This window comes from Sparus aurata, chromosome 7 (genome assembly GCF_900880675.1).
Source record: "Sparus aurata chromosome 7, fSpaAur1.1, whole genome shotgun sequence".
Lineage (NCBI taxonomy): Eukaryota > Metazoa > Chordata > Actinopteri > Spariformes > Sparidae > Sparus > Sparus aurata.
The window spans coordinates 18,812,479-18,934,374 of record NC_044193.1 but is presented as its reverse complement, the minus strand read 5'-3'; the positions used below and the strand labels follow the sequence as shown (position 1 = coordinate 18,934,374).

The 121,896-nt window shown below is 41.6% G+C and overlaps 9 protein-coding genes and 2 long non-coding RNA genes across 28 annotated transcripts; 5 read left to right on the top strand and 6 right to left on the bottom strand.

Moving 5' to 3' along the window:
- Positions 1 to 746: 746 nt before the first annotated feature.
- Positions 747 to 13,495, top strand: alx3 (ALX homeobox 3). 9 transcript variants are annotated; one of them, XM_030421824.1, is made up of 8 exons: positions 747 to 859; positions 2,376 to 2,721; positions 3,261 to 3,402; positions 4,536 to 4,690; positions 6,685 to 7,003; positions 11,076 to 11,347; positions 12,460 to 12,582; positions 12,759 to 13,495. In XM_030421824.1, the coding sequence occupies exons 3-8, from the start codon at positions 3,396 to 3,398 to the stop codon at positions 13,104 to 13,106; spliced, it is 1,224 nt and encodes a 407-aa protein (XP_030277684.1). In that variant the 5' UTR covers positions 747 to 859; positions 2,376 to 2,721; positions 3,261 to 3,395; the 3' UTR covers positions 13,107 to 13,495. The 9 variants fall into 9 exon arrangements, with proteins under 9 accessions (XP_030277684.1, XP_030277682.1, XP_030277683.1 ...); XM_030421822.1 differs by lacking the exon at positions 747 to 859 and adding an exon at positions 1,368 to 1,527; XM_030421823.1 differs by lacking the exon at positions 747 to 859 and adding an exon at positions 1,368 to 1,574.
- A 3,463-nt stretch (positions 13,496 to 16,958) lies between these two features.
- On the top strand, positions 16,959 to 25,096 carry rbm15 (RNA binding motif protein 15). Its single transcript, XM_030421818.1, has one exon. It carries the CDS (start codon positions 17,117 to 17,119, stop codon positions 19,664 to 19,666), a length of 2,550 nt encoding a protein of 849 aa, XP_030277678.1. The 5' UTR covers positions 16,959 to 17,116; the 3' UTR covers positions 19,667 to 25,096.
- A 59-nt stretch (positions 25,097 to 25,155) lies between these two features.
- Positions 25,156 to 53,161, bottom strand: slc16a4 (solute carrier family 16 member 4). Of its 2 annotated transcripts, XM_030421819.1 has the most exons (12): positions 53,039 to 53,161; positions 50,294 to 50,613; positions 49,858 to 49,939; positions 48,010 to 48,150; positions 42,769 to 42,901; positions 42,365 to 42,497; positions 41,827 to 41,970; positions 41,467 to 41,628; positions 39,052 to 39,705; positions 34,396 to 34,607; positions 31,621 to 31,714; positions 25,156 to 29,000 (listed from the first exon to the last, which is right to left on the bottom strand). In XM_030421819.1, the coding sequence occupies exons 5-12, from the start codon at positions 42,883 to 42,885 to the stop codon at positions 28,792 to 28,794; spliced, it is 1,725 nt and encodes a 574-aa protein (XP_030277679.1). In that variant the 5' UTR covers positions 42,886 to 42,901; positions 48,010 to 48,150; positions 49,858 to 49,939; positions 50,294 to 50,613; positions 53,039 to 53,161; the 3' UTR covers positions 25,156 to 28,791. The 2 variants fall into 2 exon arrangements, with proteins under 2 accessions (XP_030277679.1, XP_030277680.1); XM_030421820.1 differs by lacking the exon at positions 53,039 to 53,161 and having other exon boundaries at positions 49,858 to 49,936; positions 50,294 to 50,756.
- Positions 50,679 to 51,478, top strand: LOC115584421 (uncharacterized). Its single transcript, XR_003984537.1, has 2 exons — positions 50,679 to 50,965; positions 51,165 to 51,478. It is a non-coding gene; the product is annotated as an uncharacterized LOC115584421 (long non-coding RNA).
- A 1,304-nt stretch (positions 53,162 to 54,465) lies between the features above and the next one.
- lamtor5 (late endosomal/lysosomal adaptor, MAPK and MTOR activator 5) lies at positions 54,466 to 58,926 on the bottom strand. Its single transcript, XM_030421833.1, has 4 exons — positions 58,769 to 58,926; positions 58,615 to 58,676; positions 56,074 to 56,191; positions 54,466 to 54,848 (listed from the first exon to the last, which is right to left on the bottom strand). Exons 1-4 carry the CDS (start codon positions 58,801 to 58,803, stop codon positions 54,788 to 54,790), a joined length of 276 nt encoding a protein of 91 aa, XP_030277693.1. The 5' UTR covers positions 58,804 to 58,926; the 3' UTR covers positions 54,466 to 54,787.
- On the top strand, positions 58,395 to 63,977 carry prok1 (prokineticin 1). Of its 2 annotated transcripts, XM_030421832.1 has the most exons (4): positions 58,395 to 58,517; positions 59,715 to 59,777; positions 62,767 to 62,892; positions 63,237 to 63,977. In XM_030421832.1, the coding sequence occupies exons 2-4, from the start codon at positions 59,751 to 59,753 to the stop codon at positions 63,354 to 63,356; spliced, it is 273 nt and encodes a 90-aa protein (XP_030277692.1). In that variant the 5' UTR covers positions 58,395 to 58,517; positions 59,715 to 59,750; the 3' UTR covers positions 63,357 to 63,977. The 2 variants fall into 2 exon arrangements, with proteins under 2 accessions (XP_030277692.1, XP_030277690.1); XM_030421830.1 differs by lacking the exons at positions 58,395 to 58,517; positions 59,715 to 59,777 and adding an exon at positions 61,601 to 61,798.
- Positions 63,978 to 66,327: 2,350 nt separating this feature from the next.
- LOC115584588 (pepsin A) lies at positions 66,328 to 69,556 on the top strand. The gene is made up of 9 exons (XM_030422120.1): positions 66,328 to 66,419; positions 66,569 to 66,710; positions 66,886 to 67,003; positions 67,999 to 68,117; positions 68,223 to 68,419; positions 68,510 to 68,626; positions 68,721 to 68,865; positions 69,064 to 69,162; positions 69,254 to 69,556. The coding sequence occupies exons 1-9, from the start codon at positions 66,361 to 66,363 to the stop codon at positions 69,389 to 69,391; spliced, it is 1,134 nt and encodes a 377-aa protein (XP_030277980.1). The 5' UTR covers positions 66,328 to 66,360; the 3' UTR covers positions 69,392 to 69,556.
- A 1,262-nt stretch (positions 69,557 to 70,818) lies between these two features.
- LOC115584589 (uncharacterized) lies at positions 70,819 to 71,291 on the bottom strand. The gene is made up of 3 exons (XR_003984565.1): positions 71,185 to 71,291; positions 71,033 to 71,079; positions 70,819 to 70,918 (listed from the first exon to the last, which is right to left on the bottom strand). It is a non-coding gene; the product is annotated as an uncharacterized LOC115584589 (long non-coding RNA).
- Positions 71,292 to 73,492: 2,201 nt separating this feature from the next.
- LOC115585502 (zinc finger protein 335) lies at positions 73,493 to 85,398 on the bottom strand. Of its 7 annotated transcripts, XM_030423916.1 has the most exons (29): positions 84,099 to 84,273; positions 83,635 to 83,691; positions 83,057 to 83,250; positions 82,647 to 82,923; positions 82,446 to 82,523; positions 81,111 to 82,241; positions 80,830 to 81,012; positions 80,546 to 80,710; positions 80,196 to 80,454; positions 79,917 to 80,094; positions 79,720 to 79,832; positions 79,579 to 79,597; positions 79,371 to 79,487; positions 78,921 to 78,994; positions 78,591 to 78,751; positions 78,256 to 78,476; positions 78,060 to 78,159; positions 77,885 to 77,973; positions 77,544 to 77,800; positions 77,319 to 77,433; positions 77,029 to 77,226; positions 76,721 to 76,863; positions 76,449 to 76,588; positions 76,197 to 76,294; positions 75,988 to 76,074; positions 75,481 to 75,564; positions 75,325 to 75,384; positions 75,121 to 75,226; positions 73,493 to 74,226 (listed from the first exon to the last, which is right to left on the bottom strand). In XM_030423916.1, exons 2-29 carry the CDS (start codon positions 83,660 to 83,662, stop codon positions 74,105 to 74,107), a joined length of 4,797 nt encoding a protein of 1,598 aa, XP_030279776.1. In that variant the 5' UTR covers positions 83,663 to 83,691; positions 84,099 to 84,273; the 3' UTR covers positions 73,493 to 74,104. The 7 variants fall into 7 exon arrangements, with proteins under 7 accessions (XP_030279776.1, XP_030279779.1, XP_030279780.1 ...); XM_030423919.1 differs by lacking the exons at positions 83,635 to 83,691; positions 84,099 to 84,273 and adding an exon at positions 85,105 to 85,398; XM_030423920.1 differs by lacking the exons at positions 83,635 to 83,691; positions 84,099 to 84,273 and adding an exon at positions 84,281 to 84,966.
- A 688-nt stretch (positions 85,399 to 86,086) lies between these two features.
- Positions 86,087 to 91,043, bottom strand: mmp9 (matrix metallopeptidase 9). The gene is made up of 13 exons (XM_030424484.1): positions 90,693 to 91,043; positions 90,238 to 90,476; positions 89,573 to 89,721; positions 89,352 to 89,480; positions 89,065 to 89,238; positions 88,483 to 88,656; positions 88,219 to 88,392; positions 87,963 to 88,118; positions 87,657 to 87,873; positions 87,407 to 87,546; positions 87,165 to 87,315; positions 86,923 to 87,026; positions 86,087 to 86,806 (listed from the first exon to the last, which is right to left on the bottom strand). Exons 1-13 carry the CDS (start codon positions 90,828 to 90,830, stop codon positions 86,682 to 86,684), a joined length of 2,070 nt encoding a protein of 689 aa, XP_030280344.1. The 5' UTR covers positions 90,831 to 91,043; the 3' UTR covers positions 86,087 to 86,681.
- Positions 91,044 to 103,029: 11,986 nt separating this feature from the next.
- adora1b (adenosine A1 receptor b) lies at positions 103,030 to 117,962 on the bottom strand. 2 transcript variants are annotated; one of them, XM_030424082.1, is made up of 3 exons: positions 117,874 to 117,962; positions 117,611 to 117,763; positions 103,030 to 105,897 (listed from the first exon to the last, which is right to left on the bottom strand). In XM_030424082.1, the coding sequence occupies exons 2-3, from the start codon at positions 117,721 to 117,723 to the stop codon at positions 105,084 to 105,086; spliced, it is 927 nt and encodes a 308-aa protein (XP_030279942.1). In that variant the 5' UTR covers positions 117,724 to 117,763; positions 117,874 to 117,962; the 3' UTR covers positions 103,030 to 105,083. The 2 variants fall into 2 exon arrangements, with proteins under 2 accessions (XP_030279942.1, XP_030279941.1); XM_030424081.1 differs by lacking the exons at positions 117,611 to 117,763; positions 117,874 to 117,962 and adding an exon at positions 108,196 to 109,518.
- Between the last annotated feature and the right edge of the window lie 3,934 nt (positions 117,963 to 121,896).

The window sequence follows — 121,896 nt, the reverse complement described above, 5'->3', positions numbered from 1 at the left end:
TGTTCGTTCCCTTGCTGTGATTTATTATGACGCAACGGGAACAGGTATGTGGCAGAAAACTGTGAAATCATATGATAATAATATCCCGACCCTGCAGTCAAAAATTTGAAATGCTCGTTTCATTCAATCACCAGAAAAAAGAAACGTATCTTATTTCAGGAAAATTACGCCAAAGTGAATTTAGAGTGAAGATTTAACAATTTAAGATTTAACACATTAATACCCCTAATATTCTGCTTTTATTTTGAAGAGATAGCAACTATGAGAAGAGAGAAACTAGCCAGTAATGCTTGTTAAGCATTATTTTACACAAACTCATTAAAAAAAAAGAAAAAAAATTATTTGGAGTGTAATGCAAACTTTACACATTGATTTAAAGTAGACTTTAAGCAACATTACAATTAATATATTACAACTATTATTAACTATTATAACTTTTTAGCCTGTGGCATTTTTAGTATAACGTCACACTGAACGGTGAGTGAAGAAAAAAATTATGATTTTAATGATATAGTTTAATTCTATTTGATTAGCAAATACTATGCATTTTTAATGAATAAATAAGGGCGACCAAAACTAATTTAAATTTCCCATCCTTAGACTGTGATTAATTTATTTGTCGTCCGCATTTTTTTTTAAATGATATCTATTTAAAAGTATTTTTAACAGCACTATTGACTGACAGGTGAACACAGGTGCCGCATGTCTTGCAGTGACACGTTCAGGTCGTCTACTCACCGGAAACCCGCCGCGCCTGCGGGACAGGAGGACTTGCGGAGGCCCCTGTCCTCTGCCTCTGGATAATGAAAATCCTGTGATCTCCAGTCCGTGCTCTTCATAATTCAATCCAAGACCCCGGGTGAGGGGCAAAAACCAAAAACAGCATTAACAGCATTATAGCTCAAAGTGATCACTCCGTTTAATCGTTACATTAGTCTACTTTCCCCTGTCGGCGGAAATCCGTCAGAAATAGGCGAATTTCTTACCTCAGCCTTAACACTGCGCAATAATGGTGGAGATAAACAGAGGAGGATATAATGTTCACAACGAAATGTAGGCTGCCTCCACCTAAAGGAAATAGCCTTTATTGACCATTGCTAATCAAATGTTAGCTTATATTAGCATACGTCATTAAAATGGACGATTATAGCTAGTTTATATTTGACTTCAATCTTACTTTACCTAAAACCAGAAGAAATGGGATGATTGATAAAGTGGAATTTTGATGGACCAAAGTTATATAGCAATATATATATTTTACAAAATGGGATATTTAGCAACACATGCTAACAGTTAACTAGAGTTTGTTTTAACGGAAATTGCAGGCTATTTCTTCAGTCGACTCATTTACGCATGCGTCACCGCGCACCAGGGCCTCTTCGTCAACGGCTCTCCGTCCGCTCTAAAATACATTTAAGATTATTTATTTTTAGCTCTGGCTGGCGTGTATCTGTATATCAAGGCCCGGCTAGCTGATACATCCAGATGGTTTTAGCTAAGGTGCATGTTTACGGATTCCTGGAGATTGTGAGTAAGGAGCGAGGCTGCACCGGTCTGTCCTTCATTAAGAGCCAGTAAGAGCAGAGAGGCATTTATCACGACAGACGGAGCTTTCATAACCCGGTGTTCCCGCACACACACAGCATTTCTCTCTCCCTGAGCTACTGTTCCGAGCTAGCCTCCTCATTCAGCTCTCTGTAACTAATATAAAAGAGGTTACGTGCTGATATTAAGCTGCTAAAAAGTCAGAGGGTAAGCTAGGACCTGTACGGTTTCTTCTGCTTGCTAATGTTGCAGAGTTAGCTAGCTGCTCGCTTGCAGTGACAGATGCTTTTTATATTGCTATTTAACGGAACATTGTTATACGTGTGTATTTATGCCTAAAAGGTAAAATTTGCTAAGTAACAATCACAGAGAGCAGTCAATTTTCATGTACTGTAGGTTTTGCTATCTGTCGCAGGCCTTTTCAGCCTTTGCGGTAACTCTGGCTTGGGTTTGAACTAAGTGCTCCCAATTTCTCAAACTACAGAAAGAAAGCAACACACAGCATGTGTTGCAGCCGAAACTCTTTTATTATAAACCAACCATAGGAGAGCGAGGTCCAAATTTAAATTAACAAAGGGTGCAGGACCTGTCATAGTTGGTTTCTCTGCTCTGTCAAGCATCATGGTCCTTTGGTTTGAAGATCATCAGGGGGTTAATTGAGTGGCTGAAGATGTCGTGATCTTTCCAGCAGTGAAATGAATGGAAAAATGTTCTTTGTTTTATGCTCTTGCAAAGAAGTGTGGAAAATAATATTTTCATACGGTCAAATTCAAGGCAAAACAGTACCATCTACCATCCATTATGAGAAACCTTGGTCTTTTTCCTGACAGATACGTACTCCGGCTCATCTCATGTGTGTTGTGGCTATGGATCCTGACTTGCTGCTGACGCTCGCTAGGCTCCACTGTGCTCCATGATGCCTCATATGAGGTCACACAGAGGACAGCAACCCCACTTCCCATTCCCGTTGTAAAACCTCAACCCCCATCGCTGCAGCGGACTGGCTTAAGCTTCCCAGAATGCACCTCTTCAACCAGCTGACCCCGGGGTCGGCAGCTGTCAATCACGTCCTCAGCTGGCTGTGCAGCTTCTGGACATAGACTGGAGGATGTGAGGGAGGCCTCTGAGAGGAGCCCTGGCTCTGCGTATAGGATCATCTCTGTGCATTCATGGCGGGTAATTAAATTAGCTATCCTTCTCCTATTCTAATGCAAACCTCAGGTTGAATTGCCACCCTGTACGTGAGGGGAAAAGCCCCAGGCAGCGATAGCCAGACAAAGACAGCCTGCTTGTATGAAGCACAGAGTTGGACTCCATTCTAACTGGCTGTCTATGTTCATCTGGCAGGTTGATCTTAATAACTTCTCGATAACACAGATTGTCACTGAATAAGGTCAGATCTTTGAAGACTCTCCGCACCCATGACAGACACTTTTCACGATCAGGACATCACTATGACCTTTTAAAAGTCCAGTGTTATATGATAAAGAAGATTGGTGCCTGATTCATCGTTTTCACACAGCAGTATTTGTGTTTACACGTGCTAGCTAAAGGATGTAAGGTGTAACAGGTTGTGCTAAAGCCTTGCAGACTGACAGCCATGCAGGCCGAGAGGATGTAGTGGAGGGAGGGGTGGAAGTGGCTCTCTAGCCTGAGGGCCGCAGGGTGCGTGGTGAAAGTGCAGGGTCACCTTTATCCACGCTGTCTGTGCCCAGAGCCGCGAGGCGGCGGGGGGAGACCTGGGACTCCCAACAGGCTGAACTGATTTCCTGTGCAAGGTCATGCCCAGGACAGGCTCGGGGGACAAGGGATAAGGACCGCGGGGAGCAGCAAGCGGAGCTTGTCATGGTATGGACGGTGAGTTGTTGCTATTTTCTGCAATTTCCCTCCTGTTAACCACCACTTATTTCCCTGCAAATGGGTGAGGATAAAACGATGTGCTTATTTCATGAAGAACCCTGCTCTGTTTTGTTTGATGTGGGAGAGAAGTCAGTGTGTCTATTTTACCCGAAAAGATGGACTTTTCAGTGCATAAATGAACGGACTCCATCTCCTCGAGGAAGCCACAGACATCCACATAGGAGACTTTGATTCCTCAGCAAATACCATCCCCATAATCCTCTACATCTTTTGCTCTCTTGATGCAGTATTCATATAAACAGTGTTACCTGCGGCGGCTCTGAGATCATAGCGCAGACTTTCTTCCTCTTGCCCACATCTCTGGAATGCATTTACTCAGCTGGGTTCGTGAATTCACGAGTGCTCTGCTGCCTTGGGCTACAGAGGACATGCTTGTCACGAGATTCGAGAAAAACATATCCGTGTCCCCCCACCCCACTCCACCCCCTTTTTGTGTGTGCATCTTAAAACTCATACTCCCCTCTAACAGAATTATGAGGTTTTTAATGGTGGTCAGCCAGACAGTTTGACAAATGTTGGCAACTACACCTAGACTGAGGTTTACGGGGATGAATACACATTTAAGAGTGTGTAGGAGGGTAAAAGGTGGCACTGTGGTTGTGATTAACATGACAGCGCGGCGTTTTTTAGCCCCTATGCGCTGCTGACCCAAACATGTTAATCTAAGTCATGTTACTCATAAATGTCATTAGGCCTTACATCTAGGGTCACTAATCATTTTAAACTTAAAGGAGCTCTTCCTTTTCCATGCAAGCAGCCATGTCTTTGCAATTTGCGTCCAGATAAAGACTGGAATTTTCATTTTGTCCAAATGTACGCTTTATTAGGAAAGATAGAAATGTAGTGTAAGAGAATAATCTGAATAAGATTGTCAGTAGAATTATAAATGCTTTCCTGTCCCACACTATTTGTTATCCGCTATTTGTAATTGAAATTCTGATTGAAAGTTGGACTTTGTACAAAAGGCGATCCAAGTAAGAATCCGATCTCCGTTGGAGCCACTATTCACAGCTCCATATTTCTTCGTCCCTGCACTTGGATCTGTAACGCCGACACTTTTGATATCTCAGAGCTCAGAATGGATTCAAATGGGGCTTATGAGGCCTCTCAGCCCAAATGGACCTCATGTTTACACACTTGTCCATCAGCTGAGCAGCGTGCGGCCTCAGGTATCCAGAGAGATGGTGAGATGTCCCCAAGATCAGCGGTACCGTGTCTGAACCTGGTAAGTGCACTGTGTTTAGACGAGGTTCGCCTAGATCGGAGATAACATGTCAGTATCCCAAATCCTTTTATCTCACTGCTGAGTCTGACTCTCCTGGAGGATATTCAGTCAGTTATGAGCTGCATGGTAAAGAAAATTAATAACACATTTTGTGGACAAAGCCTCTTTTTCTGCTTTAACTTTAGTTATCATTTTTATATTGACTCCTATCAAAACAGTTGTCAAGTGAGATCAAGAAAAAAAAAATCCCACAAAGATTTAAGAATTATATTGCAGTAATTAAAAACTATATTTCACTGCAAGCTGGGACATGTTATGACCATCATAACTATTGTTTATCTGTTTCCATCATTTTAAGGGACAGTCAGTGTTATTCAGTACAGCCACAGGAAATCAGCGACAAGCAAACGTCGGGCTGAGTTAGTGTGCGCGTCGGGAGCCCGCATCGATAATGTACAGTAAATGCGTGCTTTGTGTTGAATCTGTGTGATCAAAAAGGTAATGATAATATGTTATGACATTATTGTACCGGGATGTTATTATTCTCAACAGTGCCGGTCGAATAACTAATCCTCCTGTTTTAAATAATGGGCGAACTGACGCGACAGTGTTTCAGTTAAGAGTTTTAAATTAATATTATTCAAATAATAGCCTCCGAAATCGTCATATTGTAAAGCTATCTGTATATTTAGATATAGTTTAATAAGATAAAGATACATTTATTTTTTTTTTAGTTGGTTGCCGACGCATTTTAAACGAAAGTTGGAGTGGGTTTTTTCCCTCTCTCTCTCTCTTTTAAAAAAAAAATAAAAAAAATAAACAACAATCGTCAATCGCAGGGAGTGTACAGTTAAATACATCATTTAAATAAACCTTTTACATTTAGTTTTAATACATTTACATTAAAACACATAAAATGTTTGCATAACATTGTTGTTGACTTTAATTAGTTTTGTTTGACCTCGGCAGTGCTCTTTTAAATTGATTTTCACAAGCTTTGTACTTGTAGTCCTTTTATAGTTTTTTCAAGATGGGCCCTTTTTAATGGTCATATATTTGTGTGACACTACAGTGAATTGTGTAGACCTTTTTTGTATGTGACGTTGATTATCGGTGCCTTCAGCGGAAGGACACATGTATTGGCGTTAGAATAATGCATCGACATCCAACGTGAAAAACAAATACAACAGGACTAGATATTCAGTTTGCTGAGCGCTTTAGTGTGCGCGCAGATTTTTTTAAGATCAAATCCAAAGGAAAAAATCTCTAAGGCTGTATGAACAGAACAGATTTAGGCCCACCCGTTGCGCGCCTCGTATGAAAAAGTACAGTTAGTAGAATAAAAAAGAGTAGCTAGTCGACATAAAAGTTTTGTTACGTATATAAGTCAGACAAAAACGAAAATAACAGACCTTGTCGTGGTGGACTAAAGTAAGAAAAGTGCGTTTTTATTCGGTCAATTTTCTGTGCGTAAACTGCGTGTGTATGTATGTATGTGTGTGTGTGTGTGTGTGTGTGTATAAAGTGTGTGTGTGTGTGTGAGAGAGATCGAGAGAGTGTGTGTGTATATCTGCTTCTCCTGTCCTGCTTCATTTGGTGATTAGAGCCATAACAATATATGAAATAGGAATTAAATGGTTAATTGGAGGGACAGAAACCACACGTGATTGAATTTTTGGCGGATTATATCAGACTGCTGGATGCTGTAACAGACACCACACACACACAAACACACACACACGCCCTCTCTCTCTCTCGCTCGCTCTCTCTATCACTCACACACACATACACACTCAGAGAGTCCAATCCCGGTTTCACGGGTCTTTGTTTCTGATCTGTTAAATCCCACCCACTTGACATGAACACAGAAGAAGAAAAAAAAACCCCTCACTCAGGCGCCCACACTATCAGCGCCCAGTCGCTGCTGTTGTCTCTGCTGCTGCTGCTGGAGCCGTAAGATGGACTCGGACAGTTGTTTGCCTTTCTCTTCGCAGAGCAGCAGGAGGACGCCGGAGAACTCCCCGCGACTGGAGCACGGCGGCTCCGGCTCCTTTCTGCCCTGCGATGAGCTGCAGAAACCCTCGCACCTTCCTCCCCCTCCTCTTCCTCACCGACTCAGCCTGCGCGGGGATCTGTATGCCACCGCCATGGGGAGATTCGGTGATGCGGCGGAAGACTTTACGCACGGCTCTGCCGCGGCCAACCCGCCCGCCTCACCGTCCAAACACAGCAAGTTCTTGGACAGTATAAACCAGGAGCAGAAGGGCACCGCGATAAGCGGCAAGCCGGCGTTTTACGAGAACAACTCGGAAGGTGAGTTGGAGTAAGTTGTGTGTTTCACACGGAAAATAAATGAAAGCATGAGTAAAGATAGGAACGACGAGTAGGGTAATAATAATTATAATTATATAATTATATAATTATAATTATTATTATAATTATTATTATTATTAAAAAGATGACACTTTTGCTTGGTATTACATTTGTCTAATGTATACTTGTATGATGGTCAATTTTTTTTTACAGTGAACTTTTTTTATTTTCATAAGACATTCATATGTAAAAGTAATTGATGCCAACATTCTTTTTTAGTTTTGAAGCCAATCCTTGCATGAGAATATTTGTTCCAATTTTGCCATTTAAAAAATCGCCTTCCTGGACAGGAAAAGTGTAAATATGAATAAATGGAAGAATGGCGGAATCAAATTAGAATAACCTTATCCTTTGCAAAGAATGTAAGAAATTAAATGACACAGATCTGTCAGTTGATTAGTTTTTTAAAATCTTTGTCAGTGTGCCAGTTCTTTTTGCAGTTTGCCGGTTTTGTTTGTGTGCCAAAGCCAGTTTTATACTCGATTTTTGTAGGTGATGGTTGTGATAAAAATGTCAGCAAGTTTTCTTTCACTTGACAGTCCTTGATGTAAAGTGAGAGAGGTTAAAGGTCAGTCTGGCAGCAAGTTGGGTGTGTCATTGGGCTTCTAGTCAGCAAACTGCTCTTTAGGCCAAGATTTGGCTTTACATTTCTGTATTTTAGCCCTTAGAGTCTCTCCATCACTTTAAAGTCTTACGTATTCTTTTTCTATGCAAGATATTTGTAATTTAAAACATTAGAAATCAGAATTGAGTTAGCATTTTGCAGCAGCTCAAATGCTGTCAGATGTATCAGCCTGTAAATTTCCATCTTGGGAAGAAAAGTGATGCCTGTAAATGTTGAACCAAAGCCTGGAGAAATTATGTGGTCTTCCACTTTATTTATTGGTGTTGATGATTCTGCAAAGCAACAGAGGATATGAGCGCTGATAAGGTCTTTGTGATATCTCCGTCCAGAATAATATACAACCGCTTGATTCATGTCCCTGCCAAAGATAGCCGATAGAATTTTTTCACAATTAGTTATGATAATGATATCAGCTCTCCTGGCTTAAAGTGGACTTTATTACTTTTCTTATAAATTCAGTGTAAATAAGCGAAGGAAGGCATGTAGGTTTTCACAATTCCTCTGTTTCCATGTGTGCGCACACAGGGCATACATACAAACGGCATACACACACAGGCATGCTTTTGCGCTGACAATTGTTCAGTGATAGTTTAATTTGTTTTGTGACTTATTAGCTTTATTACTGAAAATAAGTAGGGCTTTGCATGTGCAGAAAGTGTGTGTGTTTGTGTTTGTATCCACTCGTGCTACTTAATGTTTGTGTATTTTTGAGTTCATACACCTTCAAAGGCAGACTCGTCTTCCTGTTTTGTCTACAGTGGGAAGAAAGTTTAGTGACGGTGGGACTGGCCAACTCATTTATAACCCTTCGGTCACCTTAACACACTTTGAAGTTTTCATTTAGTTTGCAAGGATGTTTATTTTCAATACATTTGTGCAATTGTAATACATAATTAGTGAATTTGAATAAATCGGTGAGATGATCTTTCTAAATAGTTTCATACTAAATTTGCTTAATTTTTATCATAAAAACATATATTTTTCCAGCAAAACTGCCAAAATATTTTTCACTGTTCTCACCAATTAAAAGCACTCAGAATGTGAAAAAGTTGCTTGTTTTGATTTAACTCATCAGTGAATTTGAGGCTTTTAAATGTTTCCGAAAATGTTTATTACTATATTTGTCATACCGTCAAATTCTGACATGTCTGCCACAACGTATCGCACACAACGTATCCACAGGTACAATGTGTCGCTCACATTTTTTTTTACTACTTGTGTTTAAATACTTTTGGGAATTCAGCAGAATAAACTGTAACTAAAATGAATTCATTTCAAACTTTGCTATTAAAGGCTATGGTTGTTTAATCTTTTTATTATTTTTCATTATCAATCTGCTGTAATAAGTATCACAGATTTAAAACCATTAACTGTTATATATCCATTAAAGACGCAGAATCAAACATTTGTGTTAAAAACCGGGGTACCGTATTGCAGAAATTGAAAACCTGAACGTACAGCAAGAGAGGCCTGGAAAGGAGGCGTCTTAAATTTCTAGCGCGGCTATTTCAGCGTTTTAAAATTGACCCCCGTGCTCCCAGCATGATACTCCTACCTACACAATTTGAATTTATCCTCTATTTGCCGTTTCCCGTATTTCATTTACATCTCCAGTTACACTGCAGTGGAGGCAGAGCGGATGTGGGTGTTTGACAGGGTAAAAGCTATACAATGTCCTGCGGCCCCAGTTTGCAATCTGAACGCAGAATATTTTCAGCATGGACTGCGGCGCGAGGTGGGATCTAATGGACACAAGGAAATTAATGTTGCATTGAAAAGTGCTCTCTGTTGGGCTCCATATTGAATTAGGAGAATAGCAAAGTAGTGTCTCGGTCGCCCCCAGTGAGTGAATTTCCTGCAGATAGATGCAGAGTGAGTTTTGTTTTGGAGCTCAGGGTTCAACATAATGAACATGGACAACAACATCCAAACACTGCAGGAGGGAAAAAGCCCTTTGCATGGTCTGTTAACAGGAAGGGAAATAATGCTTTCAGATTTGCCCTTACTGATAAATGGAAAAAGCAGAATGTATATAATTAATTTAAACAATCATGTTCTTCATCAGATATAATCTTGTCAGTGCTGCATACTTGTTTTTTCGCTTAATGCTGCTTTATTTTTTTTTTTGTTTTTTCTTTTCTTATTGCCTTGTGGGTTTAATTCAAGCCAATTCACTGAGAGTCCACTGCCTAAATAAGGGATGTCTGAGATAATCACATTAAAAGGCTGTTTGGCTGAATTAGTCTTGTGTAGTTTTCTCAGGCGTCTCACAGATTTGAGTTTGGGAATTAGATTGGCAGGCATAAAAAAAAATAAGCAATGGATTAAAGTTTTTAATTTATATAACATAATGTTTGATGTGACACCCTCTTTAATTTGATTTTATGTGTATAATGATAAAATGTTGTCCGACTGCTGTGTGTGAGAACCATATCCAGGTCAGAGTGTGCTGTTTAATACAGCAACTTTAAACTATTTCTCTGGCAGTGAAATTGAGAGAGTAATTTTCTTGCTTCCAAAGCACTGAGCTTTTCCTCATATGTGCGATTTCCTCACAATTAGAAAAAATCATAATTTACATTGACATGTTGGTGGTATTTCTTGGGGTCATACTCAATCCTCCTGAACCCCTAAAAAAGAGATTAACAAAGTAGTTTAAATTATTTAATTCAGACTTTCTCAAGAGTGTCTGACAGCGACAACATGGACTCCAATGGTCTCCATACAAATGTTATAAAACAGATGACACAGTTGGTGATGTATCGGTTGTATCTGAGAACTTTTATTTTCCTTTTTCTTTTCTTTTTTTTTCATAAATTAATACAAGACAGGATAAGTTGCAAAAAGGCTCACTTTGGTAAAATAAACAAACAAGTACATTGAGCCTGTATGTATATGACTTTTGAGTACTTTTCATAACATTGTTTATGGTACCGCTGTCCTGCGAGTTGCCAACATACAAAACATATTTCAACTGAATGTGCAGAACACACACAGTAATAGTGTTTGATGTTTTTACATTATTTTAGGTTTTTATACTAACCTAATGTAACATTATGGTATTCTGGAAATTATAAGGTATAGCATAGTTAAATTGAATAATTTAAATGATATATTTCTACACTTTTTCCTGAATTTTTAAAAGCAAGAAGGCACTAAATGATAAACTGTTTGGGATCTGGCTGACGACAAACAGACAGAATTCCCATCACTCGACACAATATATTTGACAAAGGATCAGACTTAAACAGCGTTAAAAGAAATAATCTTGATCTCTCATCCACATCAAACAGTGAACTGATGCAAATACACTGTACAAATTAAGTCATATTTATTTTGAAATGTATACAATTGTCTACCTTTTTCTGTGTACCCTCCATGCTTCAGTCAGGGAGAAAGGACCTCTAAAGATGGGCTATCCCAGTATCGGCACAGATTGTTGTGGCAAGCTGAAAGAGCCAGGCAGCAGTTTACACGGGGACTCTATCGCCGACTCCATCGACCTGTCGGGTAAGAACAAGAAGCGGCGCAATCGCACAACCTTCAGTACCTTTCAGCTGGAGGAGCTAGAGAAGGTGTTTCAGAAGACGCATTACCCCGATGTGTACGCCCGGGAGCAGCTTGCCCTGAGGACCGAGCTCACAGAGGCCCGGGTTCAGGTGGGTGCTAGGGCCACTCCCTATCTTTTATTTATTTTTTTTTTTTTGCTGTCTGCAACATTATTTTGCCATGTCAAACTCTAATTCAAGATATTTGTATATTTTGACCAGTAAAATCCAAACCCATGTATGTGTGTGTACAGGGTTTCTTATTACAGGTATCTAAAGTGAAGTTGCATATATCTGCAGTGTGACCTGTGGATATATGCAATTGAACTATATTATATTCTAGACTATATCTACGACACATCATAACTCAGATTCAACATTTCTTAAATTTCCCTCAATTAGAAATATGTGCATTGTCATTTAAAGATTAAAAAGTTTAAAAGGGCTAAAATGATGGTGTAGATAGCTCAAATAATCATAATTTCCTTATAGGTATATATCATCAAATTATACATATCCTGAAAAGAACGTTGATTAGAGATATCTTTAACTTTCATTCTGCTAAGTCATAATGTAATTACAGATATCTTGAATTACAGTTTTGACTAGGTGAAATGGCCTTGCAGTTATGTCAGAAGTTCAGCAAGTTTGGAGCAGCGTGCTATTCAAACATGCTATATCTCTGTATCCATATATTAAGCCATTTTACTGTCAGTTTTGACAGGGTTTTTAAAGCTGTGGCTTGCGCATGGCTTCATTCATCAGCAAGAAATGCAGATGATTTAATTTCTGTAACAACATGATACGCAACCGCCACTGCCTCTGCTGACGCTGTTCAAATTCTTTGTTTAGCCAATATGCAATGGGAAGCCTCAAATTAGCAATGTCATATCCATCAATTGGGATTGGTCATTATGATGTCTGAGATATCTAAAGCTGTTATTTCGAGTAGTCAAAACTGAATTTGATATCTGCAGTCACCATTTAGGATACGTGACAAGTTGAGTGTAATTTATAGTGGCATCACTGCTGATACCTGTGATTCAGTTTTGACTAGTCAAGACTGAATTACACATATCTCTAACTGTCTTTTGACCAATCAAATTACGTAATAGATAAAAATTGCACAAGTCAAGATGATGTAATATCTTTCATTTTAAGTCCAGTCAAACTGATAACAATATACAGAACCTGTGCGCATCCTATATTTTTGTATTTGACAGGTTTGGTTCCAGAATCGTAGAGCCAAGTGGAGGAAACGGGAACGCTATGGGAAGATCCAGGAGGTCCGCAACCACTTTGCTACTTATGATATCTCTCTTCTCCCTCGCCATGACACATACCAGGTGGGCCACTGCAGATCTTAAATGACATGTGATGTCGTGTTGTTTTGTTTATCAATCTCAATCCTGCCTTTGTTGGTATTGTACCTTGAGTTTTTCACCATAACAAATTATGAAGGTTTCCATGTTCATTCTGTTTAATTCAACATGTGTCCCCTTCAAATTCTCTTCTTGTCCAGATGCAGGGCAACCTGTGGCCGGGGGCAGCTTCAGGAGGAGGTGGTGGTTCAGGTGCCGGCTGTGTCCTAGGAGCTGACTCCATCCCGTCGTCCTGCATGAGTCCATACCCTCACCCCCACAGCAATCTGCAGGGCTTCATGGGCATGCCCCCATCCCCTGGCCATCCCCACCACCACCATCCGCCTCACCATCCTGGCATCAATGGCCTCTACTCGCTCCATGGCTTCCCAGGAGGCCTCGGGTCCCCTTCCATTGAGGGGCCTGATGCCGAATACAAGCCAACGGGCCTGGTGGCGCTGCGGATGAAAGCCAAAGAGCCAGGCAGCATCCTCTCCTGGCCTACATGACCACAACAGTGCCAGTTCCCCCATTATGCACTGACTGAGCCAAAGCATATTACATTCCCGACCCATAGACAGAGCCTGGTGTACACACCCACCTCAGCATATGACTCAGATATTTCCTCTTAACATTTATATAAGCCAACTTGGAGACTTGTCACACTCCAGAAGATCTTGGAATAGGAGTTTCATGAACATTGAGGGCTACTTGAGCCTCTTGCATGAAAATCCAGCGCATTAATGGGAACTTTCAATCTTAGTTTGATATCACAATGCTGAAACCAAAGAGGAAAAATTATTTAAGCATGTAAAAATTGTAATTATCATATTAATCATTGTTTTTTTTTGTCTGTTGTTCTCTATAGTGTGACCAGTAATAAAGGCCTCCATCTAAAGCATCTGTCTTATTCAATAAGCAACTATTTTTGGGGAGAGACTATCAAAAACTGTAACAAAAACAGTCTCGGACAGAATTATTTTAGCCTTGACATGACACTTTTAAAATAACGATTACCAAAAAAGTTGACCAAAAGTCTGTGTCACAACTTAACTGGGAATGTGGTCATGGGGCAAAAATGCTTTGCAGGCTGTGGTTGCCATAAACACAAAGATTTCCGCTGTGCGGGAAGTGAGCTTCTCTGTGTTTGGGAAGCGCACAGAGAGACCGTACATGTGCGCCTACTTGGCCGCACTCCAAGAGGCCTTCAGGTAGCACCTCATGTATCAGGAGCAGGTGGCAGGTTCATTAATGAAAAGCTAACTGAGCGACCACACTTCACTATTGATGATAAAGTGGAGAGCCTCCCACGGACGGTTGGCTTTATGGTGAGGCAGGCATTTCTCATTCACATCTGGCATCAGGGGTAAACCCGACCAAAAGGCTAATGAGTCACAGTTTAATCTGAGAAACTGGGGTTACCATGGCTCAGAGCGTAAATGTTTACTTACGTTATTCATTGAAGCCAGTACAACTGTTTTCTGCTTTTAGTTATTAATATGTGTGTTTTCATGTATAGTCTTTTAAAAGAAGAATATGATGTGAATATCTTATGGAATACGTGTATTCTGAATGCATTCCTAATAATTGTTTTCAGGAAATCTCCTTGTTGTGCATTACCCCAAACAATTTACTTTATTGTCAAGGAAACACTGAATTGCAGGGTACCATCCCATCTGGTGTAAATTACTAAATACCAACATATTCATGTCAGATGTGCAAACATTTCAATCTGTGCAAGATGGAAAAAGCAACCTTGAATAGAGAAAAAACAGAGCTCCACTGGTGGACAAAGCCCTCCCAAGCTCCACATACTCCCCAGGACCGCGCATGGCTTACGGCGGAATATATTGGCTCTCCTCTCCCATTGCTTGCTTCACCATGACAGCCACGCTGGGGCAGATTAGCTGCCATTCCCGCAGTCTGTGCCGGGGTTTTGTGTGAGCCACGGACATGTGGTTCCAATAGAAGAATGCACAAACCCATCAGAAACACTTTCCACACCCACAGCTTCAAATTCCAGCCAGGCCCTGGGAGACTCTTACTGCAGTTACATAGCCCCCTTGATTAAATCCCAGATTAAGTGGAGAAGATAAGAAAAGCTGTCAGTATGGATAAGGGATTGAGGCGATGGTCATCTTTCAGAAAGTTGAAGAAATAGCAGATGGTGGATCAATTTTAATATTTATTTTTAGAGATAGAGAGCAGGTTAATCAAATGTATCTGTCCATGAGCAAAAAATAGGAAACTCAGTGGCTTAGTGAGTCTGATTTGTTAACTCTTGAAGAATCAGGACAGCTGTAATAGAATATTTCACATATTATAAATACAGTCTGGTTTATTCCACTTTAGAAAGGACATGCTACCCCAATCTTAAAGTTTTGATTAAGTTTCCATCAGATGGATTTGGGACACGCTTTGATCTATATTGACTCAATATATCAGCCTCCAAAAGCCTTATAAGATTTGTCAGAAATGAAAAACATTGAGTTAAGACTGTACAGTGCTGGGGGCAGTTATTAACTAAGCATCACTCCATCCTGTGTCAGGGTCATTGGGTGAAGACTGTCACTAGAGTCTGGAAATTACTATACCCTTAGCCTCATTAATGGACAAAAAAAATATGATTTAATGCTCATTAAAATCTGCAGAGCTGCCTGCTGGCCACTGTTCTGAGCTTTGATCTTAACAAGATTTATCTTGGCCTTGAAGTGTAGCTATTGTGACACAACAGATCCTTGAAGTAGTAGAACAGCATTAACACGTTCCAACCAAGCTAAAAAATATGGCTGCGCACTCAAATGGTGGACCGAGGCAAGTTGAGGGAAGTTTGTCATGAAGTATTTGGCTGTTTTTTATTTGTCAGTAGAACTTCATGACAGAAACCCTTTATATTAATAAGTTCCAAACTCGAGTCCACTTTTTGCACCAAACTGTACAGTGTTCACAAAATGTTACTACACATATCCGCAAGTTTGAAAGGGAGCTGATAGGAAGGGCAAAAGTGGTGGGGACATAAGGGCACAGATGAAAAACCTTTTTTTTAAAATGGTCTTCCGGATGTGCAATTTTAGGCAATGAAATTAGGCAATCATGTGAGGTCTGAGTAGATTATTAATGTAGGGGGAAAGAAATTGCAAAATGACGCATCAAAATTATATTTTATCTTAATCTTAAATAATTGTCTTTTTTTCTTGGCACATTTGAGCTAATTATGCTTTTAAAAAGTGACAGGGACCAGATCGTCCATTTCAAAAAGTTTAGTCTTTAGCCTTATTTTTTTTTTTTACAAAAGTTTAACTCGTAAACAAAGAGAAAACAACTCTGATAAATGTTTTTATTTTGCTTCATTCCAAAACGTATTACTCTTATTATTATTGCTCGTATTTAAAAGTGATCACAAGCATAGAGGCCTAGTGTCAACCTTTTGGCACATACTTACTTACAAGGTTCATTAATGACTAATTACACCTCTGCAATGTCATAAAAAAAACAATCATACTGTGATTATTTTGGACAAATATTGCTATTGTGACATGATCTATGATTAGTGGATTAGTAATGATTATCAGTGAAAAAAACTAGAATCATGAAGATGTGACATTCGATGGGGTCTGTACCAAACAAACATGTCTTTCTTACATGTGGAGAACAAGATTTGACATGTTTGCAGCACTACATAATACTGTTTCCTCACTCCTTTGAGCTTTATCAAAACATTGCACACTCTTGGGATTTGGATACTGCAATTAGCCATACTGCAATCTTGATTATCAGAACCCTTTTTTTTTTTACTCAGGAAGCACTGAAATTCAAATTTGTATCATTACAAAATTCTTTAAGTTATGACTTGAACTTTGCCACTGTACACCTATGAGCATATACATCACAGCTGGTTTATCAGAAGCTTGCATTTTCCACAGAGAGAAAGGCCATGTGCCTTTCCAGGGTCATTTTTACGGATTAGTTAGGGGTTTATGGGCCACTGTGCCTTTTGAGCTACTGCCATCTTGTGGTTTACTTGTGTAAAAGGTGTCTCATCTCTCCCAACATAATGATCATTCCATTCCCCTCCTGTGAAATCCTAGAGTATTTTTTATCGTCACAAAATCTTCTCAGTACAGATGTGTAGTGTAGTCGAGTCATGTGACTGAGGAGGGACACATCAATCATTCTGGGGGCCTCAGATATTAAAAGAATAATTTTCCTATGTGCTAAAATTATTTAATATTGTGAGGCCATGAGCGAGTTTTTCACGCGATGATGAAAAACATACAATTAAAGTTTCTCCAGAGGATGATTGACAGGCGCATTAAAATTTCCCACCCACTTTTTCAACCAATCAGAGGGAAGAGGCGGGACTTCGCGCTAATCCTTACAAAATGGCGGCTGTTGTTGTTTTGCCGCAGGGTCACTGAACAAATCCGTTTTTCGATGCAATAATTTTTTGCACTAAATTGCATAAACAGCGCAAAAAAACAGACCAGGCGTCCCGACGGTCGGCTCCGTGTGGACTGAGATGAAAGGTAAAGAGCGGTCGCCGATTAAAAAACGCTCCCGGGCCTTGGACGATATTCGAGACAGGGGAGGATGCCACCCGACCAGCAAGAAAATGGGGGCTCTGTCCGTTTCCAGTGGGAGTAATAATGGAAACAGCTCGACCAAAAGCGACGGCGGCTCGACGAGAAGGAGCCTGCTCGGCGAAAAAAGAGACAGAGACTTCGACGGACATTGTCGGACTGGGAATAACCACAGTTTGACTGCTGCCGCTAGCTCCGTCGGCAAAAACCACAACCTGAGCCTGACGCTGGATTTAGCCTCACCGAGGACAACTTCCCGGGGGGAGCAGCGGGTCCAGCCGCCCAGCGCCGAGAGTGAGTACAAGACCCTCAAAATAAGCGACCTCGGCACCCAGCTGAGCGACGAAGACATAGAGGATGGACTGTTTCATGAATTTAAAAAATTCGGTGACGTGAGTGTTAAGATAAGCCGCAGCAACGATGAACGGATAGCGTTCGTGAATTTCAGGAAGCCCGACGACGCCAGGGCTGCTAAGCACGCCAGGGGCCGGCTGGTGCTGTACGACCGGCCGCTGAAAATTGAGGCGGTGTACATCAACAGGAGGAGAAGCCGGTCCCCCGTAGAGAGAGACTTGTATGGTGCAGCTCAAAGCCATAGACATTTGCAGAGACCCCTCTCGCCCACCGGGCTTGGATATAGAGACTACCGGCTGCAGCAGCTGGCCCTGGGTCGGCTCCCCCCTCCCCCGCCGCCCCCTCTGCCCAGAGAGCTGGAGAGGGACAGGGAGTTTGCCCTGTTTGAAGCCAGGGCACGTCCAGCTTTCATTGCAGAGCGAGCAGCTTTTCGTGAGGAGGATTTTATATCGCCAGAAGATGACCAAAGAGCCAATAGGACGTTGTTTTTAGGTAATCTGGACATAACTGTAACAGAAGCGGACCTGAGGAGAGCTTTTGACAGGTTTGGGGTCATAACAGAAGTGGACATCAAAAGACCCACACGGGGACAAATCAGCACGTATGGGTTTCTGAAATTTGAGAACCTTGACATGGCCCACCGTGCTAAGCTTAGTATGTCTGGCAAGGTGGTAGGCCGCAACCCCATAAAGATCGGTTATGGAAAAGCAACTCCCACCACACGTCTGTGGGTGGGTGGACTCGGACCTTGGGTCCCTCTAGCTGCACTGGCGAGAGAGTTTGATCGTTTTGGCACGATAAGGACCATTGACTACAGAAAGGGAGATACGTGGGCCTACATTCAGTATGAAAGTTTGGATGCTGCACAAGCGGCATGCACACACATGAGGGGCTTCCCGCTGGGAGGCCCAGAGAGGAGACTCAGAGTGGACTTTGCTGATGCTGAGCATCGTTACCAGCAGCAGTTCCTGCAGCCTCTCCCAATACCACCGTTTGACATGGTGGCTGAGTCGTTTGTCCACCGTGCCACTCCCGAACCTCTGCGGGTCAGGGAACGGACTCCACCGCAGCTTCACTTCAGGGAGCGAGAGCTCTTTCCTGGAACTGAGTGGCCCAACCCAGCTATACGTGATCGGGTACGTGCCTCACCCTTTGAACCTCTAGAGCACTTGGAACGTGAGCGGCGGGCACGGGAGCCCTGGTCCTTGGAACGAGAGCTGCAGGGACGAGAACCTGCACGCAAGCGCCGTGTACTGGAAGATGGACGCCACATAGACCACTCCCCTGACAGTACCGATAGGACAGTAAGACGCAGGCGTGCTTCTCCGGATGGTAGTCCTGGAGGTAGCAGCAGAGACGGAGGGCGCTTCAGTGACTCAGAACGCCCCCTGCGGGGCGAAAGAGCCTCCCCCACACGAGAACATCACAGTGGACTAGAAAGGGTTGGGGCTGAAAGGAGACTCAAAAGCCAGAGTCTTTCTGAAAAAGGACCTTCAAGCAGCACTGTTTTAGCAGTTGGAGAGCGTAAGCGCAAAGCTGGCGATGGTGGTAAGGGGCCAGCCAAGAGAGAACGTTCTGAGAGCAGCACCAAGGGCGGTCAGTCATCCAAACCTGACGGCACCAGACTCGGTTTGGCCTGGCATGGCATGCTGTTGCTCAAAAACAGCAACTTTCCAGCCAATATGCACCTGCTGGAGGGCGATCATAACGTAGCCAGCGACCTGCTTGTTGAAGGCACAACAGGGAGGCAGGTGAGCGAGCTAAAGATTACCCAACGTCTCCGTCTGGACCAGCCCAAGCTTGACGAGGTGTCCCGACGCATCAAGGTGGCGGGTCCCGGCGGCTACGCCATCCTGCTGGCAGTTCCTGGCGCCACGGAGGATGCATCTTCGTCTGACCCTGCAGCTTCAACTCAGCGGCCCCTTCGCAACCTGGTGTCCTACCTCAACCAAAAACAAGCAGCTGGAGTCATCAGCCTGCCTGTGGGGGGCAGCAGAGATAAAGACAACACAGGGGTTCTTCATGCTTTCCCTCCCTGTGATTTCTCCCAGCAGTTCCTGGATTCCTCTGCCAAAGCTCTGGCTAAAAGTGAAGAGGACTATCTGGTCATGATTGTTGTTCGTGGAGCATCTTGAAAAACATCAGAACACACTAAGTTTGAGTGGTGTAAAAAAAAAAAAAAAAAATCTGCTGTATGTCAGTAACTATTGCATGCTGTGTGTTCTGCATTATGGGGTACACAAGTATGGTTCTTGAGTGTTTGTATGTTGCCATGTAATCCACTAAAAGGACAAACACTGCCGTCCTACAAAACTAAAAGGATGTGTGTTTTTGAAATTATTTTCAAAGAGTATAAATTGCTCTCAAGGTCATAAACCTGCAGTAATCCAGTACAGTGAAACAGGAAAATATGAGGAGAATTTGCCGAATCAATTTTATTTAAGAAGAGATGCATCAAATAGGAAACAAATATTTGGTTCATTCACAGGTTTAACATCGTACCCACCTCCAGTTCCATTACAAGTAAAACTAATGTAGAAATGCAATGAATGGACACAGTAACACCTCAGACTCCCTCAGAAGCTACTGTAGTGTCATAAGCCACATCTATCAGACACAGTATTAACAAAATCTTAAAATAACAAGCTTAACAAAGTTCACTTATACTGTGCTGTCTGAGATTGTATAGGTGTTGTTGTGTCTGTCTCCTGCGCTGGTATTTATGAGGGGAAGGGAATTAGAAAACATCCATTTTCAAAGCTTTGAATTACAGTGCAATAATATTTCTACTATAATCGCTTTGTTTGATGGATGGAGACAAAGGAGTGCATGACATTTTTGAATTGAAGGTTTTCAGTAATGGTGTAGTGAATGATTTGGTATTACAGTTACAAAGCTAATCTCTTTGGAGAAGGAATCCTGGTTACATTTTGAAGGTCAGAACATGTTGGACAAGTCTTCTTCAGCACAACACACTCACCAGACGTGTTCTTCTTGCCTTCCACAAGTCACATACTTGATGATAAAAAGATAGCTGTCCTGAATGGAGTTTGGTGTACTGAAGAAGAGTTGTACAATGTGTTTTAATTTTAAAGGTCTCTAGATACAAGTCACCATTTCAGTTACCTGTGTTGTGAATAATGTTTGACAAATGACAGATTATGTTCAGGTTCATGGTTTGGATTTGAGTGTATCTATTTTTAACGTGTGCCGCAATGTCGGAACACCAAATTGCAAGATAGACAATGAACTCAGTGTGTGTCCACTGGTCAGACTATGTTGTTATGTCAACTCAATGTGGAATGCTCAATACTAACAGATGTGAGGTTTTTTTTGCCCAGGGGACAGCCCATAACACAACACATATAGCGTAGTAAATCAAATACTAACATGTTTTTCATTAATTTTTTTTACTCCATATTTTATTTCGTGCATCTCTATGAAAATCTACAGTAGTAATGGATAAAAAAAAAAAAGAAGCTTAGAGGTTTGTGTTGTTTCATTTATTGCTCTGAAACCAGTTGGTCCTCCAAGAATAATAATATTCAGTATCAGTAAAATGTTGGTACAAAGTAACCTGCTATTTGTTCAGTGTAATTTTAAAGTTTTAAAAACAATTTAACAGTAAATGTTTGAATTTAAAGTCTGAAGAGCAAAATTGGACAGTATCTTACTCATGTCTGCCAACATGTTCCCAAGGCCTACTTACCGTATTTTGTTTTGACATTGTATGTTCGTCATGCAATAGTTACCCACCCTGAATTATAATTTGCTGAGTTTGGTTTAATGTGTATTGAAAACATTGATATGTCGGAAATCTGTTACATGTGTGAACACATCACACCCACTTCAACGTTGGACTCATGAGGAACCAAGTGCAGAGCTGAACACCTCTGCAGAGAAGTGTTTGTGAGTCCTCGCTAATGAGGCAGCTTTTAAGTTGTGTGTCCCCTCTGCACCTGTGATGACTCCTGTTTTTAAATGGAAAATTTGAGCAATGTACACTTGTCAACAATGTCATGGGAAAGGAAAATCCGTAGAGCCCATGCGAAGCTGTTCACATACCTGCAAGTGCGTTTGGGCACTTAATGTGACCGATTGTCAATAAATTGTTCATTTGAAGGGAAATATGTTTCTTCGATGGAAGTGAATTGAAGAAAAGAGCTGCCATGCCTTATTGTGTTTCGAAGGAGTTTGTCACTTGAAATTGTGTTTTCCTGCACACGAAAAAGGGAGACAATTAACAGTTTGTTTAGCACCAGAAGAGAGACCCAGGATCACTGACAGGCTTTTTCTGAGCTTCTAAGTTGCCCATCTTAAATTACTCCCGTTACACCCACATCTGTTCCTGTTGGCATGAGAACACCTGATCAGGATCGAGGAGCCTGCACTGCCCCTTGTTTACAGCCAGTTTGCAGTGTGAAAAGGTGACCGCTGTGCAGTCCGGGAGCTGAGGGCTGGAGCAAACAGCAGCACGTGCCAGTATCCTGTTGTCTTCCCTGCTCATAACTCAAAAGGTTTCATGTGCGTTGTTGCTGGTTCTGAATAGGAGCTGAGGAAACCCCATCACCGCCTGTCACACACTCCACTCGGGAGATTGTGGGTGACGCTGCTCTGAAATTTCCATACAGTTCAGGGTGTCTCGCTGCAGAGGCCAAGCTGAACCACTGGGCTGATTTGTCTTTATTAAACTTTGCCCAGTTATGATTTGATTTGACTAAATGTTTGGCGCAGGGAAGAGGATTGGCCCAAACCTCAGCTAGGAATATTGTTTGCTCCCGTCTTTGTGTTCTCCTCTGATTGAACCCTCTCCGAGGAGACGAGTGAAGAAGTGTTTTGCCGTGCTGAAGCTGTACTCCATCATCATCTGAGGTCGGCTGCAGCATGGAAATGAAACATGAACAGGGCAGATTGTTTACCCTTTTCGACATCGATGGAAGGAATCCAAGCTGCGGATGCCACCCCTCCCCCAAATTCTTCTAGGAGACCTGTTTGTTTAAGTTTAAGGCCGCTTTACACAGGAGAGAAGGTTTTCCATTTCCTCCTGCCATCCATTTTAGTCATATTAGTGTGAAAACAAAAGCTGTGTCCTGTGCTGAGAAGGAGCCCCACACTACACTAGAGAAACATTGCCATCTTGAGGACCGTGGTGCTCCTGCTTTCCCCTCACAGTCTACCTGACAAATCACACTCATGCACATCAGACAGCCAGGACAGAGCTGGTATCAGTGTCCGACTGCTGTGTAGAAACGGCATGAGGGTGAGTACAGAGGAAAAGTGCTGTCTGCCAGGTCTGTATCGGTGGCAAAGGCAGCAGTGGTAAGTATAAAGTGTCAACACCACATGTTTTATAATAACAAATGCAAAGTGGCAAACTTGTTTTTTAAGCCAAAGTCATTACTGACATTATCTCAACTAATGGCAGCTGGCATTAGTCCAGTTGTGTAAGATAATTCAGTGACACATCACATAGTGCTGCTTTGTTCAGCAGCTTAAGAGTCAACAGAACAACTTGATGATGAATTGTCTCAAACGGTGAACACTTCAGTACCCAAATGTATTTTTTGATAATACACTCACACAGGGGCTTATGTTTACATTAATTGCAAAACTGATGTAAGAACATCAGAAGTATCATTCATGTGAGGATTTATTATGTCTGATAAAAAAGAAGGCAGGCAGGGTTAATATGATGTGGTCTCTGAGAAACGGGTGACGTAGGACTCATTGTTTCTCGCAAAACAAAACCAGCTTCAAGCAGCTCGAATATATTCATGTTGAACACTGTCAGTACGCAACTCCTGATAGATAATGTTATTGATCCTGCTAAGAGGGAACCTTATGATAATTTCTTGTGCAAGACTGAAGCATTATTATCAGTAACCAGCTGGGCAAATGTTATTCAAGGAATTATAATAACATTAAGAAGTTGCTTCTGCTACAGAATCATCTTTTGCATTAGGAGATGGGCCACAAATGATAACCTCCAGTTAATTAAATGCAGAATATTAATGTGATTTTCAGAGGAGGTCATCGTACATCATATGCCACCAGCCGGCGATCAGAATATAGCTTGTGAACATAAAATCAATCTATGGTCAATAGGTGTTGAATCTAGAAGCCGGCACTTCACTGATAGTAAAATAAAGCTTTTTGAGCAGCTACGTGCCACCTGTCAAATAAATCACAGCCAGCTAAATATTCACTCGTCATATATCAATCATAATATTATCTGTGGCTTAGGGTTCTGTGCAGAAATAAAAGATATTCACAAATTATGGTCAGTAAAAAAAATAAAAAATACATAAAGAGAAATGAGCGTTTGTAGAAATTGATTTATAGGCTGGACCCTGGTTAGGTTTTGTCTTGAGACACTGCTTATAAAATAGGCTAATTTTTACCTCTTAAAACAAGGAACTGTAATATTTCCCAAATTTGAAAGATGACTTTTTGAAACAATGTACCAACATCTGAAGAAATTAAAACAGTACATTAAGTCCATCATTGAAATATACTGACTCTGGTATTATTGCACCAGTTTTCCAAATAAGTGTTCTTTCTATAATCTAAACCAAAATATGGTAAATATTCAAATTTTATTCCAGTCGTACTACGATATCTCAACATTGTGAAAATGCAGACTGTGGTAAGATTTGGTAATGTACAATCACCTCAGCTCAACACTTCTCATTTCATAGTATTTGCTAATGCGTATTGCCAGAAAGGTTATCTGTTTTACTCGGAGCCAACAGTAATTCACTGTGATGCTGACATGGATTTTTTTTCAGCTAATACAATATCCGATAATTAGCTGTTTCTTATGTCTGATAACAATGAGATAACTGCTAATTTCATATTGATGTAGTTAATAACCTTTTAGTTTATTTGAACCTTTTATTTTCCTTCTGGCAGATCACAGACCAACTTTAAAAGTGCAAACCACTGTATGTCAGTGCGTAGACAGTGAAAGCAATCTGGATTCATATTATTTACTTTATTAGTTGACTAAAAGTTCACTGATATTGATGAGTAGCAGATAAATAATATGAATTTCCCAGTATCAGGCCAACAAATGTATCAGTTCAATATTATTGTGCATCCCTAATAATTTATAAAAGCCACAAATAATCAATTTCACACTTGACTTATGTTATACATGCTGATCGCAGTGTAATTCATCTTAGTGTAAAGCCCCTAGTTGGATATAAGGTTACTGATAAGCATTTATATCTTGTAAAAAACAAGCCTTAACTTGCCATAACATTCATTTACACTGTCATAGTAAACATTCACATGTTTGTTTCCTTTACAGAGTTTCCTGAACAGGTGCATCAGTTTGTTTCCTGGCACTAAACACAACATCAGCTGACGTCTGCTGTAAGTACATGTTGGCTTTGATACCATTATTTTTACAATATGAAACAAGAAGTGAAATAATTGGAAACATTTGTTGGGTTTACTTTTGAAAACAAAATGAAAATGACTGTAATATATAAATGAATCATTTGTTTATTCAAGTCAGTATGTCTTAATAATGTCTCAATAAAACATGTTGAAGATGTCAATAGTTGTGAATGTGTTTGTGGCATCAGTGCATTTATTGCCGAATCACACAGGAACAGACTTGAGTCACATGTCAGTTTATTACAGCTGACCGCGCACTGTTACAAGGCTTAAAAATGAACTCTAAGGGCTCGGAACAGGATATCTATGATTGGTTAAGCATGTTTTCTAATCTATCAGTTAACAAATGTAGGAGCACAGTAGTGACAAAACAGTGCTTTACCTTTAAATGCATTCACTGCAGCAAAAACACAAGATCAAACGCCACCAAGCAGAACTCAGTTCCTTATTGGCAGAGTTGAAGACACACCAAAGGGACACAAAAATCCTTTCAAGATATTTCTCAAACATACAGTTCCCTAAACCTAACAAGTAAAATAATCCCAAAACCAAAATCTACTTTTAAAGCATCAAATACTTTTCATAAAAGATTTATTATGGTACAAAATATTCAGTGGTCCTCAATCACAAAAGCATACTGGTGCTGAATGCAACTCGTGAGCCAAAAGAGCTTTTGTGCATGACTGTCGTTATTGAAACAATACAAAGAGCCTTGCTCAGTATTGTGAAAGTGAGCTGAGGGGGAATAATTTGGTACTAATTGAGACAGCATTCTTTGAGTAAGAGCGCTCCTCTGCCACAAGAGGGCAGCGTAACAATACACATGTCCATCATTGCAGTCTAGGCTGTCCTCAAGACTTGGAGATGACTGGATAGTGATCATAGTGGTCTCAATTACTCTCTCCAAACTATTTATTTTTAAACTAATGATAAGCTTCAAGTTGTAGGTAGGTTTCTAATGTGTCTTTGGCTGACATCACAGGAAGGTTAGTAAAGATACAGTACCGTACCTTATAAGGCAAACTGGTGAAAACACAAAAACCCTAATTACATTAAAAAAAAAAAGATTCAGCAACCAACAGGCTCCAACATATAAACAAAACACGACTTCAAGTTGCATTGCCATTAATTGGCTGCCTGCAGGCACTGTTAAGGCTTGGCAACAGTTTTCTACCAGTCCAGTGGGGCGACGTGCATCTACACACATCTACAAGGGCAACTCCAGCGTAATATCTTTGTTAGACAGTTGGTCAGATGATTTACAGACATACATGGTTGACAAAATGACACTTTTCTCACCCTCATCAGCTCCGTCGCCCCTCAGTCAAACTAACTATGATCAAAATGTTGAGGAATCATACTTAATCTCGGCTTCAGGAGCTACAGTTAAAATGTTGTCCAAGTGAGCTGTTAATGACAGGAAAACCCCTCTCTGTGTGTGCTTGCATAGAACAGCTCACAAACGATGAGCAAGGCGTGACTGTATGCCAAGTATCTGGAGTTATTAAAATTCACGCTGTCGTTACTGACCCACAAACAGAGAAAGGCAGTTTGTAGATTTGTTGTAGCATTTAAAAGGTCACAACTGAGGTTTCGATTGAAAAGAAAGTAAAGAGAAAATTAAGTGTGCTCGTTTGCACTGAAAACTGTACAAACATTGTAAACAGGTTAAAATGTGCTTTAAGTTGAAGTGTCAGTGACGGTGTCGGTTTGATTTGTCATTTGAAGTGTAAGCATAAAAAAAAAAAGCTGAGGTGTGAGTTGAATTGCAAGGTGGCTGAAATCAGTTGAAGTGTAATGACTGAAATCATGTGATACAATTAAACAACGAAGGAAAAATAAGTATTAGTACTACAAGTACTAGATAAAGTTGAAAAGAAAGTCTACCCTGTAGAAGCAGTTGGAATTGGAATTAAAGCAACATTATGTGGAAATTGGCATTGTGAGCACAGTTTCTGAATGCGACACCACTGCCGTAAATACAAATCCCAGGTCTGTAACAATTTGTCAGGTGCTAACTACAAACAAAACTCACTATTCATGACAATATGTGTTGAAAGCTTGTATGTTGGAGTAAACATGTCATCCTCCCCTCTCACTGAAGTTGCACAGTGCAGAAACAAGTGATAGGAGGGCAGAGTGGCTGAGACAGCGACACCATTCACCTTGTACAGGACACTGTTCCATCAAAATGAGTATGAAGCTGTTATTTTAGGTTAAAAAAGTGACATAATGTTTCTTTGAAGTCGCTGAAATTTCAGTTGAAGTAGAAATGCTGGAGAGAGATGAAAGCAGGTGAAATCAGTGACATGTAAAGAGTTTTAAAGGTGCATTATGTAGTTTTGGGGACAAAATCCTAATCATTAGAGAAAAAGTGCCTGAGAAAACTGAATAAACAAACTCTTCATTTTGGTGGACCCTGCCACCTCTCTAGCTTCAAACAGTGTTCTGGGACCTTATTTTCCCCTAAGAACAGCTTGTGTATTCAGTTATGGAAAAACTAAACATTTCTGAGTTTGTATTATTGCGTCATTAATATTGTAAATATCAAAATTTGAGTTAGATTATCCTTTTCCAGAACTACATAGTGTCCCTTCAAGGGTTACTTTATGTGAAGTCAGTGAAAGAAGTTGACGGGTCAGTTTTTGTCAAGTACTGAACACAGCTGAAAATGTTGTTAGACTTCTAAACGCCTCTGAATGCTGTGCTGCAAGAAGTCGGTGTCACCAGCACAATATACACACATTATAACTCCTGAACAGCTCTGAAAAAAGTTTAAAGCTTCGTCTGCGATTCCAGAAAGAGTGTGATATATGAAAAGACTTAACCAAAAAGTTAAACTGTATACAGATGTAAGTAGGAATTACGAAATTGACAAGGATTTCGAAAATTTTAAACTTTTGAACTTTTCTGCCCATTCACTTCAACGGAATGAAAGATTGGTGAGTGTCAGTGAGAGAAGGCCTAAGTAGTTGGCGGACAAAAAAACGTCCAGAATAATATTGATAAAGATATAAATACGAGAGTATGAGTGTGCATCAGCGAAAGCGAGCAAGTCATACCTCGAAATGCTATATAATGCATGCCATACAATCTATAATTATCTTGGGACAAGAGATACCTTTTCTACTGAAGCAGCTGCTGCTTTTTTGGCTTTAAGGAGCAGATTACACATCGTGTCATACAAGCAGGCTGCAGTTAAGTGGTTTGCTCAGTATCTTAATTATCTGGCAGTTAAAGGTCGAAGGAAATGACATGCAGCATAATCACATATTGGCCCAAAGTGCATATCAGTGAGTACAGGTTTACAGATACAGGTAAAGGCTTCCCAAAGGATTCAGGTGATGAGTATTTCTTCATGGATGTGTGCTTTCATTAATGGAGAGAACCAGCTGAGCTCAACCACATAGCTTAGTTCCCAGCAGTATTGAGTGTGTGCATTGAGAAGTTTCTGCAGAGTGAGCGCAGTTTCCTTGTTGCATTGGGAAACATTTGTAATAAGTTATGGTTGCACAGCTGCTAATATTAAAATATGTGCTTGAACACATTTATAGGGGATTAACTTCAGTTCGGATGCATATATCTCTGATGAGAATAATAAGAGGGGATAAAATATTTTGCAGAACTCTAAAATTTTGGCTTTTTAACAGTTCAACATAATCATCGTCCGGTCTAGTGTATGTTCTCAGACATCTTAGGCAGGACATCTCTTTCCTCTCCTCGGCCTGTGTTACGTTCCTGCTGAAATTAAGGGTCACTCGGGTCCCGACTTTAAGCTGGAGTCTATGGTATGCAGGCCTATGTCAAGTTATGAGCATGCTGGCTCAAGATCCAAGGTCTTCCCTGGGTTTCATTCCTACACAGCGCCGTTCTGTAGGCGGTCGGGGGTGAAGCAGCCGTTGGTCCTACAGCTGCTTTCTGCCCTCTTGTCCCAGGTCAGTTTGTTCCGGGCCCTCCACCGCTGGGCCAGCGGCTCCAGGAAGAGGGAGAGGGAGGAGAGCAGATAGCAGAGCCCAGCCAGGTAGAAAGAGCAGTCGTAAGTCTGAGTGTAGTCGTACAGGAAGCCTGAAATACACACAAACAACACAGGAGCACTTTCAAAAGTCTGGTTCATTCACAAGCTGTGGAAACAAAATGACAGTGCTTGGATTGTTCATCTGTTTTTTTTAACAAATGAAATTATAAATTTACAATAGCATTTTTGGACTTTAAGACAGAAAATCAAGCTTGGATCAAATCATTAAACATGTAAAAAGACTATTATAATTTTATTCCTTAAAATGTGGCCTCTATTAGTGTGTATCGCCAGTGAAACAATATTTTTTAACGAGCCTGACAGGTTCTGTAACAATAATTTGAGCAGCTAAAGATTTATACATCTCCACAGGAGATCAAGTCACTTTTCTTGTGTTTTAGGTTTTGGCAGCTTGGTTAAATCAAAAGTAAAGAGATTAAAAGGTGGAAAACGATGATAAATGACAATCAGAAAAATGAACCCAAAATGAAACTGTACTCCCAAGCAGTGGCGTGCACAGACTTTTTGAAGGGCATGGGCAAAAAGAAGGGCACTTTAGCGCGTGTTTTGGCTCGCAAGAGGGCAGTTTATCATGTTTTAACCAGCCAAGGGGACAGTTTAGTGTGTTTTGCCAACCAAGAGGGCACTTTGACACACTTTTTTGGCTCCCAAGGGGGCACTTTAGCACATGTTTTGGCTCCCAGGAGGGCACTTTAGCGCACGTTTTTCAACAATTGAGCCATGAGGGGGGGCAACTATCTCATATTGTTGCAACCCTATTTGTTAGTTGTAGCTGATTGCTTTATAAAGATCAATACTATCTAATTATTTAGCCAGTAATAAGAGGAATCAGCAGTTGACAGGTTGTGAAAAATCCCCATGCTTAATGTTTGATGTGTTTCAGCAAAACAGTTCTTTTATCTTAGAGCTTTTCTCTGACTTCATGGAGAAGTCTGACAGAACATCTCAACCAAAATCTGATGATTAATAAAATGCATAGATATTTATAGCTACAGACTTGATATTTTCTTGAACTCAGTAACTCTTTATTAATGACTTATTATTTTGTATAAGTGCAGATTTGGCTTGTTGGAAAGGGACTATGCATGCACTATGAACCTTAATAACAGCATTACTACCAAAAACTACAGGATAAACACCATCCAGGAAGGTTTTTCACAAACTGGCAACCCAAATGCTTATAACTGCCCTTCAAATGATTAGTTAATGATATAACCATTAAGAAAACCATTCATTACAATTCGACCCTTTGTAAAGATTACCTTTGAAGAAGCTGGTACTAAAATTAGACACATTTCTCATTTGACATATTCACATTACAGCACGGCGAGGGATCACATGTTTAGCATGAATGATCTCAGTGTTACCTATACTGCAGGTGACTCATAACTTCCGGTGTTTCTGTGATTGTTTTCTCTGCACGATCCATGTTGACATTTCAGTTCAGACAAGTGAACTGGTGTGAGACATGAGCCTCCGAGCCAGACAAAAAGCAGGTTTGACAACAGCAAAAAGCTGCCGCTGTGGACATTAGCGGCCAGCTGGCTACCCCGAAGAGACGGACAAGACAACAGGAATGTTATCATGACCCGTAGCATGAAAGCCTAACGTCAGTTTCTGACTCAAACCGCATGGATGGTAAACAGAGCCACACGCTATTTCCATTCCACCCTGAGGGGGTCATTAGTCACATTTCAAACTTGAAATCCATAAGCTCCTCTGAGGGGATTGCCTAACATGTCAATAGGTTCAAGGGAACCCCCCCTGCTCTCTCTGGGGCCAAATGTTACCTCTGAGGCCAGGAAGAGTTACTTTTCCTAGAAATACACACGCACACACGCACACACACACACTCACAGAAAAAAAATAGCGTGGGTGGATATATGCATTAATCACAATGGGACTGCTCTATTAAGTTTTAAAAAGCCTTAGTGTCCCATTTAATGAAGATTCAAAAACTGGTTTGGTTCATGCCCAAGTTCTTGTGTCAAGAAGATGATTGATATCTGACCTAGAAAAGGTGTAGTTCAACTTGACGTAACACAAAAGCATGCTTCCCAGATTAGAAACAGCTCTCAAAGACAAATAAAGGCAATCTGCCATCACTTAAACAAAGTGAGTCAAAGCCAGGCATGAACACAACTCTGTTTTTCTTAGAGTTAGGACTGGCTTAGGTGCAGCCAGGATGAAACTTGACCCAGTAACCCCTGCGTGAGCTTTTTCGTCAAGGCAACCCCAAAATCCCAGCCTGCATTGGGGGCGGCTCCATAACCAACTATAGGTTGTTTTTCTCCTGTGTGTTTCAGTTTTCACACTCTGCGGTGAGTGCAAGCACATGGACAGGCAAACACACACTTGGAGGCGCTGCAAGGAATTCAGGGCCCCATGAAAATATGTGCAACAACAGCCCCCCCAAAAATATATCTTCATATATGTCCCTCCATTCACTCACTACACACACACACACACACTCACACACAAGAACAAGCAGAAACACATACAAACTTCACCTTGCCCTCTGTGTAACAATTCACTATCCAATCCATGCATATGCAGTGCATATGTGTGTGCTTGTTTCTGTATACGTGTGGAAAAGTGGGTTAGCACATGTCTAACTCCTGAAGATATACAATGACGTGATCCACTCACCTGCCAAAGGAGGCCCCGTGAGGCAACCCAGGCCCACGAAGAACATGGAGAAGCCCATGGAGTTGTTGAGTTTGTCCGCCCCGACGAGATCGACCTGCAAAACAAAAAACATCATATTCAACCTGAAGCTTTTCTTTCTTAGATACATTAAAAAAAATAAAGATGCATGCATGTTAGCACTGCACAAGTCACATGTACTTCACATTTCAACAATATTATCACAAATATTTTTCAATGATACAATTATTATTATTTTTTAATATATATTTTTTGGCCTTTTATTGGCTTTATTGATAGAACAGCTGGAGATAGACAGAAAACAGGATGAGAGAGAGAGGGAGTGACACGCGGCAAAGGGCGCCCTGGCCTGGACTCGAACCAACTGAACTAAATGCCGCCCCCAATGGCACAATTTTAAATAAAAAGCTACCAGACGACACGAAAGGAAAGGCGCAGACTCTGAGACACATTTAAACTGTGCTGTGACTTAAGATAAAAAGATGATATATAAAGCATGTGTGTTGATATTAAAAGGTTTAAAATGCTTTATTATCAAAGCTCACTGTATCTAAGTTATATACATATGAGCTAAATAATCAAAGACAGCTGAAAATAAAGGTGTATGTCACTGCTTTTTAAACTTTACCGATATAAGAATCTTTAAACTGAGTCAGAAAACATTAATAACTCAGATTTAGTTGTTCTCTACTGTGAGCTGCTGTGCTGAAAGAACTGTCAGTCAATTTGCGAGTGACTGCAGATGTTAGAATTGTGTTTTCAACATTATTTTGTTTCTATTGTTGTTTTAATGCACAAGTCTGACAACACAAGGGCATGAAAAAATGATTGAGATTATCAGAGCAGCCGTTACTTTCCAGTTCAAACTAGATTATGATATTGGAGAGGTAAACAAGTACATGCCCTCCTTTTCAAACTCTTCTCATCAACTCGCTCACCACCATCAGCAGGCAGAGACAAGCTCTAATAACGTTTTCAATCTGATTGAGGAAGAAAACTGGTTTGACTGTTTCTTCGGTTCACATTCAAAGAAAAAAAAACGGATCACACTTGTCTACATTTAGGCCCAGAGGCATGTCCTGGCCTATGAGACCACACCATCACCAGGTGAAATCACACCGCATGATTAACGTCCTCACGTTTTTGTTTTCAGGTGTGATATGACCTGACGATACTGGATACTCGCTGACTTAATATGTCATTCCACCCATAAAAGGCAGTTGGGAAACATCTCCAATGATCTATTTCAAGGATACTTTTCCCTCTCAGTGCATGACATGATGATGTAATGTAGCCACTTTTAGATAATGCAGAGGTCCCCACACGCAAACACAATTGTTGTGAATTCCCCAGATTTGGAGTCTGATACTGTCGAGGCGCGTGGTTAATGAAGTACAGACTTATAATACAGTGAGACTGAAGTAAAATGATAGTAAGAGAAAACACTGGGGCACTTTCTATGGGTACCACAGACTCTTCAACAATGCATTGTTTTTGTTTTTCTAAAAAATCTGTAGTGAAAGTTAGCTATCTGTTCATGTCACAAGTTTAAAATTTTCTAATAATTTAATTATAATAATAATTTGCAAGTTCCCCGTAAAGAATTATGTATTTTGACGGAGTGGTCCACAGGGGAGAGGTCCATTCAAAAGAGGCAGCGAAGAGAGAGTTTTTAGTATTTTGGTAGCTAATGTGTCATAAGGCCCTGACAAACCAGACCGTCAGCCATTGTCAAGGTACTAAGCATGTAGAGTAGGTGCTGGCTCGTCGGCAGTATCTGTTGTAGGGTCGTTGCGATTCAATTCAATTTTAACAAAAAAAAAGAAATATGTTTTAGCACTGATGGTAATGCTTTTGTAAGATTTATATTTTTATACCCTGACTACTGCCATTTACATTTTTTATGCACTTGAAAGCACCATGTTGTCCCCGCTTATCCTTCGCCGTACAGAGTGATGTAGATTTCAGAGTATAAGATGTGCACCTGAATGCACCATGAAGTCCCTCTGAGGGTGTCAAACCCGGGCGCGGAGAAAAGCAGAGACACATCTACGGAGATCAGCGTCAGCAAAACACGACAGAGACGCGCAGCAGAGTTTTATGGAAACTGCATCTGATTTTGATTGTACAAACAGACAGCTCATTTTGACACATTTCCATGTTAAATTGTGTTAATAGCTTCTCCCTCACTTAAAATGTAAATCCCTGCAGACATGTGAAGACAGCACGGCAGAGATGCTGATACATTACACCAGTGTACAGTGACAATACAGAAGTCACCTGGCTGCTCTACACACATCAGGTGGGTCGGTCGTATCTGCCTTCTGTTGTTTACAGTATGTGGAAGGCACGTGCCTGTTGGCATCAGAGCTCAATCATCCTGTGCTTCTGCGATTTACTTTGTTGAACCATTGTTGTCACGACTTGCACAGCTGTTTCAGAGTTGTGACAGCAGGGATGTGACTAACTGAGAGTGCATTTATTACTACACCCTCCGGTCTATATTACATTCCAGGCAGCCTTTCTGCACTTTGCAGAATTAATTTATTGACATTAATCTTTCAGACTAACCAGTTCAACACTGTCTCTGTTTCCCTACAGTAAGAACCAAAATAGCCCACTCCTTTGGACTGATGTTACATATCAGCAATTTCCTCAAAAGTATGAGGCCTGTAAGGTAAAGCAATACTGAATATTACGTCACTACTTGTAACAGTACAAATGAATAGGCATGTTCAGATCAAGTTGTCTTCTTACTAGAACGGGAAGCAGCAGAGCCATGTATCCTCCACAAAAGATGGCGAAGAAGATGGCGTAAACCATCAGCAGGATGTAGGAGGTCGCCAGTGGGGAGAGCAGGTTGACGAGGCCACAGAGGATCAGGTAGGCCTTGTGGTAGTGGTATTTATGGAACAGGTTCCTGTCCGTCACCCAGCCTGAGGCCAGCTGGGCGATGGTCTCTGTGATACCTGCGACAGATAGAGGCAGACAGGTGAGGCTCATGATGTCTCGCTAGTGAGAGAAAGGAGAGAAAAACTCTAAGCTTCTACAGTTTAATGATTTTATATGAGTGTTCGAGACAAACAATCGGTGGAAAGATCAGTTTGTGATTCTTCTGTTTTTTATTCACCCAGAGCTCCTTGGAAAAAAATATCTATAGTGAGAGTTTTATCTGAGTTAGATAATGTGAAGCAAGATGTTCCTGTTTCATCGAGGGAGGAATAAGAGAAGAGGGACGGGGCCGTGGAAGGCAGACAATGAAATATTCAGGTAGTAACAGGAAGATGCTCTTTGGTAATGGAGTTTTTGATGGAATCCAAAAGACAACAAGAGCATCCGCTGCTCTCTTCACCTTTAGATGGAAATCTCTACAAAAGTCAAGATGCTTCACATTTGCTAATTATCCCATTCATTAGTTGTGTCTTTTGCAAAGCGCGGAAATACTCTTAATTCCTTGTACGATGTTTAAACCCAGGCTGTCTTAGCAGAGGAAATTCAAGAGAATCAAACCGTACTTTAAGATTAAATACGTTGATTGTTTTGTTTCCTGCAATTTTGTACATATAGGGTTTCTTTGTCATAGTGAAAACTAATAAGAAGTAGAGAGATCATGTGTTTCCTGGACTATGACACTATGATGGCATGAAACAGTAAATACCTTTGTTCTTTGGATATACTGGTGGGACGAACACTGACAAAGTATGTAGTTACCCAGAAAGAGTTAAATGTCCTAGTCAGCCATGACACTGCATAGTGTGGGTTCGGGTGCAGTTGAGGCAGCCTATACATGCATCTACCCATAGCGACAAGCAGGGACCTGTGCGTGTTCCACTTCTTGTTCCTTTAAAATATATGCAGTTTAATAAGAAGAAAGCCTTGAGGGAGAGGTAGTTTGCACCGATACCTGTGTGTGTGTGTGTGTGTGTGTGTGTGTGTGTGTGGGTGGGTGGGTGGATGAGGGTGGAGCAAAGAAAGCATGCGAGGGAAGGCTGATGCTCTGCAGCAAAACTACATCAGTCTGCATTAATATAAACATGATGTCTAGACAAGTTTACTTCCTGTTGCTCCCATTCTCTGAAACGAGAATGCTGGCAGGAACAGTGAGTGGCAACATGTACATTTATTAACATCTGTATAACACCAAGCAAACACCTCATAACACTCCACCCCATCTGATTGATTGTGTGCTCCACTGGGGTATGATGACTGGGCAGATATATCCTCCTCTCTGCTGAGGTCAACTGGAACGCGATAGGCGGTGCAGAAGCTGCAGTGGTGTATTGACCGTCGCAGGAATAGCTACACACAGGCAGCCCTGAGCCACTGATCAATGAAACAAACTGGTTCTATGCAGATCAGAGATACACACCCTCCGCTCCGCTCAGCCTCTGCACCACAATAGCACAGGCTGCAGCCACGGAGACACTCAGCTTGAACCCCAAACAGAGGAACTGCTGAATATGGATGAGTTTGCCTACAGTATGTATCACCATGTAAATTGTTATTATGACTAAATCTCACGTTTATCTACATAAATTAACATATCCCTGTAATAAAGGCTGACGAACACTGAAATGCCTCGTTAGTGAACACCTCTGCCTCCCTTACATAACCGGCTCCTGAGTGTTTCTCTCCTCCAAGGTTACAGAGATGACATGAGGCAGCTGTGCAGTGTTTATGTGTCCTCCTCCAGCGACCCAAGACAGCGTCCTGGGGTGTCCCCTGCTTGCACACAGACAAGTTGTGAGTTTGTTTGTGTGTTTTAGCCTCAGCAGGTTGGTCCAGGCCTGCAGCTGTTCCTGTTAAAACTCAGCTCAATGCAGTTTAAATTTGGCTTTGCCAAGTAGCATCTTAAGCCAACTGCACCAGGGACATTATTGGTTCTGTCCCTTTCTCTCTGCAGAGCTGACAGATATAAAAGGTGTATGTGCATGCCTCTGGGCAGAGGGACAGTTTGTCAGTAAAATAAAGCCGAGGGGTATAAAAGGCATGTTGGTTTTCCCAGCTTCTCTGATCTGCAGTTGGCTGGTCCTCTTGCCTCCTCTTTTGTGCGCACTGCTCAGTGCTCCTCTGCAAGTATCAGCCACTTTAGAGCTGGACTCGAACAAAATTGGGAGCCCCTCTTGTCACCACGCCAGCAAATTTACTCAGTTAGCTGTTGCTTAGCGACTTTGGTTAGCCCCAGTGTTGGCGGCTGAGGGTTGACGAACAGACTGACCCGGACGATAGCTGCCTCCCTCCCTCAGCCAAGTCAATGGGCCTCTATGACAAGCGCAGGGTCAGGGGAAAGAGGGACAGCGGGACACTGGCATGGTGTCTTTGTGTTGTGGGTGGCACCACATCTCTCCATCTCTGTCTCTCTTTCTCGCTCATTGCACTGCACGTGACCAGCAAATGGGACAGAACAAACGTGTGCGACTCAAAGGAATCTGTCATTCTTAACGCTCACCAGCTAGAAGCTCGTGAGCAACCCTGCAGACCACCAGGGGAAATTCAGAGACCTATACCCTCTGGTTTTGTTACACCTCCATGGAAACTTTGTCATTTTATCCAGCAGTATTATTTGACCTCAGTCTCAGTTGTGCCTAAATCCATAAATGTTTCATCCCAGCTATGTATCTGAGGTGCGCATACGGTTTTCTTGAGACCTCTTTCTTTAATTCTTTCACATTTTCTCTTGTTGTTGCACAGTAATACTGACAAAACAAACCCTGAATTTTTCCTGACCGTCTACATACAGTAATTTAAAATGACAGTCCTTAAGGCACCCTGAGACCATTTCCTCAAAAGCATGGATGCATAATTCAAACAATCACGTCACATTTAAGAGATTTGAGGTTAAAAATGTATTACAATTCAGCCTGTGTGTATGTCTGCACGCTTCTCTTACATCTTTTCTTTTCATTACCTACAGTAAATGATAACAGATGTGCTTCAGACCATTTAATTGTCAATACTCTTATCTACAAGACACCTTTCACCAAAGGTGATGCCATATCTGTCCTCTAACGACTGATTACTGATCGATGGATTACAAAACAGAAGCATGTAACTCATGAACGTACCGCCCCATCTGGAGTGTTTTAATAATTCACAAAGCCTTACCGAGTACTCTTAGAGAATCACATGCACATGTGTTCGCTGGTCAAGATGTTAAAGCTGTTTTGTGTTCATATGGAGTGGCCTCATCAGTGGCATACTGCTGAACCCACCCGCCCTGGCCAGTGGACCAAAGTTCAGCTTTTATGTAAGCACATTCATTACATAAGACTGCAGAGTCTGAGCAGCTCACAAATAATTAATGCCTAGAAGTTGACTGAGGACTTTTTTCTTTTTTTTTTGCATTGCTTCTTAAACCAAGCCTTAAAGTAACCTGGACCTCCCCCCGCTCAGTCACTGTGGAGTCTCTGCTGGAAGGTGCTTTCAAAGACAGACAGCAGGAATCGACTGTGTACTGAACTGTCTGTTATTTAGAAAGAGTGTCTGGTTTATTTTTTGACTTTATGCTGCAAAATAAGTCAGGTACAGTCAATTGCATCACTGGTGTCTAATGTAGGAAATTGAGAACAGGTGAGATGTGGAGCTGGTATTGGATGGAGAGGACACCATATTTACTCTTCAGTCAGGAGAAATACTGCACCTTACAGAGGCACCCAGAAGAGGAAGCCTTTTAGATTTAAATTTAAATTGAAACATATTAAAATTATTCAAATAAATGAAATGCCTCCATTCATTTACATGCCCGTGTCCTACGACTTGCCTTAGTGAGATGTTTTATCAGTGGTTTTTTTTTGCTTATTTATTTAGTGTATCGTGATAACTTCAAGTGACGACCTTAATAAGTTTTCATTTTCAAGATTCTTCACTTTAGAATAAAGAAAGATTTGCTCGACCCCCCACTCAACTGGTACTAAAATAAGGAGCCATATAGTGCATCTATCATCTGCTTTTTCCAGAAGTTTTGATATGTCACACACATTAATTGGCTCAGAATACAAAAAAATGGTTTGCAGCTGAATCAGGTCACTGTTCTTTGTGCGACACCCTCCGTTGATGACACATCCTTGATTACAGTGGTTCAGCTCAAAACAGATGGAAATGTGGGCTGGTTCGCACCAAGGTTTCACGAATGTCTTGTCATTACACTTACGCTTTTTATAATGATCAAACCGAAACCATCTAACATTTAAAATTAGTGAGCTGTAAACGTATTTTGTTACCTGAGGACTGAACAGACTAGCTGTTTTCACCTGTTTCCCATCTTTCTGCTAGGCTACGCTAACTATGTAGTTTCATTTTCACTGTACTGATTAGAAAAGTGAAGGCACTGCATTTTCCAAAAGGTCAGACTGATCCTTTAAGGTGGATCATAGAAACACAGTAGGATTGGCTATTGGCCAGTGAGTATCTCACCTGCCACAGAGATGATAAAGGAAGCATCCATGGCATCGATGCCCAGGGTTCTGGCACGGGCAGACAGGTGGAAGTAAGGTATGAAGTAGGCCAGCTGGCTGAAGACCAAGGACCAAGTGTAGATGCAAAAGAAGGGGTTCTTGAGCAAGGAGAAATCCAGTACTTTGGTTTTTATGGCAGGTACCTCAGTCGGCGTGCTGGCATGTGAGGGAAATCCAACAATGGTGGAGCCATTCATGCTGCCGTTAACCTCCGCAGGGCTGTCTGGAGTTGTGGGTTTACACTGACCCAAGTCATTGTGGGGCTCATGGCCATTCACTCCATTGAGGACCAGTCTGGTCAGTTCAGGGTTCACTGACTGGCCCTGGAGTCCCTGAGTACATTGGCTCCCCAGGATCTCAGTGTCCGTGTGAGGAGCAGGAGGAGGGGAGGGGAATGAGTCTGATTTGGAGATGCCATTGGATAAGTGAGAGGAGCCATTAGAGCTGCTCTTAGTGTATTCCTTCTCAGAGGAGCTCTTGATGGAGACAGCAGGGCTCTTTTGGATGGGAGAAGAGGTAGGGTTTGCCATGGAAGGCTTCACGTTGATGGGTCGCAGCAGCATCCCAGTGGCCACCAGATTCAGCATGAGACCTCCGAGAATCAGCATTGCCCCTGTGGAGGACAAAGAGAGCTCAAGACCAACAATGTCATGGTATGTTTGCTGTATTTCTTCTATACTCTCCATCATATTCAGTTTTCCTCCCCCTATGTCCCTGTTATTCATGGGGTCCCTCATCCCTGGGGTCATGTTGTCACCAGTGTCCGTTTGTTTGATGTTGGTCGGTTTTGTCAGCAAAATTACACAACATTTTCTGAACAGACTTCTACAAAACTTGGGGGGGAGGATTGGTCTCAGCCTGGAATAGACCCCGTTAACTTTTGGTGCAGAACATTTTTTGAAATTCTTTTGTTGATTTCTCAGGGAATAATGCATGGATCTTGAAAGAAAATTCATATTTAGGTGGCCGGTATCTATGAGTAAGTTCAAAAGAGGACTGTTGGGCCTTGGCGGAGGTATGCACGCTACTGAGTGCCATTCCAGTTAGAAAGTATAACATCTATTGTCACTTCTACGCTGATGTTTCTCACCTGGACCTACCAGTTGGATGGATGGGTTTGAGGACATTATAAGCTGTGTGGCGAATAATTTATCTTTTGTCCCATCCGTCTCACCAGTATTGCTAGGCCATGTCAGCCTTGTATCATCTTTTATTCTGAGCTCTGTCTCGATAAAGAAAACCAGTGCTGTTCAGCTATTTCAAACATTAGATGATAACCTTTTTTATTTTGATGTGAATCCCAAATATTTAGCGTTGGTACTTAGCATCAAAACGGGGGAAAGAGGGAATTAAACAATGTTTTAGATTCAGAAATCAATATATTGATTATAACATGTCAGGAATTAGATGAGGGGCAATTCTCTTTGCCTGAGGTGTGGGGGAGTTGTCAGGTGAGGGGGGTGATTCCCTTTACCTAAGGTGTTGTCAGGAAGTCAGATTAGCTAACAGTAGCCGTTTTTATACAGGGCAGCAAGCCGCCAATTTGGCCGTCTTTTTTGCGGCTTGGTCCGCGGTTTTAGACAGAGGGCGGCAAATTGGGGGTCTGTTTTGGGCCGTCAATTTACTTACTAATTACTTGTGTACTTACTAACGGTTGCTACTTTCAAATTAAAAGCCCCCTGCTAAGAACCCAGTTCTAAACTCCACTGGGGTGCAATGTAAAGCTCTTATTTTGAAGACAAATTCGTTGTCACTGTTCACTGCCCAACTTCGTGCTTCACGTCACGTCACATGTTTGTGCCTACCCCGGTGGAAGCCAAGTGGCGGCTTTTGGAAAAGGAGGAATATTACACCTCCCTTTTAGAAAGACGGGGCGGCACATTGCCACCTTTACCTTGGAGCAAATGTGCCACCTTTTCTATCTAAAAAGGGCTAGTCATTGTCTTGCCAAAAATCAGAAGGCCATTGCCCCGGGGAAGGCATGATTAACACATTAACTCGCTTGCAGTTGGTCCAAAATGCAGCTGCAAAATGATAACTGGAAATAAAAAAGCATGAGCATCTTCGCTGCTGTCCATTGGCTCCCTGTTCATTTTACAATTCAATTTAAGACCTTGCTGATTACTTCCAAAGCTCGTATTGGTCAGACCCGCTCTTACATCACAGATCTCTGTATTTTCTCCCTTGTTTTTCATTATTGTGTCTTTATTCTTAACTTTATATTTGAATGTTCTTTTTTACAGCACTTTGGTCAGTCTTAAGCTGTGTTGAAATGTGCTCTAGAACTAAACTTTACTTGAATTATATAATTTGCACCAATCAAAGAAAATGCTTTAGGACCTGACACTGCCAGCTCATGAGCAGCTCTGCCTACCTTGCCAAGCATATTTGTCCAGCAGCAGCTGAGTGAACGGAGCGAGGGCAAAGGTCAAACCCATGCCAGAACGCCCGATCGCATACGCTGTCGCTAGCCTCTTTCTGAAGTACTGCGCTGTGACCACTGAGAAGGATTGGTATAGTAGTGCAAAACCCATTCCTAAGAGGAGAAAAAGAAGGTTACAGTTATGAGATATTTTTACAGGAATGCGGACAGACAAGATGTACACGAAACGTCCTTCACAACCTCTGACCGTAAATAGCTTTCTTTATGCTTGGCTTCTCTTTGCTGTTTCAGAGTCATCGTGAGGGTGTGAGTCTTATTGAGGTATTTTGGCTCACACAGATTTCTACTCACCAACTATGACTCCCATGCTGACGTAGAGGAACACCACACTATTGGCGAAGATACTCATGAGGAAGCCTCCACTAACCAGCACGGCCCCGGCGATTGACGTCACCCGGGTTCCCATCTTAGCACATGCCACAGAGGCAAGGGGTGCTACAGACGACAGGAGAGGAAAATCTCAAACTTTTCTGTTTTCAGCATCTAAGTTTTAACATGTAGAACAGTGGTGTCAAAATGATCCAGTAAAGGGCCACTGTGGCAAGAGCACACCTGATCCAAATCAGGTGTGCTCTTGCTTGGTTGGAATGAAAACCTGCAGCCACAGTGGCCCTTTACTGGATCAGTTTGACAACACTGAGGAAATGTGGCTCGAAAAGGTTTAAACTTTGCAATCTTTTTCTTAGAAACTCATTTAGGTCATGAGGGAAAGAGGACACAATGGTACAAAAAACATCTCTGAGTTATAATTATCTTTATATTCAGCCTATGGATTCAGCGCAGAGCTGAGTCAGGGATGCAGACAGAGTTTGCTGTTCTCGATACAGACCTCCGGACAGACGCAGACTCGACATGATGGAACCGATCCAGCTGATGCTCTCTGACGATCCTCCAAACTCATCCTGAAATGCCACGAAGAAGATCCCAAAGCTTTTCAGGGTTCCCATCACAAGGACATTTACCTGCACACACACACACACACACACACACAACTGTCAAGTGACCCGTGCTTGCAGAGAAAACATCTATTTAAATGTGTTTGGCTTAATTCGTGTTTTGGTGAAACGATGAGCTCTGTAAAACAGACACAAGGGGGAAAATGAGAAAGCAGAAACTACATAATTGCACACAATAATCACAGCGGTTGAGAAAACTACCAGCAGTAGTTGTAGAAGTCTTGCATTGTTAGAAACAAATATTTGCCTCTTTGAGTTTAATTTAAGGTGGACATACCAGGAAGCAGTGCAGCACCACCATCCAGCCCCACCCTCCATCTGGAGGATCCTCGTACTGGATCTCTTTCTCCTTCTCCTTCTTGGTGGTCATGGCGTCCTTCCTGAACAGGTTCATGGCTGCCTTGGTTTCACTGAGGAAACAAAGAGAAATCATCCCAAACACATCTCAGAAGCGTTCATCGCATTACAGACCAAATGTATACAAACATGCATGACAGAAATGTAGGTGATGTTGATACATACACAGTTGTGGTTGATGTACAGTAACACAGTAACATATGTGCTGTCGTGTGTTGATACCCATTCAGTTTATTTCTATTCTGTGAGCCAGTCGCTTGGTTTTGATGTAACAACTGCAGCAGCACAACAGTGTGTAGCATATTGGAGAGTTTGAGGAGAAAGATGAACAAAGAAAAGCTTGATTACTTCCTAAATAAACTGACATATAGATTTCTTCTGCAGAGCTTTTGCTTCAAGCAACTTTGCAGAAATCTGTCGACCGAAAACAATCTAATCTTTTGAGCCATTCAAGGAGACAAATGAAGATCTGTTATCTTCATGTCTTATAACGACCCTGTGGGGATAACTGACAATAGACAGTAATAAGGTATTAACTTGTTGAGTCACCGAGATGTGAAACAGGCCAGTTACTGAACAGCTAACCCTGGTTACTTTTCCACCTCTTTTGCTCTGATTACAACCTCTACCACGACTGAATGTCTGACTGAATGTCAGCAGTGTGTTGCAGCAAGGATTAATATTCAATCATGCGTACCTCCAAGCTCCATCACTGCATGTATGGTGTCAGCATGCCATCTGCATGATGGCCAAAGTTTGCTTGGATGATGATGTTATAACTTGGTCTGTTCTGGTTCATCGCTGTGGCTTTGTTAGTTATCCCCATACTCAGTAAAACTTTTCTTTGAAACTGACTTTTGAACAACTTGAAAGCAATGCCGCCTGAAAAACATGACTGACCTGCTGATGATTTAGTCGGATTTGTATGGAGATTAATTCATTTTCGTGCAATGAATGAAGTTAAAGTGATGACTGTTCCATTCGTCTCAGTGCTGACAGAGGAGCACTTTTCCCATCACGTAACTGGTGCAATCTTGTCAAAACTTGTGTTAGAAACCAACTTATTTGTATTCATGGCAGAGAATTCAGTTCATGAAAACAAAGTTAGTTGCTGTAGAATTCAGATTAATCAAGTGTTTGTGAACACAGTTTAATAGATAATACAGGTGGATGACTATACTGGTACATGGCAGAGGGGGACACAGAGGATGATAATCGATCACCAACTGCATTGATAATACAGTGTGTCTCAACTTAATGTCATGTTTGGCATACACAACATTCTGCAGTGCATGTGTGTCCACACGTGTGTTTATCCTATATGGTTTATGTGTAACTTACGAAGTTAAGACTTAATCTGTTAAGGCTGCAGCTTTGTGAAATGGCCCTGCACTCCTGCTGTAAGGATTCATGCCTGTGTTATGAGCCAACTGTACTGCAGTTTGACTCGGCACCCCAACGTGCAACATGGGACCTTGAATCACTTTTAGCCCTTCTTGGTAAAAAACCTCCAAACTACACTGTTTTGACTCGTGTGAGCAGATATTTTATGAGTGAAAACATCTTTTCAGTCATAGTTATTTTATTTTTTTCACTGACATTCTGATATAATTGATTATACAACAGCAGCTACACTAACTGCTTAAGAGCTGTCGTTATTATTACTATGTCATAATTAGATGCCAGACGCGAACTACAGGCTCGTCTCCAAACCATAAAACACACTGGCACATAACCTGAACTAGCTAGACTGGCATGTTCTGGCTCTCCTTTGAGCCACAGGAACTAGATAGTCAGACGAAACTCTTACTTGTGTCACGCAAAGCTTTTTCAGAATAGCCGTTATAATCATTCTTATATGTACCTGTCAGATAAAGTCATGCAGTTAAAGTAGCTCAGTTCAAGAACTGAACAGAAACAGATGGGGCACGAGTTTCTATGAGAATGAAGCGTCACGTACAGAAATTAGCTGAAATTAAAAAATCTGTTTTCATCTTCTGTCATCCACTCTGTTGTGTCTCCATTAAGCTTTGTAAGAAATGACTGGCAGCAATGCTTCGTTATACAAGTCTGGACGCTGGATGTCCATAATTGTGCAAATCAAAACATAGTGCATCATTGTCTCTGTTGGCAGGAAAGTGAGTTCCAACCTGTCAAGTTATCGCACTCAACATTCAGGCCCCATTTGCCAAAAAGTTTTCAATATGTACAGTGTGAGAAAACCCACACAGCTAAAATGGAGAACATACAAACTCAACTGCCTCAACCAGGTGATACAATTGGAATCAGTTGAAGGAGATGTCATTATACTTTACTTTTACGCAGAAAGGGATTACAAAGAAAACGTAGGATTGCAAAATCCTCTGTCCTGTGGGCCGTTTCAAACGGGAGGGTGTCAGTTTAAAAAATAACCACTGAAAAAAAACAACTTTCATACAGAATGGAGAGTGGATGATATACCACTGGTCTGATGCTGGTTCCAAGTTACTTTGCAGATTTCATGCTGCACTGAAGCGTATCTGGCGCATTTTTAAATCAATTTATTTTATCTGCAAAACTGATTCTGATAATCAGAAAAAGGCTGATTATCAGATATGATACAGGACATACACACACACAGGTAAATATATGTATAATCAATGAGATAGTTCAGTACATGTAATATTGGATACTTTAAGGCTTTTACTCAAGTACTATTCTACTTTTATCACAGTAATATTTTAGCATGATATCTTTGACTCAAGTTTGACTTTTAGGAACTTTTTACGATGCTGATGCTTTTAAAAACCACAGCTCTTTGTATCTCATTTAACATGTGTACGTGCAATATGTACCGGGCAAATCAGCACATCAGTAACCGAATCTCAGGATCAGGTGGCCCATCAGATACTTGAAATAACTTAAACGTCAAACAGAACCACTTTGGTTACTTACTTATTAAAACTCGCCTGTCTTACATTGTCAACACGCAGTCTGACTTAGACACGTATAAGAAGCCAAGGCCAAATTAGGCAGAGAGCGCAGAGCGGATTAAAAGGGGAATGAATTGGGCCAGTGTACTGTGAGGAAAGTATTTCCCCCCATGTGCTGTTCACAAGTTGTCCTCAGAGTGTGCTTGAGTGCATGTTTGTGAATGTGCTGGGGGTCTGAGGGTTTGGAGCGATGGGGGATTGGAGATCAGAGCTTTGTAGTGTGGTATTAACAACGTGTTCCTGCAGACTTCCACCAGGAGATTCCTCTCTCAGATTTTTACACTGTGAAATCCAAAAAAACATTTCCTGTGGAAAGAAGCCATCTAGATACATTTAACAGATTTTCTCACCGTCATTATCTGACAGTTAATGAGTCAGAGTCTGGACTGGGCAAACTGGAAACACAAGTCTTAAAGGGGTCCTGTGGAGTTCACTTGTAAACAAACAACAGTTTATGTTTATATTTGTGTTATTCATCCTTCACTTCGAACACATGTGTTGAGTGCTCTTCCTACCCCATAAAAAATGTCTAAAGCCAAATTATTAGAAGTATTTCAAATGCAGCATTGTTTACCTCAGTGTTTGCTAGCTCACAATCTTCCACCTTCCTCCCTCTGCTTGCACAGCGTAGCATATTTTGGCTTGTAACTGCCAACTGTTGGTCAGTGAATAAGTGTGAAATCATTGTCAGGAGTGTGTATAGACGCATGCACCTAAAAACAAAAAGGGGACCCACTCAGAAAAGAAAGAAAAATAGAGCCATAACATGACTAGAGGTGAACAAAAAAGCTTGACAGGGAACCTCCTAAAGAGGAGACTATACATGTATCAGCTTTCTACCAGCGAAGATTAATACCGTTCTCGTAACTGTCCATTCAATATTCAACTTGATCAATCACGTTCACATCTTGGCACTTTCATGAAAAACGCATGCTTTCTCATTCACACCTAACCTACGATTGCAGGGCAGAGGGACTGACAGGACATGCAGACAGGGTTTTGATGCTGTGATTGTTTCCATACTGATGTGATTCCAGTGTAGGAGACAGGGGGACAAAACTCAATAATGTGAGACAGAAAAATCAAGTGGCAATCTTCCAAAGTTTCAGTTTCTACCATCCCTCAACAAGTTCCAGAAACTAAGGACCAACAAGACTTCAAGGTTGGATGATACCAACTTGATTTGACTAATTCAGACTGTTGGATCCTGACATTAACTTCAGCTTAACCTTAACCTTCAACTTTTCTGCGCAGCACAGGGATTGTGGAGTTTGCTTCTTAAATTAGAATATTTTCTAGTCTCCCCATCCCCCTATGACAATAAAGTGAACATATTTGGGTCTTGGGCAAAACAGGACATTTGAAGACGTCATCTTGGACTTTTGGAAACACTGATTTACATATTATTCATGAAATTATCCAATCGATTATCCAAGGAAATTATTGACAAATGAACTGACAATGAAAATATTCTCTCCTGGCAGCTCTACCAGATTCCATGTCCGAGTCTATAATGGCTATAATATCATCAAATTTCAATGTCTCTCCTTTGGTTTAGGTCTTACGATGTTGCCATTTCCTGACTCTCACACACACACACACACACCCACACACACACACACACACACACACACACACACACTAAACTTTAGAGATCAGGGTCAGGCTGTTATGGGTTTAGCCAGTAAAACTGTGTGATCTTCTTCTGTGATTTGTTATTAGCACTTTTGCTCCTCTATGAAATTAAAAGTGCTTTCTACCAAATTCAAACCCTTTGAATTTGTTGCCACTGCAGCCAAGAATTCTGAATAACGTTGGAATGGAACATCTAAAGTGTATTGACTGACTTTTTTAATCAACAGCGAAACCATGACACAACTTTTTTTTAAAAATCTCTCCCACCAACTGAACTATCTGACTACTTATGCAGCAGATCTCAGGAGTCATACCTCGTTTTGCAACGCTCTTCATGAAAGTCTGATAAAAGCACAATGCACTCTAACTGCAAGTTCATTTGTGTAGATAATGTGTATCATGTAATCATGGACAATATACTCGAATAACATGAGAGTATTTTCAAATGTTGATTGACAACAAAATAACTCACAGGAAAGGAATCTAGCACACCTAAGAACGGCATCAGCTGCTCGCTGTCAGAGATGTCCTGATCAAACCAGTCTTTTATTTACCTCTGATGCTGATTTGTTCGGTGCCTGAAGGCTCTGTCTTGAGATGACGGATAAACTCAGCAGTCCTATTCTCTGAGTGTCATCCTCAGGTTGGCTGAAGGGGCACTTGTAACTATGGCTGCATCAAGATTAGCGGTTCACCTGCGACAAGAAGAGGACAAGGAGGGCGGTGAGACAACAGACATTGAAAACCTGAAAGCAAAGACATTAGTAGCACTCTCCAATAACTAATGTGGATATGTGCCGGGAATACTCTCTAATGACAATATTGTACATTCAATCCATCCTGTGATTACTGACTATTTTCCCTCTTATCCTCAGAAAGTCTTCACAGAAGTTACTAAATCTCACCCTCTGGAGATAACCAACATCTGTTATCACTGCACGGGCTTGCAATAAGACAAATTAAAACACTTTCTGCTTCTTCCAGCCAGATAATTTCCAATAATAATAATTTTTAATAATAATTTCCCAGTCTGGGATCATTAAAGTAATTCTATTCTATTCTATGTCCCCCTACGTTGCAGACTTCCGAGCTCTCCCCACAAGCGTCCACACCTGCAGGCATTAGGGGACCCCCCCCCCCCCCCCTTCCTACAGCTGTGCTTTAAGTGACTGAGCTCACAGCTTTTACAGGTTTTACAGGTCAAGGTTTGTCCTGTCCAGGCATTCTGTTTTAGTCCAGTGTCCTGCAGTGAACCTTTGCAAGCAAATATTGTTTGAACCGCTGATGGACAGACACTGATGGACAGCTCTCTCAATCTTTTTTCAGCTTTAAATCAAGAAATGACAACATGGAAATTTGGATATGGTTTTGTCAGACAAATGAGTATAAATACCATATCACAATATTTAAATGGCACGTACTCCTTATCCCTCAAAATGCAAATATTCTAACTGCTCGACACAAGATCACCATAAAGTCCATTCTCAGTGTGTGTGCACTGGCGGCTTCAAGTTACCACATCACACTATGGCGTCCAAACTATTTGTGATGTCACAAATCACACCTCTTGATAATAACATTTCTTCAATGAGTTGAAAAATGCACACTTTCGGCAATAAACGTGAAGAGAACATTAAACTGAAGGAAAGATAAAGAAAGAAAAACACACTTTTGCCCAGAGGAAGACTCTCCAATCTGCACGGACTCGTCTTGAACTTAATAGCCACAGCCAAAACAGCAGACAAATCAAATGCTGACACTTTAAATGGGCCATCCATAGGAGCCTAGTGCTAAGAGGCAAATCAGCTTCGAGGCAATTGCATAAAAAGTGGGTCAAAGAAGAATCCCGCTTCCAAAATAGTTACAAACTTCACGCCAACTCTGCAAAAACGCATTCAGGTCTGCAGTGTGTGAAAAACGTCTGCATCACAACTGCTGCCCCCCCTGCAACAGGTCCTTTATACACAGAGCACAACTTGGTACAAAGATACGTCTCCCTCTGCATCATTAGAAATGCAGCCTGACAACTTTGTTTTATTGTAAAGTTTAAAGGCCCACCAGAAAGACACTCATTTACTCACCATATCTAAATGTCAGGGTTTTGGCCTCACTCCTATCCAAACCCACTTTTTATTGCAGATTATGCATTGATAGCTGGAGAGCTATTTTTCTAAATTATTATATCCATGTTTTTTTTTTTTCACTATTTCATCCATCAAGGTGGAACCTGGAGCCTCCACCCCTGACCACAGCACTGAGCTCTGAGGGCAGCCAGTTATCAGTCCTAAAGGAATTGTGAGATTATGTAGTAAACGCAGCGCAGTGTTGAGCTGAGGGCGTTTGGTTCGGGGACGCACACGCAAACCCCGCATTATCGCAAGGACAGAACAGGGTAGTCTTACCGTGTGCAGCTGTGGACGAGTTGTTATCTTCACCCCACAGGCCTGTTGCATCGTGGCTCTCACTCGACTCAACTCAGTGCTGCTGGGGAAGTCAAGAACATGGTCGGTCAGTCAGACGCACTTTACGCGTCGAAAAGAAGACGTCATCTGGCATCTGACATCTGTCAGTGAAGAGGCACAAACTCGCACTGACGCAAGAAAAAAAAAAAGTTTTGAATGAAAACTACAAGCGCATTTGGAATCTTCAGAGAGCAGTTAGGAGGATGAGTTCTGTTTATTTCTCAGGGGAAAAGTTTGTTTTGACAAATAAATCACCAAAGAAAAAGTGAACAACAATCTGATCTTCTAATATCAGACATGATGAACGTGTCATTTTAAGTAAATGTGCCAATAATAATAATAATAATAATAATAATAATAATGATTAAATACATACCTGGAATCTTTTGCGCTCCTGTCCCAATTTTCAATTAGTTCAATTTGACGCGTAATTTGGAGGTTTCCCGCTCCGGAGTTGCGCGTCTGAGAAAGCAGTGCGTGTCAGCGGTGAGCGACTTTTGGGCTGAGACGATGTGCTGCGGGACCTTTTTCTCCGATGGTGACCGAGCCATAACTTTGCCTCTATGCGCGAGTCCCTCTGAGTTGCATCTCACGTTTCAGCCCCGACATCTCTGGCTGTGTGCTGAGGAGCCGCAGAGAGCAAAGCCTTCACTGAGGAGAGACACGTGACCGAGACGTAGCGGCAGTGAACCCCATCTGAGGGCTCACAGGGAGGGAGAGAGGGAGGGAGGGAGGAAAAGGAGAGAGAGAGAGAGAGAGAGAGAAAAAAAGCTCTGCGGTCAAAACATCAGAGCCACCGCAGACTTTCCTCTGGTCCTGAGTGTGAGGCAGTGCGCCACCAAGACGCACTGCACTGTCAGTCTGCAGCAGATAGGACACCGTGTGCTGTGACAGGAGGGGTTCACTCCTGCAAGGGAGCTCTAAGATGATCCAGAGATGCTGTAGGTGCATGAGACACCTGGTCCACCCCACTGATACCCTCCTCCAGTCAGCCCTCACTGGCAGAACAGAACCACAGCAAAGCCACTCAAGGGAGACATCTACTTTGGTAAGGTGAAGTTGTAAAGCATATTAAAATAGGTTTAAACTTCTTAAAAGATCAAGAAAATTGAGTACTGATGACAAGGTGAGGTATTTCTTGTCATTATGGTTAAAAAATTAAACAATGTATGAGTCCTGATACATCTTATTATGAAAATGGAGTTTATGGACTTTACAGCAGCGGATACTTCTGTATCTTTCGCCAGAAGGCAGCAGGGTGAGAAGACTGTGGAGACACCTGCCTTCACCGATGTCACTGACGCCCTGATGGGTACCAGTGATGTTCTGGGTGGTTCTAATCGCCAGCCGTAAAGCCTTCCTGTCCCGGAACCGTGCACGAACCATGCACGTTTGGGATATTTTTATCATCATCATTATTATCACATTTGTATGAAATTGTATGAAAATATAAAACTGAAACCTCACGTGGCAGCAAAAACTGCGCAGTTGTTCACATAACATACATAAGCGACAAAGTGAAGTAAAAAAAATAAATAAATAAAAAAATATTAATGAAAATGAAAGGAATATCAGTGATGTCCATCAGTCAGACGCCTGCCTTCCAGTAACTGTAACGGGTTGTTATGTGACAGAAGGAGTAATTAATCACGGAGTAATTACTGCATCGATTATGCAGTAATCTTTTAGTAATAACTGAACTCCAGGTTGATCCATTGCTCAGTGATCTGTTGGTAATGCCTCGGGGCTCCGGTAAAGGAAGGTGTTCTCTGCGTCCTCAGATGAGTGAATGCAAGTGTGGGCCTCCTCATTCCTCTGTCACCACTATTTCCACCGTTTAAGGGTACAACATTTGGAGGAACCGCTGGGATGCTTTACCATCCTCGAGCTGTAGTGGAAACCTCTCATCGAATATCCCTCTAAATTACCCAGGCATCAGAGAAAGGTGTCAAGAAAAGCGGTCGAGGCGGGCGATCGTCAGACAACCTGGCTGTAGAGCAACTGATTAAAGTATACAATACGCTTCAGATATCAGGACTGGGAAAAGAACATGTGACTGGTAAAACTCGCAGCCAATTAATTGCACATGTTATAAATCTTCTTGAGTGGGAAGCCGAGTTAGAGGATGAGGGCATGTCAGATCTCCTTAGTGTTCAAGACATTATAGACAAAGTTCAAATGACAATCAGCCTGGATGAATATGAAAACACTGATCAAACTGATGGACAAGACAACCTGCAGAAAGAGCTGGAGGCACTGAGGTTGTCACTACTAGAGAAAGAGAATGGAGTTGCATGGACTTGTAACCCCTTCCAAAGTGCAGCACCCCTGTAAAAAGTATGCCCACAGCCCCCCCAAATTGCAACATGTGGCATAAAGATTTTAAGATATCAGGCCAGATAGGCAGGCAGGGTCAAAAAGATGGGCTAACCTTTTCTAGCCTGGCCAGACAAATTGAAAATGGGCTTACAAAAGACTACCCAGAGATCATCGATAAGGTTATTCGTGCCATCACACTGTGCCATTCACAACTCACTTCTGAAGTACAGAGAGGTATAGAAACCCCCCAGAGTTTCCTGATTAGAGCGATGGACTTGAGACAGAAAATTCAGTTTGCCTCTTGGCAAGCCAATTCAAACTTGAAATATGACCCAGCACTAGTCCAGAGTCTATTTATGCACACTGTCCTAACTGGCCTACAGAATGACAATATTAAAAGCGACCTAAAGCCTTACCTCCAACAAACAAGTACTTAAGAAGAATTGCTGCTTGAGAAACTGAACATTGCCTGTGCCAATGAAAAGGAAAGACAGGACAAAAAGAAACATGCTGCTCCATCTCGAGTAACTAATGTGCATATGGTCCATACAAGTGAAGTGCCGGTGGAAAAGAAAACCATGACCCAGCAAAGCACAGCCACGCTGGCCCCTGATCTGCTGTTAGATTAAAGAAATGTGCTCTGATATGGTGTTGTTGAAAGATCTGTGAACTGAGAGGAAGAAGAAACCAGAGAATCTGTCCAAATATCCACACCTGCACCCCAACAGTATTCCCAACCAAGCAGAGAATTAGAAAAATGCGTCTGCCCCTTATCCAGTGTTCTCACCCCCACAGCCCTCACCTTGTAAGACTGGAGCACATGCCATGCCATTTTATCACCAACAGTCATCAGCAGCAGTGCAAGAGTACCAGCAAGCCTTTGGTCCTGGATGGATGAGAGGAACAGCCCAGTTTCAACAAGGATTTGCACCACAGTGGTATTACCCAGCGACACCCCCCCCCCCCCCCACCCCCACCCCCACCCCCACCCCAAGATGTTTCACTTGTATTCAAGCAGGTGAGGAGTACTTCCAACACTGTTTCAGAGTGTAAGCCTTACCTTTAAGAGAGAATAAGACCCTGACTTTAATAGCTCAGTCTGTAGGGACTTGGCTTGGATACTCCAAGGTTGCCGGTTCAAATCCCACTCAGACCAAATAAAGTATTATGTGGACTAGTAGTTGGAGAATGCTAGTTCACATCCTGGGCATTGCTTGGGGTGCCCTTGAGCAAGGCACTGGCCCCTAACACTGCTCGGTGGGCGCTGTGGCATGTGTGGCAGCCCCTTCAGTCACATGCACTGCATGTGTGTGCGCACCTGTGTGCGTGTAATGTGTGTGGAAAAAATAATTGCCCTTGCGGGATTATAAACAGTACATAAAATAAAAAAAAAGAAAATAAAGTCTGCATCTTCCTACTTTTTCCCTGTCATCTGTGTAAGAAAAAAAGATGGTACTCTGCGTTTATGTATTGACTACAGGGAACTCAACAGGAAAATGCACCCAGATCGCCACTCCATCCCCAGAGTACAGGACATTATGGACAACCTGGGGGGGAATACATTCTTCATGCTACTGTATCAGGGTAAGGCATACAGCCATGGGTCCATTGCCAAGGACAGTAGGCATTTAACAGCTTTTGTGACCCCCTGGGGCGTGTATGAGTGAATTTAAATCCCATTTGGCCCCATGAACGCACCAGCTGAGTTCCAGCGCTGCATGGAGTAGTGTTTGGATGGTTTAAGGGATGAAATATGTGTGCCTTATCTTGATGATGTGCTTGTGTTCAGAAGAACAGTTGAAGATCAAGCCAATGATGTCTGGAGAGTGTTACGATGACCGAGGGAGCACGGAATAAAGCTGAAACCCCGAAAATGTGAACTGTTTAAAGCAGAAATATGGTACCTTGGGAGGATTGTGTCAGCTGTGTTCCTAAAGGTGAAGTAAGTAATAACTGTCCACCCGTCAAACTCATACTTAAAACATATCAGGGGTCAGCATATCTCCATAATATCTTCTAACTAGAGCTGCTGTCTCGCTGGTCAGATCTCAGTGAAATATGACTTGAGGGGCTTCACAGCAGCCTTAACTAATGATTGTTTAGCCTGAAGGTAGTTTTTGGCTGTCACCTGTATGTCTGTGAAGATTCTCGCACAGCTGCCAAAGAAAGTTAATTGGTTAACCACAAAACACTGAGCAAAAGAGAAAATAATGAATACTTAACACGGAAGAGGGCAGCACGAAGTCAAGTTAAAGTTTATTAAAGCCTGTTATTCTGTGCATGACTGCCTTGGCTGCAAGTGTGCGGAACAAAAACACACACACACACATCACATGAAAGCAATAAAATAAAAGAAAGAACACTCAACATAGTAAAGTAAGCAATCATGTTCTGGTTTAAATATGAGATTTAACACACAGAAAACACAACAGACACGAGCAGAAAGCTGACAGTCTTTCACAGAGTTCATCAGGCCAAGTGATTAAAACTTGTGTGTGTGTTAACATGTACATTTCTTTACAGTTAAACTCCTCCGTGTCTCTTGCCGTCTTCAGGATGCTATCTTGTGAACTGCTACTGTGATGGTCCCATGAGTCCTCACCAGAATGTTTCTACAGAAAGCAAACAAACACAAAACGATTCAATTGGATACAAGTGTTTTTATGATAAAATAATAATCATACAGACACATAAAATGGATTAATCAACATTTGTGGATCTCTCTCTTTCGGACTGCATTATTATTGTTGCTGATATTATGAGTTTAACAATTATCTTTAGTATTTATCATCATCATCATCGTCAATTAATTCACACTGTGCCAAGTGTAAATGCTGTTTCAAAGGATTTCTCAACCTCCCACAAATAAACTGGGTCAACCCAAGCCATGTCCTGCCAAGTACCCTTGGATTGCTTTTAAAGACTTATTTTTTTATGCAAAGGTCTTCTTATAAGTGTGTTTAAGTTTTGAGGTATATTTTCTCTTTTTAATTACACTGTACTTGATTCTTGATATTGCACTGTAGTCTTGCTCTATTTGAATGTACCCGTTGCTTTTCTAACTTTTTAACTTTGGTGTTTATCATCCATTGTTATTAACTTTGTTTTCTTTAATTACTTTGAATCTATTATTGTGTTTTTGTGTTTGTTGTGAAACATTTTGTGACACTGGTTTTGTTAAGTGCTATACAAATAAACATTATTATTATCATCATCATCATCATCATCATTATTATCATTACTATGATGATGTTCAGTCAAAAATCATAATCGTAAAAGTATCTGGAGTACAACTGCAGGATTTTACAAGGTCCCAATAATTTAATTATGGATCGAATGGATAAATGCCTGTCACATTTTGTTTTGAAACTGAATATCTGTCCCAGTCATCAAGTCATTGATTTACAACTTGTTGACAGACACTGTAATCTTAGAAACCAGCCTATAAGTCACAACAAGGCAGCAGACTCATCTACAGAGTGAAGACAAACACAATAAGGTCTTTCATTTTAAGTAACTTCTTTCTATTAAAAATAATAATTATAATAATAAGTCACCGATACACGTGCAAAAGGAGATGTTTTGTCCAGAAGGTGGCAGCACAGCCATGCAAATGAAAATAACCTCCTTCGGCAAGACTTTGAACACAGTCTGAGGTGCAAATTATGAACACAATCTTTGATTTTGGATCTCTTTCAACTGTTTGCCCAGGATTTACTGATTCTCTCTGAGTATTAATCAAGCCCAATACAGTCATAACTCTTACATTCACTCAGAAGGAGAAAAAAAGAATAATCAGTCAAGCGAAAAAGACAAAAAGGTTGCGTCAGTGCTCACCCTGACTCAGACTCCAGGCAAACAGTCGGGCTGTCTGTCGGGTCTCTGGTGAGAGCTGCAGCTTGTTTGGCCAAAACTGACACAACACCGCCGTGTTCATCAGACAGGGAGCCTCGGCCTGGTGATTGTTAGATAAAAACAGAGTTTAAACGTGCTGCACTGAAGAAAGAAAGAAAGAATGAAGCCAAAGGAGGCACTAATGGAACTTTCTCCTGAGGTAACTGAAGTGCACCCAACCATCTGTTGTATCTACAACTACTAGGTGTGGCTCTCCGAAGTTAAAAGTAATCTACCTGCTCACGTTGATCAAGGAAACATATTTTCACTGCAGTCAGACAGCTTCTTAAATGTGAATGTTTTCCGGTTTCTTTGACTCCTCTATGACAGAACACTAAATATCTTTTCGTTGGTACAAAAAACATTTGCCGAGATCATGTTGTGCTCTGGGAAACACTGATAAACATTTGTTACCATTTTTTCCATTTTATAAATACAAACAACTAATCAATCGAGAACACAGTCATCACTGATCGACAATAATCAACATTCATTAGTTGCTGCCCTATTCACATCCAAGCTGCTCTCTAAACTATGTTGAACCTAAGCTGATACAACATGGAAATGATGTTTGTGTTGTAATGACATTGATTTTTAAGTGTAACTGTTATCAGTCAGTTAAACTGTTAGATTCAACAAGGATTGCTCTACACTCTGCTCCCTTGAGTACAATCAGAACACTGGTGCTGGCACCTGACTTTGTTTGGGGTTACCAGGATAGATACCCACCTTTCCCCCTTTTTCTTAGTCTTGGTGTGTGTGTGTGTGTGTGTGTGTGTGTGTGTGTGTGTGTGGTAGAACAGAATAAATACAAAAAAGCAAACAATGTTTCATAAGTTTCAGTACTTATTGATAATCGATCGATTCCTGCAGATTCAACTTCAGTCATCCTTAACTTTCACATGTTGTTGTTTACAGCTGTCATTTCTCAAACACATTAAATACACACCTTCCAGTCAGGGGGAAAACTGGCCATTATGCGGGTTCCACATTTACTGACTATGAACCTTTTTTGCAGAAGGGAAGATGTGAAATTCACTGTATGTGATGTGTTTTGGTTGGAGCAGGTTTGGTAAACACAGAAGGAAGAGGCAGAGGGAGGACAGAACCTAAACTCCCTTCTTTGAGGATATCACAAAGATGCAGAAGAGTTTGATATATAGTAGATAACATGCATGTGAATAGTCAGACAATAGTGTTTGAGGGCCAGTTTTGGGGTGAATTATGTTTTGTGTTTCTTTTTTTCTTTACACTTCCTGCAAAAATTAATCCACTTTCAGTTTGACATTTCTGTTACACAGAAGGTAATTACTGTTAATAGGAGACAGAAAGGTGAACATATACAACTCGAAACCAGTAAATAGACTGTTTGAACTAGTGTTTTTATGGCATAAGGTTAATGTCAATGAGAAATGACAGCAAGAAACACTAGTTGAGTGGCATCTGTAATACTAACCCTGTTGTTCAAACATTTCACTGTCTTGGCTCAAAGGGGCACTGTGTAGTTTTGGAGAAGACATTCAACCTCAGAATTGTAATATTTACAATATTAATGAGGTATTAATACAAACTCAGAAATATGTTGTTTGTGCATTGCTGATTAAAACAAACTGTTCACAGAGAAAAATAAAGTCCTGAGAACACTGTTTGATGCTACAGACATGGCAGGGTCCAACACATATAAACAAACAAAACAGTATTAAATTGTGTTGTTCTTTAAGGTCAGTTTGTTTATTCTGTTCATTCAGGGATAAAAAAAACCAAAAAAAAAAACCAGTCAATGAAGATCTTTCTCTTCTGATTAAAGATTATTTCTTTCATTTGACTCATCAGTTACATGTTTGTTATTGGACTACAATGAATTATTGTTTTCATAATCAGATATATTTCTTATTAATTCATTCTTCCATTGGTCTCTTGAATATCACCAAATGATGAAAAATGGTTATCGCAAGTGTCCAGAGCCAAAGGTTTGCTCAACAACCGTTGAAAAGCCCAAGATGTTCAGTTTACTATCATAAAAGACTAAGAATACCTAAAAAAGGTCAATTAGACAAGCTGCATCCAGTTTGTTTTGGCCATTTATGGTTTAAAATGTTCATTTAGTTGTTGAGCAATTAACAAAATGGCTCTCAAGCATTTTCGCCTGTTTTAAAGAGGATTGTGTTTCAGGAAAATGTTCAGCAATTGAAAAAAAAGAAAGACTATAAACACGTTTTCTTTAATAAATAATCATTGGAAAAGTGTTGAGACAACATCATTGGTCAGTTATTTGAGTGATTCACATGTAGAAACGAGTCTTTCCTGTCTGAAGCAGGTGTACTTGTTTGGAGTAATGTCATGGGAGCTAACAACAGAGGAAACCCTCACTTCGCCCTAATGCCAAGGTAAGTTTGGTGTTATTCATTTTGAGAAAACACATTCCGGAAATATCTCAGATAGATACAACACGAGAGATAGATAGAAGCAACTTTGTTTTCTTACAGCCGAGGTTGTGTCCCTGTTGATCCGTGCACAGCACCCCGACGACTGCTGGGTTTTTCATACTGCCAACAACAAACAAACAAAGAGCGATAAGTCGTCTTTAACGTCCCGACATTTAAAATACAAACTCACACTGAGTCTGGTATCAACTTACGTGTCATCTAGGTGTTGTTCGAGGGTCGACTCCATCCTTAACGACCGTAAATAACTGCAAAATGTAAGTTTTTTGGAGGAAGTTTTGTTTTGTTGTCTGCTCCCTCACAGCTTCCGGGTGCAGTCAGCTGACTGTCACGTGAACGAAGGGTGCCTGTGAGGACAAACTACACGAAAGGCGGCAAAATAACAAACAACCCCCAAAATTGACGGAGAAAGTGTAAACTCTAAAAAATGAAGTGTGTAAAGTATACAGTGCGTTATTATTTAAAAACATGCATTTTCTATCTAATGTAATATAGCTATGGGTAGTTATGTAGTGTTTATATGTCTGTATGAGGAGATTTCATATTCTGTCATCAGCATTTGATATATAAGCTTAATATCCTGTTGATGCAATTGTTATTATTCGTGGCTTCTTCTCCGTGACTGGACTGAAATAATTTTCTTAACTTGATTAGTTATGTGATGAAAGCCTGCCTCTATATTTCATCATTCATGTCACCCTCTTCATCCAGGCCTCAGTAAGAAATTAATTTCGATATTCAGAGTTGCATAAATTCAAAATTTCATTACTTGAGCTATTTTTCCTCCCTCTGGAATCTTTATTGATAATGTAGCTCCCACTTTGTTCCCACACATTGCACAGGCGGTCACACTCAGATGACTCTCACAAATAAGCTAAAAAGGCTCCAGAGTCACACACTCCTCAGTCATAAAACAGATATTTGCAGACACGAGACGTTTTCTTTTTTTTACATTCAGCTTTAGAAAACAGGAAGAAAAAAGATAAATGCTTACAATATTTCTCAACATAATGTGAACTTTACCGGTGTCTCGTCTTTATTGAACATAAAATATAGTATTAATATTATGAGTGTAAACCAGGAGCCTTGTTTCTCTCTGCCTTTTGTTGACAAATTTTATTAATGTGTTTTCTTCAAAAGTTGGCCGGAGGCCACTGCCCAGGCTCGCCTCCCTGCATGATTTCTGCTGCCTGTCCCAAGACGGTGAGGCTTCAGTGCTCCTGCTGACAAGGCAGAAATGGGTGAATGTAATTATGTGGCCACTGCATTGGAGGAATCCATCACCTGAGCAGCAGCAGGGTAATGTCCTGCTGACTAACCCATGGGGTATCCTCCCCCTCTTCTCCTCTAATTCCCATCCTTTCCTCTCCTCTTTGCTCACTCATATTTCTCTCCTGGCTGTTTAAATCACAGCCTGACTGCTTCTGCTGACAAGCTGCTGCCCGTCACTGTCTGATTGTGCACGTAGGCTAACACACGCATAAGGGAAAGTTTATGCATGCATAATGATTTAAAAGGTCCACGTGCATGTTGTATCTTCTTCTCTTGACACACACAAGCACACACACACACACACACACACACACACACACACACACACAGAATCTTTCATCTTGTCTGAAGGGAGGTTGGCATAAAGAGTAGATCCCATTATTTTCTACATATGGCCCCTTCACACAACCACAGTAAATCTCCAAATGAGCCGAACCCAAGATAGAGATCTGACTCAGAGACAGTGTATCATCACCCTAACATGTACTGGAGAACAGGTAATATAATTCAGGTATTTCACCTTTTTTTATGCAATTGAGCACATAATCATGTGATATTATTCATATTCTTTTATCCATTATGTGACACTGTTGCTTATTAAGCATTTTCAGAGAGGTGTAATGAGCGGGAGTCTTTCCAACCTGGAAACAAACTGAACCAAGTTATTCCTTCTCATCTGACAGATTCTAAACACATTTTATTGTCAAAATGTATGTTTTAAATATAAACCAAATGAGTATTTAAATGGGCTCTGTTGAATTTCTGTGTTGTGCTGGAAGCTGGACATTAGTTTAGGTTAGTGGACTCCATTACTCAATTAACGTTAGCTACTGTTGCTCTCTGTGAGCGGCTCTTGAGGACGTGCAAAAAGTCACATCCTTTGGACTGTCATGGAAAATTTAAACCAAAGTCCTTCACAAGGAAATCCACAGTCCAGAAAAGTAAACCAACTTAAACAAATCGTCCACGGGCTTGTATAGGCAACCAAGAGAGACGGGGAAGGTCTAATTTTTCATTTCATGCTACAGTCTGCTCACATATGACCAATACAACAGTGATTTAATTTAAATTGATACAAATTGTTGGATAGAGTGACTTTAAGATCATTTACATCACACTGATTACAGAGTCATTTATGTGACAAAGAGAATGATTTAACTGTACCGGCCTTGTTTTAATGTGGTGATGTCTTAAACACGACAGCTGTCACAGAACATGGCATCCTGAAGCACATCACCAATAATGAAATAAGGAATATCACTTTCCAGCAATACAAACGATTCACATGACGCCCAGTCCATGAGTCAGTCGGTGATAATTTGAGTAAACTTGTTATATGGCCTTGATGTTGATTTGTCTTTTCCTGCCGCTCAAAACTGACAAATAACTCTGGATTTCATGGCACCTGTGCCCTTTTTCTCTCATGGAGGTGTCGTTCATTCGTTTCAGCTCATATGAATGTCATCAGTTGTTGAGTTTCATACTTTTTGTGAGTTAGCTTGGACCACTTGAGTCATGGAAACACTGTCAGCCTGTGCTTTGAGCAGATGTGCCCAGACCCTGAAGATCTACAGGTAGAGGGGACGACTGTGAGCCTCCATCAAGCCGTCATCCGGATGAGTAAGATGACGAAGCTTCTGATGAGAGGGCGTAGGGGGATGTCAGACAAGGGGAAAGAGGGAGGGAGGGAGTGTTGGGTGGGGGTTATGAAGTGGATAAAGAGAGGGAGAGAGTGCAGCTCCCCCCTCTGAGGAGTTCTGGGAACCTTTATGAGTGACTGGAGAGCCGGGGATCCAGTGCGAGGTGCTAGAGAGAGCGTTAACAGCTGTTGTCCAGTGTTAAGGGTGTTGTGAGAGTCCAGTTCTCCTGTTGCTGTCATGGGCTTCAGGGCGGTGCTGCTGTCTTTGCTGCTGGTGTCTCTGAGCCTGTCCAGAGGAGCTGTAATCACCGGGGTGAGTGAGACGAATCAGGCAAAGTCATTTTCTGTCTTTTTTATCTGTTAATTAGGAGTTTTTCTAATTACTCAAAATTACAAATGACTCTTTTGAGTAATGTCTCATTAAAAACAACAGTTTAGATTTTTATTATCTGGTCTTTGTTTGATTGTGCATTGAGACACTCGTTGATTTTACACATTGGTTATTTGAATTATCACTTAATCCATCAGGGTTTTTGTTTTGATTACTTGATTTATCATTTAGCATGTAAAATGGTGACAAATGCCCACCACAAGGTGTTGATAGGTTGTTTTTTGTCTTACAAAATGTCCAAATGCCAAGATATTGAAGTTATAACAGTATAAGACAGAGAAAGGCACCAAATCCTCACACTTAAGAGGCAGGAGCCAGTAAATGTAGGGGGTTTTTTGCTTGATAAATGACTCAAATGGGTGATTTAGTATAAGAAAATTGGCAATTTGTTTTCTTTTGATGAATTAATTAGCCAGTTATTTTAACACAGATGTTGTCTATGCATTGAGAAATGTGCTGTACTTGCACTCAAACCATTACATACACATTGTTTTACGTAATACCAGCCCTTGACACTTCATTTTTGGTCGCACATTCAGACGATAAATGTGCCCATAAAAGGAGCTATATATGCAAACAGCGTAGTCCAATTTTCAGGATAATTGTCTAAAATTTGATTACACTTGAGTGACAGGAGACCACATCCTCCTCCGCTTCAAGCCGGCTGGAAAAAAAACGAGAGGAAATTATCTCAGTCCTCTGATTGATATTCATTTGTAAATGGATTAGGGAGATGACAGGCAATGGATGAAATGTCTCTGACTGTACGAACATGAGAGGACGTCTCTATTAACGCGGAACAGAACAAAACTCATTCCCTGGCATTAAAAGAACTCCCCTCGTCTGACCTTCTGCCTCTTTTATTCTTTTTCTGTCTGTCTCTCCTGCAGGCCTGTGAGAGAGACGTACAGTGCGGGTTCGGTTTTTGCTGTGCCGTCAGTCTGTGGCTGAGGGGTCTGAGGATGTGCGTCCCGAGAGGTGTGGAAGGGGATGAATGCCACCCCTTTAGTCACAAGGTGGGGAGAAATCTGAAGTCACTAATCTGCCTGCGTCACGGTCTCATACTCTTTTTCTCTCTCGCCCACACTTGTTCTCTGCGTTAGTGGAAACTCAGATGATATCAGGCGCTGGCAGGTTGGCTGAAGATTTAGAAAAACTGCTGATAACTGCAAGAGGCTATTGATCTCCTCTCAGGAGTGAAGCGTCCAATCAGAGCCATACATCACTTTGATCAAATGGCAACAATTAGTTGTTCTAACACCACTGATTCAGAGTTTAAAAAAACAACTCCACCTGTCAGCCGATGAAGGATTTAAACTGTCAGATTATAACCTCCTCCTCCTCCTCTTCCCACTTTCAGGTGCCCTATCCAGGCAAAAGGCAACACCACACCTGCCCCTGTCTGCCCCACCTGGTGTGCACCAGGTACGATGAGAGCAGGTACAGATGTACTGACGACTTCAAAAACATGGACTTTTAAAACATGCAGATGAAGAGGAGCCTAACAGAAATGAGATTTCGGAGTGAAGATCAGAAACATATTTTATCTTCACTGACTGTGTTCTTCATTTGTGTTCTCTATGCACTATACTACATAGTTTTGATTCTATTAATCCACATATCAAGGACAGAAAAGACCAGAGCCTCAGTAGACATCAGACACTTTTTACTTCTTAAAAAAACCCCAAATGTGTTATTTATGATTGATTTGTTTTTCCTGCTCATTTTATGTTAATTTATCGAGAGAAATGTATAAATATATTATTGTCAATAAAAGTGTAACAACAACATTGCCACTGGCTGTATGCCCTGTGGATTTGTTTTTTTTCCATGTGCAGTTTATGTTGCTTGATTAAACATAATGTGTGTTATGGGATGGAGGTGTCAGACGGTTTTAATCACAGTCTGATTAAGATGAAGGTCACAATCAGAGTCTCCATTACCTTCGTGAGAAAACTCTCGACTTTGCTGACTAACTGAACTGAACTGAAAGCATCTGACTTGTGCCAAATATTTGACCACTGCAGATGTCAATTAAAGGGCAACTCCATCAGAACACACAATTTAAGAGTTTTGTTTTTTCAAATACACATGTACTAACTGACTTTGTAGCAATTAAGGAATAAATAAGAAAAACTTTGTGATGTGTGAACGATATTTCTGGGCACAAGATGGTTTGAAGTAAAAAGTACTTTTTTATTGAATCAACCATATGAATCACATTATTATCACTGATAGTAGTAGTGGTACAAGCATCAATATTAGCATAATTATCATTGAAAAAGATTATTTTGATAAAAACAAATAGAAATAGATACTAGACAATGGGCCAGCAGATTTCCAGCTGTAGAATTCTTCACAGTACAGATGTTTTCACAGTAAATTTACTCACGTGTCATTTTGAGCACTTGCAGTTATTGAAGTGTACTTTATTACACTGACAGCTGTGGTTACTAGTTACTTTGCAGTTTGCAGATCATGTTACCATGCAAGAAATTAAAGGAGCAGTTTGTCTGTTTGTTCTTTCGACTCACTCTTTCCTCCAACACAGTAGGTCTTTCTTAGTTCTCCAGTTCTTTAATGTTGTCGGGGTAGTTTTAGTTTCCTGAGTGGCTTCTTTGTGTTCCTGTCTTGACGTGCGTTGTTCTTCCAGAACTGCAGCGTGCTGATCATCATAATGCTCCTCAGCTGACGTGTCCATTGTTTCATCTGTTTCTTTTCTGTTGTTCTCTCCTTTTTTCCCTGCTTGACTTGACATTGTCTTCTCTTTAGGGCAGTGTTGACTTCTTTTTCTTACTGTTTTTGACAAATATGCTAGTTTTGTCAGGGGTTTTCAGGGAGCAGACACCAATGAAAGTCCTCCGAACAGTTCACAGATGACTGTATATCCCGATCACCCCGATGCCAATGGAAAGTCAGGTGAAGTTTGTAGACAACAAAACATTTCTGGAGCTTGTGTTGAAACAGTGTTGCAGCGTTCTACTAAATTAATTTAAATTGATTAAATCAAAGAAAACCAACAACATTTAATTCCTTTGTACAGCTTGTTTGTCATAATCCAATTTTCCAGAAGCCAAGAGAACCCAAATAGAGTTGAAAGATGTTGTTTACACCCTTTTAAAAATTGAAATCTTCACTGTAGCTGCTAAGCTAAAAGCATTAGCTTGCCATACCATGAAGTGGGGCAGGAGCTCAACTGCACATCGAGGGTGTAAATGAATTCTTTTTGAATTAATTTTGGATCTCAGGAGATTTCAGAGACTTGGATTACACCAGACGAGCTCTAATGGAGCCCTGTTTAAAAGAAGTCCCCATCTACTTCAGGCTGTTTTGCTGTAAAGCTTCAGAAATGTCACATCGATTGCGAAACTGACAAACAAAGAAGCTACATATATATTAATATATTATGACAAGTGAAAAATAGGACAACAACTGTTACTCTAACTGTTGATATTTTCTGTACATTTAATTGCCAATGTGTATCTACTGTCACTCAAGTCACATTTATGTATTTTCACATTTATGAATCATAATACTTTTCCCACCTCTGTGCTTTGATAAATGTTACTTACTTATGAAATCAATTCAATGCCAAAGCCAAAAGGTTATGAAAGTTCTGAGTGGGATTTCAAATCAAATGAATTATAAATTATAAACTTTGTCAGCATTACATGAAAACAACTTGCTAATCAAAGTCAAACCACAGTATATCTACTCGGTTTAGATTAAAGTTCACATAGAGTTTTGACGCTGTTTGTTCACACTTCAAGTCAATTCCCTGACGTCTTTGTTATGTGTATTACTGTTATCAGCTACCCACATAATCTCAGTTCACACCCTTGAAACACGTGGAAAGTTTCCATATCAATGTTAAACAGAAGTTTTGTTCATCAGAACATCTGACCTATGCATAGTTCACATTGTGTCACACTGTAAACACTTATCCTGCACTTATATATTCAAATGATCAGTTAGATAATAAAAGTTGAAGAACTATTTTGCTGAACTGTTTTCCACATTAAGGAGTTTTCATCAACAATGCTGAGATAATCATTAATAATGTCACACAGAACACAGATTTCAATTGATTTTATCAATGTATTTGACATGAGCAGCTTCTACTCATTAAGATTATTTTAACTGTATACAATAAACAAACAAACGTATAAAATATCAATTAATTTGAGATGAAAACTTTAAACTCAAACTTTAAGAAGCAAACTTGTTTCAAAGTAAAAATGTTGCCACAAAATAGTTGAGTAATTCCAGCAAAACTCTTCATTGTTTAATTGTTTAATGGAATATTTGCTTCTAGATAAGAGACAATTTATCACCACATTGCAGATTTCTTATCTCCAGCTGACACGTGATATCAAGTTATGTAGAAGGGCATTTCGGAGTCACAACCTTGATATGATGTATAAAAAGGCTGGACTCTGCTGCTGAAACTTCACTCCTCTGAGTCCAACAGTAAAGTGACCGACATGATGAAGTGGCTCGTTGTTCTGTCAGCCCTTGTGGCTTTCTCCGAGTGCCTCCACAGGTAAGTCTCACCTGGCGGGTTGAAAAGAACCTGTCACTCTATTGCTTTGACACTTCATGCCTCAAAAGGCACAATTATTGGAGGATAATCTTTGCATTTAGTATTCCTGAGGGAAACATCGAATTCATATTCATGTTTTCTGTGTGTAGGATGCCCCTGATCAAGGGAAAGACTGCCAGGCAGACCCTGCAGGAGCAGGGAAAGTGGGAGGAGTTCAGGAAGCATTACCCATACAACCCAATGGCCAAGTTCTACCAGTCTGGAACTGAGTCCATGACCAACGATGCTGACGTAAGTCAAGACCAGTCACCATCTTATTGACTGCAGCCTCTGGTTGAATAGCAAACATACATATAGAGTTGTGTGTCTCTTAATGCACTCATCGCAGGTATTTATAGAGACCAACATATTTTGTGCTTTGAATCAAGTTGTTAAATTCTTTATTTGTCCTCTTCCGTCCCTCTAGCTGTCCTACTATGGTGTGATCTCTATTGGTACCCCTCCTCAGTCCTTCACCGTCATCTTTGACACCGGCTCCTCCAACCTGTGGGTCCCTTCAGTCTACTGCAGCAGCCAGGCCTGCCGTGAGTGTTACAGAGACCACTAGCCCAGGCTGTTATCCAGTCAGTTGAACTCGGCAATCATTTGGATAGTGTTTTCAACAGTGGTGGAAAGTAACCAACTATATTTGTTAAATTACTGCATATAGATGTGATATTGAGGCGCTTGCAATTTTAATGAATATTTCCATCTTATGCAACTTTATTCTTATTTGTACTCTGCTACAGTTATGTGACAACTGTTGTTACTTGTCACTGTGCAGAGTCAGATTTTACATACAAGATATACAATAATCATATAAAATAAAATGCATGGATTATCATGGATTAAATCACCTAACTGTGTGAACTAAATGTGTAACTAGTATAATAGCACTTTTATTTTTGATACTTAGCTTGATAAGTCTGTGTCTCTACTTGATTAAACTTTGATTTCAGAATTTTAACTTGCAACAGTGTTTATTAGGTTGTTGTGTTGCTAATTGGACAGCAAAAAGATCCACATACTTATTTGGCAACTAATGCAGTAATTAGCAAACTGTGATAATAGATTATAAAAGCAATTTATGTAGAAAATGGCATTTTGTGGGATTTCGTGCCTCCTAGAGGTTGTGATTGCAGGGCCACTGTCGTGAAAACAAATCTGTAACAATTTGTCAGACGTTATGTAGGTGCTAACTACAAACATATTATAAAATATTACATTATAACAGTGTGACATGTTAAAAACTTGTATGTTGAAGTAAACATGTATGTAACGCTGTGATCCTACCTTCTTACTGAAGTTACACAGTTCAGACACAAGTGATAGGACAGCGGGGTGGAGAGACACCGTTTAACTTATTACAAGAAAAAAGTGTTTTGATTTAATTTTGAAGCTGTTATTCTAAGATAAAAGGTATCATAATGTTACTTTAAGTACAAGCAGTGGTACAACACTCAGTAAGTGCAGTTTATCCATGACAAAAGATGTTCCATGTTTTTGTGGCAAATTCCTGAAAATGCACATTTCCATGCAGAGAACCACAAGAAATTCAACCCTCAGCAGTCCTCCACCTTCAAGTGGGGAGACCAGCAACTGTCCATCCAGTATGGCACTGGCAGCATGACCGGATATCTGGCCAGTGACACTGTTGAGGTAACTCAAAACCCCTGGAACAACATGCACAGTCTGTTTAGACTTCAAACATGCATGTCACTGTGCTCTGTTGAACTGTGACTGACAGCTGTGTCGTATATGCAGGTGGGCGGCATCTCTGTCGCCAACCAGGTGTTTGGAATCAGCCAGAGCGAGGCTGCTTTCATGGCTTCCATGGCGGCTGATGGCATCCTGGGATTGGCCTTCCAGTCCATTGCCTCTGACAACGTCGTGCCTGTCTTCTACAACATGGTCCAGCAGGGTCTGGTGTCCCAGCCAATGTTCTCTGTCTACCTGAGCGGGTACTGAAATAGGATGGAGATCTGTTGGTTGAGTGCATGTCATTTTACTTTAAATTCATGCCAGACATTTGTATTTTTACTCTCTTACAGCAACAGTGAGCAGGGCAGCGAGGTGGTCTTCGGTGGTACCGACAGCAACCACTACACTGGACAAATCACCTGGATCCCCCTGTCCTCTGCCACCTACTATCAGATTAGCATGGACAGGTAAAAATAACAAAAAACATATATTGAGCCCAAAACATGGCAAAAAGCTTTCTAGCTAAACTGCAATCCACTTTCTGCTGTTCCCTCCTCACAGCGTTACCATCAACGGACAGACCGTGGCCTGCTCTGGTGGCTGCCAGGCCATCATTGACACTGGTACCTCCCTGATCGTTGGCCCAACCAGTGACATCAACAACATGAACTCCTGGGTTGGAGCCTCAACCAACGAGTACGGAGAGGTGAGTCATACCATCACACCATACCATGTGAAGTAGTTTTTCCCCCATTTTCTGAACTCAGAGTAAACAGACTTTAATGCTCTGACGTCAAAACTCTCAAAAGAAAATAATTAAGAAGGACTTGGTTACTTGCTTTAGCTGGAAACCTGTAAAACACCAATAAATATATCTTCTCTGTGCGTAATGTTCTTCTCACAGGCCACAGTGAACTGCCAGAACATCCAGAGCATGCCTGATGTCACCTTCACTCTCAATGGACACGCCTTCACCGTCCCTGCATCTGCCTACGTCTCTCAGGTCTGCTGGATCCCTGACAACCACTGAAACAGAAAAGTTTTTAGTACTATAACTAAAGTTTGGGGGAAGTAACTTGGTTTTCTCTCCTCAGAGCTCCTATGGTTGCATGACCGGCTTTGGCCAGGGTGGCTCTCAGCAGCTCTGGATCCTGGGAGATGTCTTCATCAGGGAGTACTACGCCGTCTTTGACACCCAGGCTCAGTCCGTCGGTCTGGCCAAGTCTGCTTAATCAAATAAGGCAGCTGATGTATGTTCTATAAGAGTGTATTTCCCTCTGGGGGCTTGTCTGATTAAAGATTGGATGTAAAAATAGTGCAAATAGAAGACTGTGGACAGCATATACATCACTGTGTTGTAGCTGCCTTTTCATTAAACTGATTACAGCAACTAAAAACGTTCTGTATGTGTGTTTTGTGTGTGTGTCAGTCTGACTGTGGTGACTACAAAGGAGATCATATATCTTAAGCCAGTTTTGTGTTACAGTGCTGCGCTGAAATGTCACAGGAATAAGAATTCGTCCCGTCTCTTCATTCATTTGCTCTTAAGAGAAACTTGACCTTTAAGAGACGATACAAAGAGGAATCGCCAACAGCTTTTTTTGTGTAAAGGGAAGAACAGGGCCAGGAATAGAATATCGAGCGGCTCTCAGAATTGTGGAGGGCCAGGTTTCCTCTGAGGCTGTAATCGAGATGAAACTGATAAGGGAAAACATTGATATGACAAAAGATAACCTGATGACATGTTCTGACAACATCGCCGCTATCTTAGTCACAGTGTTCAGAGGAAAATGTTTTGTATATATTTTACCACACAATTAATTTCTTTAATAACATCATCACTTCATTTTCATTTAACTTATCATTTTCACAAACCACATATATTTTATATACTTAAAGGTATTACAAGTTGTTTATTATAGCACTTCCATAAAGCTGGAGGACCCACGACAGACAAAAGAAAAGTTTAAACCAGCAGAGGCCAAGATGTCATGATTTAATCCGTTATAGAGTTCAAGCTCCAAAAATGCTGGATCCTTCATTTCCCATAATGCAACCAAATGCCTCTTTTTGATATGTCCTCCTTGCCTTGTAAATGAACTATATGGCTTTTTTAAAAATGTCCTTTCCCTCTGTCCCACAGAAAACACTGCTCCTGAAAAGCCCTATCAGAAGTCCCACCTTTAATTCTGTGTCTTTGTGACATCACACTGTCACAGATTCACATATTCATATAAATTTATGCTCAGTGGCGGTTAGTTTTGCACATATGGATTGATTTACAGATGCTCTGTTGCGGCACTGGCTCAGGCTTGTGTGAGCTGACCAATCGGAGTAGACTGGGTATTCAGGAGGGGTGGGAGGGGGTGTGACAAATAAACCGTTTCAGACAGAGCGTTTCAGACAGAGCGCTAATAACCCAAAATAAAACAATGGACCTGAAAATGAGCTAAATACATCTCCTTTAAAAACTCAGGCTAGGTAGTACGAACCACAGCCAGTACTTGCCATTCCATTCCTTTAAAAACACAAAAACAAAGAAAATCTGTCCCATTAAAATCCGTCACTAACTAAACTTTAACATTAATTCACTGGTGGATTGCCAGTGTGGAGTACTCCACCACCCCATCACCCTCTGCTCTACAGGTGAACTCAGGGGCTCCCACTTGCGTTGAGTGTGTCCTCAGGTTTTCATAAACCTCCATCGGCCTCTGATGGGCTCTGAAGTCCACTGTGGTGTAGACGATGCCGCTCGTGTCCTGTGGGAGACAAACATTTTCGTAGAGGAAGTCTGGGGCACAAACATTCAATCTGTTATTTAAAGCAACTGACGATGAATCATAGAGGCAACATGTTCCCTGTTTAGCACTTACCGGGGCCTCTTGTTTCACTGACTCACATGGAGTTTCTCCATATTTGTCTGCAAAGAAAAACAATATCAGTCCAGTCAGATTGACCCTGATATTGAAAAGGCACAATATGTTTTTTTTTACATGCAAATCATCAATCTAAGGAAACTGCTTACATGACTGTTTACGTTTGGTCTTGATTCTGCAGAAAACCACACCGATAATGGAGGTGATCAAAATCATTGCAGCAAAGGACACAATGACAGCTAGTGACAGACCAAAACTCCAGGGAACTCTGCGGAGGAAGAAAATACACTGCATTCAGATCATCCATTATTCAGCAAGGTAGCAGCAGAAGACGAGCAGCCTGCAGAGTGAATACCTGAGGCTGTCACTGTGGTCCTCTGCCAGAACAGCCCCAGTGGAGTCTAGGAGTGTTGTGGAGGTGTTGGGCGCTTCGATGGTTGTTGTCAGTGCGGGCTGAGACTGGCTATGGTGAACGGTAATCTCTGTAAAGTGCCAGAATTTCAAATAAGCTTCCAGAGTTTCGGGTGATAATTAACCTTTACAATTGTTTCGATGCTTTAGAAAACAAACTTAAATATCCTTTTGCAAGAAAACATTAATCTTATGAAGCTGTAGTAATCCAGTTTTGGCCTGAGCGTTAGAGGCTATCGCATAATACACATTAATAACATCACATGAGTGAAGATTATAAGACTGCTTACCAGAAACCTCCACGTAGTAATCACTGTAGACGCGGTTTTGAGTTCCCAGCACATAACATCTGTAATAGCCTCCATCCTCAAAACGTACATTCGATATTTTAAATTGTATCCAGCCATCACTCTCGGTTATCGTAACTCTGCCTTTCAGTGAATCACAGACGTATCCTGTGTTGTCCAGCAGATTATAACATCCTGCTGGATAGAGTTTACAGCAGGACTTGTTGTAAGTGTTGTAAAATGAAGGGAAGGCGAGTCTCAGCTCAACGTGTTCAAACTCCTCAATCCTCTGCTGCCCCTTCAGATGAGGGATGTCTGAAAAACAAATATTAATCAGTTATAACAGGCAATGGAGAACAGAAAATTATCAATTTACATTTTTGCAAAAAAATATAATAAAAAAAATAACCATACCTAATAAAAATAGGAACACAAATGAAATCTTCATCTTTAGTGTGATGCACAGTGACGTTCAGCACTTTTTGACAGTTTCCAGTCTCTTGGGAGGATCTGAAGCTCCTCCTTGGTGAAGGAAACAGGAAGTTCATCAGCTGGAGGGAACAGACAGATGTGTCTCACGCCAGGCTATCGGCTCTTTTACGATTGGTGTGGCGCACTATGGATATGTTTCATATTGAACTTCTTTTTTTTAACTGAATGTTCATTGTTTCCATATAATGCAGACACACACAGGGTGGGCGCAGGAGCAGGAACACCTGTAATGTAACCCACAACAACAACACCTTTGATTCTAACGATGATGACAGTCTGAAGGATGCCGATCATTTTTGAGGCTGTAGGTTGTGGCATATTTGTGTTGGATTACATTCCATTACATTTCTCAAGAGTGGCTGTCATTGCATCCTTCCCTGTACAAGAAGTGTTGACACAATGCTGGAACTGCCTTCAGTACATCATGGTGCAATGTCACGCCACAAATTACAGCCTCACAACAAGTTGCATGAACTCATTTCTGACTGAATGTGCAAGCAGAGTGACTGTTTTGTAATAGACTATATTCACATGGTGGCCATTTTCCTCTGACATCACACTCAAGGTGGAAAGCTCAGATACTGGGATACAGTGATGTGGCTGTGTTTCAGGCTGCAAGTAATGTAAACATAATGAATCTGACAAATTGTGAACAATATAAAAGAAACATGTATAAATAAAATATTTCCTGTCGTATTGTGTAACACTCTTACAGTAATGTTAGCTGGGAAGCGGTTCAATTCTCAACTTAGCTGTTGTCTAAAGGATGCTAACAGGTTATCAAGTTTGTTGTTTTACCTTCATATATGACCCAATCTCCCTCTGGATTATCATTATCATTTGTCTTTTCAGTTGCTGGTCAATCAAGAGGTGGTTAAATGATAATGGGTTGTAAGATTTGCGATGTTTATACGACTTGCAACCTTGAACACAGCAGTACGAAATTTGAGCTTTGCATCCTGAATGTGAGAGGAAAATGGCCGCCATGTGAATATAGTCAGTGGCTTTGCTTTGCTATTTTTCAGGTTAATATAATATTCATTAAATACATTGTTCTTTTCATACTGTCCACTGCTGAGGGCGGTGACTTATGCAAGTCCTGCAAGTCCTGATGGCTCATTCAAATGGACAGCTTCTGAAAACAGGCTGGCTGTATTTGTCTGTGAACTGAGCCTTTTAATACAACACCTAGACCTGCTTTATAATGAAAAACTATGAGAAGTATCACTTTCTGTGATATGGGACCCATAAGAACAAGATCTTGACATAAAAGTATACATAAAGTGATTTATTTGGTGTCAGCTTTCAGCTTATTAAATCATTCATATTCACCAAATTAACACATATCCTCCATCACAGAACAAAGAGAAATGGAAAAAAAGTATGTACATATTCATATTCAGAAAACACAATGCTGCAGATTAACAACAATCATATCTGATTACAGATGAAAAATAAACACTCCCTTTTCACTACCCCATTCGGAAACTTAAATGTTTGCTTGGATGCGCTGTATAATTTCTACAACATGATATAAGCCATTTGATTTTCGTTAATAACATTGTCTTGCAAATGGAAGCAGTTGAGGCACATAGACAGAAATCATTTTTAAGAATTCAGACTAGACCAATCTTGCCTAAATCAACTCTGAAATGCACAGCCCCTATGATTAAGTTAGAAGCAATGGGTGCAATAACTTGAATTTACAAAAAGCTGTTCATCTCATTGAACAGTGCGATCGCCCTCAAGCAGATGATTCTGTAGTTCACGGCCAGCTGAATGCATAAATAAGTTGAGGTCACTGGACTTGTCAGCTCATAGTGGTTTGTGTTGGTCCTGCTCTGCGCAGGTTTGTACCCAGGTAGGCTTAAAAAGCCGTCTACTCGTCTGTGAAGGTAATGACATCATAGTGGATGCCTTGCTGCTGCAGCTGCTCCAGCTGTTCAGGTGTAGCTTCAGTATAAAGTGTCTGGGTCTGTGCCATGGCTGCATCTGCTACAGCTGTAAGAACAAAGATCAAAATTCATGTTATTTACAAGCTTATGATAATAATAATAATGATAATGACAATAATAATAATAATAATAATAATAATAATAATAATAATAATAATAATAATAACAATAATAATAATAATAATAATAATAATAATAACAACAACAACAACAACAACAACAACAACAACAATAACTAGTTAACAAGTGCTTCATTATAGCAATAAAAACAGATTGCAATACAATGACAGTTACATATTGATATAAAAATAGTCTAAGAGGATACAAAAGGACAAAATATAACAATAATGAAACACAATTGGGGTTAAATGTACTCTTTCATTTAAATTTCTGATGAGTTTTGCAGCAGCATTTTGAATTAGCTGAAGTCTGGAAAAGCTGGGTTTGTTTCAGCATGAGTGGAGTGAGTCACAGTAGTCTAAACAGGAAAGTTTCCAGGTTCTTGGAAGACAGAAAGAACCAGATCTTAGACATTCTGTGTAACTGCTAAAACAAGACTGGACAACTATTTTTAACATGCTGATAGAAACTGATATTATTGTCAAAAGAAAAGACATCAAGATTTCTGCAGCTAGAGTTGATACTGGTGGATAATGACCCAAGTTGTGGTTGAGATGTGATTGCGTGTGGTATCTGGGCCGATAATGATGACTTCAGATTTGTCTGTACACAGTTGAAGGAAATTTTTCAACAGACAGATTTTGAGAGGAAGTCAACAGCTGCAAGACAATTTATAAACCTTGATTATTGTGGTATACTTTGGGAAACATTTCATTGGTATAGTCCTCACTGAATTTGGCAAATATAAACAATCTTACAGTGTGGTGGAGGACAGAATATAAAACAAGTGAAGAGCAATCTGCTCCCTATGAGAGCCAACCTGTGACAGCAGAGTGGGCGGCAGCCTCCAGGTCTTCAGGATTCACAATCTGTTGTTCCGAGCTCACAGGTAGGTACTGGATCTGACCATCATGACTCACAGCAATCTGAACACATAAAGAACAAAACAAAAACCTCTCACTGTAGAGCATTTGAGGTTATCTGCCAACTTTAGACTGTTCTAGATGATGAATATCTGCCTCACCTGTTGCTCCTGCAGAAAGGCCCCGTCATGCTCATACTGGATGATCTGCCCATCTGGCATCTGAGAACAGGAGAGCAGTTTGAGCAAGACTTTATCACCTAAAACACGGCATTCATCCAGCAGTTACAGGAACTTCTCACAAGGTAAAACACTGACCTGTATCTGGTTTCCATCGGCAACTACCACGTACTCCTGAGGGATCAAATGTGGCACTCCGTCCTGTGAGATGATGTACTGAACCTGAAACATGTGACGTATGAGTTGAGATGAAGGAACATAATAGGGCTTTACAATAAAAGCATTAAAATGCCTACAACATAAATCTTTGTCATATATTTTGTTGAGTTGTACTTACATTATCTCAGATAGGATACCACAATATCAATATATATTTTTAGCTTAATACAAATGGGAAACTAAACTTTTTCTAATTTTGCACAACTAATCTAGAAGAGAAGTCAGTCTGATATTAGAGCATTTAGTCTGACTGGGCTCTTGTACACATGGGAGTTTGTTGCTTGTGAGTGAAATGCCGGCTCTGCATGCACAGCACAAATTTCTTAAACAATTAATCAAACAAAGCAGAGCCTACTTAACATATATCCATCTCTGATATTCCATTGTTGTCAGGATCATTAAACAGGTAGTGGTAGAATCTCTTACCTCTGTCACCTGGTTGTCTCCTGTCATCAAGTGCTGAACTGTCTGTCCGTCTATGGTGGTTATCTGCTGGATATATGTGCCCTCCTCCTGATTAATGTACAATTAATCAATTTAGTTATAAACAAAAGAGTGGCTATTTACAGCAGGTAGAAAACACCTATACTGTATGAGACCATTATAATGAGTTACATGTCCAGTATCATATTTACCTGGTCTGATAGAGCCTGTTCTTGAGCTACAATGATGTGTTCCTGTCCGAGGGCCTGTAATCGCTCTGGAGTGATCACTGTCTGATGTGCCTGCAGGGCTGTTAGACACACACAGCAAAACACACACATTTAATTAGACATTTTTGTGACTTTAGTTCTTACCAATTCTGTTCTATTTTAACCTGTATGCCTGTTTTGAACCATATCATTGAGTACTATTTTTATTTTTGAGCCTTATTTTGTGTTCCTTACACTGTAGTGTGGCCAGGGCCTCCTCATCACTGTTCACTATGATGGTTTGTTGAGATGTGGCGCTGCGATTCTTGCGTGTTGGATGATCCTGATTGTGAAGACGCTCCATGTGAAACTTCAGATGGCCATTACGGTTAAACCTGAGATATTAGACAAAAAAACATCAACACTGATGTTTGTACATCATCGTCACCGCAAGTGTGTTGCATTCAAACATTTTTCTAATTTAAACCCACATATTTTCTGTAGATTCAAATGAGGTATGCTCCCACCTTTGTCCGCAAAGTTTGCAAGAAAACGGTTTCTCGTTGGTGTGCGTCATCATGTGTCGCCGCAGGTCTTTCTTGTTCTTGGAGGCAAAGCTACAGCTTGGACACTTGTGAGGGCGGAGATAGGAATGTTGCCCCATGTGAGCCTGACGACAAAAAGATACCAGTTGCAAGGTCAAAAGATTCAGGACAGAAATATTTTAGACATGACAGAAACACCTAAAAAAGATGATATTGACAGTTAAAATACATATAAATGCTGGAAATTACATAGAGTTGAGTACAGAGTTGAAGACAAAGAGACGACTCACCTTGACCTCAGGCCAGGAGGTGGAGGTGAATTCACAGTCAGGACACTTGAAGGTGTTTGTATCCAAGTGCGCCCTCTTGTGGTTCTCCATGTCAGAGCGTCCGTGGAAAGACTCCATGCATATTCGGCAGGAAAACCTTTTGGTGCTCAGACCGGGAGAGCCCACAGCGGAGGGAGAGGCTGGAGCTTCACTGCTCAGCTGACGAAAAACACAAAACACAGTCAGACGGGAGGAATCGCCAATATAATACGGATCTTTACATGCCAAAACTTCCGATCTCTTGTAATTACCTCCACCTGCTGCAATACACCATCAGGCAGCGCTGAGGCGAGGTAGAACTTTTCACTTTTCAGGCTCTCTGACCCCGAGACTTCTACAGTCTGAGAAGGACTGCTCTCACCATTACTGCAAAGATAACATTCATAGAGGTCATCAGTCTTATTCTAATTATTCATGTGACTCTATTTTGCAGGAACATCTGTACCTCCTAAACAGAGAGAAGTGTGTTATATTACCTGTATTCAGGGCTAGGATTCTCTTCAGCCGTCTGTTCCACCACACTGAAGTCTCCTCCACCATCGTAGGTTTCGATGGCGATCTGGGTGAGCTCTCCTGTTTCTGAGGTGGCTGCCTCGTAGGCCTCTTGCAGAACCGTCTCACCGTTCTCAGACACATGGAAGGTCACGACCTTCTGGGCCTGACCCGGCGCTGCGGTCACAGTACTCCATGTTCCCTTTTCCAAAGCTTTGCCCTCTGACTTTAGCACTGCCACCTGAGGAGCACAATCCGTCAATTCTTCCATTTTACTGCTTATTCTCTGTTAAGTGACTTTTTTTTTATGTGCCACAGTACCAACCTGTAAGGCGTTTCCAACCAATTCCCGGGCGTTGCTCATATTAAGCAGCAGGTCGAGAGCATTCTGTGCGGATAGATCACTGGATTCAGCTGTAGAGCACACGGAGAAAAGTCACAATGTGTCCTTAAGTTGACATACATCACCAGAAATACTAAAATAAAGTCTCTTCAGTGACCTTGTTCGTAGATGATGGTGGTGTTTCCTAATGCATCCTGGGACACTGAGGCATTTTCCATACCCTGCATGGCTTGTAGCGTCGCAGAATCCACTGCAACCTAATAACATGAAAACAACATTTACAAAACTATAAAAACGCCCAAATTAAATTTAAATGGGGCCTAAAATAAATAATACAGCTATAAAAGGCTTACAATAGTGTTCTGCAGGCCCTGTGTGTCCTCATGTTGTTGTTTTAGCTCCTCGATCTGCTGCAAAGTAAAGAAGGGTCGGCGTCGCCTCCTCACAGGCTCTTCAGGGTGAGATACGGCCCAATCCTCAAACGCCTCAGGGTGGCGACACTGCACATGTAGACGCAGGTTCTTCCTGTGCTTGGTCGTGAAGTGACACATTTCGCAGGAGAAAGGCTTCTCTCCTGTAGGACACACATTCATGACTCAGCGTTTTTGTAGTGTTTTACATTCATGAGGTGAACATTATATACCGTAACAAATAAATTACTTTGTGAAAGCCTTTCTGCCACACTGACCTGTGTGTTTGATGGCCAGATGGGAGACGAGGAACTCCTCTTTAGAAGTGGAGTATTTACAGTAGTCACACTTGAAGGGCCGGTCGTTAGTGTGGGACAGCTGATGGTTGAGCAGCAGCTTCTTGTTGTCGCAAGTGTAATCGCAAAATTCACACTTGAACCTAGCACAAGCACAACTGTGATGATGTCATCATTGCTCACATCAAACAAAATTACCATTGTTGATTCATGAAGGCATATTGCAACAAAACTGTATCATCAGAAAATGCTGTTAAAATTCTGTGTGTTTTTGAAACACACACTCACAAAATAAATGCTTTGAATACTGACTTGTCACCAAGGCTCTGAATGTGGGTCAGCAGGTGCATTTTGAACGTGTACCGTTTCTTGAAAGATTTCCCACACTGCAAAGACAGAAGAGTTCTGGGTTAGATTAAAAAGCCTGTAAAATTAAAGGTTTAAGTTTTCTACTTGCTTTCTTGTGAGGACAGTCATGGATATGCACAACATTGTTGCACAGTGACAATGTTCTATTGGACAAGTAAATCATGAACTCAAAGAAGGAAGGAAGGTAAACCCAAAATCTCTAAACCCTCCAAAATCAAAAATATCTTTATAGGTAATCCTCAATGGGTGAACGGTGTCCAAAGATTCTGCACTATTAAGAATCAAGCGCAAACAGAGAATGTATGGAAAGTTACTACTTGTCAGGAAAGTACAGGTTGTGGCTAACTCATGATTCAAATTCTTGATTGATTTTTACATTCTTTGTTCTCTGACCTTGTCACACATGTGTGGTTTCTCTGAGCTGTGGGTCTTCATATGCTGGGTCAGTCTCTTTTGCATGGGGTAAACTCTGTGACACACAGGGCAGAGGAACTCTGACACCTTTGGTACCTGCAAGAATGAACAGGAAGTTGACAGGTTAAATGGCCCAAAAAACTGCTAGGATACTAACTAGCATCATTCAAATATGGAAATGTCTTACCGACTCTGTCTTTCTTTTTCTGTTGGATGGAAAAGAAACAGAAACAGAAACAGAAACAATATCAAAAAACCTGCAAAAGGTGTTCTGGATTAGGAATTATTTGTCGTGCATGTACTGTATGTTGTTAAATGAGCTACTTACTTGTCTTTTTTGTGGACTGCTGAATGACGAATGACATCTTTTCTATAGACACTTGTGTAATCACACTCCTCACACTTGAATGGCTTGGTGCCCTCATGATTGAACATGTGTTCCTGGAAAAAAGACAACTTTTAGGAAACTACAAACTACAAACTGAGGTAAACCTTCATATTTTGGTCTGTTTTATTGCAACTGACCTTGAGTGAGGACCAGCGCTTGCAGCGATAGTTGCACTGGAGGCACTTGAAGAGCTCGGGGTCATTGCCCTCATGAGAGTCCACATGGAAGCGCAAATCTTCTTGAGTGAGGAAGCGTGAGCCACAGATCCAGCAGTTGTGCGGTCTCAGGAGCGGTTTGAGGGATTTATAATACCGACTGGAAGAATTTGAGAGACAGACGCAGTTAGCTTGTTGTTAAAGTTATTTTACCGTTAATTTTGCAAAACATCCTTGGACACATACCAATTTGACACTTACTTTCGATTCATATACTTTTTGTACTTCTTCCGAAGAAAATGCTTGGAGGGTCGACCGCGCTTCCTCTGGAAGAACTCCTCCTCTGGCTGTGTGTTGGAAGAGGGGTCTTTATTCTCAGAGTCTGATTGGCTAATTGCTGCCTCAGCTGTTTCTCCATCTGTCACCATTGCAGGAACATTGTTTAACCCAGAGGAGCTTGCCTCTTCGGACACACTCGCATCCCCATTAATCCTGGGTTTCTTTGCAATGCTCTCTGCTTCTGTAACATATATACAAAACAAGAATAAAATCCCAGTAGCCAGAATTGTAAGCTTTGTGACGTAAGTGATGCATCATGTGCTAAAACCGACCTTTGGGGTTGTAGCCTTCATCTAAAAGGCTGTACTTCCTTGGACGGCCAACTTTACGTCGAGGACGCCCTGGAGAGGAGGAAGAGATCGGAGGAGCGGGCTTCTTCAGAATAGCTGGTGGTCTTCCATTGCAATCCTCCTCTGCTGGGTTGTAGTCACTGTCCTCTGCGGATAAACAAAGGAGCAGGGAGAGAGATGTGTGAATATGATTCCTATCTTTTGACTAATTCACTGACTCAGAAATGTAAGAATGAATCCGTTTAATGCAAATCATCCTCACTGACCTTCAGGATCATCAATTGCACCAGCGTCTACAATATCATCCTCCTCTTCTTCTGCTTGTTGAGGCTCAGCAGCCTTCGATTTTGCTGCCCTCCTCTCTTCAGCTTCCTGCCTCTCTGCCTGGCGACGGGCCAATGTCTCACTTTTAGGAGGCCGTCCACGTTTACGCTTCTTTGCATTGTCCCCTAAAAACCAGACATTACACCAAGAATAAATTACAATTTAAAGAAACGGAAGGTCCATCTCTTTGTGATAAATAACCAACCTTAGCACTGGACATTACCTGCAGGTTTAAAGTGTTTGTCTCTCATGTGGTTGATGAGTGTGTCTTTGGAGGCGCTCTTGTATGGACACATCTTACACCTGAACTGCTGTACTATCACGACTTCCATCATCTCCTCCAGCTCAGCCAGGTTTGGCGGTCTGTCTCCAGAGCCCTCTGCCACTGTTGATGTCTCCATCTCCCTGGCCAACCCACATTCATCCTGTGGCCCCTGGGAGCCTTGAGGCTCCTCTTGGCTGGGTGAGCACTGCTGTGTCAGCTCAGGCTCTGGATTGGATGTGTACGTCCCGCTACTGCTGATGAAGGGCCCGGGCTGACTCTCGCTGCACTCCAAAGCCTCTGGGAGCCCGCCCGAGCCTGCCGTGTCTGCCAGAGGGTGGTCTGATGAGGAGCTGTCATCGGCATACAGAGAGGCTTCTGGTCCATTGCTGCTCTCCATGTAACAGGAGTGATGTGGCTGCTGTTGCGAGTGCTGCGGCTGATCTGGATCCTGGTTCTGCTCGTCATCCTCATCATCGTCCCTCGATTGGTACCGAGAGCAACCTGGTTGCTCAGAGTCTGCAGCTGCGACACACTCCGCTCCATACTCAGCCCCATACTGCCGACTTGTCTGTGTCCGGTGGTCTGCACTACTGTCAATGTAACTTCGTGAGTGATGCGGTCGCTCACCATCGTCCACTGCACACTCCAGATACCCAGCGCTGCACTCCACCACATAGTGACCTCTGCTGGTCGGGTTTGAGTCAGCCCCACTGCATTCCACATATCCAGGCAGGTCCTGGTCACTGTTATCCCCGCTGTAGTCAGGGAAACCAGACTGGGAGCGTGTCTGGTCCGGTTCCTCGCCTGAACACTCAACATAGGAGGATGAGGACTCCTCTGTCTGGTCTGGACCATCTGCACTGCAGTCCATGTACTGGGAGGGGTGTGAGTGCTGGGGCTGGTCAGGTTGACTGCTGCTGTCCTCTGGGTAACCGGAGTGACCCGGCTGGTCATCGGGCTGGTCAGGTTCAAGGTTGCCCTGCAGGTCTCCTTGGTCCACACAGGTGGACGTGGGGCCTTCTGCGAGAGCTTCTATGGATATACGATCAGAAATGGCTGAGGATGACATGTGGGCTACCATAGGAGCACCTGTAGTGGACAATTATTTTAAATAAAAACTTGTTAGAAGTCTAAAATAAGGCTTATTCATAACAAGTTGACAAAGAGAGGTGAACTAATTACTCTGTCTGATAAATAAAAACTTTCTGAGTAACATCCAGCCAGAAGACTCTGTGCATTGTTGCTTTTGTCCATATGCATTTATTGAATTAGCGGTAACAATAGCACACTTACCATCATCTGGTCCTTGTAATATGAGATACTGCGTTGTTTCTGCACCTCCGTCTTCTGCACTTGTCACAGCTATGCAGCCTAATAGAGGGACAGTAAATAAGATCAGAATTCTGCGACTTAATGACAAACTAATCAAAGTGACACATCCTCAAAGCTGCTCAGCTTATGATATAATGGAAAGTGGAGTCTCAGTGGAAATACCATTCATGATATCAGGGCCGATTGTTGACTCTATGATCTTGTCAATGGCAGATCCCAGATCTGACGAGGTAGAAGCTGTTGAGTCAGAAACCATCATGGCTCCCTCAGACACAGCACTGGAGTGGACCATCATTCGGGGTGACTCAGACACCAGCACTGACTGAGTCACTGTGGACACGCTGGACACGCTGGTGGACTGGGCCACTGAGGAGGAGTCTGGGAGGTGGACTGATGAAACTCTGACGTCTGTACTGGAGCTGGTTTCTGGGATGAACACCTTGAGAGGAGGGGCAAGAACATGATATCAACAAACTTTTGTCACAAAACCAAAAAGCTTGGTTTTGTTGCTTTTAGTACAAGGCTGTTTCGTCACTCCTGTTCACACAGTCATTAGCTTACAAAAAGCTTACCACAACTCCCTCTGAGCTCTGTCCCACATGGCAGTCGGACTCTGGGGCCTGTGCATGAGAGGCAGCAGCATCGCTGCTGTCTGCAGACATGGCCTCTGATGACTCCATACCCATGCCGCTTTCAGACGGCTCCTCCATCCCTGAGGGACCTGCATCACTGCTGCTCTCCACCTCATTCTCCTCAGAATCCATAACTATCCACAAAAATAAAAACAAAAAGTCATTTTGTGTCATTTTCAAAGCATACTTCAATCACCTGCAAGTTCATTGTGCTACGATAAACACAACTTATTTCTAGTTCCTTGCCATAGGACAGCTGTTTGAGTGTTTGCATGATTTACGGTATTTTATATTTCCAGCTAATTTGCCCCTTGATAAACAACAAAGAGTGTAAATAGCAAGACCTTCAAGACCTGCTGGAACACGGGCAGTTTTTCCAACTTTCTCAACTGTGAAGAAGGTAACTAATGGCATGTTGCCCATCTGACATTAATTCTATCAGAGGGCCAACAAACTGGAAAAACTTTGGAGGTATGCCTATGATTTTAGCAGGTTTTTTAGCAGAGATGTGGACTCACTGTTTTGATGACTTGACAGAAAATACATGACTCTTCTTCAGCTTGTATGCAGTCTGACTGTTGTGATGGGAGGGAATACTTTTTGATTGAAGAGTTATTAAGAAAGTCTTGAAGAGGCTGGATAAACTGGTCAATAATGTTGTCATTTTACAGGTACAAACACCTTGTCTTTTCTTTTTAAAAGACCAGATGCTGCAGGTAGGACTGAAGTTTCATAGGGGGGAAAAAGTGAATTGAATTTTCTTGAGCAACCTTGAGATGACTCGCCAAGAAAAAAAAAATGACTCAGGACTTACTGAGACTTGAACTGATTGACTTGAGTCACATGTCTGGTTTGTAGGTATGTAAATGAATTCTTTCCAAATAAAAAGCACATGTAAAAACAGTTTGTAATAGCTAAATCTTTGTGCAGTGGTGGAAAGTGACAGTATATTTAATCAGGTCCACAATTTTGACTTACTCACACTTTAAACTTTTGCTCCACAACATTTACTGGTTGACATCTACAGTTCGTTTCTTTTTGCAAGGACAAAACATTTCCCTCAAGTGCAGGTGACAGATTGTCCTTTGGGCAAATTGTGTTGTGTTATCCTGGGATAAATAAACTGACATGATCTGTGATACTATGAAAAATTAATTAATATACCAAGCCTTTTCCTTGAATGCCGGTCTTTTGCACACGATCCCTTTTACTATATTCACGTCAGTAAAGGAGTTAGCTGATCAATATCTATCATGACGTGGTTAATCATACTTGATCAGAACAGTGTTTACGTCGGAAATGTTAAAACCAACGTAACTGCTCCTTGAGTTTATCCACACAAGTAACACAGCTTTGACCCTAGCTGATGCATGTTGCCTGTACACACTGGTATTAGCAACATGAAGTTTCTGTACATGAAGTGTGTGTACTTGTTACTGTTAAAATGTATTTACTGCAGGTGTGAACAGTTTTAACTGCTCAATCATGACAATACGTGTAAAGTGACGGCACCCTTGGTCAACAGCTAGCTAAGCTATATAGAAACTTACTGCCAACGTTAACCAGAACAGCTAACGTTAGCTCTTAGCTGGCTAACTAGCAGTGTTGTCACGGTTGCTCGGAATCATATTTAAAGACGCTGCACATCACATACAAATGCCTTGCATTTATACAATGACAGTTTATGTGGTTGAACGTGATACCGCTATTGAAAGAATAACTTGTCACTGATCTAAGCAAGCTGACATATCAACAGCGTCCAACACAGCGCGTGTTAGCCGTTTAAAAACGGGCCTAGCTGCCCTTCATCCTGCCTGCTCCGCGTCGCCATTTTACACCAGGCAGCCCGATTTTACATTCAGGCATTCTGAGAGCTCTACTGGGGACCTCGAGGGCCTCAGCTGCGGCAGACCGCCCAAATTCTCTCCCTGAAGAAAATGAAAACATTTCCCCTCCCCAGCACTAGAATCTCTACGCATTTTTCTTACCGTGCGTTTTCGTGTAGAAAGGTATCCTTTAGAGTAGACGCGCTAAATAGAACAGAAATTAGTATCCGATAATTGTTGCTTCTTTCTAGTCGGGCGCCATGAGACTCTCCTTGCTTCCTGTCCGTGCAACCGGATCTTATTTATTGTTTTGTTGAAAACTGGCACGTTGTTTGGCCAAACATTTTCATATATACAGGATTAATTAGCTGTTTGTATTTACTGGCAGATTGACTGCTTTATGTTTCTTCAGATTCGGTTAATGTGATGTTTACTTCACTTGGTGGACTATTGTTTTTAGAGGAAGGCGTATTACGCAATTGGATGCGGAGTAATATGTATACACTTTGGATTGTTGTTCTCAGTGCTGATAACCAACACAGCAGAAAGTAAACAAGTGACAGGTCCACAGTATTATTATTTTATTTTACTTTCATCCTTGTGACCACATTCCTAAAAGATAATGGCATTTTTTGTGTTGTGAAGGATGAATGTAAGACAGGATAGATGGACAACATGACTGTTTTCATCCACTGTTTTCTATCACCTCCATTTAAAAAAATCATTTATCATCTTTATTATTGTCTCTATTTTTGAGACTTGTTTTCCCTCTGTACTGCGGTGTTACTTGTGAATTTCTCCCAAATCAATAAAGCAACATCTTATCTTCTCTTATTTCATTTTTGTTACTTCCACCCACTCATACAGTACTCAGAAATAGTTTGGGATATTTTAGTGTTTATTCTGTGACATATTTGATTTTTTATTTTTTTTTCAACCCCCAAAATAGTGCATTTTACTTTAATTGCATATTCATGCACATGCATATATGTGTCCATATCCCAAATATCCCTAACTCATTTTGAGTAGTATAGTTGCTTGAACATGGATTCAAATGTCGAATAGTATCGGATGTGGGAATGATGGTGTGGTTGTCAGATAATCCATGTGCTATAGTAAAGGATTGAGACAGAGGACAGTGGCAGGTAGTTCTCATGGAATGTTTATTGCATTGAAAGTTGAAACTTTAATACAAAACACATCAGTCACATAAATAATTTCAGTGAAGGAGACATGCATTGTCTTCCAGTGCAAGTAATTGGCTTTAAAAGCCAGAGTTAGAAATACACACAGAATTATACAAAACAAACAAGCCTGTGGACACAAAAATAATAATAATTATGTTAAGATAATTGCTATAAATACCAAAATAATCCAATACTGTTAAAAGTCTGAACCTGTCAGACATAAAGAAATTAAAGATCTGGAATCTGATCCAGATAGTTTTTAAGAATATTTTAATTGTGTTTATGGCTCTGGAATTTTAGACCACCATAATAAATTCACAGACGATCGGACTGAGAGCAGGGCTGTGTCTTGCTCTCTTTTTGGGCCTTTGACTTAATTTTAAGCCAATGCTGTATGTTTTAGAACAGCGGTGGCCACTCTTTCACATCCCAGAAAGCACAAACATAAAACAGGTGCTATACACAAATACTGCATCTCATTTCCCCAGAAGAGATAAATAAATGCTCCCACATTACAGACGATTTCCAGCTCATCCCTGTGTGTTCGTCTCCTTAGTATCCAGTGCCTGAAGAATCTGAGCACTTGAGGAGGTCGTATTTCACGTAGCCGACACGATCCACCTGCCTGCGGGAGTTCATGCGCCAGTAGAAGCGGTCCCTGCAGAAGTAGAAGTGACCTAAAGCAGAAATAAAAATCAAAATGAGGATTCGTACACGTAACAGTCGGCTGTTATTTGCAGATATTTTTATTGGGCTCAGTAGATAAACCTTTTGAACTGACAGGTTTATTTACCTTTGTACTGGAACACATCATGGGCGTCATTGGGGACACCACCGAAGACGGCATCTGTGAATCTGGGGTACCCTCTGTCGATTTTCTGGGCTTTCACATCAAGCCTGTGTTGATCATATGAGAGAATGTCATCAACACGGCAAAAATACAGAATGACAAGTGTCAAAGAAGAACAGAGAGGGTCAAATTCAAGTGCCTCCAGAAACATCTACTTCCTAACCCAACCAAACATTTTAACTCACCTCCAGAAGTTCTCCCCACTGAACAGCAGCACTTTGCCTTTCCCCCTCTGCAGCGCTCCCTCCACCTTCTGAATATTGCTGGGGAGGCCGAGCTTCTCAATGCTGCGGGGACCCAGAACACTCTGGCCTGTGTACACCCAGAATCGTGTCCCTGTAGACAGAAAATGTTCATTATAGAAATTGTCTGCCCTCTCGGTTTAATTGTCAGTGGTCCCTTATACAAGTGTGTAAAACTTAAGTACCTGAGAAGAAGTACAGTTTCTTGGTCAGAACGTCCTCAAAGGCAGAGTCGATGACTGCTGGCAGGGCTGGCCACTTCTGAGAAACTGAAAATGGTCCTTTGGGTCCTGCATCGCTTGTGCTGGACGTCTTCCAGTAATTTCTGTCAATCAACACATACAATAAACATATCATTTCCATTTTTTCATTATGTTGCTGTTTGTTTTGTTTTTTTTACTTCTGTAACAAAGATGAACAGATGGATTTGCTCACCCATCCTTGAAGAAATGCAGCTCTCCCTGAATCACAGTGATGGTGTCGAATTTGGTCATCTTGCAGGCGTCTTTGGTTGGGTCAACAGGCTGTGGGGTGGTAGTGGGGGTGGGTTCAGTGGGTTCAGGGTCATCTGTGACGTTCTCGTCGATGGTTGGGTAGATGTCAGTGGTGGGGTTTGGCTGAGGAGGGGTGGGAACAGGGCCCGTTCTGCCTCCTGAAAACAAAATATTGTGGGTTGAGGAAAGTTGTTGATGAATATTTTTATGTGATTTTGCTTGATAAAGCAGTTTGTCATGAGCTTACCATAGAGATACTGGATGCCCTCAATGTCGTCTTCATGCAGATGGAAGTCCTCCACATAGCTGTACATGGGGAACATGAGAGCCTCCCTGATGTTGGAGTGATCCAGGCCAAGGGCATGTCCGAACTCATGGGCTGCCACCAGGAACAGACTGTAACCTGGAACACATTCAGAGAGGAATATTAATGAATGACAAGGATGAATATCCAAAACATTTAAAACATCTACTTTTAACTATTCTATTTTTATGTGACTTACCCTGGTCAGGACAGAAGCCCCATTTCTTGTCATCATCGTAGTTGTCAGTGGTAGCGCACCACAACTTGCCATCTCCTCTTCCCTCACTGGTACAGGCGTCGTACTGTTTGCCCAGGAACACAAAGGGGAAGCGGCAGGGATCTCCGTCAGAGTTTCCACCGATTGTAGTGGTGTCTGTCCAAACACAGTCATCCCAACAACAGTGAGAAAAAACAAGCCATTATGGCAGCACTGGCATGGTTCATTGTGGTTCCTGTCACTCACCTCTACTGGGACAGAATCCAAATTTCTTGTCGGTGTCAAAGTTGCTTGTGGTGGCACACCAGCGGTAACCGTCACTGCGGCCCTCTGTGGTGCAGCTGTCATATTCTTTCCCCAGGAAGACGAAGGGGAAGACGCACTCAGCTCCGTCGGCATTTCCTCCAAATGTGTAGAGAACTGTCAGGATGAGAATGTAGGGCGAGGATGAGCGGGCGAAGCGAGTGAGTGCGCCTAACAAACAAATACCCTCATCTCGCTGACCTCTGACCCGAGCACAATAAATTACAGGGATGAGCGAGGGCTCACGCTAGGTGTAACCACAAATGAATGGATGTGTTTGTGTGTATAAAATATATGTATATATACTATGTTGCATATTAATTGTACATATAGTATATGGAATTGTATATAGTCAGATGGGAGTGTACAATGGTACAGGAATGGAAGTAACTTGATTGTGATGAATTACTGAGTTGTGGATAAGGGGGAGGATTAAATATGTGTATACTTCTTTCTGCTCCTTTGAGGGCATGTCCATGTGCATTCATTCATTCATTCATTCATTCATTTATTCATCAAGCTTACGTTCGCTCGGGCAGAAGCCGAATTTCTTGTCTCTGCCGTAGTCGGCCGTGGTGGCGCACCATGGCAGGTTGTCCTGGCGGCCCTCAGTGGTGCAGGTGGTGTAGGATTTGCCCTCGAAGGTGAAGGGGAAGTGGCACATGGCTCCATCCGCGTTCCCATAGCGAGTCTTCACAGCTGAGGTGAGAGAAATGCGTTTTGTTCATGTTTAATGTAATACACAAAGTGAACACGAGGTGGCGACACAGTCAGATGAATTGTCGGTGGAGTGAGCGTCCCTGTGTGATTACCTGGTCCTTTCCCCAAAGTCCAGTACTCATCATCGTCAAAGTGGGCGTCTCCCTGCACGCCAGCACCGGGGGGGAACGCGTGGGCCAGGAGACCGTCCTTACCATCGAAGGGGTACCCGTCTCCGTGGTCTGAACAGAGGACCAGATCACACATCAATATCAATAGTATATCAATTACAGTCCAACAATGAGACATTATTAAGAGTTGCACAGAAACATACCGGCTTTTCCGAATGAAATCATGATGTCAGCTGTGCCATCAAAGAGGCGCCTGAATGTCAGAGGGGTGACGTCACTCCACACCTTGAAGGCTCTGGCGAAGGCGTCATCGATCAGCGCAATCTCCATGTCCGGAGAATAGTTCAAGACCCTGTGGAGGAGAGCAGAAGGACACTGTGCAGTCAGACTGACGGTAGTAACATGTCTCCATCAGAGACTGTGTGAGGCGCACAGGGCTCAAAAGAATCTTACTACGTTCACTCAGGTACTGCACTCCTGATGCACTTAGGCTATACTTTAGTATCTCTTTATTGTACTTTCTACTTCTACTCTGCTAAATTTCAGAAGCAAATGTTTTAGGCTACTTTTCATTCCACTTTATTTATCTGAAAAGTTTAGCTGCTAGTTACTTGGAAAATAAAAAGCTTATATAAAGTAGGTCAGACAAAAGTTAGCCCAACCACAACAGCCATATTATTATGACAGTAATATTATAACATTGATTATTATCAGATAATATAGTATAACATTTTTCACTTGTACATATCTACTTAATTAAAAACTTGATTTGCAGGACTTTTATTTTACTTACTTTTTTTCTAACACTGTTAAATTCCAAAGTGAAAACATTATAATATCATCAGCTCTATTCTTTCTCTCAACTCACCTGTAAGTGACATCGTTATGGTCCCATTTGAGGTCCCCATCAAATGTTTTGTAGTTGGCCACATCAGGAACCCCACAGCGAGGCTTCTTCATCGCAGCCAGGGTGGACTGATCCAGCTCTCCAGTCTCCTCCAGCCCCATCTGCCTCTGCATCCTCTTCACAGCCTTGGAGGTAGACACCATAGACTGGAAGCCACTGCGTTTCAGCGTGTCCATGTAGCCAAACCTTTTCAGATAACTCTGGCAGGAAAACAGAGAAACCACATTAATGACTTTGTCCATAGAAAAAACAAAACAGTTCTATCATTTTTGAGTCTCTTTAATGAAGAAGGAAATATCTTTCTTCTCATTATGATTTGGATGTCTGTGCAGGTAATTACTTCCCTGCACAGCTTGATTGCACACATTTTTGGGAATCTCACTCCATCAAGACAAAATGAACCATCTGCTACTCACTTCTGCCAGCTCCGTATCAGTCATGTTTTTGATGACGTCTCCTGGGAAGGTGACATAGACGGACTTGAGGGGAAGGCTCCGTCCGTCCTGAATGCTTATCCCCAAAACTAAGCACACAGCTAAAGCACAGAATCTCATGATGAGATTTTAAGTAGGCTGCTGCAAATATATATATAAAAAAAACTCTAAAGTCTTGCAGTGAACAAGCGCTCAGTTAGAAAAAAGATAAGTGAAAAGCGTATCTGCTGAAGGTCAACAGTGTCTCTCCTCCAGTGCTTCCCTCTTTGTTTTGACTGGTGCCTCTTGTTGTTGTCTCTGCTTTGTGCCCTTGCTGGAGCTTGTGGACTTTGTTTTTATGCAATGTAAAGCCTTAGTCACCTCGCTCCCGCCTACTACAAACCTCAACCCTCCCACTTACATCTTGACAGACGGTAGTGGTTTAATGGACGTGGGGAATTTCCAAAATATCCACATTTAGCTTTACCTAACAGCTAATGAGTGGTGAACCAATTGTTCTTGTTTTGAGATATTTCAACCCAGAAGGGGGCGTGGTGTGTTGAGTGAACCATGGCAGTGGTCAATTAGACAAATTATGGTGGCAAATTATTATGGTTGCATTCATATTATGGTTAATATGCTGCCTGGAAACCCACACAAAGTATTAACCAAATGACAAATGACAGCTCTTAAAGTAGCTGTCATCTTAAGAATGTTCATCATAAAAACGTGTAGGAAACAAACTAAAGAGAGTATAAACACAATGTTTGGATCAGGGTTGTGCCCCAGCTTTTTCTCTTGGAGGGTCAAAACTGAAACTCAGTGATGGACCATGGGCCAAGAGCAAGCACCTGTTGTATTGCATTGTTTTGTTAAGATGCATAATGGTACTTTATGGAAACCCTGAGAGGCAGAAATTCCAAAAGACCAAAAACAATTCTGGTGATCCAAGTCTGACCCAGTTTGTTAATGTGCTGATTCTGCCCACAGTGCTCAGGTTCTGAAAAGTAACTAAGAGCAATTTATCTTGCAAAAAAACCATCAATAACATTGATTTATATATACTGATACTAATTAATAATTAATATAAAAACAGTTATTTTTCTTTTTTCTTATGCTAGAATCACCTGTCTGGCCGGATCAAACCTAACAACAGACCATCTGCCCTACTTTGCACAGCCCTGGTTTAGATACTTTATTTTACATTTCCTGAGTACAACACACTCATCATGGGACCTTGCCAGACACTTCCGTTATTTTGATGCTTAAAGTAATGATATATATAAAAAAAAAAGTCTGCTTCCACTTTTTTCATAAATAGAAATTTGTTTCCTCCTTATCTATAGTTAGATACTGAATAAAATACCAAAGTAGGTCAGGCACAAAAGTAGATAACATTTTACATACTTTTTATTTTCTGAGATTGCAAACCTTTGGTCTGTTTTCTCTTGAATCTTTAACTTTTCCATGATGAAATGATCGAGGTGATTAAGACATCCTTGTGTATTCTTGGTTGTATTACTGCACTGCTGTTGGCAGAAGTTTTGGGAACTACCTGCTTCATCATCATTATACTAATGCTGATGCAATGTCCCTAAAGTGACCCAATTCATTAGCAATGATTTATATGCCTCATTTTGGCAATGACTGTTGCACCAAATGGTTCTCTATTTTTTCCCACAATGACGGTCTTACATCTCTATCACTCATGCACATCTCTACTGTATAACAGTCTCAGCCATGTGTCAAAAAACATTTTCTTTTTCTTTCTGAAGAACCACTTGTGTGTTGGCTAATCTGTCATCTTCGGAGTAACAGCTATGTGCGGCAGTGTGTGTATGCTGGGTATATGTTGACAGTTTGGGGTATGTGGATATCAAGGTGTTGTGGGAACGGTTGTGTCTCGGCCAGCATTTCATGACTCACTGCGTTCCCACATGAATGACCAAAGCTGCAGATGAGGGGCTTTTTCAGTGAGCACACCACTGACATCCTTTTTCTTCCTGTGCAAACAGGTTTACTTAATTGCTCTGCTGCATTTTCAGATGCAGGAAAGAAAACAACTCTCTTTAACTGATGTGCCAAATCAAAATACTCCATTAAAAGTCAAAAGGGAAGGTCCTGCCCAGGCCCCTGTGGAATAATGTGTTTTTTAAATTTTTTCCGAATTATACATGTGGATTCAAAAAACAGCTGCACTGACTTTTTCTTAATTTGGAGAGTTAGGGATAATTAATTGACATACGCTGACACAGACTCTATTGCCTTTTAAGGTCAAGTACAATCTTGTACGTATCAATGTCCTAATGAGAGGGAGGTGTAATGTTGTTGTGCTTTGAGGAGGAAGATATCCTTCCTCATATTTGAGATGGTTTCCTGATGTGGTTGATGCTTCACACATTTTGACACATGCGTCATTCGTCCTCTGCTTTTTAACTTACTATTGAATTGACAAGGAAATGTTGTCATGTCTGCTTCTCACGGTGTAGTTCTTCGTTCGAATGTCATTTCTGTTATTTGTTGGGATTCATCCATGGACAGCAGAATTCATGATAATTCATATCTTTGGCATAGTTATATCAACATGTCTACGCACGCGCTTTAAAGTTTAAATCTATCACAATGCACATACTTCTCCAGATTGGGACAATGATACTGACAGGTCAAAACACATTTGTTTGCAAGAGGGGGGGATTCAAAAAAGTGAATTTCCTTTATTTTTTATGATGCTCGTTGTCCTTTGCTCACTAGTGATTTATAAGCATGTTAAACCCCAACACGTTATCGCTTAAAAGTAGTAAATGTAATTCTGCATGAAGTGAAAAATGTCCTTTGTTTTAAGTGGGTAAAGACATTTACAACAGGCAATTATTGCAAACACAAAAACAATAGCAGCTCCAGTTTAGATACATTATATACATTCATACTGTACATCTATTTTTGGTCACATGGATCAAAATTCATTCAGACTAAAGCTGCTCTAACTGGCTCCTGTTGTTTTTATGCTCATTCAGACGCAATCAGAAGGTTATTTCTGTCTAAATGTGGCTCCTCAGAGGATCCCCAGGCCTCCTTTGAAAACATCTGCCACTGATTTTACATGGCGTCAAAGGCTTAATGAATATGGCTCCATGCATTTTAACAAATGCCACATTTAATTTGGTTTCGCCACTTTGCCTCCAAAAAGACGTCTGGCACAGAGACCTCGAAAAAAATACACATTTTTTCGTGTGGCATTCTTCCCAAAATTGCCCTCAATCACAGCACAGCCCGTTGGCACACAACACAACTGCAAGAGGTGGCCAACTGCGTCATAGAGAGCTGGATAATATCATAGTAGAGCAACAAGACCCTCACAAGCTCACGTGGGCGAGATCTTCATGAACTGTGCAACGTCAGAGCCATGGAATATCGAAAAGTCTTCATTTGTTACCTCGCTCTGTTTTTTCCTGGGGCTGCTGAAACACAGCGACACGAATGAAAACACAATCTCTATTAAATGTCCCAGACATGGTCTAAATGTTGGCATTTTAAGATCAGTAGTAGCTCAGGGTGAAAACTCAGCTCTACATATGAAACGCTGAGTTTAAATCAGGGCATGATTTTCTTTAGCTAATCTAGATTTTCAGTCTTTACAGCCTATTGCGCAACTTTGTGCTTAATTGAGACATGCCCTGTTTAGACTCCAACTGTCTTGTTAAAGCCAACTGTTTATGTCTTATGGTATGTTTCTAGCAGGCAGTTATAAATGCAAAAATCACTTCCTGTCTGCCACAGTTGATGTGGTTCCTTAGCCAGCTTCCTTGCTGCGTTGTGTTTTATTACGACTGGTTTGTTGACTTTGTGGTGGGACACAGAGACTGTGCAGCACACAGGACCGTCACTGCGTTTGATGTGGAAAGGGAGTGTTACCCCATCGCCACGTCCAGGTACTTTACCCAGCCCTGCTGAGTCTGCTGTTCCTCGCAGTTATTCTGGGAATAGTTGTGTTTTTATACCCCACTAAACTCTGGCAACAGTTGACTCTGGCTTTCCAAGAAGTTTGCCTCTGCATTTCCTCTGCCTTATTTCTGATCATTATGTGCTGTCATTATTACAATGAAACCAAAACAGAAGTGAACATGGTGTCTAATGTATTGTCTCTGAATGTTCACAGCTCTAATTTGTCAAGACAGTATGCATGCCTGTGGGTGAAGTTGGCACGCTCAACTCCTTAGAGCACAACAAACAAAACAAGTGACACAACCTAAACAGAAACTGATCAAAACAAGCAAATCGCCTGGGTGGATACCACGTTCTGCCCTCCAAGCCCTCAAATGTCACTCATATGACATCTTGTCTGTAATGAGTCATAAGTCAGCATGCTAAGTTAGGCAGAAATAATTCCATGAACAAAACTTTAAACAGTGGCCAAAAAGTTGTGTACAGTCATCTGAACAGGACCGTAGGAGCACAAAAGCCCACAGCTTTGACTCATGTTTGCCTGGATCAGCAGACGGGAGTGCTACTTCTGCTTCATCAAACTCTTAATCAAAATATAGACTATTAGTCACCCCCGGGAATATTTCTTGACCCCCGTGCTAACACCTGCTCAAACAATATTTAAGTGTGACAACCTGATAATTAGCTGTAAAGATTATGAGATTTAAATACATAGGGAGGCAAATAAAAAGAAATTAATCATATATACAACACACAAATATAAATATATCCAGTGATTTTAGATGCATTATAGTACATTCAGATGATGAAATGGTAGACACAGTGACAATGATGACTCACATTGATGAGTCCTCCATTTCATATCCAGTTCAGGATGAGCAATATAAAATACTAGGATAGGTTTAAGTGCTGCAGGGCATTGTAAAAAACCAAGATTAGAGCTGATACGGTGAAAAAACTGCATAACTGAGCAAAACATAGTAATTTGTGTTAATCTCAATCCATGTTGCTGCAGTTACGTACTGGTGCCTGGCAAAGATCTACTCTTGGTTCAGTCCTATTCAGTCTGCTGTATATCAGCAACCCTCCATCTGTTTGTCCTGAAGTTGAAACTAAATATACAAAGATGATACTGTGTTATTTGCACATGGCAGAAACAAAGCAGACTAAGATCACTAGTTGAAGGTCTCAAGAGTGTATGCTAAATCAAAGCACTTCCATTGTTGCTCAGTTTTTAAGAAAAATTCAGATCGGATAACCTAATGATATATTCAAACTTAGTCACTCATGACTTAAGTCCACCGCCAGTTGTGGCCATATCAACAGCAGAACCGATACTGATCATGCCACTTCAGCTGCATACCCTGTGTTGTTTTGTTTAAAGCCCAGTGTTTTCCTCTGCTCTGCTTGTTTTGTTCTTTCTTTCCTTTTCTTTTTTTTTTTTTGTTGCTATGTGATATTTTAGGAATCCCTTTGAACACGCCGGCCTTTGGGACTACAGATGATAAATAACCTATTTTCTAATCCTGGCATCTTTACTCATGTATCACCATGAGATGTGTTATTTTGCGCAGTCCCTTCTCAATTAAACTGAACTAAATCGGTGACTCTTGAAACCTTGAACCAGGATCAAGACTTCATCTGGCTCATGCTAACTGAAATCGCTCAATCTGATGCGAGGAAATGAAGTTCCACCACACTGCCGAGGATCAGAGCACGGTGCCACGCCAAGCTGATCAAGCCTGTTTAAATGCATGACATATAAACCACTACTGCTTATCACTGTTTTCTTTCCAATTTCTCAGGCACCAAGTCTTCGGTGGTGACCGCAGACCAAAATGTGCACACTTCCTCTGCTTCCTCTCAGGTACTCTACAGGATTAGGACATCGGCACTGATGAGTGAAACAGGATATGACAGAATCCTCAAAAACCAATGGGATGTATGTTTATTGATGTTTTGCAATGACTTTGCATGTATACATACCGTAAATGATTATATCATTTGTGGTACTTGTTGAGTAACTCGTGGCTTCATGGGAACAAAACATATCATTTTAGTTATGTACCTGGGTTAGAATAATTAAATTATGATGACAGAAGTAACTGATGGATATATACTGTATAGTAGACTGTCATGGTCAGTTCTGTCTCCTTTTATTGTTGTTTCTTGGTTTTCGTGGTGACTTGGCTGTTGCACATCTGCCTTGCATCATACTCATTCGCCCTGCCCTGGTCCCAGTGTTTTTCCGAGCCTATCAGCTCCTTTGCTGCTCTCTTGTTCCTTCACCTCATTACCTTACACCTGTCCATCTGCCTCTCTTCACTTGCACCTCACCCCCTCATCAGTTCAGTTTGTATTTAAGTTCAGTTTTCACTTCAGTCTTTGTTAAGTTGTCGGTCTAGTTTGCCTCTTTGTGTGGTTTATTTTGAATAATTGCCTGCGCGCCGTCTCTTTGTGCAACATATACATTGTCTACACACCTGTATTTTGGCATTTTCTGCTTTTACCAAGATACTGAGAGTGAAGAGATAACAGGAAGTGGGAAGAGTGTGAGATGGGGAATGACTTGCTGCAGAGGTTCCTTTTTGGAAACAAACCGGGGACATTGTGGTTCATGGTCGGCGCCTTAACCCCGATACCACCATGCCGTCCGGGGAGATATAATTTTCAAGTGATACTGTAGACAATTTGTATGAGTTCTTGTAATTATATAATATCGCTAAAAAGCAGCAGGCGTGTCTGGAAAGGAGCCATTCATGAGGGTAGACTGCGTCTGCTGAGGCGTGGGCTGCCACTGAAGAGCGAATCCTGGCAGGCGGAGCTGTGTTGACTTTATGGACAGCCATCTTTCACCACCAGCGTTAAAAGCTAATTACTGCCAGTCATAAGCAGTGGCCTTTATGGGCGTTCCATCCATTGCCATCCAGAGCACAGCCACAGGGAGTGACAGCATGGGTCACGATGGGAGCACTGATTGCGATGAATATTATTATTGCTTGTTTAACTTCATACGCCTCCATATCGTTTAAAAGAGTTGTTTTCAAAATCTGCCACAGGGAACGGAGAGCCCGTAAAGCAAAACAAAACAGTGCTTTGTTGCAGATTTTTGTATAATAAGGAGGTCATGTATGGTAAAGTCCATTAAACTGGTTTTTAAAAATGTTGTTTCAGAAAATGGGAAAAGGGATGGGAATTTCCCCTTCCTGATGCAGGAGAAGCAGCTGATAGCAGGGAAGTGAGTCAGGCTCAGCACTTCAGCTGCCTCTGCAAACTTTGGTTCAGACTTGTTGAGGCAGGCAATTATCCCTCCTTCTGATGTGTAACCATGTGTGTGGGGTTGCCGGAGTTTGAACTCATGTGGCCTAAGATAAATGCTGCATTTCCCTCCAGGACAAAAAACCTAGATTGTCGTACGCATGCTGCGTCATTTCCCAGAAAGGCAGCACAACAACAACCCTGACATGACTGTTGGTGGTTATACATTTGCTGATGACTCTGTCTGTGTCACTAATGAGCAATCGATGCATCTAGCATAACATTATCCGACGCACATGTCCCCTGCAATCCTTGAGGAATGAAACAATAAAAAGTCCTGGAGTCACAGTCTTTTATCCTGTTAGGACATTACACTGCTGCTCATGTTGACAGCAGAACAACCTCCTGGCACAATGACAGCGTGAAGGTGATCTTTGAATGTGGATGTGGGAACATTTTCCGGGATCATACCTTTAGTATCTCTTTGAGATAATCAACAACTGTTTCATCCTCACAAATCTAGAATGATATAAAAAATGTTGTTTGTGATAGAGGCACATGATGAACTCTCTCTCTACATTCTTTTGAACTGCATTTTCTAGTTTAAAGGGTAACTCCACCAATTTTAAGCCTTAAAGTGTCTTTAAAGATGTGAAAAAGTAGTATAAAGCTGTGTGATAAATTGCCTCCAGTGATGTCACTCAGTGGCTAAGAGGCATTGTGGGTAATGTAGGCACCAGGTTTTAAAAAGCAGTCCACTGGTCTAGAATTGCACTTCTGTATGTTAGACTCATCATGGAAAGTCCAAAAAAATGATCATTACGATCTTCTTCCTTTCCAAAACCTGGCACATATATTACCCACAATGCAATTTATCCCCTGTGTAGTTTTGGGGAAGAAATTTTAATCAGAAGAGAAAGATCTTCATTGGTTGTTTTTTTATATACAAAAACTAAATAAACAAACTCTCTTTGTTTTCATGACTGAATGAACTGAATAAACAAACTGACCTTAAAGGACAACACAATTTCAACACAACACATATTTCATTTGATACTGTTTACTTTGTTTATATTTGGCGACCCTGCCACCTTTCTAGCTTCAAACACTCTTCTGGGGACTTTATTTTGCTCTGAGAACAGCTTGTTTATTCCGTTATGCAAAAGAGTTTGTATTGTTATAATTCTACATTTGAATTTCTTAAAAAAAAAAAACAACAAACTACATAGTGCTCCTTTAAAACAGAGCAAATTGTTATTTCTGTGCACAATGTGGCTAAATTGTCTATTTACTCCAATGTGCAAGAGCATGCAGCAGTCTTTTTGTTTTGGCTCTTTTATCCATGATCTATTTCTGGTGTCTTGAGGATATTAATTAGCCTGTCTTTGGAGTCTTTGGAGATGCCTTCAGAAGATTTTAAATGAAAAGCCTGTGGACGCTGAAGTGGCCATCCGGACCTTTGGGAGAAGCTTAATGAAGGAACCAGATGTGACCTTGGTAGCCTCAATCAGAGAAGCCAGATCAACTGCGAGTCTTCCTGGCACTGCTCTGTTTTAATTAAACATACCAACATATTCTTTACCAGCAGGTGGCAGTCTGCCATAAGGACAATCAATGAGGCCGGAGGAGAGTCAGAAATAAGAGCTCCGGTACAGGGAATTAGTGTCAGAGAGAAAATGCAGCATCAAGATTTAACAGCCTCTCCTGTATAAGGAAAATCTCTCGTGTACAAAAGGAAATGAATTATGGCACTAAACAAAGTGTAAAAGCATACATCTGCTCTATAAAAATGTCTTTTTAAATGAACCATTTATTGCATCTTGTCTTCAGTCTGGGTTCACAGAGGAGGCAATCGTCTCCTTTTTTACAACCTTTCTCTGAGGCTGCCCTTTCAAAAATACCTCCTAAGGCAGAGATTTAATAAAAAAAAAAGAAAAGGACGATCAAATATTGATGTTGTTCTAATTTTGTAAGCCTGTTCTGTGAATAATTGATTGTAAGCGGGAATGAGTTTGCTTTATTTGCGGGACCCTAATGCTGTTTTATTGAAGGGTTTCTCACATGCTGTGAGCCCTTGTTGCTGTTTGAGTGGAATGTAGGACAATTGATCCTGTTGCAGCACCTTCAGGTTAAATTCACAGCTAAAGATGATGGCACTTAATCGGCTTTGTGTAATTGCTTTGCGATATCTCAACTGTTTATCTAAAATATGGTGCATGTCATTTCATCTTAATGGGCCCTGTTCGGTTGTTACTGGATGCAAATTTTCCATCTGCTGCACATTTGCATCCACTCATATTTTTTTTTGGCATCTTCTCATTTTTATGCTCATCATCAGTCCAGATGCAGCCAACTAGGAATTGATGTTCCCACACTGCTGAATCCAGACGCAGATGAGTTTGGCGCAGATGCTCTTTCAGCAGAGGCAGAATCACTGGCCTTGTTTTTATGACTGATTGCTTTTCAGTGAAATCACACATGCAGAAGAATGAAAACAGTCAACTGTACGTGATGGTGGAAATTGGTCTGCGCTTTAATGTATGACACCATCATGCTATGAATCCTACTGCAACTGGCTTGCAGTGCTTCTTTCATGACGTGCTACTCTGCACTGGAGCCGTGTTACAGCTGTTCCCTGAGACAGATGTTGTGATGGTATATAAAGCGTTCTGACAAGGAACCTTGTTTCCTGTTGTGCAGCAGCACCGGGGGCACGAAATGCTTGCTTATTCATGACGCCTGATCAGAGCTCAGGTGGATCAAACGCTCCTCCATTTTTAATGAAAAAAGCCCTTCACTGGCACATAAATATCAAGCTATGCAGTTTCCCCTCAGCCTGCACTAGTGGAGGTACAGGGAGTCCCCAGGGCATTGGAAGGTTGGTGTCAGCCAGAGCCTCAGATAATGTACTGAGCTAAATATTGAGCTGAAACATGGTTGAAACAAACCATCCTGAGGAAATATTGACCTGGATCATTTTCACCTGAGGGGACAAGGGGGCGAGAAGAGGAAAGGTCACTTGCAGTATATTAACAATACTATGATACCTTGTTACACTTGCAAATATGCACCAAAGCATTTACTGAGTCAAATAAGCAAATCTGATACAACATTTCATAAAACACAAGGATGGTTCACCCTGCACTGAAGAATGGGAATTTGAAGTGGTTGAAAGAGAGGCGCCTCTCCATCTCTGCGGTTAAAACCCACATTAGACCCAAGGACAGGAGGTCACTGCAGGGAAAGGTCACCTCTGCTGTTCTATTGGACACATGCTGCTCCAGTATTTCCTTTCCTCTTATTTGTAGTTCTTATCTGAAGTCTCCTTCAACGTGATATTCAATGCTTCCCTCAAACTCAGCATCTTTGCCCAGGAAGCCACTCCAACATGATAAGAATAGCCTCCTAAGACTGAATGATTTGTGTTATACTGTGTGTAAAATATTCATCATGTTGAGCCAGACTATTGATTTTGTATAAGCTTTCAGCTCAGAACCATATCACATAAACGTGCGCGCATGTTTAGTGTATATTTCTGTCGGATGGACCCTTGACGAGTTCTATCTGAAGCGGAGACCTCACAGCGAGAGTGAGCAGCCCTCACAAGGATTACGAAGTCTTTCTGGGAACTTTGTATGACGCCAGATATCAAAAGGAATTCATATTTTGAAAGGATAAGTGGTCTGTCAGAGCTGTGATAAGTCTCAACCATTATCTAAGAGCCACTCGCTGCGTTATTGCAGCACGGTAATGAGAATTCTTACGGCACGGCCAGGCTGCAGCAAGGTACCAATAAAGGAAGTTGAGATATCCAATGCTATTCAAGTGTTGAATGTTGTAGAATAATTACAGCTCAGGAAGTGCTGACTTGTCGAGGGGACTGAAAAGGTAGAAAATAACCAATTTATCATTCTTTAAAAAAAAAAAAAAGAATAAACGCAGAGGCCGGGTGGGTTGCTGTACTTGTAGTGTATTCTCAATTAGCATACAGGAAGCGCTGGCTTTACGTGAAGAAGGAGAAGATTCATGAGGGCTATTAAAGCCCATCTTTAAATCTGAATTATCAGAGTTTTTTGGCCGAACTGACATTGTCAGTGAACAGCTGGTTATTTGCACAGCAAGCAAATGTGTAGCAACATTAGGATTTATTTGGAGTTATGTTCACGGCTGCATGATGAGTCCAATATTAAAGCTATTCTTTTTATCTTCGTTCTGATCTTGCTGACTCAAGAGGAGCATGTCTGAATCCCTTCTAAAATGCTCACATTTCATCACCGGCTAGATGTGATCTTTGTCTGAAACAGCAGCCTGCCTCTGCTGGAAACAATGATGATAGTGTTGGGACCAAACCAAAACACTGAATCTGCGGGCCACAAAACCAAAACAATGAGCTGAAAGATGCTGAATGTCCAACAAAGTTGAATGTCAACTGTACATTTTACACAGGTTGTCACATGATCCATCATAAATGTAGGCACACTGCTATTGGAATGAGTGCACCAGGGATTTGTACTTGTGCAACCCCGTCTCCAAGAAATTACGTTTTTGAGACAAACATAAATGCTACCTGAATTAGGTTAAGGCAACTTTTTTTGAGTCAGTGAAACTGCACTAGTGCACAGGACTCAAGGATGTGGTTGAAGTGAACTGTGAGCCTACAAAATTCTGACACCAAATTCTGTTGTTCAGACTTCCTGCATCTGTCCGTGGTTAGGTCGAGGCAACAAAAGCACTATGGTTGAGGTCAAAGGGAGATGGTGGTTTTGGTTAAATGTTGATGAACTCTAAAGCTTCTTTAGTAAAAGAGAGTAGCTTCAATTCAGGCACATCTCCCAGCTTAATGCGGGGTCTAACGAACTATTGCCTCTTGAGGTACACAGTGGTATTAAGAGACAGGACGGGCTGAGGCTAACTGGTTAGCATGCTAACGTCAGTAGACATCTCTACCTCGACGCCTTTAACAATGACGACACTGTTATTCCTTCACACTGTTGATTGTGTTAGTTCATTTTTTGAATGTTCAATCAAAGTGTGTTTGCTACCTATGAAAAGTTTAATGATGCAGTAGTCACGACTGAAGCATCTGTATTGCTACATTGGATATTGTGGTGGGGGAACAAATGACAATTTTTCGGAGACATTCAGTTACAACATTTTTGGAATTTACCAGATACCATAATCTTTAATTGACAACATTTTCTCATTAGGTTTATGGAAAAAGGTAATTCATGTGCTGCTGCAGATAAGTTATTTATGCCATTTCTTCGGTGTTCGACTGTGCGCTTAGTTGCCACATTTGCACCAGAGATCATTCATCAAGCTATAACATAAGATAAAATAAAAACACAAATACTGCATGTATATTCCACTATTCTATTGGAGTCAAACTTAAAAACCTAGGTTGTAAACAGCATTATCTATAGAAAGGACATTATGTTACACAATTTTGCATCCACTTTTCTTTTCCTCAGGTCTTGTGGATTGCATCAAGGTTCATGTAGGTTCATTGTCCTTCTAGTGACTCAAGTAGGGGTGAGTGATCTGTCCAAACAAATATCCCTGTTTATCTAATAAAAAAACATGATCTAAATATTGATCTCCAGTTGGCTCTTCATTCATGAAGCTGCTTGCTATAATTCAAATTGCAATACTTACTATACAACACCAAAAGAGGGGTCACGTGTAGTGATTTGTCCAATCTTAGTGGCCACATTGGTTTGTCATGTACTGTTGATCTGCTAGTCAATGAGGTAATGTGAAGTTTGGAAACAGAAGTAAGAGGACATTGAATGCCACAATCTCTATGATTCAGCTGAAGAGTAGATTGTGGCTGCCTTCACGATCGATCATGATCTCAAACCATCAGATCGCCCACCCCTATATCTGAGCATCAACATGGTCACTGTCTGCTCCTGCCGGGAGTCTGTCAAGACTGCATTAAAAATGTCTCCCCCTTACATAAGAGATTGTCACTCAGTTAGGAGAACATCAGTGCACTGTCTTGTCCACAAATCTGAGTCTTTACAAGAGACATAATAGAATCACTTTACATTCTCATACAGTGTTTTTTTTTATGTCAGTGGCATTAACATAGTTTAATCACTAATCTACAGATGCCCCAGTTTGGCAATATGCAAAATGTTGGCGCACAATATAGTAAAGATACTCACAATCTTCAAGTTGTCTTTTCTTGTCGAGTCCATACCAAGTAAAACACTTAATAAGGCCATGGAAGCCACTGTGCCTAGTGGTCACTTGTACTAAGGTTATTATCGGTCCATGAAGGGGAAAATAGAGGAAACCCCTCCTCTCTCGACACCAGCTGGCATGGAGGCTGGATAAAGACGAGCTTTAAGTGCATCTTGTCTTTCTCCCCCCATGAGTAGCTGTCACCCTACAGCAAGGAGTCTCCTGCACGCAGCTTCTGAAAGGTTAAAACCTCCCATTCCCTCCAGCTGCTTGTTTCTTATCCAAGTCCATCTCCTCTGTAATGGATCAGAGCTCCAGGATCACTCCGAGACTCCAGCGGAGGAGAGTTAAGGGATTACAAAACCCTTCTATCAGCACGTGCACACGTCCTCGCTGTAAAAATCTCTCCCACAGTGCCACTTGCTCCACCACTGTTGTGCGATTAAGACCCTGAAGAAGAGATGAGCGCTCACAGCTAGTCCATTATTTACAGTATTATTACATTCATATTCTTCAGCCACTGTCAGCTTACACACACACACAAACAGACACACACACACACAAACACACACACACACACACACACACACACAGACACACAGGATTACAGTAGTAAGATGAGGCTGCTCTATTTGAATTTAGAAAAAAAGCCAGTTATAATGTTTGATGCTGTCCAACCACAATAATTTATATTGCACGTTTCGTAATGTTCACACCAACTGTTTGACTAAAATGAAAATTAAAGCTTAATGTCTTATGTCAGTTACTAAGATAGACAACTGCTGTCAAAGAAGTCCATTATTGCGAGTTTTTGGGGAACCCTTTTTTAAATCCGCTCCTCCTGAGTAACCACACATGATCTTCCAGTGAGATTTATCACCCCAGTTGCCTTATTGTTCACAGCACCGTAGCACGTCATGATCCTCATCCAGGTGAGGACAGAACCAGTGCTCTTGCAGTGATCATCATTATTTTCCCAGCTAGTGATCAGCTCTGTTCCTTGGCTTACACTGCGTTCTGCTCCAGTAAGGGCGGATGTTCTTTGGGTTGCTGCTGTGGTTCAGGCGTCTTGTCCTGCTCCTCCTCAGGTGGTGGTGAAGGCGGAGGCTGCTGCTGTTCTGTTGGAGCAGAGTTTAGGATTTTCTTCAGAGGGGGCTGTGGGGATGCCACCTGCTGCAGCTCCGGATTGGGCAACTCTTTCCTGTCGCTGGGCTGAATCTCCAGAGCAGGCGTATCCTTGCAGCAGAAGTACTGTTGCCAGATTTTCCTGAAGGCCGTGCGGAACTTCTTAATGCGGAAGGCGTAGACAATTGGGTTGACGGCGGAGTTGCCGTGGGTGAGAAGGATAGCGATGTAGAGGAGGACGATGGGCGTCTTGCAGTCAGGGCAGAAAAGTGTGATGCAGTTGATGATGTGGAGGGGGAGCCAGCTGATGGCGAAGAGGAAAAGGACCAGAGCGAGCGACTTGGCAAGATTCAACTCCTTGTCATAGTACTTGTTGGGGTCTGTGTGACTGGTGGTGAACTTCTTGCTGTTAAGTTGCTTGTGGATCATGTAGAAGATCTCCGCGTAGATGAGCAGCATGAACACCAACGGCGGCAGCACCCAGCCAAAGAAGTTGAAATAGACCATGTAGTCCATGCTGATGACGTTCTCAAACTGGCAGGTGATGACGAGGTCGGAGCTGATGGAGCCGTTCTGCTGGAGGCGCCTCAGGTTGTTCCAGCCTAGCATGGGTGTGAGCCCCACGATGAAAGCCACCGTCCAGCATATCACCACCGCCAGCCCCGCTCGCCGAGGGGTCACCACCCGCTTGTACCTGCAGGAGCAAACACATGTCAGCACTTTCTCTCACAGCGCTGTCAGGGCACGCACACTCTCTTATTTGCTTCCATTTTTCATGTTGGCAGTTGTTCCTGGGCTGATAAAAGGTGTGATTCATGAGAGGGAGTTATTGTTTAAAATACAAAGCACCTTGACACTTTACACACGGCTCCTTGCGGCATATTTCTGCTTGAGCAAGACGGTCTCTGCAAACCTTTATCAGCAGACCTTGCCCTTTGTAGCTCTGCTGCTTTTCGTTGAGGGCAAAACTGAATTTATGGTTCCTAAAATTGGCTCAATATTATCTGCAAACTTATTGCAGTAGAATAGTGGACACAAGCTGCAGTACTTGGCTTCACAGGTTTGTTTTTTCCTTTGTTTAACTTGTTTTATGACAAAGAGAGACTGATGTTTGCTGATGTTGTAATTGTAAGGGAAATAGCATTACAATAACTTGACCTTTGCATAAGTGCAGCCAGATGCAAAACAACAGCTCTGCAATTTAGCCCAGCTATCACTGGTGGCATGTCATGGATTAGTATTGAGAGATGTATGTGTTAAGTTAGTCTGAAGCACAGCAAGAAGATCATTTATCACACACGAGCCTGGGAGCCCGGAAGAGATCAGATACTGATCGAACAGTGTAGGGGGAAAAGGAGAGAATCAGCACTTTGTAGTGTTACTGTGAGAAAGAAACACAATGTCAGGTTAATGATTACCTAAAAATGTTCTACTTACCGGGACAAAGACTGTCGCAATACTGTAATCGTGTTTTGTACTAGCTCCTGGCCAATATATGCAGTATATCATCTTAGATTTTGGATATTGTTGTATCGTGATATTGCATAAGGAGACAAGTTAAGAATTTTCGTTTTCTTTCCTTCAGTGTGTTATATATGTCCTTGTGCAAGTAAAAGATCTTGAAAGTTGAAAAGGTCAAAGTCCTCACCAACAGAAACTCCTCTCTCCCACAGAAAACACTGCTCCTGAAACGCCTCGTCAGTAGTCCCACCTTTAATTCTGTGACTTTGTGACATCACACTATGTCGCCACGTCACACATTTGCATAATTTATGGTTTGACACGTAAGAATTTATTTAGCTCAGCTTCTCTGTTGCCGTTAGCGCTGCTGGCTCAGGCGTGTGTGAGCTAACCAATCAGCATTAAAGCATGTAAACCTACTCTAGTAGTAACACAAAATAACATGATGAACCTGAAAATGAGCGTTATACGTCTCTGTTAAAGGCTGTGTTACAGTAAAGTGACGTAATTTGATTGATTTTCATGGTTGATTAACAATTGCTGCACAATTTCGTATGGTTTTACTCACAGGACCTTTCTAACGCGTCAACTTTCAAGCTTCAGACAGCGTTATGTTGACCTCATTTCCTTCTGGGGGCACCTTGTTAAGTCAGTTATGGAAAGAGAGTCCTCAGTGAGTTTGTACCTTTACCTTAATAATATTGTAAAGACGGCCTTCCTGAGTTTGAATTCTTTTTACAAAACTACATAGTGCACCTTTAAAATGCTTATTCTGGTATGAAATGTTAATATTGGCCCATGCCTAATTGCAATAAATCCTAAAAATATTATAAGGCAATATTTCTGCTCTCTCCTGATAACAAAAAGAAGTTGTGGGAAGAGAGAACTCCCTCAGTAGACACCACTGAGCTGGGATGATTTAATAGTTAATAAGACTCAGCAGTCAAAATCTTGAATTCCTGATAAACTGCTATCATAACCCCGGAAGACGCAGCCGAGTCTTAGACAGGAGATTACACTTTGAGACAATTTTCTCAGACAATAAATTCCCCTCTTCTACGAGCTTATCTTGTCAGCCTCTCAGCACCGCCCTCAGTCTTTTGTCTCAGCCTGGCCTTGATAAACCACTGGTGGTCCTGGTTCATCAAACACCAGAGAGGGAGAATGAACATCACTGACAGCAAATCTGACCTCTCTTTGTGCCCTTCCAGAAACACAGGAAACACCATTCTCCTGCACACACCCCTACAGCCAAATGCACTACATACCTCTGTCAATGCACTCTTTCTAACTTAATATCAACCCTGACGATAGTGGGACTAATCGAAGCTGTTAGCTGATCAGCCATGCTCTAGTTAGCTGTCATGTCAGTGCTGGTGAGACGGATCATATGAAGGAACTGGGAGGAGAGACGCATCCTGTGGAGTGAAACAAGACCCATGAGGGAATCGACGCAGGAGCGCAGGAGCTTCCACCACCTTGCCTTATGGCTCAGGTGGTTAAAAAACCAACAACATTTCACCTCATTTACCTGGTGGGGATCTTGACCCTGAGATAGCGGTCAATCGCAATAGCCAGGAGGGCCAGGATTGAACTTTGCGTGAGCACCAGCACCGTGCACGCCACGAGCAGGCAGCTGTAAAAGTGAGTTTGGAGTCCGATGCTGATGGTGATGGCCAGGGGGATGACGAGGGCTCCCACCGCAATATCCGCCAGAGCCAGGGACACGATGAAGCAGAACGTGTTATCTCGCAACGACTTATTAATTTTCACCGCCCAAACCACCATCACGTTCCCGATCACAGACGCGAGCGCGATCAGCACCTCCATCGCAATGTAGAGCGACTCGGCTGATAGAAGTGCTCCGGGCATCCTTGCGGATAGATGATTATGTCCTTGATGGGAAAAAAGATTGATTCTAGTGAGGCAGAAGAGCAGCTCTTGGTGTCTTTTCTTCTGTGTGTGTGTGACTGTTTTTCCAAATGAGCCGCGCGTCTGTCCGTGTCACAGTGCCCTAGTATTTCTCCCAACTTGCAAGAAAAAAAAGGGGGGGAAATCCAGTTATTCTGAGAGAGAAGGAACTCGTCAACCAGCAGCATACACGAGGATGAGGAGGTTATCCTTGTGGAGCAGGTGTTGTGGTCCGGCGGCTGTTGTGCGTCGCTCCTGCCTCCCTGTGCCCTGCGCCTCCTCCACTTGGCTGAATTCACCTGCTCCTGGTGAGGGCAGCATCCTTCCAGTGCATGCGCTGCGATTCATCCAAGAGGGCGCTTCATCTTCATCAGGCTGCGTTTCTTCTTCTTCTTCTTCTTCTTCTTCTTCCTTTTATTTATTTAATTAAACAAAGCAAATAAGAAACTATCACCTGGATGAAAGCGCGCACAGTTGCAGCTCCTGCGAAGGCGGCTGCCCCCCTCTTCTCTCTCCCCCTCTCGTTCTCTCCCTCTCTCCCTCTCGCTGTTTTCAGTAAGAGGAATAACGCTGGTGCCCAAAATAGCTTGCGCGATTTTCTCGCCTCTCTTTTGTTCCATTCGCATGTCTTGTTTTCGTTTTCTGTGAAATATCCCGGTTTCACTCTCGGCTCCTTCGTCTTTTTTCACGCTGAAATAAACCCGCGCCGCTGCAGCCCTCTGTGGGACTGTCCCAAGGAAGTAAGGTTGTGCAGAGGCGATTGAACTCACACCTAGACTCTACGTAACGCCATGCACGCCTTTCTTTCTCCCTCCCACGCCCTTCCAAGAGCTCATGGACCTTGCTCGTTTGTGCATTGTGCTGATAAGAGTTGCATTGTATAGCTGACACAAATAAAAACAGATGGAAAAGGCACTGTAGTTTAAAGGGGCACTGTGCAGGATTGGAGAGGAAATGAAAAACTCAATAATGACAAAAACCTTTTTTCCATAACTGAATAAAAAAAAGAAGGGAAAATTAGGTCCACAGAACCCTGTTTGAAGCAATAAAGGTGGCAGGGTCTGCCACATATACACAAGAAAAGACTTTATGAAATTATGTTGTCCTTTTGCCAAGGTCACCTTTTGTTTATTCAGCTTATTGAGTCATGAAAACAAACTGTTTTATTTATTTAATTTGATTGTCTTTCTCTTCTGTTTCAAATTTCTTCCTCAAAACTTCACAGTGCACCTTTACAAACTCTGACGAGTGGTAACGGACTGAGTAAACAGTGGAACCACACATGTCTTGTTTTCCTCCTTCATCAGCACGCTCTTTTTTTTAAAGCTCAAAACGCACCGCAGTATCTGTAACACAAAAAGATATTCAGGTCATTCTAAATATATTCATGCGATTCAGACTTCAAAGAATTCCACGCTGAGCCTCAGGCCAGCCCCCCACCCTCCAAACTAATAGGAAATCTATAACAACAACAAAACATTGGAAACCTGACTGATTGCATCTATTGATCAGACTCCTGCAAAAATGATCTGCAGCTTTCTAAGAGGTTTGTAAAAAACGCCCCATCGTTTTCTGGGAAACACACGCTGAACCTTGAGCAGCCAAGCATTGCAAGCATATACAGTGGTGACAACACTGACATCTCCCTCGCTGTGGTCCAAAGGTCAGCAGCACGCAGCAGAGTGATCTCTCTTTTCACATCTGAGCAGGAATGACAGTGTAGACTGGATCTGATGGCGTCCCAGATGGAGCTCTGCTCACTCACTGTATCACATGTAATAAAAAAGGAAGAGAAGGCAGGGTGGAAGTCCTGGATTTCAGCAGACAGTTGGCATGTGATTCAGAGTGAAACAAAAACAAAAAGCGAAGCGGGGTAGTACTGTGGTGAGTGTGACGGCAGCACGGCCAAGAGTCAGCAGGAGCCCTGCTGAAGACAGCCTCCATCTGTGACCAGCATCATGGTCACAGATACCAGCGTGAGGTCCAGAGGTCAGCCAGCATACAGTGAGGAAGGAAGCAGCCATATGGTCGGCTCGCAGTGATTGGCATCAGACCTACTTGTGGCACTTTAATGAGCGTGGTTGTAATGCATTGGCAATCCATCATTATAGAGCAAATGGTGCGGGCGGACACACTTAGGCCGACAATTAAGTCAACAATTAAGATCGAATTCTCTGTGGTTTCGCATTCACTTTCACTCATCGCCAAGGTTGCATTTCCTTCCTTCCTTCATTAGTTATTATTTTGTACAAATTCCACTTATAGTTCATCAAAACTCTGTCGAGCAGAGCAATGGGGTTCGGGAAAGAGGCCTACTCCTTTTAGCAGCTTACAGACTCAGCAGAGAACACAGTCGTGCTCATCATGGCCACCATTATTGTGACATCCTGGAAAACCATAATCTCTTGAACTTTGAGAGTTGTGGGGCCTAACCTTGCCTCCTTGAAATGAATTCACCAAACTGAGGGCTGACAGTGGCATCAGCACCACAGCTACTACTGGAGAGGATGGTGAGGAACCTAATGGGCAAACTGTGCTACCAGAGAAGTAAATGTTGGATTGACCTACCACTTGCAATAAGGGAGTGCCCTCCATATACTACATTGAAAGGAGACATGTTATTCTCATTTTCAGGTTCATAATGATATTTTGGGTTACTACTAATAGCAGAGCAGTGTTTTCTGTGGGAGAGAGAACATGAACATACAGTATATAAAAACACCCCGAGTGTTCACTGAGGACATTGCTGCAGCTTGACGGTATGTGTGAGGTGTAAAACATTCCCATCTCACGCAGACTTCCTAAAATAACTTAACTTTGCTGACTGTCAAGGTCTTTCGGGGATGAATTTTAACATCCCTGAAGTACTTGTATGACTAACAATTCAGTCTCACTGACTGCCGTGTCCACAGAGTACAAAAATGAAGAAATGCTTCAGTAAACTTTTGTCAGATTTTGCCATTTGGGGATGTGTGACCAGTGGAGTGCAGAGTGCTTCATTTTTATCAGACAGATTCTACAGTTCAGTGCTCCTTTCCTGCTGCTGAGTCAAAAATCGGAGAATTCTCAGCAGTTACAAATGTCTACAGTTTATATGTGGCCTTCAAATACCAAGCTCCGGGGCTGGTGAAAAGAAAGCTGGTTAGTTATAAGATTGACTGCTTTTAACATAACCTCTTTATTAAACATAGATAATTCTGATAGATGACGGAGAAAGACACTAATGGGCGCAGACACAGTGTGACGCCCCTCACAGCTTGTAAAGCACATCAACCTTTTTGCTCCGACATCGCATGATTTATACGAAAGCCTCAGCTGCCTGGATGAAGAAACAGGCGCTCAACCATGTCCATATTCAAACAAGAAAAGATCACATAGTGGCTTCCTCCCCAGCGTCTTGTCTGCTGAACTGGGTTCAAAAACAATATTGCTCAGTCATTAAAAAGAAGAAAAGCCGGCGATGAACTGCAGTGGCGTTCTCAGCGGACTGCTGAACCAGACGGCTACAACATCATTAAAACTGCCAAAGACTGGAGACCTCGTCCTATTAGCCAACACTCCCTCCAGGAAAAACTGTTTAGCTGTTTCAAACAAGGCCGGGGCCATCGAGGAATACAATTGCAGCGCTATTACAAGAGATACTCTAGGAAAAACAACACAAGATGGATGGGCCTGACTCAGGCCTTGCTCGAAAAGGCCTTCAATGAAAATCTCAGATAGGAGGCAATATAAGAACACTAAAGGACTCGTATATATCCCCTGGACGATGGAACAGCATCCAAACTATTATAGCTGCCGGGAATGAAAGTGGACATCTGTAATTTACATGGAAATGCTCAAGAGGGTGGAGCAGCCCAGAAAAACAGAAACTTTCTAATCTATTCCATGGAAAACCTTTGTTTCCACACAAACAGAGCCATTAACCAGGTAACAGTTAACAGCTTTACACGACAAAGAGTGAGAACAGATCATGAATAATGAAATGAATACTGCACACTTACTCAAGGGTGCAGTATTCATATCCATAACGTGGCGTTATCCATCTGACCCAGATTTTGTGTTACAATTCATAGTGGAGTATTCAGTCGGAGTCCTGACTGTTGAGTTTCATTTTGGCTCATCAGCAGCATGAAAAGTACTTCAATCATAGAAAACAACCTTGTGAACACAGTGATTTTCCTGTAAGAGTTCTGCCTAGAGCTGCCAGCAGGCTGACCCGTGTCACCATCGCCTGCTCGGCACTCTCAGTGTGCCGGGGAAATTACCCACCGCGTCTCCACAGAGCTTGAGCTGACAGGGTGAAAATGAAAAATGTCAACAGCTAATCCGGCTGCTCGCTGTCTCGTATATTACAAAAAGCCCTTCCTTGATCAAACCCTGGATATTTTGATGTGTGAGTCAGTCAGTTTTGGCCGGCTGACGATGTTTTATCAAAAACATTCTTGACAAGTACGGCCCCATCCAGGATTTTAGAAACACTGAGGTCATGAGCCCCCACCACTACATTTTATATAAATTATTCCAAGTTTATTAAACAATTCATTTATATATTCTCTTGGTTAATGTTATATCCTCACATGATCGCATAAATGTGGTTTCAAACCCGACTTAAAGTGAAACTCGCGCCAAAATGCAACCTAGGCTTTTTTTGTGAATGTATATGAGTCAAACCTTTGTGTAAAAGCAAAATTACGACAAAAGAGGCACTTTTAAGATTGACCGTAATTTAGTTTTCGGCTCAAACTCATTTTCAATGGGAGTGCATGGGGCACTTTTACACTAAGAAGGCTCAACACAACATGAATCTTTGCTCGTACAGCCCTTAACAGAGTGTGTGAAACAATCCCGTTTTCCTTTTTGTTTTTGTTGGTTTCTATATCACAATTGCTTTGCCAAAGTGAATGTCCCATGCCAATAAAGCTCCACTTAATTGACTTGAAAAAAATACTAAATCCCCTTATTGTTTTTGTTTTTAGTTAATTAGTTTGTTAAGAGAGAGTGAGAGACCTGATATGCCTTCATGTTATAGCATAAGTGTTCTGTTGCTGTGCTCCTCCGCAGCGAGAACGTAATAAAATGGGGACCAGCGAGGGATTTAAAGGTTTTAAAAAGCCAGCGTCCTCAACTCCAACACATGTCATATTATTGCCCCCGACAAACGGCACCCCCCGGGGGGTTGAGTTTTCATCAAAGCTGATTGGAGCCGGAGGCGATAAATACCTGTCACTAATGCAGAGTCAAATGACGGATGTCAGATCTTAGTGGGGTTTTCTGTCAAGTGTGAAAGGGGTAAACGAGCCAAAGCCAGGAGGTGATTAGCCTATACAGACTGGAAACAGGGAGAAAAGACCTACCAGCAGCTCGAATTAGTAATAATTAAAACATTATAATTCATATTCATACTCAGAAACACAGAAGTGTAAAAATGACACTTTTCAGTTGAAGGTGGATTATGTCACCTTTGGATAGAGCCAGACCTGCCTTCAGCTTGTTTCCAGTCCTTATGCTAAACTAAGCTAACTAGCTGCTAGCTGTAGCTTCATATTTACTGCACAGGCATTACTCTCAGCAAGAGTACAAATAAGCATATTCTCAAATTGTCAACATATTCCTTTAACAATATTTTCCTCTTTATATATTTGTATGGAAAAATAGTCTACCATGCAATATAGTCATGTCTTTACATAATTATGTTTTTTACAGATTCTCCTTTCGGTGGTTCCCAAATAGTTGGAGTGTACGGGATTCCCTGGTGTATTTTTGTCTCCGTATATGTAAGAGTGTGTCTTAGTATGCGTGCTGAAATGTGAAGAGGAGGTCCACTCCAACAGAAAAGCTAAACCCAAACCACAGGCTCCCTAATGCAGCTCCGGGGGGGAGAGTGCCTCCATGCATGTCATCCAACACCCGCCCCAAATAAGATTACTGTGCAGAAAATACTGTATCTCCCACAGCTCTTCACTCCTCAGCAGTGGGTGGCACTCTTCATCTCACAAAATATCAAGGTTAAATATATAATTTTCACCTTGCATGTTGACATTGGCAAAATGAGCAGTTGATCCGGCTGCAAAATCTGCTGCACCCACAGACGGCTTGACAGTAAAATGCTCTCAGCAGCCCACACTTATCATAGAATTACATACAGAACTGTTTGTTTAAAAACCCACATCCTGTTTTTATGCAGGTGAGCTGGCTTTACTTTGTGTCATTTATGTCTCTGACCACTATGAGCCCAGTGTGGCTGATGTTAACAAAAAGACCTTTGATTATTCTCAATTTCCCTTTGTGGTTGTGAACATATCGATGGCTTCTGGATAATGACAAGGAATATTAAATGTCTTTTTCCCCAACATGGTCTCCCATTACAGCCCCATACTGATAATTGGAAGCACTTTGACAGCATGTACAGTGATGCATGCCTCCCATGATCACAGCTTGCAAATGAAATATTGATGTTCTATATCATATCAGCCGCTGATTGCAAATTTCTCATTTGTAAACAAAGGTGATAATTAGGGTGTAACGGAATGCTCTGCATATGTGCTTATTACTGCATAAGCAAGTCCCACACTACGCAATTAGATTACTCTGTATTCAGAGGAAGTGGAGGAGTAAAGCTAGACCTGAATAATTATGGTTTTCAAAACACATGTCAGCATTTCTCTTTGAAATCAGGCCCTTGTTCACGTTCGTCTCAACAGCTCTGAACTCTCCCGGCTCAGCGTATAAAGGCAAACACAGAGGAAACTGGTGGAGAATCAGTGAAAGGGAGAAAGAATATAATTAGATAGAGGAGCAGGAGGAGAGAGGCATCAGTTAGGGCTCTGCGCTGCGACGAGATAGATGAGAGAGGAGATGAAAGGAAATGGAGGGAGAGGTGGAAAAAATGTGTGGCTTAATGACAAAACTCTGAATCTAATCTGTTTAAGAGGTGTGGTCAATCCTGAATCAAAGGACCTGATGTGGCCTCTTGTGCATTTATCGCTTCAGAATGTGCCTTTTAAGTCCTGGCTGTTGTCGGCCCACTTTGCTGTGATGTTCCTTTTGAAAAGATGCTTTGGAAAAACGAGTCCTGGCGAGTAAACGAAAACTGGGTCAAACATGTAGTTTCGACTCTCTGTGGAAGAGGACGTTGAGCCCCAGCCTCGGCTTTCTTTGATGTTGGCTCGGTGAATTTTAGAGGCTGTCAGGATCCAGTGTTGTAAATGAAAGAATTAATAATCAAGTCTAATTCTTCAGCAGGATACACCAAGACGCTTCGCGTGCATATCTGCATACTAAAGACTGTGTGTTTGAATTCTGGATGCTCATAATCATCTCTGTAGCACACAATGAAACTGAGCTGGGACTGTGGATCTTGGTTTATCTATGCACAGCAGTTTGCATGCCATTAATCAGACTCTGACATACTTTGGGATTGATGCAACATAAACAAACACATTCTAGATGCTGCTGATTAGATAAGTGGGAGGCATTTCATCTCCTAATTTATTCTACTTTCTCTAACGTGTGTGCCTCATTGTTTGTCTGATTGTCTTTAGCCTGTGTCATGCATAATATAGTGTCTGCTCACAATCGCCTTCTTCTGTAAATCACAAAACTGCATTGACTGACCAAAGGCGGACACCGCAGTGTTCGTTAAATTAGGTCTGGTGAGGAAATCAAGCGGTTGCCTAAGTAGATCTTATGTTTATGCAAAAAACTAGCTGGATGTCCACAATGACTATGGCTCATACATGACTTTTATTGTGCAGAGTCGTACTATTTAATCTGGTCAGATACTGCCATTTTGTGTCATGTCAGTCATTGAGAATACAGATTCAGTGGGTACTCTTTAGCATCTGTATGGCGATGCACCAGGTTTTAAATTAACTCCAAAGTAAACCCATCCATGTCAGTATGAGATGATCAGACCAACTGCTCCACCCGACGTGGTATAGAGAGTGACGATGTCTCAAGAATGGTGCAGGTTGAGGTTAAGCAGTGGGTCTCACACAGGACTTTCTCCAAAAGACTTGGTGAAATCAAGCATAAATAATTTTTTCCAAACCTAACCAAGCAGTTTTTGTGCATGGACCTAACCAAAGTGGCGTTTGCAGTTGTGCGGCTGTATGAGAAACAAATGGGTTGTCTGACAAAGCAGTATTTGACTTTGGATCAGAACATGTTGCACTATCAAAAGGAAAAATTGCAGCCTTTGATGACATTGTGAGCTTTTGTTTAGTGATTCAAACTTTCCTGTATTTTAATGTATTCCCCGACCAGCTGGCCATCGAGTTACTGATTGTGCTGACCCAGTGTCTTCCTTTTTCTAGACTTAAAGCAATATTATCTGGAAATTGGCTTTTTGTGCGATTTGATGCTCCCAACAGTTTCTGCGTGCAACACTACTGTCTTAAAAGACAAATCCCCGGTCTCTTACCTTTTTCAGGTGCAGACTACAAACAAAATCATTACATCATAACAATGGTGTGTGTTGAAACTTGTATATTACACATATATACATGTATGTAACACAGTGATCCTACCCTCTCACTGAAGTTACACAGTGCAGAAACAAGTGATAGCGGGGCGGCGAGGCTGATACAGACACCATTCACCCTATTACAAGACAAGACAACAAGTGTACCATCGAACGATTTGAAGTTATTTTTTCACTGAGCTCATGAATGCTCCTCGTGACTCTGTGGGTTTTCCTCCCACAGTCCATGAGCATCAGTTTAGGTTAATTGGCATCTCTAAGTTATTTGTAGGTGTGAACGTGAGCGTTAATCGTTATCTGTCTCTTTGTGTCTGCCTTGCCTTGAGATCGACCGGCAACCTGTCCAGGGTGCGCCCCACCGCTCATTCAGTGTGAGCTGAGATCGGCTCCAGCCCCCTGTAAACATCTAGAGTATAAGTGGTTATAGCAAATGGAGTGATGGATGGATGTACTTGCTTCACAGCTTTCCATGAGAGACATGTTGCACTGTCTCCATTAAGTAAAGCCCACTAACAACAACTTTTGTGGATTTGTAGGTGTATAGAAGACCAACCTTGGGGCCAACATCTGCTCCTCCCACAGAATAAATGAGGCAGGGTACTTGTGCTTCAATGGATGTGTGCAGCATTCACATTGCATGCCTGCCTGCATGGCTTGCTGCGGCATTTTTCCTGTTCACCACCTCTCAGTCGTAAGAATGCCTGGACTGAAATGTGATGCAAAAGATATGTTAGAGGGAGTTATGTGGGTCTCCTAACACTTTTGAAATATCCAGCAGATGGTGTAAACACTGGGGGCCAGACAGCATCTACTTACCTTTATCACCTCCAGTGATGACAAATCACTATGCAAGAGACACTGCGATTCGTGCAAAAAGCAGTCTGCCTTGTCTTGTTTTGCTGCCGCGTTAGCGCCTGGAGAATCTAAGAATAGTTGGTCACACTTAAACAATATCCACAATTTTACCTCAGCTTGGCAGACACAGTTTACATGGAGGCACTTCACAAACCAATACCATCTTTAATATTGGACTGCCTCAGGGGGAAAAAAACATTACCATCTGTAATGCTTGAAAACAAACAACCACTTGAGTCAGGGAGAAGCAGGAAGGGGAGGTTTTGGCAAATTGTTTCCCCCAAAGACCCATTTCTTCCCTGTCAGTTTTTTACAACATGTACATCCCTTTCCCTGAAAGAGAAAGAGAAAATTGATTTAAAATGTCCTCTGCCTCTTGCCACCCTGAGTTCCTTTGAAATCATCCAGGCATAATAGTTTATTAATGAGATAAATCCCTGCACTCTATGGCCACTTGCCATTTCAATCTAGGAGCAATATTGCAAATGAGGGAAATGGTGGGCACTTCTGGGATTATAAAGCAGCATTTGGAGAGTAATGCGTGTGTTTTTGTTTGAACAAATGGGAGGGCCAAATATTGGAGCTAAGACGGGAAATAATTATAGCAATGTGAAATGCATTATTCTTGCCTGCATGCTGAAAAGTGCCAGGCAGTAAAAAGAGTTCTGCAATGGAAGCGTTTCTGTCACTGGGCGAGGGGATAAAATCCCAGTGAGATATGAGGATGAATTATTAACATTCAGAAGAGAATGAGTATAGGCACCATTTTAGTCAGGCATTTGAATTGTCATGATTAAATTATCAAGGCAATCAACAGTGTAGTGCACTGTGCCCTGCATCTTTAAACTGAAATAGACTTCACTGGTTTAGCTTTGACGGGTTTAATGTAGGCAGGTTTTCATGAGATTTTAAATCACAGAGCAGTTTAATTGAGGAGACAATGAAATGAGCTTTCATGTAAGAGGTTACGGTGCAGTTTTAGAGCTCAGGGTCTAAACAATCATGTAGTTAGTCATCATAGCCAGGCTCTCATTTCACTGATGTTGTGTTCAATTTTGACTTTTACATTTATCCAGCCATCCATCCTTTCAAAACAAATGAATCACAGTCAAATAAAAAAAAAACAACCATCCAACTATCATTCATTCAACCATCACATGTCATTTATCCTCCCTTTCAAAAATGCATCCATCCATAAACCAACCAACCATCCACAAGCAATCCATCCTTCCATCCATAAGTGTTTCTGACTGACTCTGATCCTGGCCGATATGTTCACAGTTTGTGATCTCTTATTGCCATCACCAACCATTAATATGTATCAAGACATATGACACTAATATAAATTGATGCGACTGTGCTCCGCAGTATACAGTATACATCCAGTATGTTGTTGTCCTTTTTTTATGCACTATTACCATATGCAAATTGATCCATGGCTTTGCATACTTATTGGAAATTCTCTCTGATTACTGTTTGACCCAGTGACCCTCACAGTGTATGTGACAACCATGCAAAGCTCTTGATTAAATTCTTTGTTCGGTGCCAAATGCATTCCATATGCACTGGTGTATGCACCCTTCATCATCCACCGACTGCCATATGGGAAAGTTTGTTTCTATGGCAACAGATATCAATGACGGGAATGATACATTTTTACATTTTCGGTGGAGAGAAGTGTTACATTTGTAGTGTTTAATGACACAATAATGCATTCAGACTCAAACTCACTTAAACAGCGGCACAGCAGACACTTATTAACTGTAGTGGGATTAAGCTGAATGTTTCAGTTCATATTGAAAAAGGCAGGGGAGACACCTTGACACCTAGAAAAACAGATGAGGCTGCTTTTGCAAAATCACCCAGAGAGCATGTTTCCCCTCATTTGCCTCAAATCATTTTAACCCAAGCATCCAGACCACGGCTGCAAACAACCTAAATGTTTCACGCCAGAGCGGTCCAAGTCCATTCACACAGCGGTGGAGAGACTGAATATTGCTTGAGAAAATAAATATAGTGAAAAGTAGATGTGGTTCTCTGGGATCAAGACCTCCTATTTGCAGGTGTATATGAGACCATTAGGACCAGATAGACCACGGGTGTAGGAATTGCTTTGTGTGTGTGTGTGTGTATGTGTGTGTGTGTGTGTGTGTTTTAGTGTTTTATAATAGTGCAAGACAAATGATAAGACATGACGAGGCAAGCAAGAGGAACAACAACAAAGACGAAGTCAGACATACATACATCCTGCAGTAATTATCTGGAGGAGAACTGCATGGATAAAATTTGATTTCTTATTGTACTATGTACATAAGTAGGCATATGTGTGTGTATGGGAGCTGTGTGTGGAAGGACATAGTGGGAAGAGAAAGAGAGGGAGAGGGAGAGAGGAAGAGAAAATGTAGGGGGCATCTTTGGTCGGGTCCCAGGAACAAAGAGACGTCGGTGTGGAACCAGGACACGCAAGGACAGCTGAGTCTGGCCAGTTTTATTTATTTAATTATTTATTTATCAAGCTCTGAATTATCCCACATTCTTTTATCAGTGTATCTATCAATTAAGGTTCAACTTTTCAAGTTTTCCCCATCCTTGTTTTTTTTGCTTTCTCTCGTTCTAGACCACCACCAGAACACTGGGAGGTTTCTGGCCTGATGCAGATCAAATCCTCTGTAGAACAGCACACACTACGAATGAACCCGTTGTCTGAGAAGCAGAGGTGTGCACAAGGAATTGATAATATATAATTGAAGATGGATAAATAATAATAACAAATCAGTAAATGAATAGAAAAATAATTGACACAATAAATAAATAGATGAGTTGATGAGTAAGGAGGTTCTCTGTTATTCTAACCTGTATGTTTGTGTAGGGTATTCACATGAAGATATCTGTATTGCCATGCTTGTTAGGGGTAGAAACTGGGATATACTCATGAAAGGACTGTTAGCTTCTGGGTTAAAAAGTGCAGAATTGGTCAATAAATGTGAACCGGTGTGGAAAGAAATATAAGTGTTTAACATCTCAGGGTTTAGCTAAATTGACTTTCCCTAAGAAGATCTGCATTGGCCTTTCCTTCAATTGACATTTGCTTTTCCGGTGGCTATTGAGTTGCTCATGCTTCATTACGCTGCGCTGGAGAGAGGGAGTTTTATCAGTCGTCACAAAGTTCTTCAGGAATGCAGTAAGGACACTCCTGTACTCAAAACCAATCACTGTCAGTGCTGGCAGCAGACAAACTGCTGACTGACCCAGTGTTCCTAAAGCTGAGGTGTTAGAAGACTGTGAAACAGCCAGTGGCGTCTTCCCGCTCTATTAGCATATTCATGTGCAAGGACTGATTCTGTTTGACACAACTTGAGCACACACAAGCTGCAGCTGCAACCCCAGGCTTTGTGCTACCTTATATGATACTTTACATTTTTAACAGGGTAAGTAAATATTATATCTACTGGCACAGAAATGCAGAACAAAACAGAACCACACACCGACTATGACAACATCTGCCTACCTCGGTATAAATGTTGAGACCATGGCAGTGAGTAAAACGTCATGTATGTACCTGGTGAGCTTGTTTCTTGGGTGCCAATGTAATCTACCCTCCATAAATGAGGCCACCTGTACGCCATACTTCTCTGGGCAATGAAATATCACCCGCCAAAGTAGTTTTCATCAAATAAAGACTGACCCCCTCAATCACGGACTAGCAAGGTCAGCACACATTAATTATAGCTCATGGTGATGGAAAGCCTTGGAATAATTTTGGTTTGAAACCTTGATATGTACACAGAGCTGATTTCCAATAAACACACATTTAACTAGAAGGTCACTCCAGGACCAATAGTCACCGTTATCTCATCTCTCAGTATCTGCCGCTTTATCCGTGAGGGTCACGGGGATGAACCACTTTTTAGGTCTGGGCATATTCCCAAAACTAATCAGGATTATGTCAAAATATGCTTGTGCCTAGCCGAAGTCTCAATCTGA

Coding starts and splice junctions, on each gene's coding strand:
- slc16a4 (XM_030421819.1), bottom strand. CDS start 42,885: ATGAACCTGTTCAGGAAGGACGCCATGACCACCAAGAAGGAGAAGGAG. Junction 42,498..42,768: donor TGGTGCTGCACTGCTTCCTG/GTATGTCCACCT, acceptor GTGTGTGTGCAG/GTAAATGTCCTTGTGATGGG. Junction 39,706..41,466: donor GGACAAATATGCTTGGCAAG/GTAGGCAGAGCT, acceptor TGTCCTCCACAG/GGGCAATGCTGATTCTCGGA.
- LOC115585502 (XM_030423916.1), bottom strand. CDS start 83,662: ATGTATTTTCTGTCAAGTCATCAAAACA. Junction 80,455..80,545: donor TGAAGGCTACAACCCCAAAG/GTCGGTTTTAGC, acceptor TATATGTTACAG/AAGCAGAGAGCATTGCAAAG. Junction 78,477..78,590: donor TCTGGCCATCAAACACACAG/GTCAGTGTGGCA, acceptor TGTGTCCTACAG/GAGAGAAGCCTTTCTCCTGC.
- prok1 (XM_030421830.1), top strand. CDS start 61,724: ATGGGCTTCAGGGCGGTGCTGCTGTCTTTGCTGCTGGTGTCTCTGAGC. Junction 61,799..62,766: donor GAGGAGCTGTAATCACCGGG/GTGAGTGAGACG, acceptor TCTCTCCTGCAG/GCCTGTGAGAGAGACGTACA. Junction 62,893..63,236: donor GCCACCCCTTTAGTCACAAG/GTGGGGAGAAAT, acceptor TCCCACTTTCAG/GTGCCCTATCCAGGCAAAAG.
- rbm15 (XM_030421818.1), top strand. CDS start 17,117: ATGAAAGGTAAAGAGCGGTCGCCGATTAAAAAACGCTCCCGGGCCTTG.
- alx3 (XM_030421824.1), top strand. Junction 11,348..12,459: donor TCACAGAGGCCCGGGTTCAG/GTGGGTGCTAGG, acceptor TGTATTTGACAG/GTTTGGTTCCAGAATCGTAG. Junction 12,583..12,758: donor CTCGCCATGACACATACCAG/GTGGGCCACTGC, acceptor CTTCTTGTCCAG/ATGCAGGGCAACCTGTGGCC.
- mmp9 (XM_030424484.1), bottom strand. CDS start 90,830: ATGAGATTCTGTGCTTTAGCTGTGTGCTTAGTTTTGGGGATAAGCATT. Junction 87,874..87,962: donor GGGCATCCAGTATCTCTATG/GTAAGCTCATGA, acceptor TTTTGTTTTCAG/GAGGCAGAACGGGCCCTGTT. Junction 87,547..87,656: donor CTGCATTTCTTCAAGGATGG/GTGAGCAAATCC, acceptor GTTGATTGACAG/AAATTACTGGAAGACGTCCA.
- LOC115584588 (XM_030422120.1), top strand. CDS start 66,361: ATGATGAAGTGGCTCGTTGTTCTGTCAGCCCTTGTGGCTTTCTCCGAG. Junction 68,627..68,720: donor TATCAGATTAGCATGGACAG/GTAAAAATAACA, acceptor CCCTCCTCACAG/CGTTACCATCAACGGACAGA. Junction 69,163..69,253: donor CATCTGCCTACGTCTCTCAG/GTCTGCTGGATC, acceptor TTCTCTCCTCAG/AGCTCCTATGGTTGCATGAC.
- adora1b (XM_030424081.1), bottom strand. CDS start 108,536: ATGCCCGGAGCACTTCTATCAGCCGAGTCGCTCTACATTGCGATGGAG. Junction 105,898..108,195: donor AGGGTCAAGATCCCCACCAG/GTAAATGAGGTG, acceptor TTGCTCCTGCAG/GTACAAGCGGGTGGTGACCC.
- lamtor5 (XM_030421833.1), bottom strand. CDS start 58,803: ATGGAGTCGACCCTCGAACAACACCTAGATGACAC. Junction 58,677..58,768: donor GAACAACACCTAGATGACAC/GTAAGTTGATAC, acceptor TGTTGTTGGCAG/TATGAAAAACCCAGCAGTCG. Junction 56,192..58,614: donor ACAGGGACACAACCTCGGCT/GTAAGAAAACAA, acceptor AACAATCACCAG/GCCGAGGCTCCCTGTCTGAT.